Consider the following 144,179-nt stretch of genomic DNA (forward strand, 5'->3'; position numbering starts at 1 on the left):
CACCCGTACGAACCCTGTATCCAAGACCCGTTATAAGAAAAATGCCAATTTTCTCAACAATGCAATTTAGCAAGTCAAATCCAGGTGGAGGACTGCGGTGGGAGCACTACATTTTGAGGACTTGCTACAAATTCCCTGAAGACCTTATGCATCCAAAAAATCTATTTACGATGGTCACCATGACTGTCAAAGCTGTAAGGTTGGCTCTAAACCTATTTCAAAACTTGATTGGTTTAATTTCTAAAATACCATATTTTCCTGACTATAAGGAGCACCTAAAAACCCAAATTTAGCCAGAAATTTGAACATGAGCCTTATAACCCAAGAGCGCCTTTTATACCACAATTTACTGGTGGATAAAATAAAAATGCAAACAGTATTGACTGGTGTGCGTTGCTACACAAGGTTTTAAGGTATAAAGTAATCCCTTACTGTACCGCGGTTTACTTATCAGGTTTCGCTACTTCGCAGATTTTTATTTTGCATTGTGTTATGCATTCGGATGGGCTTAATAGAGGAAGATGCTTTGTATCAGCAACAAATTAAGGGCTCTCCACCCGCTAAGATTGCCCTGCAGCCACAAATGCGTCATCGGTGCAGCCAAAAAAATGTTTGACATGGAAGAATATATGGTTTCAGTAAGACATACCAGAAGGTAAAAGCAGTTTTCCATAACAGTCCCCAGTCATGTTTAAATCTACAAATATTGTATTGAGATATTTTTCTCATCAAGATAAAATAGTCTACTTAAGAATATAATGCCTTTTTTGTCATTACACAAAGTGTCAATGAAATTCAAAGTTAGGATTATAACAAAAAAATTAACTGTAAAAATTGAAGAAAATTAAAAAAAAGAAAAAAAGTTTGTCGTCTCCTGCTGCTCTACCATTAACCTGTATGGTTCAGTCTATTGCACATTATCCTTTTTGCCAATTACAGATTTGAGCATTGTCCGGGCTTGTACACCTTTTTCATTGCCGAATTCAAAACTTTTTTTTAAGGGCTCTCATTGCTAAAATGTTCAAATCCCCAGTCATTAAAAGAAGAAGAAATCCAATGTAATTCAAACCATAGCCCTGTTTGAGGTCACTAAATGCGGCCTGTAGGAAAAAACAGGAAATTTGATAAATCCTGAGCCAAATATTAAACTATATTCACTGAACGCTGCATAGAAAAGTTTTTGTGCCAATTTCCTTAATGTTTGCTGCTGTCGTATAGAATTTTCCTCTTTTTCTTACTGACACCACTCAATGCCGTCAAACTGTAAAGGAAGGAATGTCAATTATTTTAACTTTTTACTTATGTGTGAACTAAGATGTGTGTCATTTTTAAGCCAACTGGTTTTATTTTTCTTCATTTAATGGGTTGTCTGTCGAATCAGACTTCTGAGAAACATAGCAACAATTTCAAGCATTTACAAGCACTTTTCAAATCTTGAAAACACAGCGGTAAAATTCAAGCATTTCAAAGATTTCAAGCACCTGTACAAATCCTGATTGTAAGAGAAGCAAAATGTCATAATGAATGGAATTCTTAAATTAGTTACCAATCAGCACATTTATTTTTGTTGCACATGTCCTATTAGGAAATTGTAAGCACTTCAGGACACTTTTTCGCCCGAGTACTATTTTTGTGTAGAAATGAACTAAACAGAATAATATTTATAAAAAAATAAACAATAGTATAACATTTATAAAAAAAAAAAAAAAAAGAAAACACTAGAGTGAACACTAAAACAAAATGCATTAAACATTTCATTGAAAAAGTAACTAGCGATCAGTCAGTTGTGTCGTCACTTAAATTGACGGATGGAGTTGCGGTTCCCAAGAGTCTGAGTTCAAACGCAAATCCTTTGCTCAGTCCAAGCAAACCCTGATTCCTGGGCAAGCAGCGTCAATACCAGGGAGGACTTTCATTTTTTGCTCATCTGCTGTTTCCACAGATGCAGCACAAGGTCCCGGATTTCGTCTCTCTTCCTGCGCACCTGTCGCCGCGGAAACCAGCATTGCAGTTGTAGCGGCAGGTCAAAGTGCACTATGGGGTCCTGGAAGCAGAGAAAATGTATCTAATTTGGGAGAGTTCGTCTTTAGTCAGTAGCACTTGACCATTTAATAGGCTTCAACATTCTACGGCTTTAGCATTTATTGATCTATATTCCTTCTGTCGTAGTTTCAAGCTTTTGACACAATAAATCACAATATACTACTTCAAAAGCTACAGTAATACTGGATAAGAGGAATTGCTTATCACTGGGTAAAATCTTCTCGCAATTCAAGTCTTTTGAGCATTAGCTGTGGAGTCCCGCAAGGGTCTGTTTTAGGACCTCTATTGTTTTATTGTACATAAATGACATATATAATCGAAATTAAAATAAATTCTGTTTGCTGACGACACTACAACATTAGCCTCGGGAACAAATCTACAGGAATTGCAGGCAGAAATTACCGTAGAACTTTAAGTAAAAGAATGATTAAAAACAAACCATTATTTAATGAATCAAAAACAAAGGTTATAATATGATAAATAAATGAAAAATAAAGGATAAATATACCCAGGATAAATACATTTGGATTTTGTGTATTCTATGCTTTACAAGTCACCAGAAATACTATTAGAAGTTGGAAATGTCAATTCCTTGTTTTTTTTTAATTTTCCTTTGTGGGGTCGAGCTCTGTTTTCACATTTTGATTTTTAATATGTCTTCTATTCAAGGAAAAAAAATCTAGCGGGGGTGGGCACTTAAAAGCTTTGGCTTTACCCAACACCCTTTGGCCACAGGTTTACTCATGATAAAAATGATATTGTTTGTGTTTTTTGAGCAAATATTTTTTTGTTCCTTTGTCAATTAGTGGTTGATGCTCTTTTTTTAGTGCCGTGCTTGAATTAACTTAATTCATTACGTTAAGAGACAAAAACAAATGGATTTAATTTCTACCTTGAGAAAACTCTCCACATATTGCAGGAGGTAGAGACCGCAGTCGCTGCTGTTGTCCTGCAGGGGAACTTTACAGTGGGAATTTGTCATCTGGTCCGGACCGAAGTCGCGAGTGGTGCCGCGTCGCGCTTCCCATTCTGACTGCAGGTATCTGAATGTATCAAACGGTCACTGTGTGAGCGTCTTCATCATAGACACAACAATGACTTACTCTCGCAAGAGTTTGAAGATGCGCTCGTGAAGAGACAATTTGAGGGAGTCCATGATGAGAATGCAAGGCCTGAAAAAAGAAAAAAAAAAGGGGTCACTGATTGCCAGTGGTGGGATTAATACTTAAGGAGGGATATATTCCTGGAACTTGATCACTTTTCTTGGTGACGAGTACTGCAACACGTTGTTAATAAAACATTTCTGACTCTAAATGGTAAATGGTCTGCATTTATATAGCGCTTTTCAAGTCAATGTAGACCTCTCAAAGCACTTTACAATGTGCTTCACACTTACCCATTCATACTCACACACCAATAGGGAGTCAGCCATGCAAGGCGCCTGCTTATTGGGGGCATTGGGGATTCAGTGTCTTGCCCAAAGGCACTTCGACATATAACCGGAAGAGCTGGGACTACTGTTGTTACTACATGGTGCATCACTACATTAATCTGCTACTCATCAAATGCAGTTGTATTACAATGTCCAAGTGCTGAATATTTGTGCATCTCCCTTGATGTCACAGACCACCCCTCGATCTGCTCACATCATCACTTGAAGGGTGAGAGTGTTTATTACCTATATACAAAGTACAACCAAATACAGGTATCCTGGCGCCACCCCAGAGTGTGTGGACTCTGAATTTCTCCGCCCTATCGTATATACTCGCATCCAAGCCAGATTTACAACTAAAAAAATTACTCAAATCCGGGGGTCAGTTTGAATGCACATATCCGGTTGGAGGGGGGGCATGGCGTAAAAAGGAAAAACAAACTAACCGAAGATAGATGGGGAAAATGTAAGCTCAGAATTTACGGCAACTGTGTTACAAGTTTTAATATTTTCATTTGTAAAATTATTTTTGCAATACACCAAGCCTGGAAACAAAATGAAATTTCTCGAGAGTACCCAGAATAGGAAAAAGAGATCTTAGAGTGGTTTTAAGCCCAGAGGCAAAACTGATATAGAGTGTCTCGGCTAAGTGCTCGGTTGGAAGCTCTCAAGTTTGCAAAAGACAAGAAATATAAAGACTTCACTGCTTCCAAAGGTTAGTGTACATGTTTTCTTCAATTTATTTAACTATTTGGCTACTTTAAAGCGGTTTTAGGGCGTTGGCTTCACAGTAATTTGTAGTTTATTTCAGAGTCACGTGCGTCACATGCTACTTTTTGGTGTCAGTAATTTGGCTGGTAACAGTTACTTCGTAAATTAAGTAGTTAGTACACATACTGAGTTACTTTTTAAAAGAAGTAGCTAATAACCATATAACTGTTACTAAGATTTTTTTTTTCAGTTATCCACTCAACATTGCTAATTACAATAGAAAGAGTTCATATTGAGTAAGGCGGAAAATCTGTGCTGACTCACCTCTTTGATACCAACTTTCTATGGCAGGTTTTCTCAGTGTAGTTCTATTGAGAAAGAGAAACATATTTTAAGAATAAACAACTTGAATACTTTCTCCAAAGACTGGATGGAGCCTTCTGTAAAATAACAATTTGGCACTCACCACTTGACGAGAAGATTTTGTTGATTCTTTCCCTGCATTGAGAAGAGGTCAATTAGATCATTTATATTTATTCAGATCATATAGATGACCGACTTCATGTCACAGACCACATGGTGTGTCCACACTGTTGCTCAAGGTCAACTTGAGTGGAGCCGGGTTGGTATCATTTGAGCTTCCGGAGCCTTCAGATTCCTCCTCCTCCAGTGACTCGTCAGTCCCGTTTTGACTTCTCTCGGCCCAGGGTTCCCACCTTGGCTCCTCCAGTCCAGGGAAGCAGATAATCACCAGATACCAGTGAGCTCTTGGGATAATAAATGAATATTAGCCATATTTATTTGTTTCACTCAAGGCTAACACAACAACCTTCCTTTTTAGTCATCATCCTTCTGATCTCTTTCTTCCACTCAGTCGCTTTACTTCCACATCCTCTCACATTTAGTGACCCTATAACTAGGGTTTGCGAGACCTTTCGGGCTTCCGCCCCCCTTTCTTTGCCCTGCTGTCTCTTAGGGAGTAGAGATAGAAAGGAGATGATCCCCAGTACCCTTGCTCCCTCCACTTTAGTCGCCTCTTACGACACGCAGCGGACCACGGTGGGAGAATTCTCACACCTCCAAGGGGGAGATGGCCACTTACCACAGGACAATAGGAAGGGCACCTGTACAACGTGGCAGGGGTAAACCAGTGTAAGCTGTCGGGCCCTGCTGTTGAACAGACGAGTGTTGTGTCACCCTGACCCGAGTGACATGGCCGCTTTCTTGTGTCCTGTTTTATCTGGAGGGACGAAAGCATGACCGACTTGGGTGCCGAGTTGCTTAACTTGTTTGGGTATTTGGGTTGGCCATGGTCCAAAAATGTTTGTGTGCTTTTTGCTACTTTTTTTCTTTGTTTTGTATGAGTTTGTCTTGCAGTCGGTCACCCCTCTCGAGGGATATGACCAGGGTAGTTAAATAAGGCTATCTATCTGTTTATTATCCAGTAGGGTTAGGACAAAAATATAATTTCATATGTATAATCAGGATTTTATTTTGGCGCTTTTTAAAATCGACGTTTCTTCCCCAGAATCAACTTTTGTGACGTCATATCCGTTTTTTGACAGAGCATAGGAGGAGCTTAAAGCTTACAGTAAAGCTGCGTCTCTCTCACTGTCTGAGAAACCATTAGACTGGTGAAAATGTCATCACATTTAGCATCTGCTCCTGGCAAAGCAACTTATGTGTGCCAGATACAAGTGTGACTGCTGATAGCAAGTTCTCCACTGCTGGTGACATTGTTAAAGCTCAGCGGAGCATTCTAACAGCAGAGCATGTTGATTAAGTCTTATTTTTGCGCAAGAACTTTGATTTTCCATTTAGAGGGAGTTCTAGTCAATTAGTGGTCAAATCTTGAATGATAATATGCTATTATTTTCGACCAAGTTGTTTTTTCAAGTTATTCAATAAAAACACATATTTTTTCACTGCAATTCCATTCCTTTACCTCTTCTAAATGAAGGACTTCTAGGACTTCTAACTTGTGTTAAGCAGCTTTTTACATGAATGTAAACTTACTCTTGGTTGACCGGAACAAAAAGGAAGTCCTTTTCAAATATGTCCACGTGACGTGTCCACGTCTTTACTCTTTGGTGCCGCTTCTGCCGCTGACCGCTGAACATCCGGAAGAAGAATTTATGAAAAGCAGCTTTTACAGTTTTTTCCATATCAAGAAAGACTCACAATTCTGTGACATTGCCCTCACTGGCATTGTCTCTTCGAGTGAGTTGCTTATAGAAGAAGCTGCTGAAGACATGCGAGCGCTCCACAACTTCTCGCTTAGAGTTCTGAAGGAGGTATCTACGAAGAGAGCACACATGTCAACCATGAGTAAGCAACCGAAGGCGTTTATTTTAAAGCATCGCTTCACTAACTTAAGGTAAAAATCGATGATGACATCATTGAGGTATTGGCCGCTGTCCAGACACTGAAGGTCTTCCATGGTCACGGTGATTCCACCTTTGAGTGGCGGTGGAGGAAACTGGATCAACCTAAACACATGTTGAAACAAATGTGAAAATTTCTTTAAATTATTCTACCTTCAGGTGTTTAGGAGTGAATTGCAACCCAACAAACTTACAGAAATATTTTAGCTTCATTCTGATTCATTGATTCCTGAGACTCACCGGTGGGTCAGGCCTTGATGTTTGTATTTAACCCAAGAGGAATCTGGTTGACACATGGTCACTGTGTATGCACCTGCAGTTCTACGCTGACAAAGTGTGTACAGAGGTGTCCCTGCCATTTGATCCTCCTGTAAAACAGTGAGATATGACATTTTTTTCTCTCAAATTGTCTATTTGGCTCCTACGGAGAGGATAGTAGTGGGTCAATAAGACTCCAGACTGGATCTTTTAATAGGTTTTGACTGGTGGTGCCGTTTTGGTTGGCAACCATGTTCCTTGTGGTTGTGTGAAACTAGGGCATCTACGAATTGAGCCGATGACTCATTATAATTGCATATGGTTTATCAGTCACTCATTTCAAATAATCAGGGGTACCAGAGTAGTGGGTATGTCAAAGTTTGGGGGATTAGTCTTTTGACAAAAGTCTATCTAGTCAATTTGTTATTACAGTGATTTGGGCATCTCGTCAAAAATTAGAACCCTTCCAAGTGGGCATTTTGGCTTTGTGCAAACCAGGACAATTAATAAACATACTCTGCTGTGTATCATTCACTTCATTTCACCATTCATTAGCAACAAAAAAAGTCCAGATATATTACTACCGTTCCTCTAATTATTTAATTCAGAAATGAAATCAAACTTGATAAAATGCCTAACCTGATTTTTCATTATCGGTATATTGACTCATGAAAAGAATATATTTTTGCGAATCTATTTAGATAAATAGATACTTTATTCATCCCCGCAGGGAAATTCACAATTTAAAAGGGAAACATTGAATAAAAATCAACTCGACACGGTTTCATACCCCTTGACTACTCTGACCCTCATCTGAGCTGTGTTGCAATCCAAGATCCACTTCAGAATCCTGCTGATGCATGGGACTTTTCTCCTGTTCATGGTGATGCAAAATATGCAGTGAAAATGAGTCCGCTGCATCTGGTGCTGTCTCAGACAGCGTATCCACGTCCAAATCAGAGCACAAACTCCTTTGCTCAAGGTCGGAAGTGGACGAATCCAGGCTGAGCATCTGCAGTAGGAGGGGATCTTGGCCACTCAAATTAATCAGCTCCAAACATTCATCTAATGAAAGACACGGACTGATGAAGTTTTTCAGATCAAGTGGGTCTGTATTGCTTTCTTCATTTGACAGAGAGTTGAGACAGTCTATTTCAAAGACAGATTGCAATAAAGTTCCTTCCATGCCATGCAGAGGGTCCGCGAGCGTCAGTACCAGGAAAGGACTCGGGCTTTCTAAAGGAACAAAAACAATAAGAAACAGACAATTGTTCTGGAGCAGGCAGGATTTTTATTAGCTTGTGTTTGTCTTACCAGTGCCGGGTGGTTCCCCGTCTTGAGTACACAGGGAGAGGAGCTTGCTTTGGACAGTCACTGCTGCACTTTGTGTAACACAAAACAAAATAAAAGCGCAAGGCTCGGGACTTGACACCCAGCTGAGCCCTCTGGTTTCCAGTTCCTCCTGCTCCCAAATGCTGTATCTCCTCAGCGTTACGCGCTCCAATATCAAAGTCACTTCACCGTGGTGGCACGAGTCTGAGATTGGGGTGAATGCAGAATCGCAATTTGGATGTTTGCATTAGAAAATTAGCTGCAAGTTTGGAATACACACTTTCTAAAAGAAAAAGACTACTTTTGAACGAAAACTCATTACCTTTCAAAGGTATGATTATATTTTGGTTTGATACCTGTCAAAAGAGGAAAAGATTTACATGACAGTCATTTTGATACAAAGACCATAATGACAAAATCATCTGGATTATCATTTACCAGGAGCTTTCCATTGGCCTCTGCTTGGAATCCTCCACAAAACATGGAGGTGAAAGTAACACCTAGGCAAGAGTTGTCAATTTGGGGGGTTGGAGAAACTGACGCCGGCTCACCAACAACCACGTGCAACACCTGAAGAGGAAAAAATGAACAGGCGTAATCGTTAATATCTACACCATTCATTTATTTTCCAGATGCTTGTCCTCGGGGAGGGGGGGGGGGGGGTGGTCGCTGGGAAACTGGAGCCCATCCCAGCGGGGCAGTGGAGCAGGGGACACCCTGGATTGGTTGCCAGCCAATTGCAGGGCAGAGACCGACAACCATTACCTCACACTTATTCAAAGGACAATTTCAACTTGCAAATCGACCTGCCATGTTAGAAATAAAAATATTTTTAAAATTCTTGACACCCTGCCAGTAAGTACACAAGGAAAATTTTAAACACAGGGCCAAAATAGATTTGCAATTTCTTACATAATTAAGCATCAATGTTACGTTACACAATTATTAGACTGGTGAGTAAAAACGCAGTTCTAATCAGTTATATCAGTTGACGGAAATCACTGAGCCGGCACTAGGCCATGGATCAATTGGTACCGGGTCGCACAGAAATAAATAAAAAGTTTCCGTATTTTTTGATTCTACCGAATTTATTCCTGTATACAAGTAATTCTTCTAGCCTCCTCGAAAAACTAAATTTGGGTGTACATTATAGCAAGGTTTTACAATAGTATCACAGTCATTGAGCAATGATTGATCAGTCGCCAATATCACTGACAGCATTTGCTAAGCATTGGATGCAACTGTAATTGAACCTGAACAAGTCAAGTTTATTTGTATAGCCCTTAGTCAAGTCTCAATGGGCTGTACAGAAAAAGGAAAAGGCATTACATTTTATCTCATTATCACACTATTTTTACTCACTGTACCATTTTGTACAACGTTGTAATGGAGCATTGTGGAAAGAGATCAGCCAAAAAAAAAAAAAACCTGTGCAACGTGGTACAGTCAATAGTGTGATGATGAGAAAATATAATGCCTCTTCTGATGTCATCTAGATACCCGGTGGTAAAGTGATTAACAGGGAATTTGGGCTAATAATTAATAGTCATTATTGGACCTGGCCAGGAGAGAATAGTCAGATATTGACCTGGTCTGTGATACAGAAAAGGTTGCTAACTATAACGGAAAAACGTTACTAAAGCTCCCCCTACTGGACATATCGGTTGCATAAACAACAGCTACCACTGAAACAACAGCTACCACTGAGTATGAGAGCTCATTTCTAGTTTTATCAATTCAAACAATGCCCCTTCTGTGATGTCCAGGATTTTCCTGTCATAATTCCAAAACAAAATGTGAAAAAATAAATTGAAAGTTAATTTGTTTTTTAACATTAAAACATTATCATTATTTATTTCTCAAGAAATTTCAATAGCGAAGTTGTAGCACATGTGCCGAGGTATGCTGAAGCAGAAATATTTTCAACAACCATATTTTATCATTTATGCTTATGCAAGTGTACCTTTACATATTCAAATGGGATTCTGAGAAAGATATTCAGCCCACCTCCACATTCTGCATGTCAGTGCCTTCAGGTACTTTGGACACTCTTTTGGCATCGTCTGCCAAGAACAGTGTACGAGCGGGTCGAACTCTGCGTCGGATAACGTTGCCGCTTTCTTCATCATCACTGGAGAGAATAACTAACAGAAAAAGGATTTCAAAAAGTTATACATATATAATATAACTTTAAAAAGCAACCAAACAACCAGTTATGCACAAATTACATTGCAACACAAACATCTTGAGGGAGAACAAAATGCTTTCTTAAAGAGGATACCAAATTCTTCAACATGCAAAATGTGAGAAAAGAGTACATACTTTTTGCATAAGATATATATAGAAGAATAATTTACTTTTATTGTCATTCTTTGTAACCATGCACACAGAACGAAATGTCGATACACCTGACCCGTACAGTCAAACTGTAGCGAGCCTATGCAGCCGCAGCCAAACAGGGCGCAGCCATTTTAGACCCAAATGCTGTGTTGGGAGTCATTAGGCGACCAAACCCCCCAATTCCAACCCTTAATGATATTTCATCTGTATATTAGAACTATTCCAGTGTAATGCATTTTGAGACAACATGTCTTGCCTTTTTTATCCTGAGCAGTGACTACATTGAAGAAACACCAGCACCCCAGCAAGCCAGTCACCATATTGTTTTAAGTGTCAACTAGTGAAAGAGGAGGGTAACGCCTATGGAATTCTGTCATAACAGGTGGATGCAGTAATGTTATAACAAAGAGCAATCAGCCAAAAAAGGGGGAATTCGCAAAAACAACAAACAGAGGGCTAACGGAGGGGCTTGCGAGGAGAGATCAATGAAAGGCGCCGACAGCCTTGGTGGAGAAAAAGCGAGGTTGGCTGACCAAAAACCATGCAGTGAGCAGCCAGGCTAACCGGAACCAACAACGAAATGCAGCAATGACTATTGCAACAAATGCAAAGCCAGCTTGGAATAGACAAACCAAGGTAGATGGCAAAACCGGCACTAATGCCAGGCTAACGGCCCAAACAACACACGGTGGGCAGACAAAACAGGAACACCACATGGTCTGTGCCTAATTGAAAAAATATCTGTTTGGGAATAACTTTAATGGCTTTATCCAATGGAAAACGTCATATATAGCGAAACGAGAAGGACTAACAACTACTCTTTGTTGCAAGGTCAAAAGTCAAAAAGACTCAAGACATTACAACTGAAAGTAGAAACATCCTTTGTGGCTTCCGATTTCACAGGTCCTAGAATACCTTGTCCTTAATTAACTAGCTAGACTGTCAGTCATCTTAACTGCTTAAATCACACTCTTAAAATGGTTGTTGAAATTTAACGACTGATTTAGTTAATCAAGCACTCAACGAGCTATATTACATTTTAAATGAGGTGCAGTTATGAGAATTGGCTAGTAAAAGGTTTTTTGCTTCTATTAAGGAAACAATGAACCACGAACCAGTATATTGTAAAATAAATTCTAATAATTTATGTGTGTACTCACTAGGCTGTTCAGTGACGCCTGGAGATGAATTGTCATGAGTGTGTATCCGGCTGCAACTTGGGCTGCCATTGATATCCAATGACTCCCTAGGGTTGTCGACTACATTGCTGTCTGCTTCACAGTCTTCTCCGGGTTCAATCAGACTGATCAGTCCCAGTTCTTCGTCCCGTCGACCGTCTCCAGTAAGGCGAAGCACACTTTCTCGCTGCCGTTTCGGGTTGCTTGTTCCGTTGCACTTGGTCCATCGGCCAGCCTTTCTTTTTCTCTTCTACTCACAGAGAACACAAACAGCTTTTAGTCTTCAATTGCAACTTGAAATTAAATTGATTTATCAGGAAGTATAACATTTTTCCTGACCAGGTTCAATCATCATTTCTGGAAGGAAATAAATGAAGATCGCAGTGCTGTACAGTACTTAACTGTTTAAACTTTACATTGTTTCCAGCACATCAACAACAATACCACTGTGCTCGCATAGCAGACAACCAGAGATAACAATTAGGCTTTCCCTGTAAGTAGATCTTTTTTATAAACACACATGTAAAGAAAAAACAGCAATCAGTCCTTGTTCCCTCACACAATGAAAGATTTTGTTGAGATTCTGCCTACGTCTAGTAATGTGTAAAAAGGCCTTAGTTCAGGGATGAGGAACCCAGTCCTCAAAGGCAGCATGTCCTGCATGTTTAGGAAGGTTTCTGTTGTCCAAGAAATTATCAACTCATTAGCAAGCTGTGCATCAGCTTGATTGAAATCCCAGTGATTGGATCACTTGTATTGGAGCAGAGAGAATCCAAAAACATGGAGGACACGAAGCCCCTGAGGACCGGATTTGCCTACTCCTGCCTTAGATTAATTGTCTCAACTAGCCGTTAAGGCAAGCATATCGTCAGTCAACGGTGCCTACTCAGAGAGTACTAGTATAATAACTCACAGAAATTATACACCAATAAGAAAGCTGAATCTAAATAGGCAGAGTGATTGTGATGTTTCTCTGATGAGTATATTTTGAAAAAGTCATCATATCTTGAATTCCAAGATTTTAAGCTATTCAATGATATTTCAAATTTCAGTAACTGGTGACATCATACAGACACAAATTATGTTTCAATGTGGGCACATGCCAGGTGCTGCTTATGTATGTACAAAATGTGTTTTCCTTTAAAGATGTACTGGGTGCTGCTTATAATCAGGTGTCATGGTTGCCATGGCGCCCAATTGGCCGCGCCCGTGTGGCGCCAGCTGCAGCTTGATGACAGATTGGCTTCCCCACTATTTAACCCCTGTTCTGTCAAACCCCAGTTTTCAGTCCGTCTGCAAACCTGTTTTTCAAGGCATGCCTTTTTTCGACCCCTGACACCCGCCTGTCCCGTTTTTGCTCCCGTTTCTCTCTGGCTACAACCCGTTTCGATCTCGACCATGTCTGCTCTCCCGTCCCGATTTACAACCCGTTTTTGATCTCGACCACGTCTACTCTCCCGTTCTGGCTTACGACTAATTTCCGACCCCAGCCACTTTTTTGCTCTCCAGTCCCGGCTACCGACCAGTTTTCCCGTCCCTGACACCGCCAGCGCTCGCTACGGAAGATCCACTTCCGTGTTCGGATCACAAGCAGAGTACGAGAGCGACCCGCTTCCCGAATTTTACGGTATATGCCTGACTTCGTACAAGTGAAATTGGATGAGTGAGAGAAAATAATGCCAGCAAATACCATGTAACAAGCACGATTCTTTTATCAAATACATCATTTATAGATGATTGCAAGATTTGAACCAAAAAGGAGGTGCATCTGTGGTGGTAAGGGCAGGGATGAGCTATTACAAATTCAGTCTGATGTGAACTGACAGGTACAGTCACGAATATTGCAATTTTTGACAGTCCCTCACCACAAAATGTTTTTTTGGAGTCCCAATGACCTTGATGGGGGTTGGGGGAAATTCGTCAGCGTCATCAACAGCATCCTCCGCTGGCTCCCAGCTTAAAGACAAGCCACAATCTGTAGACAAAACACAAAGCACTGACAACCTGATTGCCGCATGGACTTATGCATTGTCATGAAAGTAGGGCAAGAAAAATGCACATCTTGAATGGGCATTTCGACCAAATAACTGCCACTTTGAGTATTTGTAAACTGTTCGTTAAAAAGGTTGGCAAATGTGTTGCAGAAATGGCTACATTCAAACAAAATACTAGTAGGCTAGATTCCAGGCATTTTTTGATAGGGGACGTATATAGAGGAAATGTAAACCGCGATACAGTAATAAATTGGTTAAAACAAATAATTAGAATGACGTTTATTACAAGATGAATGTGAACAGTGTTCCATTACGTTTTACCATTTCCTTGATGCCAGAATCCCACATAAATTTATTTTTTAATTCCAGATCATAAGAAATCATCCCCAACACACACCTAATCTGGCAGAAAATGTTTGTATTGTAAATACATGTAAAAATAGCACAAAACATATCAATTTAAATAGTTTGTACAAACATGAAACAATGATAAATAACTGTAAAAATAAGAAAAAAGCTAAAATATTTAACTGCAACAGATTGAGTTATGGTGATTTTAAGTGAATCCACAATAAACACATTGTTAAGAAGCATGGGAATACTGTTTTACGGTCCGTGTTACCTACCAACAACTCCGTAGTCCTCCCCATTTGCACTGTCATGGACGGTCTTCTCTACATTTTTATTTGCATTGGTTCGGTCAACGTGAGATAACCTCTTCGGGGAGCTTGACCTGCAGACACAAAACCGGGTCCTCATAGTTTTACAAGATGACTTCACAGTGGGATTGACAAAAAGAATAATTGAGGTCCCTAAACTTTAAGTATAACAAGTTTACAATACCACAAGTACAATTGAAGACTGGAATCTGAGTGTGACATTTGGCACATCCCTCCTGTTATCTGTGGGGTGTTTCGGGGTCAAGAGGAGTTGGGGGAGTACAAGTGTTACCCCGAGATTATTAGGAGAGGCTACTTTTGCTGCATTTAAAATATATTTTATACCATAAAATGAAAACTAAAAGATATATTTCACCTCAAACGATTGTATTGAAAAAAAAAGTCAGAAGAAGTTACATTACAAAAAATATATGAACAAAATCACCCATTAGGAAAACGTATCATTTTCAGTGTACATTACCAAATATATTACCATGCTCAGTAAAACACTGGGTGGTGTGGTACTATGCAGTTTTTTGTCCTCAGTGTAAACAAATAGCAACAATTATAAATTGTAAATCAATTGAAACAAGCAGTGGAGTGATTATAAATGCCCTAATTTAAAGCTTCAAGTATACATAAATGTACCAAATTATGATCCCAAAATATGTTGACAACATATCTGTTGACAACTGTGTTGTTAACTCATTCACTGCCATAATGTATAAATACATTTGTACCTTTGTATAATGACAAAAAAACCTTGAATTTTCAACTTAAACAAAAAAGACCATTTATTCAGCTGCAATTCTGTGTTTTTATTTATAGATCTATGATTGTTGTTTTGTTACAATCGTGTGCTCTTCAGTCAGAAAAAAACGTCATCTCGAGGTGTGTTTGACCCTTAGGGTCTTTTATGAAGGTGTGAGGCTACTACGGATTTCACGTTTCAAAAAATGTTCTGGACCTCATAAACAGCAATAACCGACGGATTACTGTAATGTCCCCAGATTTTAAGTTTAAAAGGTTCCCTGTTAAAATGTGGTGATACCTTTTTAGGGATGAGGGTGTGGGTTTCTGGACATATTCTGGAGTTGCGATGCTCCTGTTCTTGGGTGGCCGGCCTCGACGGCTTACTATTGGTGCTTTCTTTCCACAAGCGTGAGCCTGACGCTTGTGTAAAAAAGCTTTGCCGGCCTCTGTCTTTAACACATCCGTCAGGACAAGACAAACCCTCGTTCTGTGAAATAAAACAGATGATACGGCAAAATAATAATGATTATACTTTAAAAATGTGCATTTTTACCTGAAATTTAGACATTTTCAGTTGCGTGCCGTCTTATTTAGAGGCTTTACGTTAGACTTTAGGTAGGTTTTGTGTCAGTGTGTGCTTGTGCGGCGCCTCGCAGAGGAGAGATCCGTGTTTTAACCCAGCCAACCAAACACGCGCGTGATAAATGAACGAATCATGACGGCTCCTCGAGCGAAAACATCGCATTCGTGGACAGATGACTGGGGCTTTGTGGCAAAAATGACCGTGGTGTTTTGTGCATTATGCCCAGAGAGCGTTGTATCTTGCGCATCAAGTGTTAAACGTCATTACAAGAGGAAACATGAACTTAAATTCAAAGACAAGTCTGCCAAGGCGGAGACATTAAAACGCGCAGTGTCCAGGTACAGCAAACAAACACAGACCCTGAAAACATTTTCACTGCTAAAAACAGAAGTTATAAATTGCTCACTGCAAAGCAAAGCACGGAAAACCATTTACTGATGGCGTATATATTAAAGAAGCGCACGTGTGTGCGTGTGTGTGCGCGCGTGCCTTCTGCTTAGCTGCTGTTATTTCAAGTTTTGATATTTTCAACAAGAAGATATAATTGATGAATGGTATGGTAGCTGTCCATAGCACTTGTTTTTGATTGGGAAAATGGCTGATTCTGGTTAATTCTTGTGGCAAAAAGTTGAAGTCATGGATGGCTACAAGCCTTTCCACTTGTTATTCACATTCCTTTTTTTAGTTGATTGATGAACAAGAATAGTGGAAGATAAATTGGTCAGTTATACCAGTGTTTTTCAACCAATGTGCCGGGGCACATTAGTGTGCCGTGTGACCTTGTCTAGTGTGCCGCTGGAATTTGCCCAATTTTATCTTTCCAAAAATCAGGCCATTATTCAGTATTTTTGCTATCTTCAGACGAGGAACAGTAATAGTCATCCATATAAGTAAATGGCTACAGATTTTTTTATATACTTTTTATGGACCAATTATCTGCTGTTGAGGTAGCACAGTACATTCAATAACTCAATTTGTTTAACAAAGCGGTTTAAAATTGCGCTGTAAAAAATAAAAACATAAAGCACATCATTCTTTTTTATTTTAAGTATTATTTGCTTCTTTTTGTATACTAATTATCTGCTTATGCGGTAGTACAGTGAAATATTTGACAACTTGTTTGACGGACTTGTTTGGGCTAGGGCTAGGGTAAAAGTTAGGAATTAGGATTCGTGGAAGAATTAGTTTTGGTATTAGGGTAAAGGTTACTGTTACGCTCATATAATAAAATTATATATATATATATATATATATATATATATATATATATATATATATATATACACCGGAGCCATATCCCCCTAGTGGGAGGTGGCTAGAGTCAGGAACAAGTTCATATTTCTGCTTCAGAACTTTTTTTATAAATAAGTGTACCTTGGTTCAAAAAGGCTTGAAAAACACTGAGTTATATCATTTTGTTGTTGACTCATTGTTTTTATCCTGTTTTTATTTTAATGTTCGAAATAAAGTTTTCATTCATTCATTCATAACAATGATGTAAACAACTGTGGGGTCTAATCCTCAAAATAGAAATTATACGATTAAAATGTCTATCCATGTTGTATATTTGGACTGGTGTAAAATGACAGCTCTGTTGGATATTAAAAAAATGTTATGCGAGTCATTAATCTTGGTGTGGCACACTGATTTACAAGGACATTTGAAAGTGGCACTCCTCACCGAAAAGGTTGCTGACCCCTGGGCTATGCCATAGCCCGAGTGTAGACTAGATCAATAAGACTACATTGTACCTGTAGTAAAAACCTTAACGCCTATTCATCACATCAGTCTTTACAGAGCTCATTTCTCTTTGCTGTGGCTTGTTGTAAATCAAGCTACAGTGCTACACTTTGAGTAAATGTCTGCTAGTAGGTTCCCAGAACAAAACAAAAGTTGAAGGAATTTCTTAGCGAATAGCCCAATATCAAGTTCCTTTTTATACATGAACAAAAATCACAATGACAAACGTACTCTGTCAAGGAGCAACCAGCAAAATTGTACAACTTCTTAACTAGATTTAATCTTTCTACTAGAACTGCGATAGGATAGGTATGCAAAGACATACATACCTGGCCATCCCCATTTTGATCATTTTTGCTTGATTGTCATCAAAGGCCTTGGATTCCTTTTTGAGCTTTAAATCGGATTTATTAACTTGGTGACAAAGAATTGGAGACCAAGACACCTGGGTACAAAAACATAACCAAAAAAAAACCCCAATAAGTTCTCAAAAATTATCAACATTAGTCATAACAAATGCATTTCAACACATCATCCCTAACACCCATGTTACAGGCTTTATCTTATTGAAAATACATATAAAACTCGTATTCTAGGTTTTAGTGACTGAAAAATTATTACCAATTGTGAATTTTGTCATGTAGACTTTTTTCACTCGTAATTTTCTGAGCTGACCAGGCAATTCATTTGTTGACATCCAGGGTTTGAAGCATACAGATACAGGCAAAAAACATTTTTCCCCCCAAAACAACCAATACAGTAATCTACAACCAATAATTTCTTCATCCTCAATGGCTGAGAGCATGATTGCTAAAGAAGCCACTCACATCCCCAGAACTCTGAAGGTTAGCTTTTACATCTGTGCCCGCAGTAGTGTGCTGAAATCTAAACTCTCGTGTGGTTCTCCACAAGCAAGTAGTGAAAGCAGCTGGGAGAATAATTGGAACAACTCTCTCAGAGGATCAGCCCCGAATACACGAATTGCTGTTTGAGATGACTATGTGACATCCTGAAGGATTAGCAACATTATGCGCATAACCTTTTCGACCTGCTGCCCTTTAAAAGAAAGTACAAGTTCTTCCTGACCAGGACACCAAGATTTGATAACAGTCTGTGTATCCACATAGTAAAGTTACTGAACTTTTGTCATCTTCCCACTGTTCTGGAGAAAAAGAATAAGCACAAACTAGCAATAACTTTAAACTAGTCTGCTAATACATCATTCTCAGGTACATGGTTCACAAATCCCTAAACCAGTAGGGTTGTAGGGGCACCATGTCCTGTGGTGTGTATTTGGCAAGTCTCCAGGCCATTCTTGGGTTAAGGGTACTGCATTACACTATTGTAAAAGTAACCAGTTATCAGAGAAAGTAATCATTTCCAATATTTACGTTTCGTTCGCAAACTACGCAAGTTGGGTGCTGCCTCATTCACCAATGAGCCTTTTCTTTCGGCGCATTGTACATACTGTATTCGTATCGCTGTATAAGTACATGATAGTCGCTATTTTGAATGGTGACATGATGAAATATACGTGACGTGAACAATTTGGAGCGGAGCGGAAACCCGCGCCGCTAAAAACGACGTCCGTTGTGCCAAGGGGGCCACGCAGCAGTTTGCGTTCTGCTGGGCAAATAACGCACGGCTTTTGACCATCAGTAACTGTAACGGCAAAAAAAGTTAGTAAGATTACCCCGTTACTGAAAAAGATAATGCGGTTATGTAACGGCGTTATTCATACCGGTGTTATTACCTAAACTGGTAAACAATAGCATAAGAAGTCTCCAGATCTGATTCAGGTACAGGTACTTGGACATCTTCTGCTCCACACTTTATCAATGTCATGATGCTTTGCTGCTTTTTAGGTTGAGTTTTTTGCAGTGTGTCCTGCTCCGGATCAATGTTTAGACTGGGTCATTTATGGGCATCTTCATAAGATATTTTTCCCAGTTAACTAATGATGGGTCACCAATATTAATGCATAGCTGCATGGACCAATCACAAGGACAAACCACCCGTTGGTGCTTCTACTGCTTTAAAATGGCGTCACAATCACGTCACCAACGATTGAAGTGTGTCGTCCTGGTGACAACGTGCCAAACAGTGTTTATAATGAAGTGCATCTGTCAACAGGACAAAACTGCTGAAAACGTAATTGTGAATGTCTTTGTAAATTATTGGGCACCCATGGGGTAACATTATTTGTTTTTGGCATAGTAAATTTAAAGAATAAGATAGCAATTTCAAGGTTTTATGATTTTCTATTTTCAGCTACAAGCCGATAAGTGAAAAAAAAAACGAGGAAAATTATGATGAAAAATAGTAATCATATTTTTCATTTTTCGCCATATTGAAAGACATGACATTTGAAAACACTTTCCCCAAGTTTCATAATCCACATAAAAAAGGAAAGTAACTAGGGCTGCAACTAATGATTATTTTCATAATCGATCATTCAGTTTATTATTATTTCGTCTAATCGATGAATCTGAATTTTAAGTAACAGGTTTTTTTTTTTTTATATATCGGAGTTCCAACATCTGAAGGCAAGTTAAATTTAAAAGCTTGTTGCCAGACAATTCACTCGCAAGTTCACACCTAGGGACAATTTGGATGCACCTATCAACCTGACATGCATATTTTGGAAAGTGGGAAGAAACCGGAATGCCCAGCAGCATGGGGAGAACATAGAAACTAAGAGAGGATGCTAGTTAGAATTGAATCCTAGACCTCTGTACCGTGGGGCTGACACGCTAACCTCTGCACCGCCATGCAAATTGTGGAAAATACTTAAACTCTGAATTGGACAGTCCTGCCTTTAACTAGATTTGGCATTGTTTGCTTACCAACTTCTTCCTTTCAACTGTAGATGGTAGGGTCATGGCTTTCCGAGTGTCCATCATGACTGCCTCAGAGCACGGCACAGCAGGAACACTAGGACACAAAACAAGATGCGCAAGACAAGCTCAATTGGGTAATGGTTGTAATTAATATATTGTTTAAACAGTTATTGTTTTTTTTTGTCTTTAAAAAAAGAGAAGCTGGAAATCGAGTTCAGAATAAATGAGTGATAAGAAATCCATCCATTATCTGCACCGCTTATCCTCAGTAGGGTCGGGGGGGTGCTGGAGCCCATCCCAGCTATCTTCGGGCAGTGGGCAGGGGACACACTGAACTGGTTGCCAGCCAATCACAGGGCACACAGGGACAGACAATTCGCTCGCTCACTCCCACCTATGGACAATTTAGACCGGCCAATTAACCTGACATGCATGTTTTTGGTATGTGGGAGGAAACCCACGCAAAAACAGGGAGAACATGCAAACTCCACACAGGAGGTTCGATCTCATGACTTCAGATCTGTGCCGCACACGCATTAACCACTGCTCCGCCGTGCTGCCCAGTAATACGATATCACAAGCGAAATTGCCAGATCATTAAAACCCTTTAGATCATTGAGTTTTTTCATGTTGTTTAACTTGTTTAGTTTGACCAAAAAACTGAAACTACATCTTTTATCGAATCGCCTTTCCAGTGTGAGCAAACTAGACATTTTTTCCGTCTTTTGTTTCCGGTACATATATTTTAATCTGAAATAAAAACCGCCGTTAGCCACGCTGGCCCAAAGAGCCAGTAATGATGCTAGCTCACTCGAACAAAGATGCACAGGACCAGATACAGGGAATAATTACCATTTTCAGGAGTTTCACCTCAGCTTTACAGTGATATATAGAAGATGTGAAGGTAATTGTCCAAAACCATGCACTTTACGCTATGAGCCATGCGCAAAAGCGATAAAATATTCATCACTTTGAGCTACCGTAAGAGCTAACGCAAATTGGAACCCCTTTCAAGACTCACGCAACACAAACGGACATCCGGAATCACCGGAAACTGCACTCCAATAAACAGTATCTTTATGTAAATATTTACTGAATAGTCTATTATAACTATTTGATAAATTATATTTGATATAAGTACACAAATAAATACATAAAAACAGAAGAATTTAACGTCATCTCGCTATTTCCAGCGTCATTTGGTCACATGACAACAGTGCGTCAACTCTGAGCCAGTCGAAACTGGAGAAACAACTCTAGTCCCGCCTTTACTCTTATTTGGTGAATTTTATTGGTCGGTTTTTTTTTGTGGCACTTCCGGGAAAGCTCTTGTTTACGTCTAGAGATACCCGTACAGCGAAAAGAAGAATCCAGACTACGGATTGATACAAATCAGTTGCAAATATGGTATGACTGATTGTGAAAGGTAAATAAGTTGTTTTTTTTCAGTTTTCATTGACCCATTAATGTTTACATTTAGTGTTCTGTTTAACGAGTCTGTGTTGTAAATAAACCAAACCGCGTTTACATTTTCACCTACATACAACAGTATTGTGCATCACAGCTGTTTATTGCATTGTGGGCAAAGGTACTCTTTTTTGTTCATAAAAAAATATCAACGTACGTCGAAAATATTTCAGAATTCCTGTTTCGTTTTTAATAGTGCATTGTATACATTTGACCACTTGAGAGCACTGTATTTTCTAACGCGAAGGAAAACCAGTGGCAAATGACCACAGCGTACCAGCGACATTGCGGCGACTACTCGGTATAGATTACGTTAAGTAAAATAAATACTGTACACATTTCTCAACTTAATATTTTTGATTAAATTAACATTGGTATGATGGTTCATGTCTTTTTGACTAGTTATCGAATCAGTTTCCTTTTATTACCGAATGGAAGTTTTTTTGTACCACTAGGAGGCACTCCATATTACACACTGTCCCTTTAAGGTCAAATGATCATGTAATCGCACTCTGCTTTAAAGCCATTAATGTAATTAAAATGAGAACATTTTCCTGCTTTGACTCGTTTTTTAATTTCCATTCCTTCTTTTCTGTGTTCTGTATTGCACTTGAAATGATCATGAGAGCCTAAAGGGACAGTGTTTAATATTTTGTGCCTCTAAGTGGTACTAAAAACTTCCATTCAGTAAACAAAACATTGATTCGAATAATAGGCAGACTACATGAACTCTCATTACATTGTTAACTTTGGTAAAAAATTATAGGTTAAGAAATGTGTATTGGAATCCCCACTAAGGTCTGTGCCATGTTCTCCGGTCCCAAGCAGTCATGCTGTGGCACTGGCTCTCATTTTGCACAGCGCCATCTAGTGTTTAAATATTACACACTGTGGCATTAACAGTGCAACATTTTCTTATCATTTGAGGTAACCATGACCCAAAAGGCAATAAAGGTTATTCAATTTAGTAAAAATATTGTAATTTATAACCTCAGTGTTTCCCATAGAATTTTGTGAGACCTTGGTGGGTGGACAGTCTACAATTCAACTTTTAACCGATGTAGACTGAAACAATACAGAACTACTAAAACACAAACAACTACAGATTGGGATTTGTATAACAAAGTGAAAAATATAATCAGTCTCTACTGAATAATGGTATGTAGGATCACCGATTGGCTAAGCTTTGAGGGGCTGATTTAGCTTCTTCTGTCAGTGATAGATAATGCAGTCTGCTTTGGAACAATTAATGTAATAAAGATGAGAACATTCTGCATTGACTTCTTTTTTAAATTTAATTTCCTTTTTTTTACTCTTTGTTGCACTCGTTCCCCTCTCTTTGATACATTTCATTTTTAAGTGTTGCTGCTCCCCCCCTACTCAGAGGACCAATTTCCGCAGCACATGAGATAAAACCACGCATATTAACCAAGTGAGAGGACAAAAAAGCATAAAAACGGGCGATCGGGCACACCACAGCGCTTGCTATATTTTCTAGATTACATTTTTCATCCCATCCCATGGGATGTTGGACGCGTTCTAAGTGATGGGCAGGGCACCCGTATGATGCGGCAGGGGTAAACCAGTGAAAGCTGTTGGGCCCTGCTGTTGAACAGAAGAGTGTGTTGTGTCACCCTAACCTGGGTGACATGGCCGCTTTCTTGTGTCCCGTTTCATCTGGAGGGACGAAAGCATGACCAACTTAGATGCCAAGGTGCTTAACTTGTTTGGGCATTTGGGTTGGCCATGGTCCAAGAATTTTTTTTTGTATGTGTGTTTTTGCTACTTTTTCCCTTTTTATTTTTTTATTTTCTTTGTTTTTGTAAGTGTTGTCTTGCTGTCGGTCACCCCTCTCGAGGGATACGACCAGGGTAGATAGATGGATAGATAGATTTCTAATAATTATTTTGATTACCTTTGCATTTATTTATATTTAAAACATATAACTATATTTTATAAATAATAAAAGGTTTTAGACTTTGAAGGTACTCAGTAGATTGGCAACCCGCCAGAGACGTGGTATGGGAAAACACTGAGCCTGTATCTCAAGAGTAACGATTATTTTGAAGCAGTTTTTTTTCTCCAAAAATAAACCCAAAAAATCTAATGACAAAACACATTAGGTTGGAAGAATGGTGGAGGAGGGTGGGGTGGAGAGTAATTTTGTGCTCATCCCTGTCGTTTTTTTTTTTGTCCATGAAAACAGTGAAAGTGAGAAAACGCTAATTTCAAGTAAAGTCTTGGACACCAACCCAAAACCCCAAGAAAGATGAACAAAAGAAGAGTTAATTCAAGCGCATCTAAAAAATACAAGTGCAAGCGCGTCATGAACACGCTATCTAAAGCTGAAATCATGGCTTCCAGCCAGGAAATGGCAGCAGAGAATTTAAATATTTCAATTTCCGTAAAGTCCCTTTAAAATCAGCAAAATCATGTGCAAGATTTCTACCTTTTGGCAGTGGAATCCTTAACAGCTTCATCAAACAAAACAAGGTATTGAATATCTCTGTACTACCAGATTTTTAGTAAATAAAAATAAATGGTGATCTGCTGCCACCTACTGATATGGATGACGATGGTTTATGGAACACTCTATACATGTTTGAATGTAGAAAAAGAAGTTTCCATTTTTATTATTTTTATTTTGTAAATCGACTGTTACCTAAAGTGTTGTTACACAATTCTTCATGAGAATTTTGGGGCTTGAAGGTTGTCTGAATATCATTAGTTCTACTATCAAATACGTGTACTTTATGTATGGAGTAATATGACTAAAAATTGTGTTTTGCATTTCAGCGAGCATCTACGTAGTCAGGAAAATCCGGGCGGCCATTGCTCAAACAGAGCAACAGGAAGAGCCCATCGTGACACCATGTAGTGCTATCGGTAAGACGTTCACCCTAATGTATTCATGATTATTCCTTAAGGCGCAGGGGATGTCAACCCACAGTTCAGAAGCCTCATGCAGCTCTTTAGCACTGCCGTGTGGATTCCTGGTGCTTTCACAAATATGTTTACGAATTAAAAACGCTTAAGGAAGAGAACGGTTTCTGTAGAAGGATAAACATGACACGAACACTTTAACGTTTCCTAATGCTGTAAAATAAATGTTACATTTCAACAACAGTGATTGCATCACTTTCGGAGTAAAATAGATGAGAGCAAACATAGATCTAAGAAGTGAATTGCATCTCCAAACTACATTATGTTGGAACCCAGGAGATAATAAAGAGGGGAATACTGGTCACAGATGGTGACTACATGAAGGCGTCATTCAACAAGATATCAGAACACCTATTTGCAGGCTTCAAGAACAGAATTGAAATAATACAGAGAATTTAAAGGATGCATTTCTCCGCTAAGACAGTTAAGGAAAGGGTCATTAAAACAGCAAGCACATCGCTGAACATCAAATTAAGGACATTCAGAGTCACCATACTCAATTGCCTGTGATGGATTTTTATACTGTATTGCAGTTCTTTAATTGTGTCAAAGGAATGAAACATACTGTAATTCACCCGTCCATCTATTAGCTGCACCTCTTATCCTCATTAGGGCTGCGGTGGTGCTGGAGCCCATCTCAGCTGTCTTTGGGCTGTGGGCAGGGGACACTCTGAACTGGTTGCCAGCCAGCTGCAGGGCACACAGAGGAAAACCAGTCACTCCCTCAATCACACCTAGGGATAATTTGGACCCGCCAATTAACATGACATGCATGTTTTTGGAATGTGGGAGGAAGCCGAAGCGCCCGCAGGAAACCCATGCAAGCTCGGAGAGAACATGCAAACTCCGCACAGGAAATCTAGTTGCTGGATTTGACCCATGACCTCAGAACTGTGCCACGGACGTGCTAACAACTCAGCTGCCATGTCGCTCTACTCTAATAGTACTATTATAATGAAGTAATACTTGAGGCGCAATCCTACAACAGAGTTGTCATGTGGTGCGTCAATCTCCACATCGTGCCCTGCATCCAATTTAGTAATTTTCATAGTAAGCTAATATTGCTAATATAGAAACATACAGCATCTGCACTCATTTTTTGCGTCTCTACACAATTTTTGGGGGGGTTATGGTCACATTCCCCTTAGTCCAGGGCAGGGGTCAGGAACCGTTTTGACCCAAAGAGCCATAAAAGCAAAAAAATGTTTTAAAAAGAAATTGAGAGAGCCACATCATATATTTTCAGACAAAATTGAAAAAAAACTGCCAAACACACTCTCTAGACAAAAGCTACCATATTTTCCGCACTGTAGGGCGCACCGGGTTATAGGGCGCACCCCCAAAAAATAGTTTTTGGTCCTATATCTTCCATAGATAAGGCGCACCGGATTATAAGGCGCTACAATGGGAACGTAGACAAAACAGTCAGATGATTCAGTCAAACTGATTACCCCCTTAACATTCCCAAAGCTTGCAAAGAAGCAAATACGTGTCGTAGACACGTGCGGATGCGGTGTCCGTACGATGTCACTCAAATGCGTCATTTCAAATATCATTCGGAAGGTTCAAGTCTTGGGATTCAAGAAATGCCAACCATTCCTTAGTTTCTATTTTCTTTTTCGCTCGCAACTTTACTGTGCATATGACAATAAACACTTGGAATTGAGTTTAATTCACTCAACTCATCACAGCAACATCAAGATAGTTCTAAAACAAGATACCGGGAAAATATAAAGCCGCATAACTCACCTAAGTTCTCACGTTCAATAATGATACGCAATCTTGGTCTTCTTACAACCGTGGGTGTAGTAAATCCAGGAGAGTAAAATGTTTACAAATACAGACTAATGAAACACGTTTCTTTATGGCGTACTTTAGCAAGCTTGCTATTCAGTCATCTTTTTCGGCCAATTGCAGGGTTTGTTTTGGCCCTCTAGCGTATCCGAAGCTCCGAATAACTTCAGCCAATAGCGATCGATGTAACGGATGATTGACGCATCTTTTTCGGCCAATTGCAGGGTTGGTTTTGGCCCTCTAGCGTATCCGAGGCTCAGAATAACTTCAGCCAATAGCGATCGATTTAACGGATGATTGATACATCTTTTTCGGCCAATTGCAGGGTTTGTTTTGGCCCTCTAGCCAATCCGAGGCTCCGAATAACTTTAGCCAATAGCGATCGATTCAAATAATGATTGACACATTGGTTAGCCAATGAAACGTCGGTATATAAATTCCAGCATACACCGCGGACTACTCCACTTCCGGGGGGAAATCGAGTCGGCGGCTGTTGCGTAAGTTGCGAGACCTTGCGAATTTAATATTGAGCCATATATAAGGCGCACTGTATTATAGGGTGCATGGTCAGCTTTTGAAAAAAATTAAGACTTTTAGGTGCGCCTTATAGTGCGGAAAATACGGTAATTCTTCAGCACATTTGATTTCACTGTGTGTCATTTGATGATTTAATCAAATGTATCAAATGAGCGGTAGTATCTCAGGAGGTAGAGCGCTCGTCTTGGGATCAAGGGATCCCAGTTCGAATCCCGGCTTGTCCGTGTTACATGTCGAAGTGTCCTTGGGTAAGACACTGAACCCCTAATACCCCCAATAAGCAGGTTAGCGTCATACATGGCTGCAATACAAGGCTGCTATTGGGAAATGTGAAGCACACTGTAAAGCGCTTTGGGAAGTCATTGACTTGAAAAGCGCTATATAAATGCAGATCATTTCATTTCATGATAATATTGCCAAATCCTGTGTCCCAAATCATTGTAAATATGCCATTTACAATTTGTCTTCCACCTTAAGTTAAGAGTGTTGAGGCAATTTTCTTCCATGAAATTTGTCCTTAATAACGGTTTCAAAGCAATGTGCATGCAAAGTTATTTTCTAAAAATGTCACAAATTACTGCAAACGATAAGCATATCGTCATATTCACTTTTGGTGTAGACTGCACTGAGCGAGAGAGAGAGAAGGAAGTGCCTTGCGCTGTGTGCAGGGATCTGCCCACCTGTACTGCTCACCCAAAGTCGTTTACCAGCGTTTGTATTTATCAGTTTAAATGGTTTCTTATCAAACTTCTGCATTAAGTTGCTTTGGCTTTATAAAGACCAAAATCGGGATGAAATCACTTGACTTTGGAACGCCACAGAGAGATGTGCAATAGTTGCATTTTATTTCGGAGCCATATGTACTCATGAAAAGAGCCACATATGGCTCCCAAGCCTTAGTTTCCCTATCCCTGGTCTAGGGAAATGTCACCAAGCCCCATCACTATGAGCAGGCTTCACGAAGGGCTCGTGATCTTTTTGTATCTTTAATACTACTAAATTATAATACAATTTATATTTCAACTCTCCAGTGAACTTGTAACACATTAAAATCAAGCAACTAAAAACCCTGCGTGACAGAACAAAATATCAATTAAAAATGCTTTTAAATACTCAATCGATTTAATCAACAGCACAGAATCAATGGAGAAATGCATATTGACCAATCACCATAGAGGAAAAAGCATCAGGATGTTCTGTTTACTGTTTTAAATAATGACGCCTGCTGCTAGCTGGATGTGCTGTTGGTTATGTTTAACGGCGTCAGTGCTGTGTAAACATTTTTTGGTGTAATAACGATTGTATCCCCCCATGCTTTGAAATCCCCCCCCCCCTCCTGAGACTCATGTCTGGTGACGGCCCTGATGTGACCACAGCCGTGGATGTCCTTCTCGCGCGATAGTGGTTTTAGTCTTATGTCCCGGTTTAACATTGGACAAATATGCTCCCAGTCTTTTTGGTGCCCAACAAGCATACAATGTAGCCACTTATCCTAATGTGTTTGTTTTCTCCCTTTTCCTACTCAGCTGAGAAGAAAGCAGCGCGACTGCTTCGAGAGACGTCAGAGAACGGTGACGTCATCGGTGCGGAGACTGTCTCTGGGACGTCTTTGGCTGTGCAGAAGCATGGCTCTTGATGTTAAAAAACAAGAATCACACTGGTCGTTCTCACAGTTATTTAGTTTACTTTTCTGCATGACAACAGATTTATAAGACAATAAATGTAATGACCACGCTGTGCGCTTTTTGAAACATTTTTCTTTCACATTGTAAAGTTTGATAATGTCGGTTGCAGCGTGTGAAGACCTAACTTATAAACCTCTTGAATGTGGCTAAGCAGGTCTGATGTGTTTTGCAATTGTAATACAGTATCAATAAACATGTGAAACTTCTCAACCTCGTCATTGCATGCTGCGCAAAATGTACACTGCAATCGGAAGTTTACAGTAATGTGACAATTTTCTCATCTCCTGGTAGTGGGTGTTGTCTACAGTTAGGCCCAAAAATATTTGGACGGACACACAATTTTCACATGTCGGGTAATTTAGACCTTTTAACTGAACGGCAAACGCCACTTCCGCTTGTACTTCCGCATCCTCCCGAGTAATGTTTTTGACTTCCGGTAGCTTAGCTTCCGTCAGTCGCATTCCCAGCCTCGATAAACACAAAAGGATAGAAGAAAGTCGATCATGGATATAACTCCAAAGAAATGTAGTTCGGGGAAGACGTGCGCCGTTATTGGATGCCAAAAGTCACAAAAGCATCTGAACGAGTGCCTTGATCGGGAATATTTTGACCGTTTTCGTTCTTTAAGAAGCCAAAGGATGAGTGCATTGAACACGAAGAAACCACCCCAAAACGTTTTTCTGTTCCTTTCATCTCGTGGAGGAAAAACAGACACAAATAAATACTTTCCCAGAGCTCTGGCTGGGATACAATCGCCCTCCCCCGAGAACGAGACGCTGTCTCGAGAGGCGAACCCCTTTCTCTCCACATAAATGAAAGGAGCCATCTTCAATCGGGTTAGTTTAGCTTCAGCTTGTGTTTAGCTAACATTATTACTTTAGACATGTGCTATCACAGCTGTTAGATTTGCGTATCTACCTGTAGTTGCCCAGTACATTGTTGCCATAAACATCATAGCCTTGCAAGTTTAGCAGTATGCCGTCTGTGTTTTAGTGACACAGCAGGTTGCCAAACAGGAATATATCATTTGTTAGGCTACACACTAGAATAACAGAAATATTCTAGATCAGATCGCAGTAATATTAGACCAGACAGTGTCCCCAATATAACAAGTGTGTTAACAGAAAGCATGTGACTGAAGTAGAATGTGTGCAGCCTTGCAATATGCCTCTGAGCGTAGTATTGGTCATAAGGTACTTGAATTTTGTTGTGTTAAGTGTTGTTCCTGTCAGAACCAGATCAGGAGCAGGACCCAGAGGCGTAACTGCTGAAGTAGTACCGTCAGATCACAGGAAAAGTACTGAGTGTTTTGTAGTTGTTGTGACACGCTGCATTGTAGCAGTTAAATGTAGACTTTTAGCATATACATGTACATCAATAATTCTTAGTAGCAGTCGCAAATTGGAGAACTCCAAACTTTGTCGATATAAGGTGTAATTGATTACATTTACTTCTTTTTCTTTTTTAAAATTTTGATGTAATAAGTATTTAATGAGTCCATAATTTAAGATAATGAAATGTAACATTAGCATTTACATTAATGTAACGTAAAATATATGATATTTGAGTTAATCAATATGCCTTACAAATAAATGAAGAATAAATACTGTTAATTGAATTAATATTTAAGATAATTTGGGAATTCAAATAATTAACGGCAAACCTAAGTATTTGCCTCGTTTTAGAACAGGCTATTTCAGTTTTTCTAAGTAAACAAACTTCACTCCAGCAGTACAGTGATGATACTTATTTCTTGCTAGAACATCATTGGACAAAAATGATGGGGCGGCAGTAGCTCAGGAGGTAGAGCGCTCGTCTTGGGATCAAGGGATCCCAGTTCAAATCCCGGCTCGTCCGTGTTACATGTCGAAGTGTCCTTGGGTAAGACACTGAATCCCTAATACCCCCAATAAGCAGGTTAGTGCCTTACATATTGGGAAGTGTGGAGCACATTGTAAAGCGCTTTGGGAAGTCATTGACTTGAAAAGCGCTATATAAATGCAGATCATTTCATTTCATTATTAATATTGTGATAATTCCATTTAGGATTTTTTTCTTGTGAGGCCCCTTCTCAAGGTTTCTTATTTTCCTCATACTGAGGTTTTTGAGGTTTTTCTTGCTTGCATGTAAGTTTAAGATCAGGGGATGGTGTAATTGTAACCTATGCAGATTTTGAGACATTTTCTGATTAAGGACTATAGAAATAAATGTGTCTTGACTTGGCCTGCATAGGACTAATATAACATTTAATCACTTTTTAAAATTTTCCTTCCATGTAATTCTTTATTAGTCCTATCAAAGGATCTATTCTTGCCCCGCTGTGCATCTTATCATCCCTCCCCACTTACAGTATTTAAGCCTATCCAGCTTGCTTGCGCACAAGTGATTGAGGCTCATTTATGTGTTAAAAAATGCCAACCTTAAACATCAATAGAGAGCTTGTGTTTGTTTTTAGTCATTTCAATATGTGTCACTGCGTATATACTCATGATTGTATGAGTTCTTCATTCTTAACCTCTTTGATATTTGAGTCATAATTAACTTCTTGGTTTATTTTGTTGAAATTATTTGACTTCTTGATTCTGTTATTATTCACATTCTCCCGTGTTTTATATGGTAGCCGGAAAATGTCCTTGATTTATTTCAGCTCTTGTTGGACAAAGCTGTTCCTTTAAGTTTAATTTTTACTCATGGAGTGCCCATCATTCTGACTTCGCACTTGTGAATTAAACCATTGTTCTGTCAGTCATTTGTGCCCAGAATATTCTGTAATACAGACATCATCTGAAGTACTGATCTTTGGCTAGTTTTGCCTAACCTATGCTCTTATAACCCGGATATTAATGAATATGCAGAGGAAGGAAAAAGCCTTTCGTCTTTTTTTTCAAGGTGATTGCACTCGCCTGTGATTGACTGTGCGTCTCTGTCATCAAACTACATAAGTTTGCTGCTCCTCTTACAGGGTACATTTTTTCATGGATAAATTCTAACACTTTTTAAGGAGTTTCAAAGACAATTCCTCCAGTACCATTCGAAAAAAATATGTATCACATTGTTAATAAAGATTGTTGTTATAATTAGTATTATTGATCCCACCAAAACTAACAATGTATTGAGAGGTGAAGTGCGTAGTTTGAGATGTCCTTAAAAAGTTACAAGTTAAATATTTTCTCTATAAGGTATTTGTTAACAATGCCCATCTGAGTTCAAAGAGCCTTAATGCTTTATTTGCCATTGTGCCCATCTGCTTTTATCTTACTTTTATCAGGCCTGGGGCAGAACAAACACCCCAAAAAGATGAATAATTTAAAAAAAAAAGTTTATTTGAGCGTGTTTAAGAAACGCATGTAAATCGTGTGATACTCTGTCCTGATTTCAGCCTTAAGTTTTTAAATGTCGCACCACACCTTTAAGAAGGGTGCAAGCCAAGGACTGTCAACTTTCAAGTTTTTCCACATGGCTGTACAAAATTTGGAAATTTGTTACTCTCTGCCGCCATCTCCAGGCTTGTTGCATCATGGCAGCCTCAGTCAGCGTATTCATTATGTGTGTGCAAGTAGCTGCATTTATTAGACAAGCTCGAATTAACTCCTTTTATCGTCATTTATTTTTGAGTGGACTCGTTTGGGTTGTCTATTTTCATTTAGTGCATGGTTTATAGTCAGACTGGAGAGAAACATGGCAACAATTTCATTAAAAATCATCAACAAGCACTTCATCCCAAATTCAAGCATTATCAAGGATTTAAATGAATGAAAACTTTAATTCCAACATTCGAAAATAAAAACAGGACAAAAACAAATGACTCAACAACAAAAATAATGTTAACATAAAATGTTTGAAAAAAGGTAGTAAGAAGCAGACACTTATTTTCCCTACCCCTTCATCTTCCTTATTAATTACATTTCACAGATAGCTCTTCTTTTGTGTCTAAATATAACAAAACCTTACGGATAAACATATTACATAGGTCGAATATCAATAATAATAATAATAATAAAAATAGTCACGTGTTATATACTAATCATCGTAGTACCCATCTATTGACGTTATAATGCTACTAGTAACTAAATATCATTGAGACACGAATGATAACACTAGCAATAATAATACTTATGAAATAATAATAGTAACAATAACAACAAGGTTAACGATAGTTGTAAACCATCCATTTGCTATACATTATTTCCAATCTCTAGTAACACTCATTCCCCATTTACTTCATCTCTGTATTCTGCCAGTAATGTTTTTTTGTATTTAAATTTGAACACGTGAATATTTGGACATTGTTTAAACTCGTCTTGTAAATTGTTCAAAAATTTGACTCCACACACATACTTTTCTTGGTGGTTCTTTATGTATACTCTACAATTTGAAGCCCAAGTTCCTTGTAACTTATTTGTTTTCCTCAAAAAGCTTGTCTTGCAATCTGTTTTTTTATTTTTGTTTAAGTGTTCATTTAAATAAACATTTGTCCCTTTTAGTTTTTTTTCCTTGCTTAAGGAATCCATGTTTTCGTTTCCTGCTGACAAACCTCACTATGGTAGCTTTAAACTGGTTCTCACCTCTTGATAATGGATGGCATGGTTGTATATCATCAGCATTGGTAGATATCCCCTTACGACTCAAAAGCAATGACCTGTTGCTCAGCAAATTCTTGATCAGCATTAGTATTACTTTTATTTGCCACAGCCTTGGCATAGGTGTAGGTTTGATGTCCAAAACGGTGATAATATCACTGATCCAATGTGCTGTTCAAGTTCTGCTACGCGTCCTTCTAGCGCATTAATCCTTTAGAGGATTTAGAGGACAATTACCAAACCAACTCTTATATGCCGTTTGTCCCATAACAGCCTTGAAATAGTGCAACATAAAGCCACAACTCTATTATACCATTTAGTCATCCATTATAGTTTATTGTTTTGGAAATTTACTTAATCTTTCACAATGAGTTCATATTACAATAGTTAAATTATGATTTCAAGCAACACATTTCTACACAATTTTTTACAATGATCACAGCAGTTTGTGATACAGTTGCATTTCTCTTTCAATATATACACGTATATAACTTAAAACAATTCTCCACAAATTTACACGTTCTTTCAAAACATAGCGACACATTACAAACACAGTGAGATGAATCACATTTAAGGAATGATGAAATCTACTGTTGATATGAAGTAAACTACCACAAGGCAACATCATCAACCGACTGTTAACATCAACACAAAGCACTAAACGATCACAAGCAGAATCCCAAGGGGATTGAAAGAGTCTGAGTGTCAGGTTTTCAGTCCATTCTGATTTTCTGGTTAGTCATCCTGTAGATGATGCTGTCGTAGCCGGGGTCCATGTTCCACAAGTTGTAACTGACGGCAATCACGGCAAGGGCCAGCGCAATCATCAGCCACAGCACGATGTTGAAGACCACCGCGTAGTTAAAGTTGTACTTGTAGGCCAAGTTGTATGGGCTACCTGGGTTGCTCTGAAAATAAATAAGTTAAATTGATGGGATCACTTGTTACAGAAAATATACTGTATGTCCTAAAATGTCAGCATTCACTTCAGAGGTCTATGTATAATCCATCAACTAAAACAATCTAAATATACACAATTGTGTGTTTTATATTATATCCCAAAAGTATAGACCAATGGTTTTCAAATGGTCCGATTTAAGGACCCACCATCCCACCACTAATTAAGCCACGAGCCGTGTTCACTTCTCAAATTTGTTGTATAAAAAGATTGTGCAGTTTAAATCAGAGATAGTACAATTTATTCACGTAAAAAAAGACAAAACAAACTGAAACGACTACACGTAATAATATCTTAAATTCTCGATTCGTTACAATTTTAAGAGAATCCAAAATGCTTTATCTTAAAATAATAAAACACTCATGTTCTTCACTGTATCTGAATTTGCCATGCTCAACATGCATCAACTAACTTTGCCGCTCTTTTTCTGTTGTGTGAAATAGCAGCTAAAAACTCATTCACAGTGCAGTACCACCATCTATTGTTAAGAAATGTTCAAACATCAAAGACACTCAATATAGCTACAAATACGTTGGCCAGTGCCAATTAGTTAACGTTAGGGTTTTACCGCGGCCATTTTTTACAACACAAACAAGCTTCTTTTATTGCAATTAAACAGTGATTTAAAAGTTATATTCCGAATAGCATATGTATTGAAAACTTATTTGCTCGACCATAAAGCTTATTCCACTGAAGCTAACTGTCAAATTATCAACAGGTAAAATGGGGGACAAACATTCAGAAGAAAAAGCGTTATTTCACCAAAGTAAATATTTTCAACATGTTCAAAAGTGATTTCTATATATGTGGTGCAAATGCCTGTGCTTTACTGTTCTATTACATTTTCTAAAAATGTCTAAACAAAGCCATTTTAGTATCGTTTGTGCAAAAAGGGGACATTTCTCGCTAGGAGTGCATTTTTTTCTGCACAACATCGATAACAGGTTTTAGATCAGCACCAGTGTATGGAGATACTCCATTTCCAGATCGTGTGGACTGTAGTCAGGCAGACTGGACTATTTAGTTATATTTGGAATATGCCAGGAAGAAGACGCTTTGGGTTGGTAGCTCGCTCTATCCTCAGTTTCTCTAAATACCGCTCTTTGTGCTTTCCGACAAAGTGAGCCACCTCATTCGACTGTTGCACAAAATTTGTTTGACTAGTCATTGCTAATGGTGTTGAACAGTATATTTTTGTTGTTGTTGTTGTCGTTGTCGTTGTCTCCCGTTTACTCTCTTCACCCACCGTTTACTACAGTTTACTGCCGCTTGTCGTGGTGTCATCGCATGGTTAGTCGTGTGTGTGTGCAAAGGGTCAATAGGAGTGAATAAGGAAGGCACTATAATTATAGGACTGATAGTCATGAGACCATTATCATAACAGAAAAATATGATGTCAGTTATTGGTACGATGGCAAAAATAATATACTTCATAACGGTCACTTGGAGCAACGTACAAATGCAATTAGCTGAATCTACTTATTAGAAAGATTCCGAGCATTTATGTAATCGCTCGCTATAATGCAGTTTACCTTTAAATCTCATTGCTTCACTGATTTTCATCAAGCATTGTATTTTGATTGCAGTCCCTAAAAGAGTAGGTTTTGGTGAATTAAAAAAAAGTTAACAGCAGGGTTCCTATAGCTTACGCCGGGTTAAATTTAAGACTTTTGTAATGCCTTCGGAAATCAAATTTCTGACAAAGTCAAAACAGTAGTGTTCCGGATATCTCATACATTGAAAACTGCTATGTGCTTCACCATAAAGCTTATCATGGTGAAATTAACCGCCGAATTATCAACAAATACAAGACAACGCTCAGAAGAGTAACGTCATTTCGCTAAAATAAATATTTTCAACATGCTCAAAAGTGATTTATATACAAGATACAAATGCCACATGCTTTACTGTTCTGTTTCATCCTCCAAAAATCTAGGTATGAAGTCGTTTTAGTAATGTTGGCGCAAAGGCAACCCCGCGGGTGCATTTTTCGACAGTTACCAGCTACGAAGAACTGGTAAGCATCCAGACTTCTATAATCTTTAAGATCAACACTGGTGTATGGGGATACTCCATTTACTAAATAGTGGTACAGATAGTGTTGATGATTTGTTTAGAGGTGAAGTAGGACTGGATTGCTCGGTAGCTAACATTGCTAATGCTATCCCCAGTTTCTCTAGATCAGGGGTGGGGAACCTATGGCTTGCGAGCCACATATGGCTCTTTCAATGAGTACCTGTGGCTCAGAGACAAATGCAAAAGGTGCAAGCACTCCCTCCCATCTCTCGCCCTACGCCGTCTGCGCCAAAGGTAAGCACATCAGGCTCCCTGTTTGCAGAATGTTGTGACGTTTTTACAAAATAACTGCTTGCATTTGGTTTTGAAACCAATATGTATGAGGAAAAAAGGGTTAAAATGAGTTTAACCGATCCTGAGTAATTGCAAGAAAGAGACAAGTTTAAAGTGGTATGTTTGTTGATTTTGGGACACGGGCTCTGGCGTTATTCTCTTTTCATAATTTTTATCAAATCCTCAAAAATAAATGTGCTGAAGACTAAGCTTTTGTCTGGGGCGCGGGTTTAGCAATTTAGTAAATTTGTCTCATAATATATGGTGTGGCTCTTTCGCAAAATAAAATTAATATATTTTACTTTTATGGCTCTTTGAGTCAAAAAGGTTCCTGACCCCTGCTCTAGATAGCGCTTTTTGTGCCTTTTGACAAGGTGAGCCACCTCATCCTACAGCTGCAAACCCGGCTCCTCCGTGTTACATGTCATAGTTCCCTGAATCCCTAATGCCCCCAATAAGCATGGCCGCTATTGGTGTGTGAGTGTTTGTGTAAATGGGTGTGAAGCACATTGTAAAGCACTTTGGGAGGTCTTCATTGACTTGAAAAGTGCTATATAAATGCAGACCATTTACTAGTCATCGCCAATTGTGTCGATTAGTATAGCTTTTTTGTTGCTGACGTCTACAGTTAAAGGTCCTCGTCCACTGTTTACTAAGAGTTACTATCATCTGTTATGGTGCCCTCAGATGGTTAGGTCACGGGTGAGCAAAATGTCAATACAATAGGGACTTACAATCTGTTTAGATTCCAAAATGGAGCGGGATTTCCTGGTGAGAGGAGCTTCAAAGATCTTCACAGTTACAACCTCTATCACAGCACTGTTGCCGTAGAGACCGTACACATCCTCCCCAAACTACAAAACACAAAAAAGTTTAGGATCATGTAACCTCTTCTTGCTTCTCTTCTTTACCTTCTGCAGGAAGGAGGAAAGAATGCCGATGGCATCGCGGTACTGAGCAGAGTCTTGCCCGTAGACGCGGCTCAGTTCCTCCAGGCCTGACAACTCCAGGGAGTAAAGGTCTGGTGAGTGATCCTTGGCCAGATGCCTGTGCCTCTGTAGCTGTAGTAACATATTATGTAGACAGATGAGCAAAAAAAAAAAAGTAAAAAATAAATAAAATAACCGATAGGGGACTACTTACCAGAGTTGTGATATCGTGTAGGACTTGGATCTCAGAGAGGAACAGCAAATCAGCCTGTGGACATGATACGCATCGTGAGCAAGATTAGACGAGGGACAAGCCTTACAATACTTCTACAAGGGACCGTATAGGATGTGCTTGGTTGTGGTGAAATTATGATAATAGTAAGAGACCTCTGCGTTCCTGCTGAGGGAGTTGAGGGGCAAGGTAGTCAGCACGGACCCATCTTGCGACAACCGGCTTCGGATCTGCTGCAAGGTAACCGGCAGGTCTTCAAAAACGGCGTTGGCTTTCCCCAGCATGTACAGACGCTAGAAGGGGGTGCAGAAGATTCATCATCAGAAAGTCTGTGCGCAAAATATAGATGCTCTATGATTCAGTGTTTCTCCACCAGTGTGCCACAAGACTGTCCAATATGCCTCAGGAAATTTTCAAATTTTATCTTTCCTAAAACACAGGACATTGTTGAGTTATTTTGCCTTCTTTCAGCGATTAGCCTGGTAACTAACATTGATCCATATCAATAGGTGGCAATAGATCGTTTTCTTTTGAAACATCAATTATCTGCTCATGAGGTAGTATGGGAGACATGTATATTTAATAACATATTTTGTTTCAAAAAGCCGTTTAAGATTACACTGCAAAAAAAATTGTCAAATAAATTAACACGCACAAAATGTTGCAGATTTTATTTTGTTTATTTTACCAAAAAAGGAAGAAAAAAACAAATTAACAAGGGATAGAGAACAAGAAAAAAAGGAAAAAAATGAGAAGGAAAGAAAGTGATGAAAGACAGAAAGGAAAAACAGATAAAGACAGCCAGAAAAAGAAGGAATACAGAGTGAAAAAATAAAGAGTAAAAATAATTGTTCCACTCAAAGATAGTTTCCTTTCCGTTAATTTAAAGTATAATTTGTTCTTTTTCCTAGAAGATAAAAATATAGTAGAACAATAAAATTCAAAATCACAGTAAGTATTGACCAAACTGAATAAACGGTACTACCTCCTGTGCCACGGTGACCACAAATGACAAGAAAAACTTTATACTGTCAACTTAAGCAACGTCATTTAAACTATGAAAAAAAAATAAGCCACAAAACTCGGCCCAGGAACTTTTTAAAAACTTTTGACGGACAATGTGCCTGGGTTAAAAAAAAGGTTGAGAAACAGCTCTAATTAAGATGATTTTGGTAGCAAGTGGTCCCACAGTATAAGACCTCTTGAAAAAATGATATCCCAAAAATAAGCCACGATTTTTAGGTTGAAAAGCATAAAGATTTTTGGACCTCTTCACTCGGAGCAAGCTGCAGCACGACAGGCGTGTCTTCAGCAAACAGGGACTGCACTGTCTCGGCGACGCTATCCAAAGTAAAGGGCGCAGGCTAGGAAGAAAGAAGATAATCGTCGCTACAACGCCAAATGCATTTTATTTTAAATTAAAGTCCAGGATGACTCACATTCTCCAAGGGGTAAGAGGTCACGCTCTGAGGAAAGGCCAAGTCATCGGCTCCTCGGACCACGATCAGAACATTTGCTCGGGGGCGCTGGAATAGAGGACCAGCTTGGAGACCAGGCCAAGTGAGATCCTGAAAAGGCATTACATTTTATCTCATTGTATCACTATTTTTGGTAATGGTACCAGAGATGAATGTTAGAGAAAAAAAAAGGATTTCTGAAAGATATCAATAAACGCAAAAAGCACGATGAGGGAAACAACTATTTGTTGTATGTGATGATGAATCATATTTTAAAGGACATGAAATACATATATGGTAAATATTGTATTGGTATTGTGTTCATAGTTTACGTTGTCAATAAATGATTTTCATCATGGCTACATACATTTAACAATGTTTGTCACTTACAATGCTTAGTTAGACAAAATTTTGCACTAATTTTTAATTTAGAAAAAATGGGGTGCGTTTTCTACTCTAGTGCACAAATAACTTCGGTATTTGGTATCCAAAATTGCATTCCCATTTTTAGAGACTTCATTGATTACATTAAAGAAAAAACACATCGGTGTCCAATTTGAATTTACCCCTATTTTACGGACATAAGGCGCCCTGTGTGTGTCATGGAATTAAAGATGAATAAATAGACTGTTCACAACTGGAGGAAGCGAAAAAAAACTAACCCGACAAGTAAAGAAGACTCAGCGGTTAAAATACAAGGTGGCCCGACTGAGTAAAGACTCGAGCAATGGATCATCGTGCTACGAGTGGGAGAAGCGTTTTGACGGTCACCATTCGGCCAGAAGCATGGAACTTATTTTTCCATCCGTACCAGTATTATGATGAAAAGCTAGCCATCTTTCACTTTTACTGCAGCAAATGCATGTGCAAAAAACATCCAGCTCAGCCACATCACTAACATGGACAGGGTTCCGCTGACTTTCGACATCCCAATGAGACAGAGTGGTGAATAAAACAACAAGCACTGTAGAAATATTAGCGATAGGGTCTGAAAAGTCTTTTTGTTTACTGTTGTACTTGGCTGCCATGCTGATGGACACGTGCTATGGTAATTTTAAAGAGAGATTTTGCCTAAAGAGGAACTACCTGCAGGGGTAATCATCAAGGCAAATTAAAAAGGGCTGGATTGATGAGAAAATAATGAGGTCGGGGGATGTGTATGTAAGAGGAGAGGTGCTTTTTTACCCCACATATCACCATCACCTTTGATCTGTGACTATGCCTGCCCATACAAAAGCTGATGTAATAAAAAAGAAAAGAGAAGCAAATAAATTCTGGACTAGCAGTCATCCCGGGAGGCCAAAGACAAGACTTTCAGTCACTGGACATCAGAGTTAACCGTCTGTTCGAAATGAGGCTGTGAGCGGCGAGGAAAAGATAAATGACAGATGGACACCAGTTTCACAAAGAGTGGAAGGCAGCACTGGGGGAATACAGCATAATTTGCGAATGGATTGTCGACGCTTGTGCTAACGTGTCTGCTGGGACTGTTGTTCGAGGTTTCGCAAACGCTGGCATCATCTCAGAGGAGCCGCACGGCAAGGAAAGTGACTCGGAAAGTGAAGAAAGTAAACCGTTTGATGGAGATTTAGCGCAGCTGTTCAGGCCAGAAACAAAGGACGAGGATTTTGATGATTTTGTTTAATACAGACTACGGGTAAAAAATGTGAATACCAAACTTTGTTCTAAGTGCAGTTTTGCACCTGCTGTATTTTTAAATAAGCACACTTGCCTGTGTTGTTGTGAGGCAGCAAAGGGAAACCGCGCCCTATTGTGCAGTGCGCCCTATTGTGCAGTGCGCCCTATGTATGTGTTAACTACAGAAATATAAATAATAACCAGACTACACCTTATAACAGAATGCACCATATAGTAGTGAAAATAAAGTAATGCTTATGTTAGATGTTATGTCCAACTAACAATTAAATGTTGGTAAACGAGTTAATAATAAGTAACCACAGCAACCTCTTGAACGGAGAAGCCCATAGTTAATGCAACCAAGTCCGGAATCTTCTCGCCAGAGATGGGCCACTCTCCTTTTTGGAAGGACACAAACTCCGGAGCCTGCAGCACTGTCAAGGTGTCCCCACATACACCTGCACATTGAAAAAGATAAGTGTTAACGTCCTAAAACCATTTAATAGGAATAATTTTAGTTTGTTTGGAAAAAAAAAGATTTCCTCAGGCTGATGTTTTTGTGATTTTCCTTGTCCTAATGCAGGTTTCAGACCAGATAGTGTCACAATAGTCTGTAGTTTGCAATAGTATTTGGTCTGTGCAGCCCTTTGAGACTATTCGTGATTAAAAGGCATCCAAATAAACATGACTTGACAACTTGAAAGTTATAACATGAGACATTTTCCTACCAGTGTTTCTAATAGAACTGCTTGCAAACCTTGGTGGGTGGGCAGTTTACTGACACTTGAAAAATGAATAAATTCAAGCATTTTTAAGGATTTCAAGAACGCGTACGAACCCTGTAAATAACCTAAGCATCATGTTTACTTACTTTTTTAACACAAGGAAGACTCGTGACGAAGAACTTCCCTATTCCTTGGCCTGTCACATGATTTACAATTCACGGAGTACCAAGGGCGCACTTTGCGGAATAATAAAATATTCACTACGCTTGTTTAACAAATGACATGTTGACTTACAATTCCACCGATAGCACAGAGAATGTACCAAATAAACGTATATTAAAAAAAAAACCTTTGAATGAATAACATGTCGCAAATGCTAGTATATCTACTAGCTTAGTTAGCCTCCTGTGTTTGGTTAGCACTTTGGCGACAGGTAGTATTACGCTTGATAAAGTCCACTTGAAATAATCATCACAATGTCGTTTTAATTCCACGTATCTTACCAGCGGTGCAGAGGAATAGGAGGACGAGCACGGGGAAGGGCAAAACCTCCATCCTCGAGCGGTCAGTCAGTGCCATCTTTCCTTCTCTACGCTTCTAGTCGTGATCACATGACACATGACGTCAAAAGAATATCACGTGCGCAATACGGATAGAGCATGCGCACTAACAACCTCCCAGTAAATAATTGGGCTATACAGTACTATACTGCATTAAATGATCAGGAATCACAAGTCAAGTCATGTTTATTTACTTTAAAACGTAATCTGATACAGTTACTAATTACATGTTTTGAAATGTATTCAGTAACGTTATCCGAATACCATAATAATACAGTATATATATCTTTAGTACTTTCGATTGCTCTTGGATTACAGTGGGACCTCGCTACTTCGCGCTTCGACGTTCGCGGATTCAGAACTTCGCGGGCCTAAAAAATGATAATAATAAAATAAAATAATTTAAAAGATTTTTTTTAAAGCATTTTTGAAGGGGTGTCGCTACTTCGTGGTTCCATGTTCACGGGTTCAGAGCCTCGAAGGTCTAAAAAATGATAATAATAAAATAAAATAATAAAAAATATATATATATTTTTTAAATGTATTTATTTTGAGTTGCGCCGCTATTTCGCAGATTTTCACTTATTGCGGGTGGTTTTGGTCCCCATTAAGAATAGAATAGAATTTACTTTTATCGTCATTCTTTGTAACCATGCACACAGAACGAAATGTCGATACACCTGGCCCGTACAGTTAAACTGTAGCCAGCTGATGCAGCCGCAGCCAAACAGGGCTCCCGCCATTTTAGACCCAACTGCTGAGTTGGGAGTCATTAGGTGACCAAAACCCCCAATTCCAACCCTTAATGCCGAGCGCCAAGCAGGGAGGCAATGAAACGAAATGAAATGATCTGCATTTATATAGCGCTTTTCAAGTCAATGACTTCCCAAAGCGCTTTACATTGTGCTTCACATTTCCCAATAGCGGCCATGATCTGTGCAGCCATGTAAGGCTGCTAACCTGCTTATTGGGGGTATTGGGGGTTCAGTGTCTTACCCAACGCAATGAGAACCAATGTTGTAAGTCTTAGGTATGACTCGGCCGAGGCTTGAACCAGTGACCTTCCAGGCTCGGAGCCGGCGCCCTACCATCTAGGCTACCGCGATAACCGAGGTTCCACTGTACTCCATTACCAAATATGCCAATAAAAGACAGAATAAACTAAATATTAATAAAGTTACATTTTTTTCAAGATAAATGTACAATGTAACCTTAAAAAAGAAAAAGAGGAAACCGAGATCAGGTAGTTGCTTGTAGTACAACAAAAAACACAAGCACCTAGTATAAATAGTAAATTGTAACCACGTAGTATAGTGTATTGAGCAAAAACATAACTTTCTCTTTCAGATGACAAATAAGGTATGCTTTGTTTTACTTCACAATCACATTAGGTTCAAGAACACAATATTGTTTTAAACAAAGTGCTCACTTTGTAAAATTCAGAAACACTGTCACTTCTTGTCATCTATTTCTCTGTGTCTGCAGTGTCAGTAATTAAAATTATGATAGAGACAATTAATGTACGAGCACATTATGTATACGTAAATGTAAATGTGAGAAACATGTAAACGATTGCATGAAGTGAATGAATGGATGGTTGAAAACATGATGTGGAAGAGGGCACTTGCTTGCAGGCATATAATTGCATTTATAATTTCATTTTATGTAATTTCGTTTGTTCATACTTGTTTGTTAATGTTGTTTCGTTAGTTGCAATTTGATTACATGCCATTTCTTCTCTTGTCTTGCAAAGTTTTTGGTCATCTAGTCATGTTTTGTAGTCAGGCACCTTGGGGAGCTCCACGGGTGGAGTTGGGCTTTAGAGTAAGCATGTGTGGGAAACAAATGAGACCGCAGGTCCCCCGTAGTGTGCAACATAAAATGATTTTAAATGAAACTGGAATCCTGCAAAGTTATCCTTATTTTTACTAAATATACCTGGAATTTGATCACGTCTTTTTTTCTGTAACGGAAAACAATTACTTTTTTTGGGCTATCCTTATTACATAACGTCATGTATTTCGTTACACCCCAAGCCTGGTCATTTACATAGCTCTTGATCAAAGAAAGTATGAAAGGGCTGTATAGATTACCATTACACCATCCGCTGATCTGAAACCTACATGAAGGCCAGGAAAAACTCAAAACCCTCAGGATGAGAAAATGAATCAACTTTGAGAAGGGGCCGCTCAGGATGAACAGGCTGTAATGGATGTTGCAAGGGCATCAACAAACAATACACAAACATTATCAAAATGAAACATAGGTAATAAAAGAATCTTGAGCTATGCAGCAGGTTCTAGATGATGCTGTACATAAGATCCAAGTCCCTGATGGCTCTAAATGCATGCACCTTGCAACAACGGGATGTATCCTCAAGGACAATAAGACAAGAGTATGAGATCAACATATCTCATTAGCTATACATTCTAAAAAATAAAAGTGTTTTAAGACAGACTCAAACACGTCCACTGGGGTTTCAGATGGAGTCACAGAGGTCAGAGCATTCCACGGCACCGGTGCCCGACTGAAGAACGCTCTTGAACCTGCGGATTTCCTCTTGGCTCTTGGAATCACTAGTCGACCGGGGATTTCTGAGCAAAGGCTCCAAGTAGGAACATAGGGGAAAATTAAATCAGGAAGATATGAGGAGGCAAGTCTACGTAAAAATTTCTATAATCCCTACAGAACCCTAAAATCACTAGTTTTAATCACTAAAAACGAACAGGGAGCCAGTGGAGGTCAGCTAAAATCGGTTGAACCAACTTTCTTGTCCTAGTTAAAAGCCTTATTGTGGCATTTTGTAACAGCTGCAAACCGTTGATGCTAGACTTCAGGAGACAAGAGAGTAGTAAATTTTGGTGATTGAGACGGGAGGGCACAAATGCATGAAACATCAAGTAAAATTAACACATTAATACATTAATACATCGTTACTATCCTAATGATAAATAACCTGCATTAAAATCATGTATAATGCTCATCACGAAAAAAAACCCTGTAAAATAACATTCACAACCTTTTTATTTATGTACTTTTTATTCTTTTATTAGGTTTCTTTATTTGTTTGTTTTATGGAAGGCGTTTGTGCATAGTATATCTAAAGAGGCAAAGGGTGTGTTTTGAAAACACCAAAACACATGACAAAACATAAAGGAAGATAACAGCGGGTGTCATCCAATGGAACAATCTCGACTATAATTTTTTTTAGAAAACAATCTATCTCTGTATTTAAAAATGCCTGAAAGCCCAATTGTTAAATTAACATGTATAATGTTGAAAGAAGCCCTTCAATTCCGTTGTCACATATAGTGACAATACATTCATTCATACACAACAACAACCATTGTTTTATATTACATTTGATTAAGTTGAATAGCACGACTGATGTATTTTATTTAGTTTGATATAAAGCCACATCAAAATAATGTAGTAATTCCTGTCAACTGTTTAATTTTTTGTTCAAATTGAAATAATTTGTCATTTGTGGTCACTGTGGCGACCGGTAATTAATTTGATTCATCATCTATTTTGCTTTTATTTGGGATTTTTTTAAATGTATATGTGTGGTTGCTTGGCTCCCTAAACCCCAAGTGTCGTATGGGCACCATTTCCTTTGGTGTGTCTTGGGCAGCCTGGTGGTCCCCATTACTCTCCATGCCAATATGAATATATATATATATATATATATATATATATATGCACAATAACATTTTTTACAGAAAAAATGGGGTAATTCCTCCGGCACATCAGTGTATTATGGGATTACAAAGTGGCCATCAATGGAATTCTAAACAGAAATCGAGGAAATTAATTTCCTGCAATGACCAATGTTACCATTCGACGGCGCTGAAGGTCTGCTCTAAATCGTATTGCTGGGAGCTTTCGGGCTCTAGGCGCAGATCGCAACAATACGAATGAATTCCTCGAGATGGCAATGTAGGATTGCTTTGTCCCAGATAATTTGGCTAATCGGTTTCATTTGACACCGACACTCAATTCATTTAGTCTTTCCGCCAAAGCATCACCACAATTGAAGAAGCAGCACACATATTTCATCTTGCAGTATGTATATTTATTTTTAAAGCAACTTCTTTTTGTAAAATATAAATACAAATTAGGAGATATTTTTAATTACAAGGTTAAAACAGAACAAAATGAACACCCCAAAAACTTAGTTTTACTGCAGTAGCCTCACTGTTAGATCTGTACACAGGGTCTTTGCCAAAGGGTGAAGATCAGTATTACAATAAAACTTTATTATACAATCAACGCTGTAGCTACGCGTGTGTTAAATTACAGACAGGACAGGAAGCACGATCTCAACATTAAAAAAGGAAAACAAAATGACAACAAAATATACATCATGTGCTCCCTGTGAACTCAAATAACACATTCAACAGCACACATGCACAATGTGCTGCGCAAACTTGCCGCTTTAGTTTTAGAAAGGGGAAAAAACTGTACACAAAGACTCACATCAAGGCATATGTACATACATCTATTGATTTATATTTATTTATACATATATTAATTTATAAAAAATATGACCTTCAATTATTGAGAGTCAAGTGTATGGCTAAGCTAACACGGTTCAGGTCAGCCGACAGGTCCAACAGTCTCTTTGTACAGAACTCCAGGAAAAACAATTCAAAAAGGTAAGGAAGGTCAGTGCTTGGCGTGTGCCGGGTTGAGAATGAGGCCCACCTGGCCGGCTGCTTTAATCCTGTCCTTGAGTTTTTCCCTGGCCTGGTCCCAACGGTCGTCCAAGCACTCTAGCGTTGAGCCCAGCAGGGCGGCCAGTTCGGCGCTGTCCTCTATCAGGTCCAGCAGTTCCTTGCTGTCGGGCTGAAAGCCCTCCAGCTCCTCGGGGCAGGAAAAGAGCTGCGAAAGTGAAGCCTGCCGGTAGAACTCTGCCTCGGATACAGTCACAACCTCCATGTGGGGGAAGGCCTGCCTGAAGCCGCGGGCCGACATCCGCAGGCGGCGAAGCACATCCGATAGCAGGAGCCAGTTTCTAGGTCTGACAAAAGACAAACAGCGAAAATGGTCATGGATCCCAAATCAATACTTTTACAGAACAGTAATCTTATATTGTTATGGGAAAATGCTGGTTTTAAAACATGGTAAATGTTGCACACCAAAAGCTGTACAGTAGTTTCATTATTTGGAAATGTGACTGTGGCCCACCAGGGCTGAAGTTTTGCTGTGGCACAACACAGGCAGCCCTCAAGTACAGTGGTACCTTTACTTATAAATATAATTTGTTCTGGGAGTAGCTTCGTATTCTAAAAAATTCTTAAGTAGAACACATTTTGAATGTAAATGTGCTAATCTGTTTCAAGCCCCGCAAAAGTACTGTAGTATTTCATTTTAAGCGCTCGTCTTGGGATCAAAAGGTCGCAGGTTCGACTCCCAGCTCCTCCGGGTTATGTCGAAGTTTCCTTGGGCAAGACACCGATCCTAATGCCCCCGATAGCAGGTAGTTGCCTTGCCTCAGTTAGTGTGTAAAAGGGAAAAGTGTGAAGCACATTGTAAAGCGCTGTAAAAGGTCTTCATTGACTTGAAAAGCGCTATATAAATGCAGACCATTTACATTTACATGAATCTCACGGCGTTTCACTGATTTCTTGATATTCCAACAGGGAAAAAGCCTATGAGTACTAGAAATTGCAAGTATGACTTTTTTTTTATTTTTGAAGGAACCATTTCATTTTTTTATCCATCTAGTTATTTAAGTACATGAATAATTTGAATATAAATACAAAAATGTGCGGAATGCAATGTCCTTTACCAGACAAAGAGGCTTTGATCCTTTAACGTCGCTAAAGCAAAAAAAAAAAACCTAACGATTGATCAAGTTACATATTCATTCTTAATGTTTTATCTTTCAATCTTATTTTGTGTAGGGAGTTTTGAAAAAATTATATTTGAGAACAGTGCAATATTTTAATCAGACCTTCTTTTATGGAAAACCATATTTGGCACAACCTACTCCAGACCCTAGCTCTGGCGGCCCTTCAGTAAATTGAGTTTGAGACCCTAGGCTTAAATATTTATTAAACCATAATTCACAGTGTCAAACTAAATTTTTTAATTTTTAAAATAACATTTTGTCTGATTTTTTAACTCAAAATCTGAAAACATTTGCCATTTAGGCATTCTATTAAAAATCAAATTTTACTTTATTTTTTTGCAATTTTGGGGATAAACCTAAAAACGATTACCTCTCAAAGCCATCGGTAAAAATACAATTATAAAGGTCCATCGTTGAAAACATTGCACTTTCAATTTTCCCAAACGAGCACAATGCACGTAAACAACTTTGGAGGCGTAACACCAGTTGCCAGTGCTTGTAATAATAAACAAAATCTGAGTGACATCACAACCAGTCCAAGTGCTGCGTATAATCATTGACAGATAACAAGCCCTAAGTCAGCATATACAGTGCCTGTATACTTTACAGCCGCATAAATTATCTTAAAAAATATTTTAATAGATGTTCAAAAAGCGAATCTTGTAACGAAAAAAAAAAAACCATCTCCATGGAAATATATGTGCCAAATGGATTAGCTGCGTGCCGCACACAGTACTGCATTATTCCCAACACTTGAGAGTGGTAGGATGCTCACCCGTGAGAAACGGACACCTGGATGTTGTAGCACGGCAGCAAGGGTCTGTCAGAGAACTCAAACTCAAAGACTTCTTTCTTGTCGTCCTCGTCATCCTCGTCGGGGCCTGGCGGATCTGCCAGGATATCGAAAGCCCCGCCTTCCTCTGCAGACTCTGAAAGGCATAAGTGCAAGGTGAGCTGAGCATATCGCGGCCGATTCAAATTCACATTTTACGCGCAACACAGTATAGGAGAATAGCCAAGAGTTAATGTATCGGTTAAAAATACATTCCATATCTAAGGTCAATCATGTTAGTGCAGCTTATTAAGAACAGTTACCAGCACATACAGAAAAGCAAGAACGACATGTGTTTTTGTTGCATGTCAAGTCACGTTCATTTGTATAGCCCTTAATTACAAAAATGTCTCAAAGGACTGCACAGGATTACAATTACACCATCGCCTGATCTTAAACCAACATGCGGGCAAGGAAAAACTCAAAACCTCAGCGTGAGGAAAAAAAGAAACCCTGAGAAGGGGACTCACAAGTGGTAATCTCCCTTCCAGGATGACCAGGCTGGAATAGATTTTGCATTGAGTCACAGTACACAACTCAATAGCCAAACTTTGAGGCGTCAACTTTATTTTGTGATAATGTTTTTCATTTTTTTATTTTTTATTTTTTTGAGTCCAGCTTGAAAAACCGTAGCAGAGCTATCAACATTTAAAAAAGCAAGTTCCTTTTGTGACTAAGGGCTTTACAAATAAACATGACTTTGACCTGTTGCCCTTTGGTAGGCGCTACAGGTCGCCCAAAACAAGGAAAAACAGGCTATGATACAGCCTTTTCCCCAGGGCCACCACCACCCTAAACAAGCACACAAAACTGTGAAAGCTTATCTTGTGACTTTTTTTTTGCTGCTAAATGTAATTTCACAAAACTGAAATACATACCTTGTTATTTGTTTTAGTTTTTTTTTGGTTCCTGCTAAATGTTTTTGCACTTATTTTCATTGCATTATTGTTAAGATGCGCTATTCTTTTTCTTTCACAAATATTGCATTATGCACTATGATGTAATCCCTTTTTCTGCCTTTGATCCTGACAGTATTTCCTTTTTTTCCCCCTTAAAGTCTTTATTACATGTTTGCCTGGAGTTCCAGGTCCAATTTTGTTGCATACAATGTTTCACAACATTCATATCAAGGACAATAAAGACAATTTAATTCAATCCGCAAAAATTATGAAGCCCCGATTGACTGTAAAAATGGGTTTAACAAGTCTAAAGCCACAGACTTCCGTTACAAGTTCCTGTTCCTATTTGTCGAAGCAAAATGAGGTGCTTTTGGGTGATAAGCGCCAAATTGATCTTCAAGATAATAAAATCCATACCTCATATATTATCAGCTGTATCTGCAGTGGGCCATGCCAAACATGTGAAAACAAACTTTAGCTGCCTTGTTCTGTGGTGTCAAAAGTTGGGTGCTAACTCGTATTCGCAGAGAATTACTCTTGACTACAGTCAAGTAGCTTAAATTACCCTCCGTTTTTTGGGTTTTCCAAGCAGTATTTGGCCAAGGACCACAACCCACTGAAAACCAGTCATGGACCCACCGAAAACAAGTCAGGGACCCGTTTTTGGGTCACGACCCACAAGATGAGAAACACTGGAATCCACCCATGATTACATATATAATGCCTATGTATTGACAACTTAACATTGTACATTTTGGAAACTTATTCTTGATTAGGGCTTGCCAACCATTTTGAAGCTTGGAAATCCTTGTTTGTAACTGATTAGCTTGAAAGGCTTCAGTTTTATATTCATTTAAAAAAAAAAACATGTTATTACAAGTTTGTCACAATGTTATTAATAGGTTGTAAGGGTAAAAATAGACTTGGTCAACCAGTAAACATTTAGTCAGTTAGAAATCAAATTTCCCTAAAAAAATCACAATGACCAATCACATATTTTCAGAACCAGTATGTGGGCTTCTCAGGCAGTCTTAGGGGGCCTGCAGGCACCGATTTAGAGACTCATATTCTGAATACACATCGTTTTACTCTTGTTAAACATTATCAATCTTATCTTAACAATATTTTGAAAAGGCAAAGGCCCCGACCTACTGACAACAGGTCAGTGGCCCACTTTTGGGTCCCCACCCACCAGTTGAGAAACACTGCCTTAGAAAGCAGAAGTTTCGGGTTCGAGTCGGTACTCACAACCAGATAGCTTAAAAGGGATTTCCGTTATTGGCCTCATATGTTTGTTGCAATAGTGCCTCCCCCTTCATTCCCGCCCTCCCATTTTCTGCTTCGGTACAAAACTACAAGACTGGGAATGGGGGAAAAAGTGCTTTTGCATGCCGGTAGAAAGGGATCGCTTTTATAAGTACTCACCACAGACGGCGCTGCCGTAGAATTCCCAATAAACTTCGGGGTCGTCATCTGCGCGGCCCTGAAGGTCAGCAAAATAATCTATGGAGAGAAGAGGAGCATGTGACTCAGGAGCCCATGGGGACAGGCAACGAGGCAAACAATTGCCCTTGGAGACAAGAGCTGCGAATGGATAAACGGCAGTAAAAGAGGAGGAGAGGGGGGACGTGTTAGGGGGAGTGAGGAGCTGCGCGGGGGAGGCTAATGGTCAGGGGCCAACAGCGTCACCACGGGGGAAGGGAAGTGACTGTCTCTGCTGGGTTAAAGCTGGCTCAGTTGAGAGCGGGGATGCAGACGGCTGCCAGGAACAGGAACCGCGCGCAGTTTTTTTCTGGTGCGCGTCCGCACAAACGCACCGCACACACATCACAGGCGCACCACACACACAATTTTAACGCATGGCCTGAGCGCCGGGTGATCGCAGGCAGCCAAAGCCGAATGTGTGTTGCGCGTGTGCGCAGGCGTTCGCATGCGCGTGCACGCACACTGAGCGAATCAGAGTCGGGCTTTGTGCCAGCGCTGAGGCGTGCGGCATCTGGCGTGTGTTTGGAGGGATTAACGGCCTCCAGATGAGTGGGACCAGGTGGAGGGAGGGCGGCCATCGCTCGCTTGCTGTTTATGTTCTCTCTCTTTCTTTCTAGTTCTTTCTTCCTCATTCACTCTTCGCTCCGGTCTCTACCACGCTCTCTCCATGCCTTACTTGGCCTCTCTCTCCATCCTCCTCTCAAATTCTCTTTTCTTTCCCTCTTTCAATGTATTTCCTCTTTTCTCAATCACCTCCTTCTCTCTATCTCCCTTTCTCAATATCTCTCTTCCTCCCTCTCTCCATCTTTCTCAATTTCTCTCTCCCCTACCTCTCTCAAGTATTCTCCTATTCAACCCCTAACTCCCTTCTTTCAATCCCTCCCTCTTTCAAACAGTCTACCTTCCTCTCGCTCAATCACTCTTACTAGTCACTCTATCAAATCCCTCTATCCTATCCCTGTCTCCCCTCCCTCACTTCATCCCTCTCTCTTTTCCTGTCTCTCTTGATGTCTCTCTCCCTCTTTTACTCTTATTTAAAAAAAGTACTTGTAGGTTGAGAAATTTGCATTTATTTGACAGGAGCATCACCTATAGGGAGCTGACATATTTGTACGCCATCTTGCCGCTACGAGTACCAGGAACCTAAAATATCTCATGAAAGGCTGAGCCCAAAAAATGAAAAATTGTGCTTTTTGGTCACTTTGAGTCTCCATGGTTTATATTATTCGTTGTGCATTTTAGCTTTTGTTTTTGATTGCACTACACAATACAGTGACATCTAGTGGGCAAATAATACTCACTTTCCCTTTAATGTGTCACATTTGACGGGCCAGCAAAGCCACCACTACTTTTGATACGACCCTTTGCACCTTAATGCACGTTTCCCCTTTTGTAATTTTATCTCAATGAAATACATTTTTTATGAGTCTGTCCTGACATTATACACCGAGTCGCATTCTCTCAGTCTCAGATTACCTGGGAGAATCGTGCATGGGCCCCGACACGCACTACAAAAGCAAAAAGTCTCCAGGCCGGAGCGAAAGCCATTTCCTCTCGTACGCTGAGCAAACACGGTCGGCGTTGCTAAGTAACCGGATAGACCAGCTCGGAGGCAACAACACACACTCCAGCGGGCTCAAACTCCCTTGTCTAACAGGTGGTCTAGGGAAGGGGCTGTTGTGGGCGCCAGAGGGGAGAGATGGGCCGACTCTGGCTGACACGTCTGCTGACGACCGCGGGCGAGCATGGGGTGGAAAATGGAGAGCTGGGAGGGAATGGGGGTAAGCAGCGGGGGAGGATTTGAAAAACGGGCCTTGGAGCAACAGGTTGCACAAGAGGTCGAGGCACTGAAAGAGCTGCAAACGGGATGAGGGCCTTCGGGAAATGGCTGCTGCTGAGCAGCTGCTTCAACATTTGAACCCCTCATCACCTCCATGCCCCATCAAAAATTAAAATTAAAACCCTTGCCTACCTTTCAGCACTTTGTAACACAACGTTAAACCTTGGGCAACGGGTTGCTCAGGTAGCAACCAATCATTGATCATCTTAAAAAAAGAACTGTTGCAATTTCCTGACCAACAGTGATGTTATCTTTTGTCACCAAAGTAGCAAAATGGCGAGCAGGAAATGGATGAACACAGTTGCTTCTGAGCTTGTATTCCGCAAACACAGTATTAGCTAGAATTAGTTATTGTTGTAGGATTGTGATACATATGCTGAATCTCTCAGTAATGCAGTCAAGGCAAAGCCTCACCACTCATCATGGAAATATAAAGTTAAAAACATGTTAAATGGTTGTTTATTCTGTGTTTAAGAGTTTTATTATTTACAGTAACTTCACAATTTTGTGATTTTATTTTCCAAAAAAGGCAGAATTTTTACATTATGAATAATAATAATAAAATTAGTATGTAACGCATTACAGTTGCGGAGCATCTGGAGATGCAGAGTGAGGCATGCAAGTCTCATGCCTCATGCCAGAGGGCGATAGAGAGACCAAGGATACTGATTTGGCGCACACTTCAGCCCCAAACAAAATAATTAGTGATGGTATTTTCAAGCAAACAGCAAGTCCAGCTATCCAGTATTCTTCTATGATGCAGTTTTTATATTGGTGTGCCAATCAAACGAGGAAATAGATGAAGCTTCATTTTTTTTTTGCAAACCTGACTGTGTGTACTTAAAATGTCTTTGTGTCTTGCGACTCACAAATAAGATGTATTTACCCAAATTTCCACCCCGACCTTAACCTTTAAGACATACATACAAAGATGAATTGTGAAGATAAGTTTTGGGTTAACTTTTCACTCTTCATTGCAAACCTGGCTGCAACAAAAACATTTATAGCATAAGATAAGTTGAACAACTTTTTTTTTTTTTTTAGGTTTTCTAGGCTTTTGTGCCTTAAACCAGCGTTTCACAATCTTTTTTGAGCCAAGGCACGTACACTTTTAACTTTAAAAAATGTAAATTACGGCTTTAGTTCAAATTGTTATGACATGCTACTGTATAATGTGAACTTTTAATTAAAAATCATTCTTTTGGGTGGCTGTGGCCAAGGTGGTAGTACAGGTTATTATTTTGGTCAATAATTTAGTCTGGAGATGTTTATGCTGAAATGGACAAGATAAAAATCCACCAGCAGATAACTTTGACAGATTTGAAGCATTATTTTTCTATGTTTTCACTTGGTTCTCTGGTTCCACTCGATTTTGAACATGTTTTTATTGCTGAAGACAACACTTTCAGACTAAGAGACAACCACTGTGCAACATTAAATAAGCCGCCTACAGACTATTTATGAAAATGCTAAGGGGCGCAAGTGTTGCCATCCAACCTCCACAGCCTGCAACCGGCACTTAAGACTTTTCAGGCATAATCGTTCCATGTGATCTGACAAAAGTACCACTAAATGGAAACAGATACACAGTTGTACAAATACAATGCTTTACACTTGCAAAAAGCAGCAAGCAAACAAATGCTTACTGGTGAGGAAGCGCTCCATGATGTCACTATGGGTCATTTTGAGGAGGCCCCTGCCGGAGTATGTCGCCAAAGTGGGGTCAGCGCCGTAAGACAGCAAGATGCGCACCACGTCCAGGTGATCGTTTTCCACTGCGTCGTGAATGGGTCTAGTAACGCAAGATGCAATGGGTTAGATGCAATCACATAAAGCGACCAGCACAGTTGTTTTACATTTTAAAAAGCACTCAGTATAGCCAAACTTCTGAGTGTGGACATTAGCAAATTGAATTTGCCATCTCTGTTTGAAAAGATATAAAAATATACAATATGAATCAAAATAAATGAAAAAAAAAAACTGATATTGCACATAATAATGACCACTATGATCTGTTTTGCAACACAACATTGAATTTCGACTCTATTTTCATTTTTTTATTGATAGACCAAAATCAGACAATTGTACATGGTTTTGTTTTTCTCCCTGTTGCACAGAAACATTGATAATAAAAACTTATAATATTCAATATTCTCAATCTTCATAAAGAAGCAGCATCAGGAGATCAACATCATCCATTACCCATAAAACGAATGACATAGATCTACAACTCGTGGGAAATTGCTACATTCAGGACAGTTGTATTTTAATCATCGCATAGACTTGGTTTAATCCGATGACACCCGATGCTAGCGTGCAGCTAGCCAGAAGCTATCTAAATTGCTTTCTTACTCAGAAAGGGGAAGCTCTCCAATTTTGTTCTACTTTTGTCTCATGACAATAATAAAGAATTGCAGTTGAAAAAAAAGTTTTTATCTTTTGTTTGTCAAAATATGGTTGTTGTTTTGTTAGTCGAATACTCTCAGTCCGTAATGACATATCAAGGTAAGTTTGACCCTTGTTCCTACTAGGAACGTACGTCAATTGAGGAATCAAAAGTAAATAACAAAGCTCCCCAGAAGAGAGCGCCATTTTATTATGGTTCATGCATGTCATCGTGATAAACTACTCACAAGTAACTAAATTAGCACAGAAAATGCCCTTTTATTTTTAAATCCTAAAACGCATTGAAATTGCAATGCAAGTCTGAAAAATTGCAAATAGTTTTGTTCCAAAATCGAGCAGCCCCAGTACCTTGTGCCGTCTTGCGCGCTGCAGTTGATGTCGGCGCCGTAGTCCAGCAGATGTTGGACGATGCTGAGCCAGCCGCGGGCGCAAGCCTCGTGGAGAGCGCAGTAGCCAGCGTAGTCTCGGTGGTTCACCTCGCACACTCTGTTTTCCAGGCAGTAGAGCACCACCTCCTGCGAGGAGCCAACACAAGCACAACGCTTCAGAGCGGAAGGGAAAAACAACAGAGTCGTACAAAGACAGACGGCTTCCAGCATATAAAGTTTCCTCTGGCAGCCAAATTAGGGGAAGAGGGAGGATAGGGGAGGGAGGGAAAGGGAAACGAGCGTGTTCCTGCGCCGGACTAACATAAAACTCGCACACAAACGCTCCATAATGCTGCAGCTGGCGGCGAACGAGGCCAGGAGACCGAGTATGACTCAACGGCATGTCGCCTGCCAGATTCCGATGGCGTGCACGCGTGCGGAGACAGTCGCGGCGGGCCCGGGCAACGATCGTGGCGTAATGGAAGCGGAACAAAGAGATTTGATGGAAGCACTCAAGAGCTGGAAATGTTTTCTCTGGTCTGGGGGCCGCGACAGCGGGCATGCAGCAGAAAAATAGACGGGGCTGTTTTTTATTGGACCGCCGCGGTGTCTGCCGCTACTAAATGGAGGAAATGGCGAGGCGGCCGTGGAAGAAGGAGTGGGAGGGGGTGTTCTCTTCTGATAAGAGCGTCAGCGGAGATATGCAAAGCAAATAGAAGCCTGCTGCATTTATCGGGATTTTTCCAAATTAGGCTTTTAATTATGTCACCCACGCGCATTGGTTTATGCATATAAACGCAAATGCTTGGGCGCTGTCCTTCGAGCAGCCCACCGCCGAGACCAGCCTCCTGTGAACCTGGGGAATGACTCCAAACTTCCATTTCTATGCTAATTCTCGCCCTCCAGCTGCTCCAAGTGTTTATCTCGCTCGCTCCCCATTTGTGCGAAAGGGCGGCTGGAGGGACGGGAGGAGGTGGGTGTGTGGGGGCCGGCAGAGGTGTGGGGGTGCTTGACTGGCGGGGGGGAATGGAGCAGGCGGAAAGAGGGCCGCGGCGGTGAAGGCAACACCCCGACAGATGACAGATTAATGAGTCCGCAGATGAGATCTGCCGGGGCCGTCCGCTGGGCCGCAGCTGACAATAACAAGAGATGAAAGGGTGGGCTTGTCGTGGGTGGCGGTCCAAAATGTGTGTGCGCGCAAGTGCAATGATAAGACAGATTTGAGTGGACGAAGGAGGGAAGGAAAATGCAGTGATACCTCTGTACAAGCATATCTAAACATGATAATTTTATTATAATCGTTTTAATTGCAACAAAACTCGTGCTTGCTATAAAAAGGAAAATCCAGGTCACGAGCAGTCTCAGAGGCTACCACTAAAGACCGCTTAAGACTGCACAATGCTCGCGATTGCTCACTGCCTGCATCATCTCATCCAGTTTACTCATGCAAACTACTACAGGGAAAAAGATAAAAATTACAAATGTGTATGTTTATTTGAAATAACAGTAACTTTAGTTTTAAGTTTACAGTAAGTCCTTGCATATCATCAACAGTCTTCTGATCTCTGCCAACCTCCGCCAACTACCCCCCTCATAAGATTGCAAATCCTCCTTATTAGGCTAGGATAAACCTTAAAAAATACCGAGTGGCACCTATTTACTCACAGCAGACTATGTTGAATACAATATTAGCAATCTATACTGACGCTGCCGTGTGCTACCAGTGACTAAGGCAATCCAGGTTAGAGCCGAAATAGGCTTGGTCTTTGAGAAAAAAAATATAAATATTGTTGTACAGCATACAGATTTTGAAATGATTAAAAAATGTATCCAAGACGTATAAATTGACAAGTATGCGATCACTGTCACTCTTCTTTGCGAACTGTATTCCAACCCACTCGCTGCCCCCTTCCTGTCTTCATGGTAAGTGTTCATAATAATCTTGAATTTTTTCTGTAATATCACGATATTTTATTACTGCAACTTTTAGTTTTCCATTTTTTTGAATGGTTTGAATGATCAAGAAGCTGTTTATAACTATTTAGTGTTCACTTTGTTGCTTTTGGGAGGTCTGGAAGGGGCCATTCAGTTTTTAATGATTTCATGTCGGGAAAAATTGCTCTTACACGAGCAATTCGAGCTACGAGCGCAATCCTGGAACGAATTAAGCTTATATGAAAAGGTACCAAAAAGTGAACAAGTCTGTTCAAGTAGTGTGAGCGTGAGGGATAGTATTTGAGCGTGGGGGTGAGCTAGAGCAATGCACCAACTGGTTTTCGCCCTCTGCCAAAATTCCGTTTGCCTGCTGGAAAGAGATTCAGGAGCGCTGCGCCGAAGTTCCCCCCTGGGGATTCCACGTGTATGCATGCTAACGACGACAGTGTTGATAAGAGTCTCGCTTGTGTGTATTTACGTGTACGTGCTGCTGATGAGCGTGCATGAGTGTGTGTGGTTGCAGAGGAGATGTAGCGCTAAACCTCTGGAGCCGTGTTTAATATCGCTGGGAGAGAGCGAGGAGCTTAGCACGAGAGCCCCGGCTTCCCGCCAGATACACGCACACACACGTCTCGGCAGTATAATGAGGTGCGCATACGCACACACATCCCTTCCTAGCAGCCCTTCCTCCGCCTCCTCAGCCGCCGCTTTCCCTTCGTCCTCTAATCTCCCTCTCTAGAATGCTTCCCTGCGCTCTCCTGCAATCAATGCATCACTCAGACATTTAACCCATTGTAGCGCGGCCCCGCTACGCGCCGCGCATACAAGCTGATGATTTCGTGTGCGTGATCTTTTGACGACACCAGGGTTGCAAGGCCACATGCCAGGAACGCCTGGTTTTTGCTAATAAAGTCGGGAATGGATAATCGTCTCTCCCCAGGAGAATACAGACTTGCAATTGAAAACAGCCAGTGTAGGCGTACGGGCGTAATCAGTCCGTTTTTGCGGGTGAAAAAAGACAACAACCTCCCAAAATCAAAGCATTTTAAAAACTAGCTTTCCTTTAATAAAGAACAGGATAGGCCTGAATGTGATGAAAAATCTTAGGTTAAAAAAAGAAAAACAAAAACAAAAGGAAAACACAGCCGACAAAACAAAAATGTGAACAACGCAGCGTCAGAAAGACTCCAATGCCTTGAAATGTTTCAGTCCATTTGATTTCTGGCACCGAGCCATTCTCTCCTCTTTTACTCGGCTAGTGTCACTTTCAGCATAGCGGCGGAACCAGTAGAGGCTCCGGTGCATTACAGTGAAAGTATATTATACAGTAATTATATGTTGAAAAACTACTTTACCACCTATTACCACGAGTTTATCATCAACAGATAATAGTCCTCATTTCAGTGGTATTGAATTGAATGCAACAATGATCAACCTTGGTTAATAGATGCATGAGTGTGTAAGATATATGTGTGGTCAACACTGAAAAGTTATTGACATGTTTACAACCCTCAAGGTCAGGTAATACAGTTTAATCCGTAAATGGTAGATTGGAATTCAAGAGTTGAATAGAATCGCATCATTGTCTGATAAGTTCCATGGTTCTTCTTTGTGTGTGTGTACATTTGTGTACTAAAATGTGTATGAAATAAATGAGTACAAACTGGGCATGGCGTAGTAATAGTGTTTCTGCGAACCACCTGAAAATTCTGAAACTAAAATTGCCCCTGGATGGGAGTAACGCGTTACAAAGGAACGCAATTACTTTTCTCTGTAACGAGTACTATCATGTACTATTAGTTTTCATAAATCAATTGTCGTTACAACATAGTGGGCAGGGTTGGGGAGTGATGGAATACATGTAACAGCATTACATGATTAGGATCCCCCAAAATTCAATTGTATTCCATTACAGTTACAAAAAAAGGACATAATCAAATAACAGGTATATTTAGTTAAAGATTACTTTGTAGATTACAATTTTATTCAAAAGTATATTTAGATATACATAATGCGCCGATAGACGAATTGTGTCATAATATCAATCAGTTAATATGCATGTAATTGGTTGTGTGTCACAAGCAGCGCATGGAAGGCAGCATGTCGGGAGAGGGCGTGGCTTATACGGGATCAACAAAATCAATAGGGCAAACGTGAGCATTAAATTTATTGAAAAAGTGTGCTGAATTTTGGTCTTATTTGTAAAATTATTTTTGCAATTAACCATGCCTGGAAAAAAACCATTACCCAGAAATAAAGAAAGGAAATCTTAAATTGGTTTGAAGACAAAAGACAAAATGTACATGGAGTGTCTCGGTTGTGTTCGTTTATATGCTCTCAAGATTACAAAGCACAAAAATTATGAAAAAGGTTCACTGCTTCCACAGCTTGGTTTACTTGTTTTCTTCTTTTTCTCTTATTATGTGCCTATTCTTAAGCATTCAACGTGAATTTATACAGTAAGTTGTAGCTGGATAGTGATTTTCGGAGTAACGTGCCAGTTTTGGGTGTCAGTAATTTGGGGGGTAAAGCAATTACTTTTTAAATTAGGTAACTAGTAACTGGTAACAGGTAATTGGGTAAAAAAATTACCTTACAGTAACACACCCAGCACAGATAATAGCGCCTAAAAATTAACTATGATAAAACAGACAACAAAACAACAAACACAAAAAAACAGACGGACGTCTGCATCTGTTAACGCAGACCTGGGCACTCCGGTCCTGGAGGGCCGTATGTTCTGCATGATTTTTGAGGTTTCTCTGACCCAATACAGGTGATTCCAATCACCAGTATTGTTAACGAGCACTTGCTAGCTTGCTAACGAGGTTATAATTTGTATCACCTGAGTTAAAGAAGAGCAAACTTCAAAATCTGGCAGGACATATGGCCCTCCAGGACCGGAGTGCCCCGGTCTGTGTTAACGTGACAAGACATGGACTGACAGGCCAACAAGCTAGCGGCTACTGTGCAACAATCCTAATGAGCAGGGACGCTACTAAGCTCATTATTTCAAAGGACCCTCAGCGTCATGTGTTAGCACCTGCGCATAACCTCCTCTTACATCATTGACTAATGCTGCTTTTAGAAGCTTTCTGGGAAGTACGACATATCCAGTCTTGGAGTGTACGAGTCAAAGAATCTGATGAAAATGGAGAGTATTTACGCAACTCGCAACTTCAATAAAAAGGGTTAAGAGGCAGCAGTAAAATTGTTCCTTTTTGGGAGCCTTAATATTTTGCATTTGAAAGTTAAAAGTGGCACTAGAGTACTTTGGAATACAGAACTCAAGTAGGGAAGCTCAATTAAACACTTTGCTACCATTTTCATGAAAAATTGTGGCCAAGGAAAGTTCGAAAATAATAATTGTTATAAGAACCACCCTGCTATTAGTGTTCAATGACAGAACTATTTATTTTGCTTTTTTTTTTTTTTTTTTTTTTAGAAAAAGAAGGCCTATTAATGGCTGAGGGAAACCATGCTGTTATCTTACTGATGATTAGTGAGTAAATTTAGTATGCCCTGGGTTGCAAACACATATATGTCATGGTGAGGCTGTAAAAATGTGGATGAACCCAAAACTAAGGAAAGACAATTTCTAGCAAGTTTCAGACGGGATACATTTTTATGTGGCTATAATTGGCCCAAAATCCAGTGAAGATCGTAAGACGGCAACTGATAAACTAAGTCATAATGATAGACAAGGTCAAGGACATCTTAAAATGTTTTGAGTTAAGAAAGTCTTTTTTTGAAAGGGGTACAACAATTACTTAGTTTGATATCCATAAACCTTGGTTGTGTTAAAGACATAAAGCAAGAAACTTGCAATATTCAACGTTTTAATCGCATACAAGCATATTACATTTGTTTTATATTTTGAGTGATTTCGTTCAAGCGTAACGCAAATGTCACAATTGGTAATGGTTATTGCCTTTCTCACAGCTTCATCAATTGCTGACCTTGCCTTCAGATTCTAGAATATTCCATCTTTTTACCATCCTGATGATTTTTTTTCTGATCTGAAACCATTAGTGCTTTGAACCAATCTAAAAGCAATACTGTTTTGGGTGTTGTATACTGCTGTGACAAAAACAAAATGTGCTGAGGCTGCGGGGAAACCACCAAATTGGGTGACAGAGCTGGATGAAAGCTTTAATTTGTTCTCAAATAGTTACATAATTTCATTTGGGCAAAGGAAACTCTGGGCTTTTTAACCCAAACACAATATGGACACCACAATGCTCAAACGTATTTAAAGGATATATAGAAGATTTTATGAATAATATTTTTTGGAGCTTTTTGGCCATTTTAAATGAGAATTCCTCACTAAAACACAATCCACATCATGTTTTGCTCCTATTACGATTCCAGCACATTCTTTTGCCCCAACAAGCACCCCTTCCAATTATGTGAAAACTGCTAAAACAAGAGTACTACAGGTTACAACGTTGGGACCGTTCACTGTAAACTTGTTCATTCAGTCATAGTTGTGTGAATAATAAAACTAGAGTGAAAGAGCTCGTTTTAAAAAATGTAATTATAAAGAAGCATTAAGACAATAACTTATCATTGGGACAGCAGAGCGTTTTTATCAAATATTTGAAAGTACTGCCTGCAAAAGTGTGGTTTTAATCAAAGGAGCATCTAACTTCCGGGAGGGAATCGTATCCAGCAAAATAACAGAGAAAACGTATCGCTATTGCGTGAAATGTTGGATTAAATTAATCATATTAAAGCCTGTATTTGAGTGTGAAAGGATTTAAAATCCAAAGACACATGTCCTTTAAGTACTACTGAATTTCCTGCCTGGTGAGAGCAGATAAAATTTAAGGAGTCCCTGATTGATAATTTGTATGAAGTTTTTAAATGATTCACTTTATCATTAGGGCTCTAGTGATGCTATCAGATTATTGCCTCTCAGTAAAGACAAGTGTCCAACCTCAGATTCGGGGAAGTTTTCAGTTTAACAGTTATAGAGCATGGCAACATCTAGTTTCAAACATCCTTAGAAAGTTTGGTTCATCGGTGAGACAATTTTAGGCTGGGTTGGAGGGCGCCAACTCTAGGAACTCTGTCCGAAGGCCGATGTCTAGTCTTGACATTGGTAAGGATCGTCATTTTACTAAATTATGCCATAATACTGGGGGGACAAAACAATGATTGCTCAATATCAGTGAGGACACGTCCCATCAATCCATGCCAAAACTGGGCCATTGACGGTCTATTCAGCAAACAGTCCAAATTACCACGATTCCCCAGTTTTGCCGATAACAGTAGAAATGCACCAGGTATACAAAATGCAACCCAGCATCTTTTGACTCGAGGAGAGAAAACCAGACATGATTTATGTGGGGGGAATAAATGACAGATTGCACCTTTATCCTAGCTCTCGGGCCTGGTGGGGCACGTTTGGGGGCGAGGGGTGTGTAGGTTGAAGAGCGGTATGAAGACATCCGTAGCATCGCTGCTCATTACCATTTCAAATGCTCCGCCAGTGAGCGAGCGTAGCCAGACGAGAGAAGAGCGAGCGAATAGAAAGGCGAGCGAGAGAAGGAAAGAAGCGAGCGAGTGGGCTTTCATGTGCGCCGGCACGAAGCAGCAAACTAAACGAACATGAATATATGCGCGGTGTCGCCAAGGCATCAGGAGATTGTGCACGTCTCTTGAAATGACGTGTGTGTGTGTGTGTGTGCATGTGCACATACTGCTCCTTCATGTGTGTGCGCCTAAAATTATTACCGGAAATTCCATACTATAAAGTCGTATTTCCACCATAACTGGTCTTTTATTGTATACTTTTTCTTATATAAGGCGCACAGAACTATAAGACGCATGGAATAAAATTAGAGTCTATTGTAGTTATTCATGTGTAACCGTGGCATATCTTACGATATATATTTAAGAGTGCCGAAACCTAAACACAAGACCACAGATGACGTATGAAAAGCCCTTCAATATTATTTTTGTTGTCAGACTTTTTACTGTCAGAAACGAATGTTCGAGAATGGCGAAAATAAAGTCGTCTTGATAGATATAAAAGCAAAAAAGCATGACAAGGGAAACAACTCTGGTGCTTTTGTTAAAGAATCGGACTTTGCATTTTAATCTTCCAGGATGACTCTGTGTTCTTCGTCTGGCACCAAGCGTAAAAAAAAATGTAATCATGAGATGCAATTCAATGCCTTTTCATGTGTCACCTGTATCACTGGTGGGCTAGTGATTGGGTTTTGGTGCTCTCACCACCGTGACCCAAGTTTAACGCACCTGCACACAATGTTTTGTGATTTGGGTCAGCAATGTTATTGAATTGATTAATAATTGCACAAATACTATATTCTACCGTAAAACCTTGTGAAGTAGCACAAAAGAAAAAATAATTTATGAATTTCCGATTGTATCCACCTGAATTTTGCGGTATAAAAGACGCATCTGATTATAAGGCACACTTATACATTTCTGGCCATTTTGAGGTTTTTAATAGTAGCTTATGGTACAGGAAATACGGTAGGATTTGCATGTGCAGGTGTGTGTGCGATAGTGTTTTTTTCCCTCCTCATTTATTTTATAACCTCATGCAGCCTGTTCAGAAGAGCATGACTGTAAGTGTGCTTATTAGGTCATACGTGGTGCTGCTTCGTGTGTCACACTAATCTGGAATGGTGAGGTCTGTGTGTTGTCTAAAAGGCCCTTAAAGGGGGGTACCTCTTTATACAAGCACCTCTAAACACAACATTTTCATTATACGATTTTTTTCTGGCATACGACGGAAAACCCAGGTCACGAGCACTCCCAAAGGCTACCATTAGAGACCGCTCATCGCCAACAACAGCTAGCCCCAGTTTGCGCATGCAAACTATTCTACAAACTACTCTTCAACAGTCCCTAGATCTTACACCTGTCAACCTGCGCCAATTGATCCCTGTATTTACGGTTTTAATTCCCCCTTTTCAGTGATATTAGACCTTGCAACACAGAACCCATTTACTCACAGCAAGACAGACTATGCAGAATACTGCGACAATATTAGCAACCAACGATGACGTTGTCGTCCGCTATCAGTGACCAAGATGATTTGGAATAGACACTAAATGGGTAAAATAAAATTGGTCTATCAAAAAATAAAGACTTTTTTTTTGTTTTCTGTAACCCCCCGCCCCCATTCCTCTGCACCAAGCAAACACGTTAAGGCGACTGCGGTTTGTTGTTTGAGGTGTCCTTTAAAAGTTGAAAGGTTTTTTTTTTCTATTAAGAATGTGTTCATGATTCCCAACTGAGTTCAAAGAGCCATTATATTTTTTTCATTGAGTGCTTTTATCTTACATTTCTCAGAGCTATTTGGGGTGGAACACATCAAGTTTGAGGAAATGGGCTGGGGGAGTGCTGGAGAGTGACATCATGCTGGTCGCCGCAGGTTTTTTTGTCAGTTTAGCATGAAAATGGTGACAATAAGGGCAGCACGGCGGCGCAGTGGTTAGCGCTTGTGCGGCACAGTTCATGTCATGGGAACCTGTCGTGGGTTCAAATCCAGCTCCAGACTTTCTGTGCGGAGTTTGTATGTTCTCCCCGTGCTTGCGTGGGTTTCCTCCGGGCACTCCGGTTTCCTCCCACATTCCAAAGACATGCATTTCAGGTGAATTGGCCGGTCCAAATTGTCCCTAGGTGTGAATGAGCGAATGAGTTGTCTGTCCCTGTGTGCCCTGCGATTGGCTGGCAACCAGTTCAGGGTGTCCCCTGCCCACTGCCCGAGGATTGCTGGGATGGGCTCCAGCCCCCCCGCGACCCTACTGAGGATAAGCGGTACGGCTAATGAGATGAGATGAGATGGTGACAATAAGGAGTATAGTATTAGTATAGCATAGTATAGTCCATATGCCAGTGCACACCGCAAGGAAGATGAAAAAAAGGAGTTTATTCTAGCTCGTAGAAGAAATGCACGTAATTGCATGCACATCATGAAAGAGCTAACTTAGGCTGCGGTCATGACACTAAGCCAGGAGATGGCGGCAGAGAGCAAGACATTTCCAAATTTCGTATAGTCCCTTTAAGGCATCTTTCTCCATGGTAAGTGCTCATTATAAACTCAAATTTTAGTTAATTAACATCATCCTATTGCACTTATTACTGTATTTTATGCTTTATCACTATTCAAATGTGTTTTAGTTATCAGAAAGATGTGTTTTTAGCAACGTGGGTTCACTTAGATGCTATTAGGAGGACGGGAACGGACCAGTTAGTTTTTTATTTCAAATTTGCTTGTTACATGAGCTATTCGAGTTACGATCGCATAATTGGAACGATTTAAGCTTGTATGAAGAGGTACCACTGTATCTTGCTGCTTGTGTGTGATAAGCCCGGAGCTTGTGGCACCAAACACCAGTACGGGACAAGCACCGAGCATCTACAGGCTTGCATGCTCGTGCTTTTGTGTGTTTGTGTGTATGTGTGTGAGGCACGATGCATAAATTTGTGTGCGCATCCGTTTCGTGCATGAGTGCGTGTGGGGGCCCCAGGGGTCTGCCCCAGGCTTATCACACGCAGGCAGTGAGACGCGCTTCCTGAGAGGCGGCGAGAGAAAGAGGGAGGGAAGTTAAAAAAAAAAAGGGGGGGGGGGTGTTTGCGCAGCGGCCAGTGCCTTGTTTGTGTAGTCTCAGGTTTTTTCCACCCCCTCTCGACACGCAGGAAGAGAAAAAAAATGCAAAAGGGGATGCGAGGGTTGGGGGATTGAAGGGGGGAGATTCAGTGGAAAAAAAGAAGCAGGAGGGGAATAAAACGTTTGAGAGAGACACATAAATCACAGAGACGAGCCAGCTTTTCTGCCGCACGGCTGACTGCGCCCCGCTCGCCGCGTTTGTGTGAGAGCGAGGAAGGAAGGAGGAACAGCCAACGCTGCCGCTGCTGCTGCCGCTGCTGCTGCCGCCGCTAACCGCAGTCACCACGGCACATTAGAGGGCCATTAGAACGCCATTATACTCCCAGCGCTTACCTCTCATTCACACTCTCCGCCGCCCGCTCTGACTCACACACATCATGACGCACAAACGCCTAATCATCATAAATGCGTGACTGAATGTGCGTGTGACCATAAAGCAAGCGGCTAATGAGCAACGCACACACCTACTTACTGTTTGGTAAAGATGCCTCTGCTGGTGATTAAAGAAATTGAACACGCAAGAGGTTCGCAAGAAAAGCGCCCAGGCCCGTGATTCTTAAATTGAACCAAAATTTAAGGAAATATGTTTTTTGCATAAAATCTATATACATAAATATTGCATCGGTATATTTTCAGAGATAGTGCATTTGGGAGACAGCATGTGGCACATTGGAAGAGTGGTTAGCGCGTCAGCCCCACTGTTCACAGGTTCGGGGTTCAATTCCAGCGACCAGCCTCCCGTGCAGAGTTTGCATGTTCTCCCCGTGTGCGTGGGACCGTGCACTCTAGTTTCCTCCCATATTTCTAACGCATCCATGTCAGGTTGATTGAAGTGTCCAAAATTGTCTCTTGGTGTAAATGAGCAAGTGAATCGTCTGTCTCCATGTGCCCCGTGATTGGATGGCAGCTAGTTCAGGGTGTCCCCTGCCCGAAGATGGCACGCCCAAGACCCTAATGAAAATAAGCGGTGCCAAAACGGATAGAAGACAGCATATGTCTTGTCTTTGTCATCCTGAGCTGTGGTTAACGGATCAACATACACACGTTGAGTAGCAAGGCTAACCAGGCACCAAAAAACGCTTCGTTGATTAACCCAAACCCGTCCGGGAATAAACTGGAGGACATGGCGAAACTTGCGGTAGCGCCAGGTGAGCTGGCCAAACAACAAATAGTGGGTATCCAACGAGCACCAACCGGGAGCAAAGAAAATGGGAAAGCTCTCGGCAGCCGTACAAAATTACATGAAGAGTGACATACGCGGCAAAAAAAAATTAAAAGCCTAATCGCCTACCTCCAAGCAGGAATGAGTGGTATGCAGTCTCTGTACACTACAATTGCAGTCTGTTTCAGAGCTGGCCTCATATGGTGTGTTAATGGGATTGGCAGTTTTGAACGTGCTGTTTTCCTTAATGACGTCACAGCTCTACTGCAATCAATTTGCATAATTGTGGGAAGGAACACTACACGTTCTGAGCCTAATTAAAAACAAATATATATATCTCTTTAAAGAAATTGCACATGCGAAAGTTTCGCATAGGAAGCGCACAGGCGGATGAGTAAGGGGACACACAGCGCAGCTGAGGAGGCATTAAACTGCCAGATCGATAAATCAATTGGGAAGATCCATCAAGAGGAGCAGTGCACAAAGGACAGAGGAGGAGGAGAGACAAAGGTCCATCCGGCTTTAATTAAAAGGCAACGTGTAGACGGCACCTTTGCTCAATTCGCATCAAGCGCTCACAAGGCCACCTAGTACTTTCGATTGGAAAGACTTGGTTCATTTCAAGATAGGCCCTAATGATGCTAGCTGTGTTAACTATGTTAAAAATGTAACATCGTGCAGGGTTTTAGGTGGCCGATTCAGTCAATGAAAAGATCCCAGAGGTAGTTTTTTTGTAACACGCCAATCAAAAAAAAATTAGTAAGAATGAGTTCAAGTAACTTTTATTATTCAAATGGATTCATCATGTCTTGAAGAAACTGATGTCAAATGGAGAGCAGTACTTGGCTAAAACCATCAGACATACTGTTGACACAAATCAGTCTTTTTTGGAGCTGCTTATCATAAGACAAAAATAACATTTTAATAAAAGGTTCATTACCATATTTGCAAACACTACCGCTTTATTTAAAAGCGCCTACCGATTTTTAAATTTTGTTGCCACTTTTTAAAATTGATGAACACCAAAAATTCTTGACTCCAGAATAGTATTTTATTCAATGGCTGCTTTATTTTGAAGCGAGACTCATGCTGCATTCCAGATAAGTGGGATGTTGGGTTTTCCAACCTCCGACCAGGAGAGAGGATATGTACCCCTACTTTGCGACTAGGACCTCTGACTTCAAGTGTTATTTTAAATAATATTTTCCTGGCAAGAGGTTGGAAAACCCGACTTTCCACGCTTTTGAGTCGTATCTGGTACAATCCCGAGTGTGATAGTTTAGATTTTCCAATTTTATGGAATGCAGCATAGGTTTTTATGGGTGAATATACAAATCATAATAGTATTAGATTTCTGTGTTGGTGAAGGTTTGTCACTTCTGGTTTTAAACAAGCAGGTTTTTGTTTTTCGTTTTTTCCACTCTGGAGACTGAGATTGTGTTTTGCGTGTCAACTAGAGTGCGTGATAATATCTACCACTTTTCAATGTAAACAATAATTTGCATGTAAGCATTACACCATTCCATGTGGGCTGCCGGGACATTCAACAAAGTGACAAATTTAGTTCCTTGGTTACAAGTCCATGCCTGACAAATAGGCCCCTTTTAGATTTCTGGGGGAAACCCTGCATTACATCATCTTTGAGCTTATTTTGAGCTTCTTTTTGGTGCTACCGTCCACAGTAACTCAGCTATTTTAGGACATTTTAAAGAGTGTCACCGCCATAAAAAATGTGAGTGTGGTACCGCAGAACTGGAACTAGTTAATGAACTCTGGAAGAGTTTAATTAATCAAGCAGCCAGACCACGCTTGCACGTTGATGTGAGGTGAATCGCAAAACCCAAGCTCATCGTTTTAATATCTGGGCTGGACGTTGTTTTTTTTCACCCTTTTGTTATACAAGTTTGGAATTTGATCAGATTTAATAAGAGCAAATCTGTGTCGTATGGGAGACACCAAAGCTGCCAAAGCTGATGAGGGGGCTTTTGCATTTAACACCACCTGGCGCCACGCTCTTAGGTGGGAAAACCGGTCCATCCAAAAGCTTCAGGAGTGATGGAAGATTCATGTCTTGCACTGTGCAGTTAGACGACTGCCAGAAAATGGCACAGCGGGAAATAAAAGAAGTCCGGAGGCACGAGGAGGAAAGCCAGAGAGTGGCAGCGAGCATCTCCGCTCTTCTCCGTATAATGATTCAGACGATGCCGTTTGTGCAAGAGCGCCCGAGTGTGTATGTGGAAGCCTGCGTCCGCGTGCGTGTCACACTTCGCCTCACGGAAAATTAATGAGATGTGAGAGCGGAGCGAGGCGAGAGAAGGGGGGAGGTGGTAGCGTGTGTGTGTGTATGTGTGCGCTTGCGGCGTGCCAACGACAATCTGAGTCACAAAGAGAGGAAGAGAAAGAGCGCGAGGGGAACGAAGGGAGGCAAGCGATATCAGAGAGGAAGAGGGACAAGCAAAAGAGAGACTGAGACAAAGGGTTAGATAGAGAGCAACGCAGACAGGTAGAAAGACTAGAAACAGACAAGGAGACAGAGAAGGACAGAGACTCAGACACAGGCCAAAAGATAGACACACAGAGAGAAACAAAGATGGAGTGAGAGAAAATGAAAAATGAGAGAGACAGAGAGAGAGAGAGAAAGAGAAACAGACAGCAAAACTGAGAAAGAGTGAAATAAATAAGCTGGAAAACTGAAAAAGCGATAGGGGAGAGAGAGAAAGATGGCAAGAAGAAAGCCTGGACTCCAGTAAGAATAAGAAAATAAACAGAGGAACACAGGAAGGAAAAAGAGGACGGCCACAAGGAGAAAGGCAATTTTGAAAATAGCGGTGGAGAAGAGTAACAAACAGGAACAAAGCAGGACGAGAAAATGAGCTCAATTTGAGTGGAGAGGAAGTGAAGACGGGAAACGAGGCCAAGAGTAAAATGTGCCGAGCACGAGCATCCGCCAAACCGCCACCCAGTCCCCCCTTCAGCCCCACTACTACCATGAGCCCATTACCTCGTAGCCCAGACGCGCTGCTCTCTGAAGGAGCGTCTCGCCGGCGTTCTTGTTCACGATCAGCCGGCGGGCTTCGGGCGGAATGGGCCGTACCACTGGAGCGTCGGTGGCGGCGGGCATCCGGTGCGCCCCGACGACCTCTGGCGGGACGCTGCCCGCTCTGCCGTTGGCCTGGGGCTGCAGCGGGGGCGAGCAGAGCGCGGCGGGGGAGCAGGGCTTGACTTGAGAGCAGGGATAATGATTGGGAGAGGCAGCTCGCTTCCTCGGAGCCTCTTGCTGCTCACTCGACTGTGGAAGGAGAGGGCCAGGGAGAGAGGGAAAGTGTTAATGACGCCGACACGTAGACAAACGCAGAAATGCAAGCATAACTAGCAGGCAGGTAGACATGAACAAACACACAGTCCATCCAGAAAGAGTGACGTTTATTACGTAGTTATTGTGCACAAAGGTGCTGTTGTCCATGTGTGTGTGTTGTGGCCTTAATGTGCAACACCTGTGTTGTTTTTATGTCCAAATGACATGCAGTGTGTCGCACGTGCTAGCTGCGCTTCTGCACTGACGCTACAGACTGCCACGCAACTTTTCTTTCGACCACTAAACCAACGGGCCTGAGACGGCCAGGAGAGACGTGTATGTGTCTGTGCCCTGTCTGTGGAATTCCATGTTGGAGCAGCTGTCAGGCTAAGGAGGAGCAGGGGAAGAGAGTGATGCGGGCGGAAAACATCTCGCCGGTTTTCCCCTTGCAATTTTCCCTGCGCTTGTTTTTTTTTTCCTTCCTTCCCCCCACGTTTCAAGTTTACGTGCTCGATCGTGGCTGCCACATTCCTCGCTGTGCAAGCGGGGGAGTGAGAAAACGCGAGCGAGCCTCGTGCTCAGCCCGGCTGTATAATTGCTCCGGGGTTTTGTTGTTATGTCAGGAATGCTCACCGACACGCACCCTTTGTACACGTCGGCGCGCCACAACCCAGAGGACGAGACGCGCTTGACAATTAAGAGCTGAGACAAGTTGGCACGCATGGAGGGAAGGCGCCGATGGCAAGGCTGCGGAGAGGGAGGGGGGAGACGAGGTGGGTTCGAAGCGCCGGCTGCCCTCTAAACATCACAAACACGCTTCCTTTCTCCTCTCCCAGAAGCTTACGCGCTGCAATCGAGAGCGCTCACCTTGTTTTCCTCTGCTGTTCCCAGATCAGTCTGCAAACGTAGGCCGGGGCTGTGAGGCGTTGCCTCTTTTTTCCTCTCGCGCTCCCGCTGGCTGGTGTGTTTGGTCTTGCACGGCCGCTTGCCCTTGGGCTTGTCTGCGTCACTATGTCGACGCAGCTTGAGGGGAGGGGGGCCTCCCAGGGTGGGATCTGTATCCGGAGAGGGAGGGCCGCGCCGATGCTCCTTGAGGCCACGGTCACCTGAGAAAAGACCCAGGGGGTGCACACTGTCCTTCAGCTGGTCACCAGGGTGAAGGGGATGCATGGAGACTCCTGAGGGAGAATAAGAGGGAGAGGGGGAGAAAGAGGGCATTAGTGTGTGGAAAGGCGGGAAGTTATTGCAAGGCCATCTCTCACCCGCTGCTGGTTTATTAATGAGCACAGAAAGCTGTCTGCGTGCACCGTGGGCCTGCTCGATCAGGGAGAAAATAAAACCCCCGCCCAAACCCACCCGCCATCTTCCTATAGAGACGCGCACACTGCACCAGGATCATCATAAATGCAGAGCAGCTTCAGGTTGCACAAATACACCGCCTTACGAAAAGAAAAACACAGGGTTCTCCAAAACCACAAGTTCAAAATTACATTTTAAGACTTGATGTAATCCTGTTTCCTCCGGAGGATTGTGAAGCATCCCAAAGGAAGCGTTTCACACGGAGCAAATGTGGTTCGATTTGTATTACATTACAATTTTCGGTATAAAAACGCGGGGGCAGTGCAGAAAAATCTAAAATTGCCTTGTGCTTCACTGCCACATTAATATGAACTTGCTCCACCTACTGATTAGCCTCTTTGACAGTCCACCAATCAGGGCCGTTGCTTCTGCTATAACATCATTTGAGGAAAGCTTAAAGGTGTTACGATTTTTCAGTTCCCTCTTTAAAGCTTTCACCAATTTCACACAGCCTATAAAGAACAATTTCTCTCCACCCCTTTCTTTAATGCCATGCACTCGTCCATCCAAAATCTTCCGCTTATGAGGGGTCGGGTCGCGGGGGCAGTAGCCTTAACAGGGAAGCCTAGACCTCCCTATTCACAGCCACTTCCTTCAGCTCATCTTAGGAGATGCCCGAGCCACATCAACTGGCTCCTCTCACTCCGGAGGAGCTTTGGCTCTACATAGAGTCCCTCCCAGATGACTGAGCTTCTCACCTTTTCTCTAAGGGAGAGCCCAGCCACCCTGCGGAGGAGACTCATTTCAGTCACTTGTATCCGGGAAAGTGTTATTTCGGTCATAACCATAGGTCATGACCATAGGTGAGTGTAGGAACGTAGATCGACCGGTAAATCGAGAGCTTTGCCATTTGGCTCAGCTCCCTCGTCACCACAACGGACCGGGAGAGTGTCCGCATGACGGCAGACGCCGCACCAACCAGTCTGTCGATCTCTCTTTCCATCCTACCCTCACTCGTGAACAAGACCCAAAGATACTTTAACTCCTCCACTTGGGGCAAGATCTCATCCTAACAAGGAGGTAGCATCCCACCCTTTTCCGGCTGAGTACCATGGTCTCGGACTTAGAGGTGGTGATCTTCATCCCGGCCGCTTTACACTCTTTAATGCCACCCAAGCAAAATTGTGGGTGCTATGTGAGAGTTGGGGATGAAACAGCTTCTGTGTATATTTATTCCGCAATACAAATCTGCTTTCAACGTGGTGTAAAGTTTCTCGGCACATTTATCACTGAGGTGTTGAACAGTGATAGTAGAATGCAGCGACACGGTTTGCAGACACATTTACAGGAATAACCTGTAGGCCTTTTTTATTACATTTTCAGGGGTTCTGAAGTGTCTTAGAAGACTAGACTTAGAAGATAAAACCAATCTTCTGCCGAAGTTTCTCCCAAAGGTTGGAAAATGAAGATCTTTCATACCAAATTCACCCAAGCATGTTTTATGGACCTGTTGATTGGGAAAATGGCCATATGCAAAAATTGCTCAAATTTTAAGCATGTAAATGTGCAAAATAAGAAAATTAAGATTCTCCCTGTACTACTACTCCTGATTGATTAGAGTGGTTTCCTAATACTCATGTCCACATAAGGCATTGAGAAAAAAAAAGGACACACTGAAGCCCTGACAAACAAAAGCTTACTGAGTAGAGGGCGGATAATCGTTGGAGGGCTGTTGCCAAGGTGACGTTATCTAAAAAGGTGAAAGCTGAGAAAAAAAAATAATGAAAAGAAAAGCAGGGGCCAATCAAGGCCCATGGTTTCTGCAGGGAACATAAAACCAAAATCTTCTGTGATTTATTCACTTTCTTTCATCTCCCGCCTGCTCTTGTATTTTCCTCTTTGCTAAGCTCGTCTCTCTGCTTCAGTCTGGGCAGCCGAAGAAAGGAGCGCATGGTCTTAATAAGTCAGCTCCCCCACTCTTCCTCGATTGACCCTTTGCACGTATCGTCACGTTGCCTTCTCTGGCAGAAAGATAACCGTGACAGACTGCAAGAAGCCTTTGAGAGCATGGCAGTTGAGTTCAAACAAATACCAAATAACCACGACAGATATATAAACCACCACTTTTTATCATGGTGATTTATTCTCATGCGGTGGGCAAGCTCCTAAGCACGATTTGGAATTGTATCGTCCCATGGTTAGGTCAACGTGTGTGGCAAGTGGCAATACTCTGTCACATGTACAGACGCTTGCTCACTTTTTTCCCCTACCACAGGTCTTTGGCTGGTAAAGAGGACAGGTGGGGGGGAATTATCACACATTAGTCACGCGACACCTGCCCACACATTCAGTATCTCAACCACTTCGCCACTTCCTTTGTGAGCGCTTTCATCGTTGTCACATAGTATGCTGTAAACCGGTGAAACAAAAAAAGCTCAAATCACAAAGGGAGGGCGGCATTTTAAATTTGTGTCCCCTAGCTCCCATGACTTATTCACGGCCTAGCCCCCCTTGGCAGTAGGTAGTATTCTCTACCTCATTTTAGTCACTTGCTTCCAAAAAGACTTCTGAGAAATCCCCCCTAGACAGGCGACTCAACAAGAAAGCAAAAGCCAAAGATAGATTTCCGTTACCCTGGCTGAACTTGCAAGACACGGCGCGGCGCGCACTCACCGTTAAGCAGTCGGTCACAGCCCCATTTCCTGTTGATGTCGGCACTCTGGGCCGTTGGGCCGAGCGAGTGTGTCCACGGCTGCTCTTGCTTGATCTGGGGGTGATCAGGGGAACCACCCCCGAGGGTCGGCTTGCTGAGCCGGAGCCCCTTCAGCTCGATGCAGACTTTGAGCTTCCGCACCTCTTCATCATCCTCATCTTCGATTTCATCATCGTTGCTGGTCTGCTCTTGCTCATCTGTGAACAAAATGTCTTGTCAAGCACCTATGAAATGGAATCTTAGGCAAGAAATAAAAAAAAAAAGAATGCAATTGTCTGGGTGTGTCACCTAGTCATTATACCCTGGTTGAAAAAAAAAACATGATTCCATTCAGAAAAAGGTCTATTTGGTCGAAAAGTTAAAAAATGTGCCGCGTTTTCCAGACTAAAGGCGCACCTTATATTGGCAAGAACTTTTTGGTGCTTGTATACCGGGAAAATACAGTGGACACAACTGAAAATGCACAGATACAAATAAATGATACTGCATAAAGTAGTTGTTTTGCTTTTGAGGCGCACAGAGAGTGTTTTTGATGAGTGTTTTGTCCTCTTGTAGATAACATGTTGCCAAGAGGAAAAAAAGTGCAGAACTCTGTCTGGAATCTCAGACACCAAGTTTCACCTGTCAATTTCAAATCCTCTTTTTTGTTGTTTTGGACAATAATTGTCCATCAGTATGAAATATATTGTGATTAAAGATATATGTTTATCGTATATTTTTGGGGGTTTTAATTCCAAGCACCTTATAGTCTGGTGGCATTCTTCATAAAAAAAAATGTTATTACAAAATAACATTTTTGGGGGGTGCGCTTCATTGTGCGGAAAACACAATAATCTTCTAGGCGTTGTTTATATGACTTGGATTTGAACAACATTTTAACCACAATAGATGGGGTAAACACAACAATGTCCATTTTGGGCAAAATTTGTTCCAAGTTGTATTGGCATTGACATTATTTTAGACAAAATCATGTCCAAAACTGGCCAGACTAGATTTTGGTTGCAGGCACAGCAAACTCTTTCAGTGCGGCACTTATGAATTTAATTTTAAGTGCTTCGGACAAGTAGAAGCCAATGGCTCCCGCCGAAGTGTCTTGTGCAGGGAACACAAGAATCCAATGCCACGGCGAAGTCAATTGTTGTAGAGAATGTTACAATATCCTCTCTACATACATCAGTTTGCAGATACAACACAGATATGTGTACAAAAATGCAGAAATGGGTAAAACAAAAAGTATACCTATAAAAGACAACAGATCAACGATTGGAGTTCTTGGAGCACTGCACCGGGCACCCCGATTGAACTAAAAAGTTGATCGTTTTGGGGGCGAAAAGTGCAGCGATGACCGATTATGTGGTGAGTTTGTTTATTCCAACAAGGGAAACCAGTTAGTACCGTAAAGAAAGCACTACCAACACATAGCACCAAAAGGCCGGCTGGTTCGTATCTTAGCTTTGTTGGCTGATAGGCTCAGCTCCTGCACTTTTGTTTTCTCCGCAAGCGTAAAAGCCATTCGAGGTTCCGCTTAAAATGAAGGAAGCAATTTTGAACTTGTTCAAAAGAGCGAACAAATTTTGATAAATAATTGATGGATACCCTTGTTTGGGACAACATTTTATTTCCTTCGCAATAAAAACAAAATAAAAAGTAAATTATTTTCAAAGACTAGATGCCCGATTTTGGCGAGGAAAAAAATTGCATGTAGTCCGAAAGTCAAAAATATATATGGGACAGACATTTGACTCATCATATTGTTACAGAGTGTCTGATACTGGAAGCCGGAAGGAAGGGAGACAAGAAAAAGGAGATCCAAAGAGATGAGGGAAGCTGAAGAGACGAAAAGAGTAGCTTTGAAAAAGGATGTGGTAGTTGGTAAGCGGTGCAGAGGAATGGTGTTGAAAGAATCGAGAGAATGTGACTGGCCCCTTTTCCTTGCTCTGTGCTCAAAGCTCGGCCTCAAAGACAAGATTAAACACTTGCCGTTGCTGGCTGACGCACAGAGCAAATAGCGAGACTGGGGGGAATGAGGCTACCTTCTAAAGGGCTAGGGTTTTTTCCCCCAACTAAAATCTTTGATTTTTTTGGCAACGTTGATTTTGAAGAAATCTGTTGACCAAAGAACAAGATGTGACTTCAGCAGAGACACAGTGAAGATTTGAAGAAAAGCCGGAGTGTGTGTGTGTGTGTGTGTGTGTGTGTGTGTGTGTGCGTGCGTAGCACAACAAAATAAAAATTTCTCACCGGCAGACAATTTGGCTCTTTTCTGAGGGTGGAACATCCTCTCGTCTTCCTCCTGCTCCCCCTTGAAAATGCGAGGGTGCTTCCTGCCAGCGCAAAAGTCATGACCGAGCGCCTCCTCCCTGGACGCTAAAGCCGAATGATCCCCTTCAGAGTCTGGCCCAAGCCTCAAGCCGGCCAATTCTCTCTGGGTCCCGCACCTCTGAAGGACTGGCACACGATTATTGGGGTACGGCAGAAGACCACCTGAGCATGGATGAAAAATGGAAAGCAGGGCATTAGTGACGGGAGATGAAAACCAATAGACAGTAGGTGAGAGGCGGCTTTAGCGGGAAGACGCTCGTTAAGAAACAGGCAGCTTTGATTCTACTTTAAAAACTGGCAGTAAAACTTTGATGGGGTAAAGACTTTATAATCTGATGTCAGCCAAGCCAAGGGCTTGACGGTTTACTGACAACGCCAACACTTTGACTGAGGCAAGACAACATTCTGGGTATGTTACCTCCAGCCAGAGGTAAGATTGGGCTTAAAAAACAAAACAAAAAAATCAAGCTCAACCCAATCCAGGCCCAAAGGTATTAAAACCCGAGCCAGCCTGAGCTCGACCAATTAACTCGATATCTGGATTGAGCCTGAAGAAAAACTGAAATTTCAATTTGATTGTGAGGAGGAGGTGATTTATGATGACTATGATATACTAAAGCCTGTGTCTTTTGTAATGTGATCTCATCTAAATGAGACACAAAGATTTTCTACTTTTATATTCCAGTGTCAGTGGAGTTTACATTAACAGACAATTTTTCATCGTCGACTGATTCTTCTTAAGCATTGACGGGAACATTTTAAGGCCGTTGGTGATTTTCATGGGTAGGAGATTGGGCCATAGACCACAACAGCAGTATGTCCGTAAGAACTTGGAGTGGGACTTTAAAAGAGAGGGAGAGAGAGGCAGAGAGGCCAATGACGGGTGGTAATAATTTATTAAACAGTGAGTGAGAAAGAACCCAGGCCCGACCCGAACGTAATGACTGACACTTTAAGCCCAACCCGGGCCGAAATTCAGTTCCGGTTGGGTTCAGACTTGGGCTTGGAATATTACCTCGGTCCCCACTCTGACTGCTTTTCTGTCACCGTGTCCTCTGTCCTCCCCCACTGCACCACGCCCTTCTCACTTAGAGTGTGACTCAAACCCACTACCAACCCCCCCAGACTCACTCCCCATGCCATAATTAGGCTCACACGTCAGCGACGGCCTCACTCAAACACGCAGCTGGGCTCCACGCCAACGTATCTTAACCCCCCTTTTCTGTCCCTCTTTCTGTTGCGCTCCCCCCATCCGCTTTCACCCCCACTCACACACTGCTTTCACTCGTGCACGATCTCTCCCGCCCTGTACTTCCTCTCGATTCAAATCCCTGTGCGCAGATAAGCACAAAAGGCTTCTTGAAAATAAAACTCCCCTCTTGAGTCCTGCGGGCTCACTTGCGCTTGTGCAATAGCGTCTGCGCAGACAGAGGAAGCCCGTGTCTTTTTTTAGATTGACCCGGTCTTGCTCGCCACCGCGTTTGCCGAATGTGCGCACCAGTGCACTTATTGTTTGAGTCTCACTCTTCGAGTCTATTATTACCGTATTCAATGCACTATAAGGTAGTCTTTTGTCATATGTATTTCATAAATAAGGCGCATGAAAATTAGGCTACAGTAATAGCAGGTGTGGCCCACCCAATATTTGAGAGCCTGTATTGGAGCAGAGAAACTCCAAAAACATGCAGGACATGTGGCTTTCAGGGACAAGGTTGGCCACCCCTCATAAGCGCTTTCCTTTGTGCGGGTACATAACACTCCATTGTATTACTGGTGCCTCAGTCCCGAATCACGAAATAGTGTGTGCAATGGAAATCAAACCGGAGTTATAGCTGTGAGAGAGTTGAGACACTACCACTAGACAAAAGTAGTTCAAATTACATTCAAAGTTTTGGAGATAATTAATTAGAGATTATCCCCTTATCACACAAATTTTACTCATGGTGCTAAAACACTGATTTTCTTAGTGAATTGTGATTGGTTAAACAATCTTTTGACTTCTTCACCTGTGCGTCAATAGCCTCTCAGTTTTATATGTATGCGTACGTAAAAGAGATTGTAAAGAATTTTGTTGAAAGAGTTTCTGTTCTCTCTATTCTCTAACATTCGTTGGTTAAGATGCGGAGAGACTGTTTAACCGATGAGATTGCATTATACAATTCAGTATTTTTTGCATCATGAGTAAAAACAGTGTTAACAGATAATGTCAAATGCAGGATTTTCCAACCCTTTTCAAGCTGCGAGATACTTTTTGTGACTAATTAGCGCAAAGGGCACCAATTTTATATGAATTTCTAAAATAACTTCTGTTTTTTACTATGTCATCACTAGGTTAATTATTGAAGGTAGGGTCTAATATACTTAGTCGAAAACTAAATAAAACACTTTGCTAGAAAATTACAATAACCCAGCACAGGTGAGCTATTTCAGGACAGGTTCGCGGACACCTCCTATCCTCCGGGAAAGCCCGGTGCCCGCAGGAAGCACATTAGAGACCCATTTTTTAATGCCATGTCATATGTAGGTTGTACCACTGGTGGTGTAGTGGTAAATTACCAGCACTCTCACCACCACTACACAGGTTAGATTCCATTGCATACATTATTTTGCATAATAAGGTCAGCGATGTCTATCCATTTGATCAAAAATTGCTAAAATACGGTATTAACATAAAACCTAGTATGGTAATGCATAACTATAGTTACTGTATGTATTACCAGTCTTGTCCACCGTATTCTGCGTTATACAGGACACAGGGGTGGGTAGCAAGAGTTACATTTACTCCATTACATTCACTTAAGTTTTGGCACATTTAGTACTTGTGGGAGTATATTTTAATTATTATACTTTTTACTTTTACTTGAGTAAATTTGTGCACTTTACTTGGGCGTTAATGAGTAACTTGAATCCCATCCACATAAATACGTGCATTTATCAGTCTTTCGTTTGCTTTTTTTCTCTCTGGTGAGAGACAATGTGCGGGCCAAGCTCCGCCCTTTTTGAAGGGTACGCGTCACATACCAAGCAGACAGCTGTTTTAAAGCAAACCAGCGGGTGTGATCTGCCTTAGAGCTCAAAGGTAAAAAGAGAAACATAACTCCACAGAAATCAAGCTAACTGTATAAATGTGATTTTATTTACAACATCTTTTCAAAAGGTTGCTAGCTTATTTTTAATAAATGCATGCCAAGTTTTATTGCTCTCTTTTTGATGGCCAGGTAAGGAGCATATCATGCACCTTTGTTGTTTTTACAAATCCACCAAAAATGACAAAAAAAATTGGATTTTTTAATTGCATCTTTAATTTCATCAAAACAAGCATTCAATAATGCATTAATAAACTTGAGACTATCATAGAACAGAGCAGTCACGTCATTCTCCACAGGATGTGCTGCATCCAACATAGTAATTATTTCAATAGGCTAATATAGATACATACAGCATCTGTCGCGTTATTATAAGGCTTACAAAAGGATTTTATTTTTTGTGGCTCCTGACAAATTTGTTTTTAGTTTTTTGGTCAAATATGGCTCTTCCAAATTTTGCGGTGCTGACCCCTGGGCTAGCTTGTTGTTCTACCTGCAGAGCCTGTCAAAACAGTACTTTGGCTTTAAACGTTCTACCTTGGGTTTTACTTAGTTCTACGATTTATACTGTTATAATTTTGATGTTTATTAAAGTCTTTTATTTTACCTTGATTACTTTATTTTATTATTAAATCACATGTAATTTATTGTTGATTGGATGGATTTTGATGATTTGATGATCTGATTGAATAGGTGTTAAAAAAAAAAGTAACAGTACTTTTATGTGATTAAAATTTTTGCCTACTCTACCCACCTCTGATATGACACCTGGTTATAAGGCGCACTTTAAAATTTCAGGCAAAATGTGCTTTTAGTCCGTAAAACATGACATATCAAGCTGGTGCGCACTCACCCTCTTCCTGCCTGGTGGAGAATTGGCCAAGTTCCAGCGCTCGGTCTCTGCGTTGGCCGTCTGCCAGCTCCCGTCCAACTGGCAGGGCAGACATGCACAAGCCGCCGCCTTCCTTCTCCTTCAGCTCCAGCTCAGAGAACCGCATCATCGCCCGCTGTGCACGCACATAAACATGCAGACAGAAAGAAATGCAGAAAAATCCCATGAAAACTACACGTTGCCTTGCCAAACCACACACTTTCTCCTCTCTAAAACATTACTATAGACCCCTGTCATCACCGGATCGCCCCAGGATGCGTGCGCATTGTTGACCCATAACAGCGGGAGTGGCAGTACGAATTTGAACGGAGCGGGAGAACATTTGTATGTTGAGTTGCGTTTTTAGAGTTGCAATTTACAAATAAAGGTGCACAAATCGGAATTGTTTTTAAACCCAAGACGAAACAGGCCTTTCAAAACCACCGTACATGCGTGTGGCTACAAGCTGTTGAAATAACTGACTGGACTGAAGACATCATTAAAAATGTCATATCTGGTAAGTTATCATGGCAATCAGGTTTAAATGTACTTGAATGCAGGATGCTTTAGAAAGTGTAGGTAGAATAAGTTCCGCGAAAATTCCAAGTCTTGGCTACCAATGCGTACTCTAGGCCAAGTTTTCTTTTTTTTTCTACTACTGGTACTAGCTACTAGATAAATTATAATAAAAAGTATTAAAAAAAATAACATTATTGGTGTTTGTGCATATATATATATATATATATATATATATATATATATAAGGGCAGCACGGCGGCGCAGTGGTTAGCGCTTGTGCGGCACAGTTCATGTCATGGGAACCTGTCATGGGTTCAAATCCAGCTCCAGACTTCCTGTGCGGAGTTTGTATGTTCTCCCCGTGCTTGCGTGGGTTTCCTCCGGGCACTCCGGTTTCCTCCCACATTCCAAAAACATGCATGTCAGGTGAATTGGCCGGTCCAAATTGTCCCTAGGTGTGATTGAGCGAGTGAGTTGTCTGTCCCCGTGTGCCCTGCGATTGGCCGGCAACCAGTTCAGGGTGTCCCCTGCCCACTGCCCGATGATTGCTGGGATGGGCTCCAGCACCCCCGCGACCCTACTGAGGATAAGCGGTGTAGCTAATGAGATGAGATGAGATAAGATATATATATATATATATATATATATATATATATATATATATATATATAAATGATGCATAATTAGACTTTTAATAAATTATTGTCATTTGCATTATTATTCATCCTACAAATACTAATGACGTATTTAATGTGGGTGTAAGCCAACAAAAGTCAATTCTAAATTCTAACTCAGGTGTGAAGTAAGCTACTGTAAGTATTAACTCGTCGACTGAGCCGCTATTTTTGTCCATTTAACTCGCTGGCATGAAAAGGGATTTTACGCGTTACTTACAAAATAGGGACTGGTGTTGTATACTGTATGAGGCGAAAAAGCTCCACAATATCGCTCGCACAATCTGCGTGTAGCGCTGATCAAAATTTAAAAAATTTGATTTTCTGACGTTGATCACCAAAATAAAGTTGCTATCTTTCTCCTTGCACAAACCTGTTGCTCATTTGATCTTTTTATTTTATTTGGCTGGTATAAATTGACATGAATACCGCTTTTCTGCCTCAACAATGCGTGCGCAGCTAGGCTATGTCACACTTTACAAACACGGAAAGGGGTCAATTGATTCAGAAACTATAAATGCAAAACAAAGTGCGTTAGGATAAAAAGAAGTCACTTAAAAATACGTTTTTAAAAATGCCAAGTAATTAAACCGACACACAAGAAAAAAAGGGGTGGGAAGAAAAAAAAAACAAGCATAAAGACACAGGTTAGACTATTGAAGCCGTTGTGAGTCCATGCGCGATGGGCCTAAAAGTCCTGGCACATCTTTCTTTCCTGGAATACAAACATGGCTAGGAATCATACATCTAAGCCCCAAGGCAGTTGGGAAGAGAAGGTAGAGGGGGTTTAAACTTAGAGGGGGTGGAAGAATGTGGGGGAGGCAGTGCGAAAAACGGACAAGTGTGCAGCGACACAGAGTACAGTATACAACAAGGAGACAGAGGCCATCAGAGGCAGATGAGATAAGAAATGTAAAGAACTGACCTCCCAGTTAGCTGCAGGTTGACTTATATTACTCCCCTCTCGTGATATGACTTCCATCTAAGCAATTAGAATGGGGGGCTCAATATAACTGTCCATCATTTCATTTTTGTGTCTATTGTAACTTTTCTCCACCGTTTCTTGACAAATTCACAAGGCAGTCCCACAAAATGACAACAATACACCACAGTTCAGCACAAAACTATCAAATGATTTCAGAACAAAATATGTATTAATAAGCATGATGGGGTAAAATGGTAGTAACTAGGCATTGGGTTTTCTGTAGAACAAATTCAATTATTACACATCCAGAAACATAGCGTTGAATAGCTTTGTGCCGCAACTGCGCATTGACAAGCATGACACAGACAAAACCACAGTTCACGAGGATGCCTTCAACAACACAGACAGACATTTGGGACACATTAACAAATCTGCCTCTGCGCCAGTGGATAACAAAGCATACGGTTTGTTAGCTATTTATTATGGAATGTTGGCGCCTAGATGTGGACGTGTGTCAAGTGGAGGAGAAAATAAAAACAGTAGCTAAAAAAGTGTTTGTGAACGACAAATGTCAAATGTGCTGACAGGAGGAGCGTTTGAAACCTTTGGATTGTGTGCCTGAAGGAACCTTTCATCGAGCCCATCATGCAATTATAAAAGCTGGGCCCATAAACTGGTGGTTCAAACAACATGCATATGAAGCGCACGAAATGTGAGCACCAAACGGCTGAGGCGGTTCGGGGCATGGGTAAGAATAAGACAGTAATAGGCCGTGTGATGGTTACTAAATGTTTTGTCGAGTATGGTGCCAATTAATCTCTCCAAGGTGACTGGGATTTTCCTCACGCATTAACAACACAACCTTGTGCAACTGATTTAATAAAGCATTATTAGGGTGCAGTATGTTGTGTGGTGGGACACCATCTATGGTCACACGAATCACCCAGAGATAAATTTTAAAAAATTGCAAACATATTGCCTGACTATTATTAGATCTTTGCGCTTCAATTCTAGTTAATTAGACCAGTGATCAGCGCCCACTGGGGCACGGACCAGTATTGGGCTGTGGGTCGTTTGGTACAGAGCCGCGAAGAAAGAAAGCAAAAAATAAGGCAATTTTTTCCTCAACTCTATTTATTCGGGTGCACACACAATTTTTTTTTCACAAAGAACAACCACTAAATTTTGGGTGAACGTTATACAAAAGGTTTTATAGTTGTATATGACAGTGTTTAAGCAGGCCGTAATTAGTCCAAAATTACCGCTGACCATATTTGTTTATCATTGGATGCAACACATATTGGACAATGATCTCAGTTGTAAGAGTCGAATCTATTGTCAGACTTTAAACCGGTCCGTGGTACACAATTGGACCAAATCTCTTGACTAGTTCACATTTAATGGGCCCCTGAAAATGCTTGAATAATGTTTAAAACCAAAAATGGCTTCAGGAGTCTTCTCGGACCTAATTGTTGTTTGAGTTCTCCGAATAAAAGAAATTATGACCATCATAAGTCCATGAGTTCATAAGAACAAAAACAAACAACCTGCATGTTCTTTTTTTTTAAATGGCTCTGCATTGGCAATATACATGACAAGGTAAAAGGCTTGCACCCCCAGTATAATTTATGCACACATAATTAATGTGTCGAGTGAGAAAGAAGTTGAGTGGGTGGGGGGTCGTTTTTAGCCAAAAATGGCACAAGAGAATTATGACCTTGGACAGCAAGCAGGCAAGCAGGGGAGCAGAGAGGGTTGGCGGGTAGCAACTACTAGAAAGGAGGGGAGGGGGAGGCCACAGCTAAACAGGAAAACCCACCGAGGGCAGCTGCTCGTTTTTTAGCACGCACGACAAGCCCTCCGCTGGCCCTCACCTCCAGGTTAAGCATAGCCGGCGGCAGTTATGCGTTTCGAGGCCCGACCGCGATCATGCTGGGGGAAGGGGGTTGGGTGGGGAACGATTCGGCGCCAAACACGCGTTCTTGCCCTGGGGCACTCGCACAAGGACAAGCGTGTGTGGACGCACGCAGAATAACCTTTAGCAAATGCCTGCTCGCTAATCAACATACAGACAGGGCAGGCCTGGTTAACCTTTGAACCGCGATCTCTGATAGAGGGCGCCGACTGGCCTTGCGCTCGCTGACTAAGATGGTGATAAACTAAGGAGAGGGGGGAAGGTCAAGAATGTTGCCAAGACGGTAGCATGACAGCGAGGGGATTAGTCTTGCGCTGCGCCGGAAAAGCAGTATGCCAGTCACATGCGAGATTCGACCCATATTGAGTTCTGGGAATTGTGGAACAGGAATAAAGAGCTTGCTTGATATGCTTATTTCAGCTCTTTTGTAGTACAGCAGAACTTCTAAGATCCAAAGTAAATAAAAGGAAAAATATTTCTACATATGCATAAGTATTCATAGTTTAGTATGAAAGGTGTTTACGTTGGGGAGGTTGATAACAGTAAAGGGATATTGAAGCAAAAAAATATAAACTTTACATTTTATATATTTTATTTATATAGTAAATCAAAAGTGTCCACAAACCCTGGCCGAGTATTATTAGCCTTGGCTGGTTCTATTGTAATATTTGTAATTGTATTGTAATTGTGAATTATATTATCAAGAAATGTTTTTAATTGTTTTGGGCCGTGCAATAAATCTAATACATTTGACTAATTATTCAATTTGAAAATAAGCTGAGTCGTGAAATGGAAATCACAAATTTAAAATATTAGTTTTATTTTGTCAAAGTTGATGTTGAAACTAATAATACTTCCCACCTAGTAAACTGGCATTTAAGACCGGAGTATTGATAGCAAGCGCAATGATTTTAAAAATGTATGTTAAACCTGATTTAGTATCAGTTGTTGTTTAAACATTTTCCATATGATGTATTTTAAATCGGAAAAATCTGTGTTGATTAATTGATTAAGAAAGGTTATGCGTTTATTTTAAAGCGTAGCAGTAAAACTTAAATACTTTATACTGTTGGAGAATCCAAACTTATGGGTTCCATCATATGATGGCAATCTTTGTACTTCAAATTTCATCCATGCAAAATATGCTGCAATGAAAGTGCACATACTGAATACAAGCAAAAAAACAACTGCTAATTGGCCTTACCTGTAGAGCTCTCTGCTCGCGGCTCAGCTTGCTGGAGTCAGCATATAGCTCGGTAGTGACACATTTAAAGCGGTCGCCAACATAACCAGAGGAGTTGGCTATTCTCTTGGCCAAACTGGATCGGCGGGAACCTTTGGAGATATGGCAATCTTCATCGTCCTCGTCATCACCCTCTCCTTGAGACTCCCCGAGGTCGACAACACTGTCCTCATTTTCAATGTATGTCACTGCCCCCTGGTTGTCCTCTTTGGTCACAACTGTACTATTTGGAGTGACGTGAGGAGCTCTGTTCTCCCGTGCCTCTTTGTCTTTTCCAGAGCTCCATTGACCAGATGTGCGAGCGCAGCGCATGGTGCTCTGGTCGTCATCTGCAGGCTCCGGGCTGGGGCACTCGTCCTCCTTCGACTCTTCCTCCTCTTCTCGGGGGAGCTTTCCAGGATTATTAGTGGGGTTGCTCAAAGCTGCTCCAGGACAATCTGCATCCTGAAGCACCTTTGGCTTTCCATAGGTTGTTTCCTGCTGCCTGTCAGTAGGATGGGACTTTTGTGTTGGGCTGTGTCCAGAGAGGATAGGATATGGATGGGAAAGGTGAAATTTTGGCTCATAGTCCACTCTTGCAGTGGATTGGTTGCTATGGTAACGTTCATTTTGGTCAAGAGCTGATGAATCACCAGACTGGGGTTTCTGTACTGCTGGAGTCGGGTCTGTATCAGTGTCCGAATGAACAAGGTCAATGCATTCAATTTTTTCTCTGTATGCTACAGACTGCAACAATGTTTTGGTTTGACTGCTACTATTTCCCTGTGCTATTGATTCATTTTCTGACTTTGTATGACTACCTTCTCTCATATCCTTGCTTGTGTTCTTCTGTCTTTCTTCAAAAGAACCCCTGGATTTTTCATGTCCCCATGGTTTCAGGCTGCCATCTCCTCTTTCCAACAACTTATCAGAGAGAGGTTGCATCAGTGGGTGGGACATTTCTTGTGAGTTATAGGCAAGATATTCAGGGCCTCCTGAAGCTGGCGGGAGGTTGTGGTAGGGCAAAGGAGGTTTTGCTGCCAAGTGGGATGGGTAAAGGCTATTGCTACCCAACAACACTGGGTGAGGGTACACTGGACCTTTACCAGCAATTGGCAGGGAATGAAGTGCCATGCTGTCAGGAATAGGGTAAGGCAGATACCTATTAGCGTAGGCCAAACTGTGTGTTAAGTAAGGGTCGCTTTGAGGCAGATAAAGGGGGGCAGCTGGATGACCATTCTCCAACATAGGTCTTTTGTACGTTGACGCCTCAGGTATGGTATCTGATCTCTTTCCGCTCTGAGAGGACTTCTCCGCTCCCTCTCTGTGGGGTACCATGACTGATACATGTTCTGATTGAAGAGGGTTGTGTTTAGCCCAATCACCATTTGATTTAGGAGAATGTCCCCTCGATGTGATGGAAGTAGAATCCAATGGAAGAGAGTTAGGCTCACTTATCCTCGGGCAGGACGAGCTGCGTGGCTGAGGGAGCACTCTCTCCAAATTTTTGTGTTTGATGACAGAAGGAGAAGAGCTTTTGGCTTGTGAAGACACAAGATCTGCATTGGGTCTGGGAGATGGGGATAAACCTGTGGCGTGCTGAGTTTGAGAAGGAGAGCGGCTGGGAACTACCCAGGAAGAGTGTAAAGTGCTGATCATCTCTGGTCTATCTACGACTTTTGAAGTGCTGTTCACCACCGAGTGCTGGTGGGAAGTGGGGGAGAGTGACAGGTTCTCTTTTAGAAGCTCTCCACTAGCGGGGAGGCCATAACGTGCACCTGGAGAAATCGTGTCTATCTTAATAGGGAAACCATTAGGAAGTCCAAACTCCAGCATTCTACCTGACAAATCCAACGGTTTCTCTGTCGATTCTTTGGTAGGTTGGCATTGGTGAACATTCCTGTCAAAATTGGACTTTGAAGGCGACCTGCTGGGTCTCCTCTCAGCACCTGGAACCCCATCCCTTGGCCGGGGTCTGGCAGGGGAGGCCTGCTCTGACGCCACATTGCCTGTAGATAATAGATGAGAAATAGGCTGTGTGGCAGATGATGAAGATATCGAAGCTGACGAGACAGCTGGTTGGCCCATTCTAGCGACTGGCCGTTGTAAATCTGGTGAATTATCGGTAAAGGTTTGAGAGAGCCGGGAGGATGCATGTGGTGAGGAGTCAGTAGGCAGGCTGTTATTTCCACCACTAGTAGCACTCAAGCTTGTGTTACTCGTGTTACTGCTAGCACTACTGGCAGTCCTAGAAGGAGGTCTACTTGGTCGACTGCTCCTGTTAGGTGATCGTTCCCTATCAATACTAGGTGGATGGTGTTGCGCATGGGGGGGTGGTTGGTGGAGCTGCTGTACAAAAGGCGGAGCAACACCAATGCTCTTGTCCTGACAGTGCACAAGTGATGTGGGGGCCACTGATACAGGAGTAATCCTCATTTGAGGAGCCATCAAGGGAGAGGAAATACTAGGTGGTGGGTAAGTTGGCATATAGTAGAGCCTTTCTGCCGCAGAGGTGACCGCAACGGGATTGACATTTCCACCTTGTGGTGCACAAAGAGATGGGTAAGCCAAATGCTGGGGAAGGTAGGGGTTGGGTTGGCTGAGCAACGAAGCTTTATACATGTTCAGAGCAGCGTATTTGGATGAGTCCATGAAGGGATACATGCTAGCTTCTGGGTAAGGGTTGAGCCATGGTAGACGGAGGTAACTACTGGCAGTGGTCCCCAAGCTCATTTCAGGTGCTTTTTCCCCAGGTGCCAGCCGTCGCTCCAAGCTTAAACCCTCTGCTCCAGGAATTAGTACTGGTTTGTGAAGATTAGGAGGGATGCCTTTATAGAGCCCTAGGTATCCATTAGTGGTTTTACGATTGTCCAGAGGGCCATCCGGCTTATAGACAAGCTCAGGTAGCCCATCCCTGGTGTAACCTAACGGATGAACGGCAGCCTCTCGAGACTTTTCCGTTTGTAGAGTTCTGATTCCTGGATATACAACCCCACCATGGAGGCGAAGACCATCGTGGACCATGGCGCCCCGGTCCAGCCCCATTGCCGCGAGGGGTGTCAGCCTAGCATCCACCTGAAACAGAAATGGTGAATAGAAGATAAAATCCCTTCTGGAACAGGAGAAATGCCCGCTATCCCACCTATCTGGTTGGTAAAATAAATTTGAACAGATAGGTTGAGACTTACCATGTTTTGAGTGATGTGGTTCTCTTGTCTTAGTTCCAAATTATTTTGCGTGTCAACATCACGAACAGATGTAACCCTGCGGAGATGAGAAGGTATTTAGCACAAAATGTCTCTTTTCAAAACCTCTGTTGTATATGCCGCAAAACCTCTGTTGTATACAGACTAACTATGTCCTAAAAACATTTTAGCTTATGGAATTCCCAAGGACAAAGCAGCATTATATTTTAATCACAGGGGCATGAGAACCAAACAATATTTCTTTGAAGTAATATTTTGGGAATTTATCCGTAGGTGGTACTTTTTTCCAGAATGGCAGATTAAATACACACACAGATACACAAGGGATCAACAATATGGGTTTTTCAGGGCCGATACCTATTTCAGTATGAAGAGGAGCTCGAGAACCAATATTTGGAACAGATATGAATTTTCTCTAAAAGCTTAAAAATTGGCGCAAGAACTGTTTAATAATGAAGAAAAGAAACAAAAAGAGAGGAGGGCAGGGGAGGATGAGTGATAGAATAACTTGGCTTTCAAAGCATATTTCTCGTCTGCTCCTCTTACAGTTTCGAATATATTTAATAGGCCGATTGATTAATGAAAAAGCAGATACCGATATCCAACCTCCAACACGCATGCGCACGATAAAAAATCCGGCAAAAATTGTATTTTTGGGGGAAAAAGCTGAGAACACATGAGTCACATGAGTTGAGCTCCTCTGCCATCCGCCACAACACTCAGCCTGATACAAATGCATTCAACCTGCAACCCCACTGCTCATCCCCGGTCCAGGTCCTGACCCCTCCTGTATGCTTGAAGCACATTGTGGGGCTTCCACCATTCATTTATGTTCCCCACACAGTTTTTTGCTGCCCCCTCTGACCCACACACTGGGTTGCCTTAGCCTGCCATTCAAAGCCAGATTATACATTAGAGACATTTCGGCAGGGGACCATCTATTGCCTGTCAACACTGCAACACAGATCGGCAGATGCTTACAAGTGGAACTAGAGCAAGCAAACAGAAGTCTGCTCTTAAGCCACAGCAAACCAACGACTGTTGTTGTAAAAGGCCATGAGAAAAAAAAAAGCCCTGAATAGGTAAGGTGATTTTTTTTTAAGCGCGAGTACAGCTAAAAAAGAAAATGGGAATTTGATTGTGCGTGAAATGACCTTCTAATCAGTTATTAATTGGTCTGTTAAATTGATAAATTACAATTATTCATTTGAATGGGTAAGGAAATTATAATTGGATCTTTCACATTAAATTTGTGCGGGCAGTTTTGATGATCATTCGGACAAACAATATTCTTTGTAAAAAAAAAAAAAATTTGCAAGTTTCTTTTGTTTTCCAGCAATATCTTCAATGGATCTTTTTCAGTTTGTTTTTGGGCTATTTTTGCGATGGAATTTTCACCGATTAAAAAAAGAATAATTTAATTGACTGCAACAACTGTGCAAACGGTACTCAGTACATTATGACCCTTTTTGGAGGAGACCAGAAATGCTGGCTTGTGCTGTGCTTATAACAAGGATTTACCAAGGCAAAGCTCAAATGCAGGACCCAGATTGTTGGGGACGCCCAGGCTAATATGAAGCAGGCTAACTCATTTTAATTTCTTCATTTTAACAACCGCTAAATGTCACAAGGATTACTGTATTCTTGAGCCCATCCCAGCTGTCCTCTGGCAATAGGCGGGGTACACCCTAAACTGATTTGCCAAACCACCAAGCATGTTTTGGGAATGTGAGAGGAAACCAGAATACCCGGCGAAAAACCCACATGGACACAGGGAAAATGGAAAATTCACACTAAAGGGTTGGTTGGTGGAATCAAAATCGAAACTGAGGCAGACCTGCTGACCAGTTAAGTGTGTAACTGTGGTGTATGACCAAATTATTGTTTAAAATTGTGGTGTTCTAAGGTCTGGAACACTTTTGGATAGGCTGGCTGCATTTGGTTAAAGAGAAGAGGGCAAGGAGAAAATAAAATTATTTGATTTTTTTTTTCTGTCTACCAATAGTCTACAATCAGATGCCTTGGTATTCAGGGAGAAAAAAAGATAATGTTGTTTATCCATTTTTTTTTAATATATTCGTTACTTTATCTCATTGTTTGGTCTTTTTTTAATAAACATTCCATTCATTCCACTTTTAGAATATAAGCTTCAATATGCATTAATGAACAAATGAACACGCAGACATGAACATTTTGTTGTTTATTTTTAAAGTTAATAGATTTTTTTTAATCATATTGGTTTTGAACCACTCCAAGCAAAGTAATATATCATGCCACTCCTAAGCAATAAATTTGAATGTATGCATTGAAAAACTAAGGGTTTTTTCCCCCAGTAATTTTGATGTTTAGCAAGTAAACATATCCAGCTGTTTGAATGTTAGGGGCACTAAAAGGAAGCTCAAAGGAGATGGAGCCTTCTCTGTTGCTGCTCACAAATTTTGGAACAATTTGCCTTTGCACATAACAAAGTGTCCATTTTCAAGACTAGTTTTAAAACCCATTTTATTCCTTCGTTTTTGACCCAACATGAGACTTTGTTCCTGTTTTATTATTTTATTATTTCATGGTATATTTTAAGGTTTTCTGTTTATTGTATTTTACTTGTGTACAGGACTTTGTCTTCTGTTGTGGCTTTTTAAAGGGCTTGATAGTCAAGTCATGTTTATTTGTATAGTCCTTAATCACAGAGTCTCAAAGGGCTGCACAGACCACAGATTATTGCAAACCACAGACTATTAACACACCATCCCCTGATCTAAAACCTACATGAGGGCAAATAATACACAGATATTGTCAAAATGAAATATAGGTTATTCATATGCTATAGAATTTATAAATAAAGATTAGTTGAGTTAACAATGTTCGGGGTGTCATTGTGAATAGTTTGTTTTTCTTTAAAATAAGGAACATTCTAAGCGACCCTAAACTTTTGAACGGTAGTGTAGGTGAAGTCTCCTTATGAGGACATTTTTGTCAAGTGGCAATAAGGGGAGCCCACGCAGTCAAAAGACGGAAGGCCGAGGCCTGGGGGGAGGAAAGAGCCTTTAAATAGTAAAGAGCGAAGCCTTGCCGTGCTCAGCAGTGCTGAGGGCAGCAGAGAAAGCGCTCTCCTCTATCATCCCAGAGGAATGACGGCGAGCCTCGCTGGCACGCCACTTTTATTGCCATGACCCGAGGCCCATTAATCAGGCTGCTGCGGGCCCCTCATCACGGTTCCTCCCTGTCCCAGAGTGCACCCTCCCAGTTCCTCCTCCTCCTCACCACAGACACACACAAACACATCACCTCCCGACCGAGGCGAGCAGGCCTGCCTCGACAACATCCGCATATGACAAAACTGAAAGGGTTTGCGTGCAGAGGCGCAGCCAACACATGCACAAGCGAGTGCGTCACTCCCGCTTCCTGTCTCACACAAGCACGCACACACGCTGCCATCGTAGCAGCAGCTCATCTGGCATTGAAAAAGCAATCTGCGCTCAATGAGACTGAACAAGATAACAAAAAATAAGCCTCTTATAGGAATGTAGACATTTGACGGCATGCTGCCTTGACAGACAAACGCGCAACTTAAGGCAACGGAGTGGTGAAATGTGGAGGTAGGAAGGTGAGGTCGTGAACAGGTTTTGGCCATTGTGCAAAACAGATGGGTGCTACCAACCAGGGCTGCAACGATTAATCGACGTTGTCGAAAAAAAAAAAATTAAATAAATAAATAAATCGATGATAGAAATAGTTGCCAATGAATTCCATTGTTGACTATTGTTGCCAGACACGTTTTTTTTTTTAACAGAGTGAGGCATCTTTAGATGAATAGAATCTCTAAGAGTCGCAAAAACATCTGTCTTGAGCGGTACCAAACATATAGAAATGGCGGTGTCAACATATCGCACCCATGCCAAAATTCTAAAGTTTTGGAGAATTCTAACCTAGTTGCGGCGTATAAAGACTACTTGCCAAGTTTGCAAATCAGACCTTGAGTATTATCACAGTGGCTCGGTGACGCACAAATATTTAGAGAATGTGGGACAGTTGAACGAAACAGAGTCTGACTTGCCTTGGTGAGATAAAAGTCACGTTCAAGCAAATACAATAAATGAGAAATAGGCTGTGTTACAAAGCCTAAAGAAAAATACAAATTACAGAGACTCAAAGTGACCAACGCACAGATTTTGTTATTGTTTTTTCCCCAAGCCTTTCAGAAACAAGATGGTGGACAATCATCAGTTCCCACTAGGTGAGCCTCATGTTGTGCCAAATAAATATTGATTTCTTGACTAACTCATATTAAAATAAAATGCATGTTTATACAATAGTTTATGTATTTTTGCTTAGTAATAAAATGAACCTTTTTTTTTTTTATAAATTGAGTTTTTCACTATTACAAGGCACTAAATAAAACCCAATGTCCCTTTCACATTCAGAATAGAACAGTCTTCATAGTCATTGATTATAAAGTCAAGAACATAATTTACAACCAGGATAACAACGTAATAAAATACCTTGTTAAAAATTAGATAAGGAATATTAGAATAGGCTTCAATTGTAAATTTGTATTTGAATTTGTACATTCAGATTGGTAAACTGTTACAATTTGGGGTATGTTTATAAGCAAGGTATAGTTGAATTTAGATCAGCATTCTTTTTTGGGGATGATCTCAATAATAATTTATTTACATGACTAGTAACAAGTGTTAACGCAGTATAAATGGCAGTTAGTAGTAAATGAAGCGAGAGTTGGAGTTTTCGCTGCGCAAATATAAGTTTTCCGCATTTAACTTTTGACATTAAAAGATTTAGTTTCTATCACTGCCCATAATCAACAATGTACCATCCTTGTTTTGTCTTGCTCTAAAAGTGAGCCTTGTTGTAAACTATGTTTACAAGTTGTGGTTGTATGTAGCTCATGAAACATGGACTTACACAATATCTATAATCAAAACAGAGGCAATTTTGCCACTGCACAAGAGAATAAAATAAAAATGTTGTGGGGAAATCAACCAATACACATGAGGCTTGTTTAGCGAGTTGAGTTGTATTATTCTATTATGTACTACAAGTCTAAAGTTCTTTGCGACAACAACTAAGAAAAAAAAACTCATGAACGAGTAATCTGAATATGAAAGGACTAATTCAACCCTTATAATCTGACAATTTGCAGTCCGTAAAAGAGCATTTTTTTGGATTTGTGTTTTTGTTTACGTGGCCTTAAATCACCCGAATATTGGAAATGTTCCTCTCCGACAATACCCTGCATGTAAACGTACTCATTACTGATCTGTAGTAAATCAACAATGGAAAATATTTTATTCTGCATTTGTATCTACATCTATAGGAAAAATGGTTTCAGCATCTCAGCGCAAAGATTCCTCTGTACAGTGTCTCCCACGCCGCCTGTATAGCTTCTGATTGCCAAAGCAGCTGCATACACAACAACAACATGTCTGATGCCATGACACATTGCGTCTAATGAGGAGCGAGTGCGGCAGTGCATCTTGCCTGGGATATGCAACTGTGTTGACTCTGACCCAAAAAGGACCGCCTGACTTCTACATGAGTGTTCTCACGGGCATAACTTGGCATTTACATTGAAACTTTCACACATGGTGAGCGGACATTGTAAATAAAAAGATTTAAAAAGTCAATAATAACAATAATCTGTTGCAGACTGTGACGAGATCCTCAACACACACAAAATCACACATATATCCCTAACGCACTGGTGGCCGGCGTCTTTACGCCAATCCCTCACTGCAGCCTCATTGCATTCACAATTTACGCACAGTGGGATGAAGCGCCGCTCCATTATCTGGTGTCATTATGGGTTGAGCTGAAAGCTTAGGAAAATGGGCGCATCATACTTTGCTAACATTAGAATAATTAGTCGGAATTTATTTGACACTAAACGTCTGTCTCACACGCGCAACGTTTGACAAGTTGACAATACAAGATGAATGTTGTGATAAATACATTTAAGAGTAACAACTCAATTTATTTGGTGGTTTCTCATGTTTTGATGAACATTTATAAATAATGCAATGTATATAGTTTATTTTATTTCTAAACAACAATATTCCATTTACACGCAGAGAACTGAATTTTAAAGTTTTTCATCATTGGAAAAGTTATCTAGTTAGATAATAACCTATGCAAGTCAAAATTTCAGTAAATATTTTTATTACAATGTTTCTATGCGAGAAATTTGTGCTTTCTCCTGCATGCTATCTTGACGTGTTCCTTTGCTGCAGCAAAAAGTATTACAACATGGGGGAAAAAAATGTATGTATTTTTTTATTATTCAAACACACGTAGCAACTTTTGAATATTAAAAAGCTGTACATTTTGTCGCACAATTATTATACAGATCCTCCCCTACTTACGACCATTCGACTTACAAAAAACAGTAGATACGAACATTTTTGGGGGATATCGAAAAATATCCGGCCATTGCTGCATGTTACATTTTGGATTGTGTGCACATTTTTCCAAGTAGAGGACAGTACTGTAATGCTTCTTTCCGCCACCACCGGCGTGTGGCGCTGTGAGAAGTAAACCAGCATCCACCTGGAACAAAAAAAAGTGCTTCCTCTTCCTAGTTCGTATGTAAACATACTACGTATACAGTACTGTATCTCTATCATGCTAAGAACTTTGACGTTTTTTTTAATTTAATATCTGGAGCAGCTATTCTTTGTGGTTGGTGTAAAGTGTAAAGAAGAGACAAGCAGTTTCTTTTGAAATGAAAGTGGAGCAAGAAAGCTTGATGCGGTTGAGAAAATGGTTGTATCGCTTTTTTTTTTGGACACTTTTTACCACAGAGAAGGAAGGTGCCTAACTCTTGAAGCTCATCTTCCAAAAGTAAGTTAAACCTCACTTTATTTATCTTTATAAAGCCTATTATTTTATTAAATGTTTATTTTGTAGTAAAAACAATACATGTTACTTATACAAGCCTTAGACATACTTATACAAACCTTAAACATAAAAAATATAGCACTGAAGCAACTTACGAACAAATTCAATTTACGAACAATCGTCCGGAACCTGTCGTTTGTAAGTAGGGCAGCGTATGTACACGCAAAACATGTCTCCAAATTATTTAAAATACCAGCAACATGTCTTTGTTCAAAGGGATGGTGTGTAATATTTGGTGCACCCTAGTTGTAAGAGAAACATTGAAAATAACAACATTAATTTAAAAAATAAGCAAAAATACATTAACTGTCATATAAATGTGGATTTTTTTTTTAAGAATACTCATAGGACCAGAAATATGCACTTACTTTACATAAACATGAGACTCACCTAGAAGGAGCTGACATATTTACCAGTCATGCTTCTGCTAGAGGAAACAAAGAAAAACTTTTCAAAAAGTGGGGCAAAAACTGAGAATAAAAATTGTGCAGTTTGGCCACAGTCATCATAGTTTGTATTCTTTCTTGGGCTTAACACTCATTTTAGGTTGTGATGCACACTACAACGACATTCACTGGTCAAAAAATACACACTGTCCCTTTGAAACTGGAAGTAGCAAACTTTTACGAAAACAGAAATGTCATGCAAATAATGGAGCGGTGTATTCTCGTAAAGACTTAGTTCTGCTTCAAAATGAGGCAGCCGCAGACAAATACTATGAGTCATTTTTGTTTGTTTGAATGTTAAAATTAAAAAAAAATAGATGAAATAGACTAACGCATAGAGTATGTTTGAATATTAGAATAAAAGAGATTTGTTTCGCAAAAACAATCGATAACATAAAAAATTCGCTTTAATAGCACGTCCCTCTAGTGATCAGGCATGCATGCTAAACCATTTTCTCAATGAGATTTTTGCCTGACTAAACCAAATAATTTGTTTTCCTCCTACGAAGTGTTGTTATAATCTATCTGGATTGGTACGGAAATAATGACTAAAATTGCAGCAGCAATGGTGGATCGGTGTTATTGGGGGGTGGAGGTACCAAGCGGTGTGTCGACACACATCCCTGGCAACAAACAACTCCCGACGGCCTCCCAATCCATCACGCAGGCCAACCGGCAGCAGGCATGCAGACAGGCAGGATGGCTGGAAGAGGAGGGGGTGGAAGGGGCGAGGCATCAGCGGTCGTGCAGCGTTTATAAAGCAGACCGCAGCAGCGGAGCCCCGACGCGCGCCATTAAACAGAAAAACCACCGGGTGTTTTTTAGCCGAGCCATTTTGGAGTTTAGTATTGACCGCTTTTTTTTTTTAAGAGTAGGCTGTATTTTATATTATATATAACCACAGTGGTACCTCTTTACGCGAGCACCTCTAAACACAAATATTTTGATATACGAGACTAAAATCCAGGTCACAAGTGATCCAAAAGGCTACCACTAGGAACGGCTCGTGGCCGCTCAGCTCCAGCATTTGCTGGTCCCAAATTTTGCGTGCAAACTACTACAGGCAAAAAAATTGAAAGAATTGTGCTGTAAAATTGTTTGTACATGAGCTCATTTAAAGTTACAGTAATTTTAATGTTAAGTGTACAGTGTTTACATATCAACAGTGTCTCCATCTCATACTGGTCAAATATAGCCAATTGTTCAACGTATTAATGATCTAAATTCCCCTTATCAAGCAATAATCAAACTTTCAAAAATAACAGCACCTATTTTCTCTCAGCAAGCCGCGACAATATCAGCAATCTACGATGGCGTTGTCGTCCGCTAACAATGACCCAGACGATCCGTAAGAGTCAAATTGTAAAGATGATATCACTTTTCCCGGTCTACATAATTTCAAATGATCAAATAATGTATTAAATACGGGGAAAACATATAAATTGAAAGGTATTTGATCGGCATCACTCCTCCTACACGCCACACCACCTCCATTACCCTGCACCATTCTCACAACTCCCTAGTGGGTGCTCATAATTAAGTTGCAGTTTACTGTTTTTTTTGTTTTTTGTTTATTACTATTTCAATGTGATTCTAGTGATTAGTAAGTTATCTAGGGTTAACTTGGATGCTTTTGGTAGGACGGGAACGGACCAGTTAGTTTTTACTGTTACAAGAGCAATTCAAGCTATGAACACGATCCTGGAACGAATTCGTATGAAGAGGTAACACTTATATATACTGTATGTGTGTGCGTATGTATAAAGGGGAACAGCAGAGAGGCCGGACGCTTGCGAATGCCTCCTCCCGCTGATTTCCTGCCTGTGACAGCAGCGACTTGAACTTGCCATGACCTCCATCACCGGAACAAACAACGGCGCCGCTCATCATTTCCTCCTAGGCGGAGGCCTCCTAAATCCCCGTCTTGTGGTTGCGGGGGCATACGGGGGTGGAAGGCAGCAACCGTCGTGCGTGCGGCGCTCAAACAATTTAGCCAAAGTGCTTTTTATGGTCACTCGGGGGAAATTATGCACAAAAAGTCAACGACAGATTTGATGGATATGCTAGTCTGCAGGTGCTGGAACAGGAAGCGAGTGTCTGTTGTGTCGGGATGGCGTCGGTGTCCTCCCGCTTTTTTCCTTTTTTGTCCCTGGAGCCCTGCCAAGCACGCTGGAGCGCAGAAACCCGATCAGCTCCGGGGGAGGAAGAGGGGGAGAGCGCGCAGTGTGACGCAGGATAATCTCCACAGCGACGAGGGTGGGAGGCTCAGAGGAGAGGGGTGTGCAGATAAACAGGGATTAAACGGTGTGCACGCACACACACAAATGAGAGTCTTGGTCTCGCCGCCTCCGTGTGTCTCAGAGGATTTTGTATACGTGCGCACACGCTACACTAAAACGCTCAAATGAGCGCACGGAGGGGAAAGGCACACTTTTAGTGTGCACGCTCCTGTCGACAACATTAACACCTTGGTGCCATAAAAGGACGCGTGGCCGCCTTTAATTGTTATTGATCATCAGGCTGACGTGTGCCAAATGGTCCGATTGATCACCCCTTCGCCCCTCGTCCCCCCTCCAGTGTCTATGCTGCTGCAAGGGCTGTATTAAGTGTTTCTTTCTAACCCAAACACCAGCGCAGATTTAGTAAATATGGGAAAGTACATACAGTACATAGACATTAGGCCGACACTCCGATTTTATCTCAAGGTTTTAGTACACGCAATGCTATAGATTGCTTCACAAAAGAAAAATTAAAACAAAGTCAATCAGGTCAAACTTCTGAGAAACATGGCAACAATTTCAAGTATTTGCAGGCACTTTACCCAAAATTTGAGTGCCTTTTAAGCATTTAAAACACAACATTAAAACCAAGCATTTTAGCATTCTAAGCACCCGTACAAACACTTTAATCCAGATCATCTGGTCACTAGCTAGTAGCGGATAACGATATCATTTCATATGACCAAAGCTGTTGCGGTATGTTACGTATCTTGCCGTGAGTAATAAGGTGCTGCATTGTGGTTCTCAGGTTTATCGTAATCTAATAAATGGAAAAAAAACGTCAATAATAAGGTGAGCAATTGGCTGAAGTTGACAGGAAACGCCATAACACAAAATACAGGTAGTACTCCCATGTCTCGTTACTGCTCAAGAGTATTTGTACTATCATTATTTATGATAGCAGTGTTCCGATAGTTGTCACTTCCTATAAAATCTTGCAAAACTTATTTTTTAACATCAATATAATTTTGTTTGATATCAGCAGAAAACTATGGATGCCGTTTTTTTAAGAATCTTTTTTTCCCATTGCCCAAATTTAGTGGAACTTTTTTTGAATTTGGACTTTCTCATACCAGAGAAGAATTCATTTTTTCACCCCCTTTAAAGCACTACCGATTAACAAAAAAAACCCTACCACTTTATCAAATTTATAGAAAAAAAATCTTTATTCGAGACTACTATTTTAGTTTATGGCTGCTTTATTCTGTTTGTGTGTTGAGTGAATGTGAATAAACTGCTCCAACGAGCGCAGTAAATCTTATTTAGGTAAAAGTTTGCCACTTGCGGTTTGAAACAATCACGATTTTCTTGTTTTGCTTTTAAATATTCTGGAGACATGTGTGTATTTCCCATGTAAAAATAGAGTGTATGATAAAATCTACCCCTTTTTAATCGCCAAAAGGTTGGCAAGTAGACATTCTGTTTCCTTGACTTGCTTTAGGCCAACATGATCATCCTCGAGGTGTTTTTAATTTGGCTCCCCTCAACGCATCAAACTATCCATTGCAAAGCAAAAAGCTAATTCCTTCAGATGCACAGTTGTTTTAATCACGCAATCTCTTCAAGACACATCCAAACGCTGCTGTGTAGCAGAGCAGCCAGGAATGGAAACTGGAATGGAGATTTTGGATGAAGTTTGATCCGGATGAAATTTGTATTTTGTGGGTGATATCAAACCAATAGAAATAAAGGATCAGGACACCCTTGATAGAAAAGGGAATTCCTAATTCAGATCATTAGTTTGACATATTTTTGGAAAAATCTCAACTACCGCCTCAGATTCTCAGTGGTCGTGACATCATTTAGGCTAGTAACCATCTTGAACTGCATGTTTTGTTGACTTATGAAGAGTATATTTGAAAAAAAAAAAATCGTACCAGTTTGAACCTCCTGACTTTGGATCTTCTAATGTACAGAATGGGGGGAAAAACACGAGGCTGGAAGCGAGACAGATCCGCACGGAGGCGAAAGGGAGCCGGCGGCGCCTCTTCAGCTGTCACATTATTAGCAAGCACGCTGTAAACAAGGGGCCCCCGCGTCCTCCAGGCCCACTGCGCAGATGCATTCAAGTCACTGCACGGTTCAGAAACACCGAGCAATCCACCACCACAACCTCCCAGTCCCTAGGCTCTTCTACGCCGTCAACAACGGCGACATTGTGATTGTACAGCCCCCTCTCTGCGCGCCCCATCCCTCCCATGCTGACACTGGGGCCTGGGCGGCGGCCGCTGAACTGGCTCTATTCATCGCGGGCCAAATGGGAACTAAATGGCTCTTTATGTCACCAAAGGGGTCGATTGTAATGGGGATGCACTAGGCAGGAGTCGGGCAGCATTTTAGCAGCGCTTTCTTGACTTTGCTTTGAATACACTACTGCTGCTTTCATGCTGGATCATCTTAATTAAAGCGCGTGGTGCAAAATAAGGAAGACCCCACCCCCATCTCTACCTAGAGATCATTCAACTTCAGGGGCAGAGTTGTTTTGTTTTAATATGAACCCTAATTATTGGAAAGCTAATAGGCTTAGAAAGGGGAATTCTTCTATATACAAATCGTTGGAGCAGTCATACCCGTGACGCAAGTCAGCCTAAGGGAGTCAGCGTGCATGAAATAAGACCTCTCCATTTGACCTAGTGCAGGAAACAGTTTGTGGCACCAAGTAGCGCAGGATCAGCCTACTGGCCCAAGGAGCAGTTGTGGCATATCAATGTCTTGGTCAAGGGCACCGCATAAGTGTCCGAGCACGCCATGTAACTGGGGTCCCTACGGGACCAGGTGGCATTTTTTAACCACTTGGCCGTTGTGCTATTGTACTGTCTATCAAGAGAAACAATTGGCATAAATATAGATTCAGAACAAATACATAAATTTCAGAACAAATTAGAGTGAAAGGGACAATTTACAGAAGCACCCAGTGATGATGCCCCAAAGCACGCAACATATTAAGATTTTCAAGATTGCGCACGATAACTAGTTTTAATTTTATCTCTAAATGCCTAATGATAGTAATATTAATTGTATCTTTATTCCTGGTTGTTCTCCGCTTCAATGCATTTCCACACAATCTTCTATAAAAAGTGCGCTACACACAAGTACTCATTCGAAGTTTGGGACTGAATATTTTATAATTGTTTAAATAACAGCATTAGCTTCATCATCTTCTCATGTTAACTTCATGCTTGTTGTTGGGTAGTGAGCTTAAAAACTCCATGTTTGACTTTTTAAAGATAGCACTACTTGTTCTAAATCTACATTTATAGACTATAAATGCTGTACAATAAAACAAGGTTTTGAAAATCAAGTAATTGTGCTTTTTTAAGCACAACTTAGATGCATAATCGATAAATTCCTAAGGCGTCATGTACACAATATGGTCAAAAAGGTTTTATGTTAAATATTTGGCACAGCAAGTCATTAGTTGCACAGCTAATACAGTATATACGTTTCGGAGATCTGCAACATGAAACTGAGAACATTCGCTAATAATCCATTCAGATTGAAAGCATATCAGAGTCCAATTGGATTCATACCCTGAAAAATTTTTGGGGGCCAACTGTCCACTGTTTTGATGGTGGACGGGTTGATCCCCGAACCGCTAGGGTCATAGGGGCACCATTTCCTTTTGTGTGTCTTGGGAAAGTACAACTGGTGGTGCCGATGCCTCTCCAGGCCATCAAAAGTTTCCACCCGGTCTCGAACCGGGGACCTTTTGCAATTTAGGCAAATGTTCTAACCTCTGCACAAGAGACCAAATCTGAGCTGAGTCTGCTCAGATCTGGCCCCAAATGACTGGCCAGATAGGTTGTAATGGGTTTATTTCAGCTATTGCCCAGTACCTGTTACTATCAATGTTATTTGAGTATAGATAAAAAATACCCGTCTGAGGTTCAGGATGAACATTAGAGAACATTTCTACCTCAGCAAACACATTGTTATTTTAACACAAAATTGGGCAAGGTGGCTACTTTAGCATTCACCTTATGAAATGAAATGAAAAGATCTGCATTCATATAGAGCTTTTCAAGTCAAGACTTCCCAAAGCGCTTTACATTGTGCTTCACATTTCCCAATAGCGGCAGTGCAGCCATGTAGGGCGCTAACCTGCTTTTTGGGGGTATAAGGGGTTCAGTGTCTTACCCAAGGACACTTCGACATGTAACACGGAGGAGCCGGGATTCGAACTGCAATCTCTTGATCCCAAGACGAGCGTTCTACCTCCTGAGCCACTGCCGCTGCTTATGAGCATCTCTGGTGTCTTACTCAAGGACACCATAACCGTGCGGATATCAAGGATTGATAGCTACTTGGAGTTAATCATTTTAAGTAAATAAAACTCTGTAAAAAGGCGAGAAAGCATTGTTGTGTAATTGCAGTCCTGGTTTTGTGTGGCAAAAAGCTTGAATTTACACAGAATAGATCAAAGTCATCTCCACATTTTGAAAACAAAGGAACGTGTAGAACTATAGTGCTTGGTGGAAAGAAAGCTCATACTGTTAGGTTGGGGAGAGTTTTGCATGCTGGCCAAGTCAGGTGGAAATATTCAACGAGGCAACACACATTCCTGCTGTGCGCAGACTGCAGGCTAGTGGAAAACCCTCGGATGTGCACAGGCAGGATTACGTCAGGAATATGGACGCCCGAGGCTCCTGCTGCTAAAATTAAAACTGGGCCCGGACAAGACAAGCCTTCAAAAGACGGAAAGTCTAGGCAGCACTTCCAATCAATGGTTCAGCCATCTGCGGCAAAAACACTTACAGGTAATCCCAAATTCTTAAACATGCAAAATGTGAGGAAATAATATGTTTTTGAATAAACTAAATATTTCATTGGTATATTCCAATTGGTTTTTAGATGATGCATTTTGAAGACACCATGTCTTGTCTTTGTCATCCTGAGGTGTGACACCATGAGGAACACTAGAACCCTGGCAGGCCAGTTGCCATATTGTTTTACGCAGTGGCGTGCCGTGGATTTTGAAATTACACCTTCAGTTCCATACTTAATTAGTTAAGTGTCATTTGCGAACAGCTATGAGAAGTGAAGTTTGTGAAGACTCAGGTGGGGGAGACGTGATTTTGGCCGCCTGACCCTCACCGCACGCTCGAAAGCCTGGGTCTGACGGCGGTGCCACCCGGGGAGTGCGGTATGCTCGGAGAGCTCAGACAGAGGGAGGCTGTGGGTCATCAATTTAAGCTAACAAAAAGTAGATCTCTGCTTGAAAAAGTTGGAGACCCCTGCTCTAGGCTGAGAGTAGGAGACAAAATATTTTCCCACTTGGAAAAGGCTTGCTCGCTTCGGAGTTGTCCAACCTTTCGCTATTAAATTCAACACAACAGTATTATTTCCTTAATGACTGTGGGCGTGATTGTCCCCTAGCCAATCACAGCTTGTGAAACTGGTTATGTTAATCAAGGCCCTTTAACTAAATAACTAACTAACTCTGAATCTGTCTAAAACCACTCACTTCTCTAAGACCAATTTTATGAATCAGGGCCAGCAAATCTCCTAATGCAGGCCCACGGGTAGATTTCTGAGACTAGTGATCACTAATGGATCAAATGTGATTCTTTAAATGCTTAAATATGAAAGCACACATCTGGAAGCAGTGCATCCAGGTAGAAGCAATGAAAGAAATAATTAGTCAGGTTACAGGTGTTATAAGCAGAGTTTTGGTAGTTTCTGTGGAGAATTCCAAGGCGTTTTGTCCCAAGTGGATGCAGTAATAGCACAACAAAGGGCAAGCGGCCAAAAATTGTTCAACCGTACAAAAAAAAACATTAAGAGCCGTCAACTAGGGGCTAACCGGGACCGCGTAAAAATGCGAGGCTAGCCGATCGAAGGCTAACTTAGAACAAACAACGTGAAGCGTCTAAGACAATGAACACAAAGTGGGGCGGGAATAAACAAACCAAGGAATACTGAAAAACCAGCGCCAGCGCCAATCTAGCTGGCCAGACAAACATACAGCCAATGACCGCCAACTGGGTGCTAAAAAAATTAAAACCAGGACAACCTTTGGCAGCCTTAATGCCAACAAGAGGCTAGCCGGACGAAATTTTACGAACGCTATACATGGCGGAAAAAAAACAACGATAATCCACAATCAGCTACCTCCAAGCAATATATGCAATCGTTAATCCCTACAATCGCTGTCTGTTTCGGAGATGGCCTCACAAGTTGTGCTAATGGGATTCACCATTTTGAAAGTTTGTTTCTTCAATGACAGCTTTACAGATAACAAGCCAGATGGGTCCACTTTGGGAGAAACTTTCGAGTCCACCGGAGCTTGGAATATTTTGCAACATATTTGCATATTTGTGGGGGGGAACACCACACGTTCTGTGCCCAATTTTAAAAAATCTGTTTGGAAACACCTTTAAAACGATCGTGCATAATTTTGCGACGTAATCTCGTAAAAAGCCGCCAGTGTGCTTTGGCGCGAACTGCGTGCAAGCCAAAACCACAAGAACACACGCTATCATGTGAGAGGCCAGTCTGGATCTCGAGGGGGGGGGGGTGACCGAAGGGTTGGGGGGCGGGGGTGGGGGAATTCACTGGTCTGATTTCCCCCCGCTTTCCCCCAGTGGAGGAGGAGCTTTTGTCGTTACATCTCTGCGGGGAAGCGCTCCGAGCTCTCCAGACCGCATCGAAACAAAAGCTTTGTGGAGCGAGGCGAGAAAAAAAGCGGGCGGGCGGACGAGCGAGGGTGGGCGGAATGACGAGGAGGTGGGAGGGTGTCCGCTCTCCCGTTTCATAGCCAGGTCCCGGGAGGCCGGCATGGAGCATAGCTCCAATCAAACCGTGACGTCTCCTCCGGGAGTTGCGCAGCGGCGCCTGGAAAACCGATCTCTCCTTGGCTTTTGTTCACACGCAGGGCGCCTCGACAGCGGCGAGCCTGTTGTCTTCCATCCAGGAGTGACAACGGTAAAAAAAAAAAATAAGAAAAAAATTAATAAAAAGAAGGGAAAAAAAGAAGGGAAAAAAGCTCGCGTCGCTCGCGTCTCTGACGAGAGTCATGAGCCACGACACTGTCCTATTCGGATATTATTAATTTCGCCTCCGCTAAGTGAGCCCCCAATCTCTTTACTTGCGGTGCGTCGCCAAAGCGCACGCGTGCTTTTATTAATGCGCTCAATCAAGGGGAGCTATTCCGCGCGTGGTCCTTATTGATTCCAAATTAGAAAAGCGGACAAATAGAAGGTTAATTGCTCTAAAACGCGGAATGAGCACGGTTGTCGCTAAACGGTGTCACGGCGTTTCTAAGCCTTCCCCTGAGCGTCGCTTTTAAAAAACTGAACTAATGTCTGATAAAGATTTTTAATAGACATTTCCAGTGCATAACACACACACACACACACACACACACACACAGACACACCAGCAGAGTTACAATAGTCTCATTTGAATTTGGGTGGAAAGATAAGACTTATACACTTGATGGCATTTTTTAAAAGAGTTTTTTTTTGTGGTAATTCAGTTAGTGCATAATCAAGATACTTTGGTTGTGAGGGACTTGGGGAGTTGCAGTCTTCAAAAAAATAGTGGCACCGTTTCTGGGGAGGTGCGAGGTCAGGTGGCATGAAGGCAAGTCAACGAAACGCACAACCTACCCTACCCTTCCGCAAACACTGCGCTTTAGACCCCCTTGTTCCAACACCTGGAAAACCCATCAGCCCCGCACTGGCTGCGCAGTGGAAAATGACAGTCGTACTATAAATAAGCAGCGCACAAAATGCCAAGTATTTGGGTTTGCGTGTTTGCGCTCACTGAACGAACAAAAAATATTCCCGGCTGCACAGCATCGGCTTGAGAGTATGTCGGGTTATTGGAGGGGACAGACTGGATGACATTTAACAGCTGATTATTTTGGTAGCTGCGGATGACCTATACTTGTATGTATTTTGGCCAACACCACTGCAAGGCCAAACCAAGAACGCCGAGCAAGATGGCAGCCTTCGCAGCCACAGGCGAACTTTTACCGAAAGATTAAGGGATCATGCCATCATGCAGAAAAATAAACACGTAGAATTGGGCCTAGCAATTCTAAGGGCAGATAGGCGTGTAATCTCTTTCCGCGCTGGGTCCACGTTTTATTTGTGGCCGACGCTGAAAATGGTCGCAATCTTGAACAATGCCATGCTTCTCCCAACCCTTAATAGATTAGTATGAGTGTTTTTTTCACAATATCAATTTACCACCACCAAAATTCACCAAGTTAACCTTGACACACAAAGTGGTCAAGTGGAATAAACCTAATCAACAGTGTTTATCAAAAACAAAGCCATTTTGTTCCAGAAAACTTGCATAAGTAATATTAAGTGTAAAACTGTGGAATTATTGCAAAAAGATTCGCAGTGTGATCAGCACCACTGGCCAAATGTCAAATGAGTCTTAGTGTTTGGTTTAAGTGCTCATTTAGCACAATGATCCAAGTAAGTTGTTGCAACAAATATTAAAATGTGAGCGGGTATTTCTCAAATAGTTTACGTAATTTCCTTTGGAGCTGGACATGTGAAATCAAGAAAACCTGAAAGATAGTCTTCTTTCCCCTTCATTTCAGACCAAGGACGTTCACAAAAATCGTGACGTTTTCTTCGGTTACCTAACCTTTGTTGGATTCTTGCGTTCAAAGTCGTCTCGCCTTGCCCCTCCCCCCAACCAACCCCGATGTCAAGGTTTGCTTTAAGCACATTTAACCTTTTATTCATGTGTCAAAGCCCCCTGACGCCTCCTCCACCTCCAACCCCCTCTGTGCCTCTATCACTTAATCCTCCCACTCATAAAAAGCAGAGGTCCCAACACAAGGCCCCCGGTGCACCCAAACCATTCCCGCTGCAGCAGACGCGTGCATTTATAGCCATAGAACTTACGACGCGGATTGGCTGCTCGCACAAAATTGGGGGATGAGACGCTGTGGGGTGTTGTAATGGTGGGCTGTAGCTCGAGCTCTGGCGGCCGCCTCCCTCACTAAGCTCGTTAATGAGCTGGAGCCAGCCAATACGAGGCGCATCGATCGTCCTAAGAGAGCGTCCCCCTAATTAGTGCCCGGGTGGCTCTAGGACAGAAGGCACAGGATCACCACACATCATCAGGGCATAAGGGGGTTGTGTTGATTGGAATTTAACTCGGAAGAACTGGTTTGTCCTGATCACGGCCGCGTTGATGGCTGGCGCCCGCCAAGTATACACTCAGCCAAAATAAAACGTGTGATTAATACAACAATGGAAGGGGGTGAAAGTGGCTGAGAACTCAAGTGGAACTCAAGTCATGGGTGGGGATCGTATGGCCAGCGAGCCAGATCTGGCTCTTTTCATGAGTGCATCTGACTCACCAGATATGGCTCTTTGATGTCATGAGCATATCTAGGTTGGACATAAAACAAGGGTATTATATAGTTTTTTTCTTGGACTTTCCAATATTAGTGTAAGCCGAGGCAATAGTAAGACATACTTGCTCCGAAATTAAAAGTTTTGAAAGAAATTGAGTTTCAGCTACAGTTTATACTCGTCAGTGTTCACTGCAGGAGTGACTCATCAGGAAGAACGGAAAATATCCCCAAAGAGCCAGCTCATGTCAAAGTCGAGTTTGGACTGGCTGGATGAGAAAAATAATTTGAACATGCATCTATCACGTGCACTACCTAACCTTACTCATGCATTCATTCTCTAGTCAGCCATTTGACCATATTCAGCCCAACCCCAACATCGTAGCAGATGAAGTGAGCTTTACCATTCAGGGAAATTCTCCCCGTACAAATTTTAAGTTGGTTTGGCCTACCATCACTCTTCTGTAGCAGTAAAATTTACACAGAACAGCACGAAATATACGAGAAAACTCCCAGGCTGAAATAGGGGCACAGTCCAGCCCGGTCAGTGTTGCACCAACAGACCCCATTTTGGCTTTACGTCTCCAATAAGTCCATCATGTCGAGGCTTATTAAAGAATGTGTTCACTCTTGAGACGCGTTATGATGAAAACCAACAGAACAAACTGTATACACCCGAATATGTAAGTCCAGCACCCCGAGCAATCTTATTTGGTGAGCGTTAGGGGTGGGAGGATTTATGTACACATAGAACACTGAGCTTATTCACATCCTTCTCATTTGCAGTATTTTGTGACATTTTTACGAAAGAACTCTGATCACACCTCGTTTCAAACCCATTATTTACGATAAAATTGTGGTCAAAATAAGCCTCAAAATTCTTAAAAAGATACCATCCTGTACATGCGAATTTTCTACTTGCCGACGCCATCTTCTAGACAAAATAATCAATGCAAACTCCGTCAAGCTCCTTTTGTGGTGCATGAAAGTACGTTGATTTCCTAAACGTGCTCAAAACTGTTCTTTTTACAATTTTTTCTTGGGTTGGCTTTTGGATCTTTTTCTTACTTTCACCATTTTCGTGCTACACCAACGAAACAAAAAAACGCAAGGGTGAGCATGAAATCGCACTTCACCATACGCCACATCACCCCTCTACCCCCACTCATCTTTCCTGCTTCCTAATGTGTTGCGTGTCCTGTAACAGTGTTGCTAAAGACAAAAGCGGATAGCGCGGTGGAAAACACTCTTAAGGACCCCTCGAACAACGTACCGCACTAATAAGTCTACCTGCGGGGGAGAGACAGGTTTTAAGTGGTATATTTGGTGATATTGGACACAGGCTTTGGCATCATTATTAATTCATAGGTTTTATCAAAACCTCAGCCGTCAAACATTGAAATAAAGAATGCTGAATAGTTCGATTTTGCCTGAAGGAGTAGTTTGGTTTTGTCTTAAAATATATGGTGTTAATATATAAATGAGGTCCGTGGATTAAGTGATCAAAGCAGAGTGAGGTTTTGTTTAGGTGTGGTGAGAGAGTTTTAAAATGGAAGGGTGCAGGGGACAAGAACAGGGGCCCCAAAGTCACAAAGAACACACCTGCCAGACCTTGATTCAATTGCCTGCGCGAGCGCGTGTGTTATGTACACAATACCGCGCGCGCACATTTCCCCTCTAACAGCAACCGCGGCTGACGAAAGCCGCCGATCAACGTCCACTCCTGTCCAAACAAAACAGACACGCACTCGCCCTCCTATGACGCAGCCGCCCACGCGCACGCGAACGCACATAAACCACAGCGGGGATGCCCTCCAACTGAACCTTTTTTTGGCAGGGCGAGGCTGGCTTCCGTAACCTTGTTTTTCTTTCCTAGCGGCACGGACTCCGTGTGCGCGCACCCGTCCCCGGAGCACGCACACACACAATCAAAACACCCGGTCAATCGAGTGGGAAAAACGGTTGAATCTATGAATTTATACAAAGACGCCGGCATTCGCGCTCGCTCGGGTCCGCTTGACAGAACGGCAGCGGGGGAGTGGAGGGCGTGTGGGGGTGGAGGCCAAGCTCATGGCCGGACCCGGGACCCGAGCAACTCGCTTGCGTGTGTGTTATTTGTCAAGCACATGCCACTGCCCCGCCGAAAACACACAAAGACCACCCTATGCGCTATTCTTAGAATTGCTCCGTTCCGCTCACAGTGTGTGTGCGCCCACCAACACCATAACCAGGGCAGACTTCGGAGCCATCACGAGGTCTTTTTCCTCGTTATTTTAAAAACACAAGCACATCTTTCTGTAAAGCGTGTAAAAGTCGAAAATCATCTCACCTGGGTAATTCGGTGCCACTTCCAGACAACTTGTGCCGTTATGACAAAAAAAAAAAAGGTCGCTCCGGTTATCCTTTTAAAAGAAAAAAAAACTACAAAAAAGTCATCCTTTAGGGAGGAAAAAGTGATCTCGTCTTGCGTTTTTTAATTCTCCTTTTTGTTTAAAATCCAGTCGGGCTTGTTTGAAGTGCAGCGGAAGACACAGGTGGCGACGTCCGAGGACAAATTAACTCAGCTCGGGCGAAACTCGCGGCGGCGGCGGTAGCGCCATGTTAGCTTGGAGCGGAGCACGCCGTCCTACTCCATGGCGCGGGCGACCGTCCTGCGGGAACCCCACTCACTCAGAACCTTCCGTGCGGTAAGTCGCCTGCCTGCCTAAGCCGAAGCTCGCCGCGGAAGGGGGTGGCTCCGGTCCGGGGTAGTTCCGCCTCGCGGTCGCAAGGTTCCCCTCTCTTCGGCACGAATAAGTCAAAAGAAAAATGACTAGAGTCAAAAACCCCACAGGAAAGACCGTAATAACGTGGAAAAAGAAGCGTAGGTAGAGTGAACCACGACGGAGCCGTACGTACGGGTAGCGCCGCGCGGAGTGGTTTGTTGAACGCTATGGAGAGCGAGCGACTCGCTCCACTCCCACTCGCGGAGGCAGACTCTACCCAGAAGGCCAGTCGGGAGACCGCAATTAGCATAAGCCTCCGAGCGCGCGCGCGCACGCACACACACGCAAACACATCAGAGAGACGCTGACGCACACGCGTGCACACGCGCGCACACGCAGACCTTCACTAACTGGCGCGCACACGCAGACACACATAGACGAGCGCACACACGCTAACTCCGCGGAAACTGGAAAACAGCAAGAGGCGAGGCATTTAGCGGCACGCCACCAAAGAAACTTGGTGTCATTACGAAGAGAAGAAAAATAGAATCGAATAGAATAGTCGCCGGACGACACACTTAGGACTGTTGTTGTGACTCGGCTTGACCCCAGCTGTTTTAAATGACACTTAAAAAAATAAAAAAACACGTTTTTTTCCTGTGATTTGAAACAATACAGGGCTGTTTCTCCTGATTGAAAACAAAAGTGGCATATTTTTTTTCCAAATTGTACTTTTGAGCGACTGGAAACAACATTTTTATTAGTATTTCTCGTTTATCTTTTTCTTCTCAATCATGTTGCAACAAATATCACATCGCATCTATCCATCCATCCGTTATCTGCACCGTTTATCTTCAGTAGGGTCGCAGGGTGCTGGAGCCCATCCCAGCTATCTTCAGGCAGTGGGCAGGGGACACCCTGAACTGGTTGCCAGCCAATCGCAGGGCACACAGGGACAGGCAACTCATTCGCTCATTCACTCCCAGGGGCAATTTGGACCGGCCATTTAACCTGACAAGCATGTTTTTGGAATGAGGGAGTAAACCCACGCAAGCACGGGGAGAACATGCAAACTCCACACAGGGGGTTTGATCTCGCGACCTCAGAACTGTGTCGCACACGCGCTAACCACTGCGCCGCCGTGCTGCCCTATCACATCACACAATGATCAAATCACATGAAAAGAAAATAAAGCATGCCAGAGGCTTATCAGAGACCCGTACCTAAAAAACCTTTGGATGCTTCTTCTATCAAGCGTTTTCTCCATTTTATAGTCCATTTTTTGAAATATTTTTTTTATTTTACTCCTCGTTTCTCTTGTTTCATCCAGTGATTTTATCCATCTTACCACAGCTGATTTTATCAAGCTCACATCGTCAACTTTCATTGCTTTGGACATTTCCCGTTTTGAGTTGAAATGTAGGTTTGTTGGAAAGAAAGAAAAAAACAGCAGACCAAAAAATAACAATAATAAATCCAAGCGGTAGCACTAGGCCTAGGGAATAAAGAAAAAAAATTCTGGCGCAAGTTTGAGACGCTCCCCGTCTCGTGAGACTCCAGAAGAAGATTATTCATACGGAATATCATACCGGTAACCTCAGCTATTGACTCCCCTTATTAATGATTGCAATTCACCTTATTAGAGGGACAGTGTGTATTATTTGACCACCTGAAGTGGTGTGGAATTTGATAGCAGAGATCAACAAGGTCTTCATTTACTGAGCCTTCGCTCTGAAAATGCTGGTCTACTAGTGATCCCAAGAGCCAAGAAGAGATCCGCAGGTTTGAGAGCGTTCTCCATTCGGGCCCTGGTGCTGTGGAATGCTCTTCCCCCTGAGATTCGATCTGCAAACTCAGTGGAAATGTTTAAATCTAAGCTTAAAGCACACTTTTATTCTATAGCTTCTAAGTGACCTATATTTTATGTTGACAATATCTGTGTATTATTTGCCCTCATGTAGGTTTAAGATCAGGGGACGGTGTCATAATAGTCTGTGGTTTGCAATAATCTGTGGTCTGTGCAGCCCTTTGAGACTCTTTGTGATAAATGGCTGTACAAATAAACATGACTTGACTTGACTTGTTATGTTGAAATCTCTGAGTTTAGAAATGACCTGTTGAGCCACTGTCTCCATATTTTGATTTTGGTTGGTATTTCTTACTCGTGACTGAACTTTTAGTCCCGTAATGATTAAATCATTGGGACAAGTACATTGATCAAAAAGATCCGCCTCGTGTTGTCATATTTCAATCTTCTCTACCATCTCTTTGTGTAGTTGTTGATTTTCTTTGATACTCTGTCGATATGGCTCAATTACCTTTTTAATTTTCTCAAGTTCGTTATCCATTTTCATTGCATTGTTCTTAAGTCCCATGAATCCTTTTTGATTTTTGTCATTTCTGTCCTCACTCCCTCCAGCTCCTTTTTGTTTCCATCAGTTTGTTCATCATTTCCTCGATTTTCTCAGCATTTCTCTCCATTTTGTAATCCATCATATCAAAGCGATCTTGACTCTTCTTAAATCCCTCTTTTATAGCTGATTTTATCGAGTCTATGCTGTCTGTTTTTTTTATTTTGGACCTTTTTGTATTCGTTGAATGTAGGTTCAGAAGCAGCAGAAAAAAAACAAAAATTCTGAGGCAATAAAAAAAGTGAGAAGCAGATTAAAAATTCCGAGGTTTTTTTGAAGCAGCAACCGTTCTCGTGAGATTTTAGAAGATGTGCTCTGTCTTTAAATGTTCGTGCATCACTGAGGTACTGCCATGGTATGGAAGGTCTGCTTTACAAATATTCTATTTGCAGTATCCAGGCTGAAATGTTCCCAAACTTTAGAAATTCGGGGAGCATTTTGACAATGCCATTTCTGTATGTTGCCTCTTTATACAGAAACTGTCCTGATTACTGATGCAAGGCACCTGAGTCTGCTCTTTTGGCGCCAACTGCCTCAGACACTGATTGGGTGCTTATCTCTTTTTACACCCCGTCTTCCTGTCACCCGTGGTCAGTCCATCTGTGAACCTCAGCTCACGCTAGGCAAGCCTTTCGACCCTGACTCTCTCCTGTCCTGTTTCCTGTTTGATTCCCGGCTACGACCCCTTTTCTGAACTCGACTACGTTTTTGCTCCCCCAACCCGGCCACATTGATTTGTTTTTCTCCGCTCTCGACACTGCCTTCGCTCGCCACGGAAATACCACTTACGCGTCTGAGTAACCTGCTCCCCACCCTTTCCCTTCTTCTTAATAAAACTAAGAAAAACACACGCAAGTGGGTCCTGTCTTTGTTCTGGTCTTGATAGAAACAGATTCTAATCATGCATGTAAGATGGTTCATGCTGTTGTAGGGCCCACTGTCCTAAAAGGCGCAGTCCCCATAGCTGGTTCTATTTCTATATTTAACAGTACACAGGGTGCACCCAACAACATTACGTTACAACAACAAAGGCGATCAAGAGCAATCTTTGATCAGCCTCGTAGAGGTTCCTAAAACCTTTCCTGCTGAACAAGTCTTTGCAGTCTAGACGCAAACTTAGGGAGCCAACCCTGTAAACCTAAAGCATCAAGTTCTTTCTGTAGAAATGCCCCCTTGATGAAAACCCCAACGAAGACTGTAATAACACCCGGGGATTCTGGAAGGTAACCCTTTGGTCCCCCTTCTAGCTGGCTTGTAGTCAAACACAACACTAGAGTAGGCAAAAAAAAAAAAAAAAAGGGGGGGGGGTTAATTAAGAGGATGAGTAAATTGAATAGTTGAAAGTCCTACAGAGGGGGAAATTCAAAGGGGAAATATGAGTAGTAAACCTATTATCCATGTCTTTTTTAAAATAGAGAAATAAAAGTCATAGTTTCGGTGTGATCTGGAGGTCTAGAATAGGTTGCACAGTAATTAGGATGCAATATTAGCGTCTCCCTCCCATGGTGGAATTAAAAAGCAACGTGGCGTGGGGGAGGAAGAAATCCTTCAGCAGAGCAGATCAGTGACAGAAGCCTGTCACTGAGGTCTGCCTGCCCGGCCGAGATGGCTTAGCGTGGCGGATGTTATGGATTGTCCATGATAAACGGAGTTTGCTCTGTTCTACTCGGCCAGCTTCTCATGTCAATACAGGTAAGAAATTTGGGTGAAGTGATGCCAATTGGCAGTATTAAGTGAGTGGGACGTTCTGTTTGTTACAGATTCAGCACACCTGCCAAAGTCCCATCTCTGACGTTTTAAAAACTGTTTGAAACTCAAATATTGCCATTTGACAATTGTGACTATCAATTTATCCTGTGACTTTAATAATGAATCACCAATTGTTGGGTTTCACCCAAAAACCTGCCAACTCCACAGACGAAGAACGGTTAGTGGACATGGACAAGCAACCAATGAACAGTGACTCAGTGATTGCTATCTACATACTTACCCTGCCAACTGAGATTGCCGGGTTGTTCTATGTAAAATCACCCAGTTGATTACAACCATTACCCATTACCCGTTTGGATTTTAATGAAACTTTGTTACTTGTTGATAGAGATTGTTTGGATCAAAATATGTTTTAAGTCAATCAGAGGTGGAGTTTTTGCGCCAAGGCCATCAGAAAATTGTAGAATTTCAGTAAAAATATCGTCACTTCCTGAGAACTTTTCAATCTCAATATATACTGGGGCAATTTTCACAAAACACATAATTAGAAAAGGAATTAACAAGGATGCTAAACCTGCACTAATTGTGGTCCGTGTTTTACTTTGACCTTCTGTTGCATATTTAGACTTTGTAATTGATCGTGTGAATTGCATACCCTCTAAATTTTTGGGGGATAAATAATTCTCCCACATGTTCTTTAAAACATACAGTAGTATCAGATGTCAATTTTTACCTTTTGACAGCAGCAGGGATTCATCTTATCCGTACCCTTATATCAGGGGTCGGGAACCTTTTTGACTCAAAGAGCCATAAAAGCAAAATATATTAATTTTATTTTGGGAAAGAGCCACACCATATATTATGAGACAAATTTACTAAATTGCTAAACCCGCGCCCCAGACAAAAGCTTAGTCTTCAGCACATTTATTTTTGATGATTTGATAAAAATTATGAAAAGAGAATAATGCCAGAGCCCCTGTCCCAAATTCAACAAACAGACCACTTTAAACTTGTCTCTTTCTTGCAATTACTCAAGATCGGTTAAACTCCTTTTGACCCTTTTTTTCATACATATTGGTTTCAAAACCAGATGCAAGCATTTATTTTGTAAAAACGTCACAACATTCTGAGAATAGGGAGCCTTATGTGCTTACCTTTGGCGAGAGATGGGAGGGAATGCTTGTACTTTCTGCATAGCTCCACCCATCCCTCCCACTCACCCAATCAAATGACTAAGTTCTCTTCCGGTGTTTTGGCGTATTTACAGTTCTGTGGATTCATCATAAAGTATCTGAATACTGAACACAGATTATATAGTGAACTTTTAAATAAAGGATTCTTTAGCGTTGTACAGCCAAAACGAGTTTTTTTTCCCCTTTTTTGTGTGACACCTTGACTGTAAATTGTAGTGAAAAACGTGCCCTATATATACTGCGAAGTGTTTCCTTCGCATTTAGCTATGGATTGGCTTTACGTGTACCTGAATAGGATAGACAAATCGGTTTTGAACAAGATGGAGAAATTTTGCATGCAATCAAATTGGTCTCTGAGCCACAGATACTCATAGAAAGAGCCATATATTGCTCGCGAGCCATAGGTTCCCGACCCCTGCCTTATATATTCATGATATCAGAATAAAATAATTCCATGTTAAATGTCGGATTTTGGGGGTGAATTGACAAAAAGGGGACCCTGACATTGTGTTGTTATGTGTACATGAGTTACCCTTAAGTATCCTTCTGACCAGCTATCAGACCAAATCAGAAAGTCCATTGCTTGGCCAACAGTCGTGTTCACTTATCTTAAACAGGTTTAGGTTTTCCGATTCTTGACTGAAATATTAACCCTCCCCACATTGTTACCAAGTAAAGCAGGTGAGCCGAGTCTGCACTGCGCTTAGATAGGGCATTATTAGGGATGCCTGAAACATGAGAGACCCCAGGTTGCTTTATTGTTGACTGGCATAGAACTCTAGGTTGACGTGAAAAGAAGCATTATTATAAACCAGGGCTTGGGAAGCCACGGCCTGCGGGCCATATGCAAGGGCCATATATATATATATATATATATATATATGTATATATACAATGGTTAAAAATAAATGCATCATAAATATATGAAAGAACATGACCTATGTCCTAAATAGCATGAATAACAACTGCCACGAAGACTCAAAACTATAGTTTTATTTAATGCTAAGGCTGTCAGTTCATCATTGCAACACATGTTGCATTTGAATAAGACACATCACATCTCTATTGATGTGCCTTTGAGCATAAAATAAGTGAATGATGATTCACAGAAATAAGGGACAATGGACCAAAATGGGTATATTTTGCTTATATCTGTTCAAAATACTATAATAATACATGGGATTCATATTCATGTAGTAATTTACTAAACATTTTGCAATAGATGCATTGTTTAAGCACTCACATTTTATGTCCATGATGTGTTGATTTAATGGCAATGCACACATTATAATAGTACAGTTACATTTTTACATATCAAATAGATTGTCACTCTTTTTCCCCAAGCCAGCAGATATGTGAGGTATGAAAGATGGAAGAGGAAGGAGGGGGCATAGGGGGAATGTGGGGTGTCTCCTCAAGGCTGGGGCACATCTGTTAAGGCTCCCATGTCAAGTGAAGGAGGAGGAGGACGCTGTTGAAGCCCGAGGTACGTGCATATGATGTGTCTGTAGAGAAGACAGACAGGCAGCCGGGAAAGCAGGAAGACAGTCACAAAGACAGGCAGTCGGGAGTCAGAAAACAGGAAGACTTGGAAGAGGATCTGGCTGCGTTTCGACCACAGCTGTTGAAAGTAGGAGTTGCAGCAGGCAGTAAGCAGGGCTCTCACGAGTGCAAGAACAAAAAAAGGGGAAAGAAAAAAAAAAGTGTAAAGGGAAAAAAAGCTCAACTGTTATGCCGTCGGGACCTCTTTTCCCCTTTAAATGTGAGCATAGCGGGAGGACAGGAGGAAGGCTTTTGAGGCTGTGGCGGAGGAGGTGGTGGGTGGGATAGTGTGTATACAATGGTGCAACTTCTATGAAACGCCTGAGCACCAACGGGCTCAAACTGAGTTTTCACAGTCAGAATAGCATGGAACTGAATTCAAACAGACAAGCAAAAACAACTGACAAGGCTTTCATGCGCATGTGACCCCACTAAAAAGCGATAATTGATATACCATCCAGCAACGGACGTCTTTTGGACTGAAATTGGTTTGTGTTTAGCCCATCCAATGAAAAACAACGTGTCAATTGGACTTTTTGCACAATTTTCCAGGATAACTGATGGGGAATTACCTCATGAGCAACCTCTTCTCAAAGTTTTTTTTAATTTTCCTCATGCTGCCTTTTATTTTTGTGGTATTTCCTTTCCCTCATCTAGGTTTCGGATCGGGGATGTTGTAATGGTGTTTTGTGCAGCCCTTTGAGACTCTCTGATTAAGGCCTGTACAAAACAAGCACAAAAAACTATGAAAAATATCTTACGACTTTATTTGTTGTTTTTTTCCTTTCTTTGTTGCTGCTTAATGTTATTGCATGAAACTGTGAAACTATATGTCACTTATTCTGTTTTTATTTTTTTTTGCTGCTAAATGTTAGTGCACTTCGTTACAATGAAATATTATTTTTCATTCACAAACACTACACTATTATTATTATTACTTAGGCCGATTTTACTACTACTTTGTACTTTTGGGCTTTTTTTCTGATAGTCTTTATTTCTTCTTTTGTCTTTAAAGTCTTTATTACATGTTAACCCTGGAGGGCCATGTCTAATTTCGTCAATACAACGTTTCACAACGTTGATATCATTTGCAATAGAGCCAATTCAATTCAATTCAATTCAAATATATGTGACTTGAATTCTAGTGATCCCAAGAGCCAAGAAGACATCCGCAGGTTCGAGAGCGTTCTCCATTCGGGCCCCAATGCTGTGGAATGCTTTTATCCTTGAGATTCGATCTGCAACCTCAGTGGAAATATTTAAATCTAATCTTAAAACACACTTCTATTCTATAGCATATGAATAACCTATATTTTATGTTGACAATATAAGGGGATGGTGTCATAATAGTCTGTAGTTTGCAATAGTATTTGATCTGTGTAGCCCTTTGAGACTCTTTGTGATTAAGGGCTATACAAATAAACATGACATGACTTGACTTGGCCAAATTAGTCCAAAGGTTGTCGTTTGAGTTTATCTCATTTAATATGGTCCAAATTTAGTAAATTATATATGTTTTTACCTTCCACACTCACGATGCCGTCCTACCAACAAATTTTGAAGATGGAAAAACAGTTTTTCATCTTTGTATCGGCTCAAAGAAGCCAGAGCCTGAATTTGCAAATAGGGTTGTAAAAAGGCATTTCTTTTATTTTATCGCTGGAGAAAAAATAGCTCTACGCTTTCAAACACTAGTCTTTTTCGTTTTCTTTTTCCTCACGTTTGTTCATTAATAATCGTCACAGGCAGGAAGGATAGTCACGCAGTGTGACATTTACAGTCATGCCTGGTGAGCAGCGTCTGCACAAACAAGTCATCTACAGTGTAGCCACGCAGTCAACAAGGCTTTGGTTGCTAGTCCGCTCAAAAACACAAAGTCAAAATTTGGTATAAAAGAAACCCTTACAGCTATTTTTATCTTTAAAAGGGCTCCATTTTAGTCTGTAAAATGCTGACTTAGTGTTGTTTAACTTAACGTGGTGGTGCCAGAGTTTTCGCACTTAGCCATGTTTTACCTCTTTCCCTTGCACTGACTTTCAGACTCAGTCCTAACATGTCAAATCTGCTGTCACTTAAAATGGGTGTTCTACTTGACATTTGGAACAGTGCCAACACACCTAGAAGCTCCTTGAACAAGAAGGTCCTTGAGTCAATGAAGCTCGGGATTTAGATAGATAGATACTTTATTCATCCCCGTAGGGAAATATGATACTGCCGTCAGGTTTAAGATAGCATGCCCTGTCAGAAGTTAGGTTTAGTATTAAGCGTAGCTTCTAAAGCACGCTCAACTTATGTCTCCTGGATAATGGATCTTACATTCACTTTTTCATGGCTAAACTGTTCTAACGGATTATTATTTTAAAACAATTTCTGTCGTAGTTGAGCACTGACAAAAATGCAGTGTAGCATTTAGCTCTGTGTTCTTCATATCCTTTGATTTTTTTTTTACGGTGACTCAGGTCAAACTTGTTTACCGTGACCCCCACATAATCTCTTCACGCCTTGTCTTCGTAGATCTTATAGATTTCATGTATTTAGGTCTTGTTTTTACTTAAATTCCCAAATCATTGTGCACCACGTTGGTTTCTTTTTTTGAGTTACCAGATGAGAAAACTCAATGAAAAATCAGAATTTGTAGGTACAGTTGATCAAATTTGTTGTTGGTTTATCTGACAGTAAAATTAACCAAATAATTCAAGCGCACACTTCAGATTGGATGGAACTGTGTTTCTTCAATCTAATGCCAAGAAATATAATATATCAGGGCATGCATAATAACTGTGTAGGTGTGATTAGGTTTACAGTTTGCAACAACGGCAAAGAAGCACACACATGTGAGATGAGAATCTGACCAAGTCTAGTTTGTGCAGTGTGTAAAAAGCAGGAAACAAAAAGTTTGTTTGGTTTTGTACCAAAACAAACGAAAATTTCCCATTGTTGTTGTTCCGTCTCTGTGGGGATGGCAGATTGTTGTGAGGGTGACCTTATCATGTGTTCACATTACTGATGCTTGATCAAAAGGCTAACAGTAAAAAGAAGAAAGACACCACTCCAAATGGTGCATGCCTGCAGGAGTTGGTTCCACGACTGTGGAATGTCCGGTGGGAATCACATGATTGGAACACATCAATTTTGTAACTAAACCAACTGAGGACTTTATTAGAGTCAGCGACAAAAGTAACAACGAAAGATGTGGAAAAAAGTGGTTAAAACAAAGAAAAGTGCTCTTGTTGGGGTGCATGTTTTTACTTTGCACTGAGCGTGTTTCTTGGGCAGAGTTACCAAAAAGCAAGTGAGAAAATTGCAGATGGCCACCAATTTTAAATATACTCTGTGCAAATGTCTGTCGGTGAGGGGATTCATGTCGTCAGAACACCCAGTTCAGGGTGACCCCTGCCCACTGCCCGAAGATGGCTGGGATGGGCTCCAGCACCCCTGCGACCCTACTGAGGATAAGCAGTGAAACATTATTAAGGCAATGAAATACAATGTAAAATCCATAATCCCATTGTACATTCGTTAGAGTTGTAGGCCACCACGCTTCTCGGAAATCGTTCAGTAAGATATGCCGTTACTCCATGGTAATCCTTGGCCTTCCTGGTCTCGGTGTTGGGAGGCTCAGACCTTCTGTCTTATTATTGTTTATTGTAAGTTTTTGGTTTTTCGAACTGTAGGTCATTCGGTCTGCATGGTTCCCGTCTCACTGGGGAGAGCAGAAGATCTAAATATTTCTCAGAGTTTCCCTGATGCCATTGAATCTAGCTAAGTCACCGCGGGGTGGCCAGGACCTGAAGAAACGCGAGGAAGGTTTGTTGTTTTGTGGCGTCAGGGAGCCCACATATTCGACAATGTGCTCCACAATTACATGACGTAATCTAAGGCACAGAGTTGGGTTTTTCGTGTCGCTACTTGTTTAATCTCAAAATGTTCTCAGAGAAGATAAACCACAGGGCTTTTCCCTGTTGAGCAAGCCTTGCTTGAATATGCGTCCCTCACTCTCTCACTCTCTAATTGCATTCATAGTCAGCATGGAAATAAAGAAAACTAAAAAAAAAAGTACAAAACTAGCATCTTCCTTTAATGTAGACAAGCGAAAGTAAAAAATGGAAACCAAACAGTTTACAAATGGATGTACTGTAGTTTGCATTCTTTAGATGCAAGAGTCGTAGAACCAAAACAAAAGTGAAAATGAACCTGCCAAACCCATCAGACACCCATTGTGTTCTGTGAATCCAAAGCTGGCCGTATGGCGTCTTTTTCTACCTATTGATAAGAAGAGATGCAGTAATAAACTGGTAATGTGGAAAAGAGGCAATCGGGAAAAGCAGCGAATGTGACTGGACTATACAATCATGAAAACATAAGATCCTCTTTACTAATCCACAAAAGGAAAATCTCAATTTCTTAGTTTTGTCTGTTTATGTTCTGCAACACTTCCCAACCGCTTAGTCTACGATAGCCTTCAGTTTATGATCATACGATGAATGAACTTTTGATTGTCTCAAGCCGCATCATAGTATATAGAATAGAATAGAATAGAATATACCTTTATTGTCATTGTTACAAATGGGCTAACATATTGTGACAACGAAATTGGGCATGACACTCCAGTTTTACACATAGTGAGGGTATGAGCAAGAAGATAAAGGAACAGAGAAGATAATGTTATAAAACAAGGGGAATAAGGCTATAGTTATAATTTATATGGTATTTACACAACAATGTCAGCATGTGGGATGTTACATACAGGGTTGTCGTGATAACGTTGTATCGTAACGGTTGTGCAATATTGCATTTGGTGCAAAGTCATCATGGTGCAAAAATAGTCCGCATACACATTGGTGGTATATGATGTTCAACCACTGATGAATGTTGACTGCACAACTCAAAACACTCAACAAAAGCTCCCAGCTTGAATTCTGGTTAGAGCTCTAAAGGTGCCATAAGTTACTGGTTGGTAGACATGCGGATGACAATAAAAATGAGCCAATACCAAGAAGCAAATGAGTCTTTGGTAGCAAAGGTAGTTTTAATGTGGTTTAACTCAAATAACTTTGTTGGATATTTTCATAAAGGTGTCATCAGGTCAAATGGGTTCAGTTTGTAAAAACACACTAGGTGACCCCTATTCAAGGGTCTTACAACACAATCAAAAAGAGCTGTCCCTTGCGGACTTTGGCTACCGATCCAATGATGCTTGGATTATACCATTGCTGATGGTTTAAATTTGAGCTCTTCATTGCAAGTTGGAAAGCCAATCAACTTTCATTTTGAATAGTTCTAGTTCTTAAGGACCATTGGGTAGAGATCTCTTGTGCTATTGACTTCAGGCAAACATTAACAAGTCTGTTTCTAGTCACTTAGTTACGCTCCTCCCACTTTTAAAACTGAGGTCACTGAATTCTTATTCTTTCGCAGTTGGTGGAAAGTATTTCACGTTACAATATAACTCCAGCTTTGATTATAATAAAAAGAGTTGGAAGGAGCATTAGGCCCATGGTGCAAAACGTTTTGCTCATAGTGGTCGGTTGAACTTCACACAAAGATCCCTAGCCCTAACTCTAGTCGCATAGTCTCAATCGCTATAAGCAGGTCCCTCCTTAATTTCTTAAAATTTGATATACTTTGGATAGGGTTTCCCTGCTTGAGGAGAAGAGGTAGGCATTCAAGTCTGCGTTTTTGCATGACCTGGCCATCAAGTCAATAATCCTTGCCTTTTCCAGGGGGAGCAGCCGTTCATTTCGCTGGGTGTGGCCTAATTTGAGGGGTCAGTCAACCTCCAGTTGGAACGGGATTTTGAGAATGGAAAGATGAACCCCATGTACGAGAGAGTCTGTAGTAAAGTGAATTGGGACAGCCTGCGTGGGGCTGTCATCATCCTTCTTGTAGGCATGCTAGTGATGAGAATCTGGCGATCAAGGCAGTTGCCTCTTGGTTAATTTGATTGGTTAACAGAGAGCCACAGTGGGTTCTTGGAGCTTCTTTGCTCCAAGAGTGGCAATCCAATGACCAATATCCTTATCAAGCTCCTGCACAGCCTGCAACTGTGCTGATTGTTTCTTTCACCTACGATGGAGAAGAGAAACTTGCGAAACATGCACTACTCTGGCCCTTGTCTGCCCACCTTTAGTTTACATGATTGAAATGAATGCGGCATGTAAAATGGCATCAAAAATCCAAACATATGCCGATGTTTTCAAAATATTTTTCATGTTTTACCCTTCTGGTCCTAGTTCATGCACGCAGGGAATATTTGCCGGATTGTAGAAGGACTGTGGCTTTCTTCTTCCACTCAGCCCCCCACTTTTGCCGAAAGCCGGACAGAGACGCATCAACAGCTGCGCTTTTTACGATCTCGAGCGACGTCGGCGGTTTTGAAAAAGCCCGCACGTGTCTCTTTGAGTCGAATCGCGGCGAGCAGGAATGCGCTTGAAAATCCGCCGTCCTTCCATCTCCCGCCACGTGACGCCCCTACTCCTATTCCTCCCCACACCCTGCAGATTCAGGTGCGTGCCCTACAAAAAAAGAGCACAGGAAGGGGGGTTTAAAGCCGAGCGCGACCCGGCAAAGGCGCAACGCCCTGGGAGGTCGCAATGATCCTGCCATCTGCTGCCGCAATCAGACTGGAGCGCTGGACTGGCTGCAAATTTGCACAAAAACACCCCCTTTGGTAAATAGACGCATGCTGTCCTCAAAAACACACACACCAAGAGAGCAGGCTGACACACATTCAGAAAGGGCTGCCTGCCAACACAAGACACACACGCATACACACTGGCTCGAATTGCAGGAAGCTTTTTGCACGCAGGTCAGGCCTCAGCAGCCGGGACTAATCAGCACGATCCACCTGCAGATTGTTATGGATCGCTTAGCTTGAGTCACACAGGGGCGAACCAACGCACGAAAAACTGCCACACGTGGACGTCGGACGGACCAGCGCCGAAGCCCCGTCCACGTTCACCGATCGCGAGGCGCATTTGTTGTAATTCAACGCAGCTGCGCCGAGCTGTTTCTTTTCCTCCAGCAACTTGTCGAGCTGACCAACACATGTTGTCTAGTTTTGTACAAGATTATAGATCACTTTTTCTTTAATATAGCACAATTAGAAAAAAATACCAGTCCATAAAGTAATTCCCTTAACGTTATATATATTATATACATTTTTTTTTTACCATTTCTCTATTTGATCTCTAATTTTTTCTCTGTAAAGCCAATTCTACGTTGGCTCCTGCGTCGCCCTTTGTCAATGGTACGTTGCAGTGAAGCTAAAGCACAGAATGCACGTACATACTTTTTACAGTTGAGTGAGGGGCGTTTGAGACCAAACACACAGTAGGACATCTCAGACATGTATGGAAACTTTACTTTGTTTTGTTCCAGATGTTTTACATTGTATTACCTGTTTACTAGAAAGGGAGTTCCACTTTGGTAGGTTATTGGTATGGGTTGCCATTTTTTGGATGTGGGTTTGGCACAATGATGGGAGGGTTTCAGTCTGGGTCACCAAAGAAGCGAATCCCGATTTTAATTAAAGGGACATTGTCTATTATTTAGCACATTCTAGACGTGAAAATCATTTGAAAAAACAGTATTGAGCTGAATAATAATGAAACATAATGAAAAACCGAATAAATATTATATTTTTAACTACTCGTAGGTCAATTTCAATTTATTTTAGATAACATTTAACTCACCTAGAGAGAGCTGACAGGATTGTCCACCATCCTGCTGCTAATTGTACCTGAAAAAAAACCCTTGTGAAAGGCTGGGCAAACCAATGAGAAGAAAAATAGTGCGGTTTGGTCAATTTGAGCCTGTAGTTTGCAATCTTTCTTGTGCTCCGTAGTACTCCTTTTTGGTTGCACTTCACAATACAGCAACATCTAGTGGTCAAATATCTCAGTGTCCCTTTAATATCTTTCGAAATAGGTGCAAGTGTTTTTCTATATAAAGAAAAACATTTCACACAATTTTTTGCAGGAACTGACACTTTTAAATTGAATTTTTCCTGGCAGAACAGAATGACCATATTTATATACAAATTGCAATTGATTCAAGATACTGTGAAAAGATCAAATCACAAAATTAATTATTTAACAGCACAAAGAGTTAATTTTGTTGCATGGGCAGATAAATTAGCCATGATTTTGAACTAGTTCATGTCATGGGAACCTCCTGCGTGGGTTCAAATCCAGCTCCAGACTTCCTGTGCGGAGTTTGTATGTTCTCCCCGTGCTTGCGTGGGTTTCCTCCGGGCACTCCGGTTTCCTCCCACGTTCCAAAAACATGCATTTCAGGTGAATTGGCCGGTCCAAATTGTCCCTAGGTGTGAATGAGCGAATGAGTTGTCTGTCCCTGTGTGCCCTGCGATTGGCTGGCAACCAGTTCAGGGTGTCCCCTGCCCACTGCCCGGAGATGGCTGGGATGGGCTCCAGGCCCCCCGCGACCCTAATGAGGATAAGCGGTACGGCTGATGAGATGAGATGAGATGAGATGATTTTGAACTATATGTAACACAAAATTCCATATCTGTCTACAAACAGTCAAACAAAAAAGAATTGCTTCGAAATCGGAAATAGATGGCAGCGGCTCCATTTATGATGTTGAGCAATAAAAATATCAATTTGGCAGTGAGGTATAAGTATATTCAATATAAGGGAAATAACTGGGCGAAAAAAAGTTATGTGGTGTCCTCGTCCGAGTGGTTCATCATGGAAAAAGCTAAATTGTCCTTCAATTGGGAGTCATGAAGAGCATTTTTGGAAGGCAAGTACTCCAACGCTAACGTTTACAAGTAAAAGTTAACTAGACCATTGAAGGACAAAAAGTCGGCTGAGTTCTGGTAGTGAGTGGACAGCTCAGCCACAAAATTGTCCTGCAGCGCATTGGCGCCAAACCTCAAGTAAAGGAACTTGAACCTCAGATCTGAATACAGCATGTTTTTGAGTTCTGAGCAGGCTCTGATGATGAAGAAGATCAAGTAGAAGACATAGAGGACAACAAAAAGGAAGAAAACCTTCATGCCCTAAAAATTCTTGATGTTCACTTTGTACTGGTAGGTGAATGTCTTGGAGTTCATCAACAGTCCGCCATATGCCCAACGTGACGGCCGACAACCACAGCAAGCCCATGATGACCATCTTGACCAGGTAGAAGGTCAGGCGTCTCCACTCATCCTCTTATGCCGAGATAAACACAGAGCACACAGGAACAGAGCCTGGAAGAAGGCATCCATCATGCTCTAGGTTTAAATCTGAATCCGAGTCATCCACATTTCTGCCTAAAATATGAAAAAGAGTAATCCCCAAACGCCTAAACGCCAGTCAGCAAAGAAATGGTTACCCTTTTCTTTGTTTTGAAGTCATTCATAGCGTCTGATTTGCCGTGCGTAGATTCTGCTTGTATGTTTGTAGAAGGACACGCTAGAAAAGCAACAACAACAGCTTCCGCTTCCTCACTTTTTTATTCTTCCTGGTTCCGCACGTGCACGCTTCAACACACGCATCCCTCCTCCCCCACCATTCCTAAGTATGGCGCGGAGCTAACCGGTTGTTCCCCAAAGGCGCACCACACTGACTTAGCGCGGCCTCACAGGGGATAATTACAGGCAGGCTCAGCGCAGAGAACGAGCGGGCCAAAGAAAAGCGAGCGAGAGGGGACAGGCCAATAGATTAGGATCTAATCGATGCGCTGCTATAGGTCCATCGATGCGATCAATCAAAGGGGGGCAGCGCACAATCAATCAGAGGAGCACCTCCAGTGCACGTTTCATTGGCAGAGAGGCTGCCATTACTAACATGGTTCCATTGATATCATGGGTGAAAGCGTAGGGCCCCTCCCCCATGCGCAAATCATTCACTTCTCCGGCCTTAGAAAAGACGTATGTCAAGTCAACTCACATTTAATTTGTCTTGCCCTTGATCACATAAAGTCTCAAAGGACTGCACAAGCCACGATTACAACATCCCCTGATCTGAAAATGACATGCGGGAAAGGAAAAACACAAAAACCCTATTCGTAATTGGTGTCGTGCTCGTGAAAGTCCAGAGAGAGTAATACACTAAGGCAGTGGTGGGCCATCAGGGCATGCAACGCTTTCTCTGCTTGCCTAAAAAAAAAATCAGAATCCTCATCTCATCTCATCTCATCAGCCGTACCGCTTATCCTCATTAGGGTCGCGGGGGAGGCTGGAGCCCATCCCAGCCATCTCCGGGCAGTGGGCAGGGGACACCCTGAACTGGTTGCCAGCCAATCGCAGGGCACACAGGGACAGACAACTCATTCGCTCATTCACACCTAGGGACAATTTGGACCGGCCAATTCACCTGAAATGCATGTTTTTGGAACGTGGGAGGAAACCGGAGTGCCCGGAGGAAACCCACGCAAGCACGGGGAGAACATACAAACTCCGCACAGGAAGTCTGGAGCTGGATTTGAACCCACGACAGGTTCCCATGACATGAACTGTGCCGCACAAGCGCTAACCACTGCGCCGCCGTGCTGCCAAATCAGAATCCTGTTATTTTAATTATATCTTATCCATTAACGATCTATAAGCTTTTTTTCCTTAGCTCTTCCATTTGTTGGGCTGCTTTTAGAAGTGTGCTTTCATATTTAAGAATTGACCGATTCCCATTTCAGCCATCATTGTTGCCAGGGTCAGAACTCTACCCAGTGTCATGATTACTGATGTGACTCAGCTGTGCCCGCTCCTTTGGTGCCAATTGCCGCGGGCTCTGATTGGCTACCGGTCAGTATTTGAACCCAGTCCTGTCTGTCCCCTTTTGTCAGTTTGTCTGCCAACCTCAGTGTATACTAGGCAAGCCTTTTTCGACCCTGACTCACACCTGTCCCATTTTTGCCCCGGTCTGTCTCCAGCTATGACCCGTTTTTTATCCTGACCACGTCTGCTCTACCGCCCCAGCTTACGACCCGTTTCTGACCCCGACCACGTTTTTGCTCTCCTGTCCCGGCTATCGACCTGTTTTTCCGTCCTTGACACCGCCATCACTCGAAGATCCACATCCTTGTTTGAATCACAATCCGAGTACGAGAACGACTTGCTTCCCTTGCCTAGCAAACACCGGATCGTGGGTACAGCCCTTTCTCTTTCCTTTAATAAAACTTGTGAGAAACGTAATCCAATTGGGTCCTGCTTCTGTTCTGGTCCTGACAAACAATGCCCAATTCGGTTCAAAGGACCTATATATATTTTCCCCACCGCACTGATCTGCTTTTATCTTACTTTTATCATCAGTGTTCTGGCCATGAAGCACACGAGACTTGAGGGAAGGGGGCGGAGGGATGCGTCGGAGGAGAGTTATATCAACCAGTATGAATATGGTGTAAGAAAGAAAAGGAGTCCAAATGTCAACCGAAACCCCCAAAACGATAAAATAGCAATAGTTTATTCGAGCGCGTCTAAGAATTTCACATATTTGCATGAGCAACAAGAGGAGCTGCAATGATTTCGGCCAGAAGTTGGCATAAGCAAGTAGAATATTTTGAAATCACAAATATCATCTTTAACTACCTACAATCCAAATTACGTACATTTGTTATGTGTATTCCTTTCGTCCCCAAGCTTGGTTCGGTGATGCGCTTATGAAATTGGCGGAATTTGGTAGCTGCAACAGCATACCTGTCAATCTGTACGTTTTTGCCGTACAAAGTACGTTTATTATGCATTTTAAGACGTGTACGACGTACCAGAAAATCTGTACGGAAAAACGCAAATTCGTCAATTATGGGTACCATCCGGTATACACCGACTATCACAAAACGGCAAATCAATCAAGCCAAAGGAGTTCGCCGCGGTACCCTCTATCTCGATATCGTTTTTTTTTGTTGCAAACGAAGCGAGCGGTTTAATGCTACTGTACCATGCGTCTGTCGCCTGGGAATTTCCCATCATGCATCATTCCGAAAAAACATTTTGACATTTTGATTAGAGCGCCCCCTTTCTCTTTTTCAGGCGTAAAAGCAATGACGATATCACTATTCTCCTGACAACAAACCCCCTCCCAAATATTGCTAGGCAAAAGAAAGCAGAAGCAAAAACCTTCCGACGGCCAAAATAAGCCAAGCAAGGATCGGCGTGGTGGCTTTCAGCAGCGCAAGGCAGCGCAGCGCAAGAAACACTCCCCCCTCCCTCCTTCTGCACCCTCCCTCCCCTCCCTCTCTCCCCCACCGCCCCCCACTTCCCCCCCGCGCGTCTGTCGGCCTCTGTCGAGTTCCGCTCATAACCTCGCCACCCACCCGAGCAGCTCCCCCCCCCCCCCTGCCGCCCTCCCCCCGCCCCTCCCTGCTTTCCGCTGCTGGCGGGGAACACACGTACTCACACGCGCACGCTCTGCAGCGCGCACACACCGACGCGCACGCGTGCCTCTCTTTAGCGCTCTGCTGCGCACACACACTGACACACAAACACACGCGCCGACACACACGCCGGGCTCGCCCGTGTGGCGGCGCACACGCAACCGCGCACGCCTCTTTAGCGCTCCGCTCACGCACGTTGCCGCCGGGCACGCGCACGCACACACTCACACAGGGGCAGGCAGGCAGGCGGCGTCAATAAAAAGCGATGTGAGGAGGCCGCCGGCGCTTCGCTAAACCCCCCCCCGTCTCTTCTCCTCCCCCTCCCTCCCTCCCTCCCTCCCTTCCTCTCCTCCCTCCCCCCCGCCACTGCGATTAGCGAAGGCAGGCTGGCTGGGGAGAGGCGCCCCTCCGTTATCTGGGGCGGTGGCAGGCTGTGCGCGCGCGCATGATAAATGCGCGCACACGCACCTACCCTGTGAATTTAACCATTTAGAGCACGGAGCGAGGCTGCGTTTGTCGCCGTTATCTTGCAGGAAACAGGACTCAGGGATGACGTCACGACAAATGGGTGGTGTGAAGTCGGTGAGCGTCATTAAAATGGAATCAAGTCGCGATTTATAGCAAGAATTCGGAACTTTAACTCATTCAATGCCAGTCTTTTTTTCTTCTGACATTGAAGGAGCCGCTGCCAGACAATTTTTGTCATTCGGACTCACTTCTGAAGACCTACAGAAATTTAGTTCTGTAGCTATACAGTGATACCTCATCTCATCTCATCTCATCTCATTAGCTGCACCGCTTATCCTCAGTAGGGTCGCGGGGGTGTTGGAGCCCATCCCAGCCATCATCGGGCTGTAGGCAGGGGACACCCTGAACTGGTTGCCAGTCAATCGCAGGGCACACAGGAACAGACAACTCGCTCGCTCAGTTACACCTAGGGACAATTTGGACCGGCCAATTCACCTGAAATGCATGTTTTTGGAATGTGGGAGGAAACCGGAGTGCCCGGAGGAAACCCACGCAAGCACGGGGAGAACATACAAACTCTGCACAGTAAGTCTGGTAGCTGGATTTGAACCCACACAGGAGGTTCCCAAGACCTTAGAACTGTGCCGCACACGTGCTGACCACTGCGCCGCCTTGACAGTGATACCTCCACTTACAAATTTAATTCTTTGTGGGAGAAGGTCCGTAACCTAAAAACATCAAAAGTAGAGACGAATTTGAATGTAAATGCGCTAATCCGTTTAAAGACCCGCAAAAGTACATTATGACTTTTTTTTTTAATAAATCATAAAAGAGAATCAGAAAATAAAACAATAAAATCACTAATTTACCTTTTTGCCTCGGGTTTCTAGAAAAACGTATTTAATGATGTCCACCTTTGCTGACTTTTGACAACCCATAGGAAATACTCGAGGCAGACCTGCGATAGCCGGATATTTCCATTTTTCCAGGTGATACCTTTTCACAAATTCCAAGACGTCATGGAAACTAATATGTCCCAATTTCTAATTTTGGGCTAACTGAATGACGGCTGTGTTCTCCTTCCCGCTATATCTGCTCTTTCTCGTCTCTGAACTATAATCTGTGACGGTAACACAAAGAGCATGCTGGGAGCAGGCATGCGCACTGAGTTGCCCGGCAGATTTTAAGGGATGTTTATTTACGTTCGGGAAACTCTGGAAGCAGATAAAAGCAGCGCTTGCTGTACTGTATTTTGGACTTTTTATCCTGAAACGCCTTTGTAACTAGAGGCAATATTTTCCCGTTCAGGTACTTCGTAACCTGAAACCTTCGTAAGTAGAAACATTTGTAAATAGAGGTACGACAGGGAAAAAAGCTTTTTGTGAAAGGAACCCTGGCCATCCTTGAAGGTGGATTACCACCTGTGAGGCCTCTTCTCAGGGTTTCTTATTTTCCTCGTGCTGAGTTTTTCCTTGCCCGCATGTTGGTTTAAGATCAGGGGATGGTGTAATCGTAACCTGTGCAGTCTTTTGAGACATCTTGTGATTAAGGGTTATACAATTAAACGGGACATGACTTGAATTGACCTCCAAAATCTAAACAGGAGGAAATTGCTTGCAAAATTTCATTTGATTGCAAGTACCCTGAACTCATGGACCATCTCACTGCCACCAACATGCTTTACTGTCAGGATCATGTTTTTTTTTGTCAAATGCTTTGCCATTTTTTTCACTGCTTTTGGATCATGCAGCCGGACAACGATCCGAAAAAAACCAACAAGTCCACATCTGAATGCCTCCAGAAAACAAAACATGTGTTTTGGAGTGGCCAAGTCAAAGTCCGGATTTGAATCCAAATGAGATGCTGTGGTGTGACTTTAAATGGGCAGGTTACTCTAGATAATTCTCCAATAAGGCAGAGTTAAAACAATATTGCAAAGAAAGAGCTTCGTAAGACAATACCCTATAAACTAATGCCAGCTTACGTTAATCACAAGCGAAGAAATGCAATGGCAAAGCCAAGCCACGAAAGCACAGTACTGGCGTCATTTTTAAAGCAGTCGTGTTTTAGGTTTCTTCTTTCAATGCATGGTCTATCGATTCTGAATGAAAAACATGCCAACAATTTCAAGCATTCACAAGCACTTCACACAAAAATGAAGCACTTTTCAAACCTTGAATACACAACTTAAACATTTAAGCATTTTCAAAATAAACAGCCATGGACTAAAATACTAGTCACAAGTCAATATTTTTTGTATTTTTTCACTTTGATAAATATCGTTGTTGTTGTTTTTAATAAGTGGGCAATTTTAAGGGAAGAAAACCGGTAGTCTAACGGATAAAACGCTAATGTTGGCGAGTATGCTGTTAGGGTCTTTTGTGCGTCCTTCCATCAGGGGGCGCCGGACAAGTTTGGAAAAAGGTGTGTCCAATATCCACACACCTCTCCCTAATTATCCTCACCCATTATAAGGATATTTTAGACAGCACATTGTTTGGGTCATTGATTCATATCAACGCCAGGTTTGTTTTCAGTTGTATCAGGTTACATTTTGTTAGTGGTTTAGTGCCCACTTGTCAGTTTGTTACTTTGTTCCTTGCATTTTTCTATTTCCGGTTTCTGTTTTAGTTTCTGGTTGGGACTTTGTCAAGTTTAGTTATGTTTCGACATTATGTTGTTCTGTGAACCCTTGTTTGTCACTTTGTACCTCACTATTTTGAGCACCCCTGCCTTCAGTTCCTGCTTCCCCTTCATGCTTTTAGCCCCAAAATCTATTATATGCATTGCAAAGATATTTGCCTTTTCGAAAAAAACAATACCAAGAAAATGGAAATCTTTTTTATAGATTTTTATTCCCCGTGACATTCTTGTTGCCTTCCGCTTCAATTCTGGTCAAATGAGTTTAGTCGTGTAGCTCGCTCACACGCTGTCATTTTTCTAATTCTCGGCGCGGGCGTCTAACGAGCTCGCCGCTGATTGGCCGAGGCAAAGGGCAAACAGCCCCCAGTCAGAGCGGCTAATTGAAGCATTTGATGTGCGACGCAGTGCTTTGAAGCCGCGCTGGCAAGCTAGCTCTGATCTCGCTATTAAGCAAGAGCGTCCGGGGACGAGGCTCCTCTGCTCTGCTTGATGGCGGTGTCATAAACAACAGGTGGGCGGGCCAGCTGCGGACCCAGTGGAACCGTTGCCGGCCCACTTCCACGTGACAAAGCTCCGCTTTGTTTTGTCGTGAGGTTTTGCGTAAAAATATGTTGTCGTGTAACTAAAAAACTTTGTTCTCTGAAACATCTAACTTCCTTAGCATTACATTTCTCATAACTGTACATTTATTTTTCACGATCTTGTGACTTTTTGATCTCCACATATCCCCCCACACACTCTTTATTGGCGTATCATCCACGACCACTCTCTTCAAAACATTTGCCTTGTTATTACTAGGCAAAAGAAACCAAAAACAAAAACCTTCCGACGCCACAATGTGCTGAAAGCGTCATTATTATTGGTAATATTCCTAGCTTGTTTCTTACTTTTTCTTTTATCCTGTTTTTTCCCTTTTGTTTTTTTTCTTTTATTCTTTTCCGAGCCATCACTTTTTTTGCTCTCGTTTCTTCTTTTTCTCAATGTTTGTTTCTTTTGTTTTATTCTTTTTTGTTATCTTCCTTTCAGTTACTTAACTTTTTCACATTTTTATGCTTTTGTTCAGCAGTTTATTATTATTATTATTTTTTAATTTCAATGTTTCCTTATGTGGGAGGGGCCACACACTGTTACTGTGTGGTTCAATGGCTGAATATCCTGAGGGCATCTACTACCAACCCTATCAGAGTGGATACACTTTCCTCAGGTCCCTTTCCTCATATGGCTAATCTGTAACTTGCTATTTTATTTGTATTACTATCTATCTCATCTCATCTCATCAGCCGTACCGCTTATCCTCATTAGGGTCGCGGGGGGGCTGGAGCCCATCCCAGCCATCTCCGGGCAGTGGGCAGGGGACACCCTGAACTGGTTGCCAGCCAATTGCAGGGCACACAGGGACAGACAACTCATTCGCTCATTCACACCTAGGGACAATTTGGACCGGCCAATCCACCTGAAAATGCATGTTTTTGGAACGTGGGAGGAAACCGGAGTGCCCGGAGGAAACCCACGCAAGCACGGGGAGAACATACAAACTCCGCACAGGATGTCTGGAGCTGGATTTGAACCCACGACAGGTTCCCATGACATGAACTGTGCCGCACAAGCGCTAACCACTGCGCCGACGTGCTGCCTGTATTACTATCTATTTTGTTTTTATTGTATTTTAAACATTGCATTATGTGCTTCTGGTTGTTGGTTGGGGATAAAGAAGAGGATTTTGTCTTATTTTACATTGAATGTTTCGATACTGCACTTTGAGTGGCAATATATTCCCTGAAATGCTTTTCTTGCCATCTTTATTCTTGTTTTCCTAGGTTTTTTCCTTTTTCTTTTTCTTCCCCCGTAGTGTTTCACTTTCTTTTCTTGCTTTTTTCCAAGCTTTTTTTCCCCTTTTATTTTTTCCTTCTTTTGTTTCTTTTTCCCCCATGCGGCTTTTTCCATTTTCTTGTTTTTTTCCTCTGTGTTTTACTAGTTGTTTTCCTTTATCCTTTTATTTTGTGTTTTCACTGAGTTTATACTTTTTCCTTTTTTAAATTCTTACATCCATTTTATGCACCGCTTATCCTCACTAGAGTCACGGGGGTGCTGGATCCCATCCCAGCTGCAGTGGGCAGGGGACACCCTGAACTGGTTGCCAGCCAGTCGCAGGGCACACAGGGACAGACAACTCACTGGCTCATTCACACCTATGGACAATTTGGACCGGCCAATTAACCTGATAAGCCTGTTTTTGGAATGTGGAAAGAAACCGGAGTGCCCGAAGGAAACCCACACAGACACAGGGAGAACATACAAACTCCACACGGGGAGGCTGCGGTACCTGGAATTTAACCCTGCACCTACGCACTGCGGGGCTGCATGCTGTCCGGATATTTTTCGACAAACCGAAAAAAATGCTCTTATCTACTGTTTTTCGTAAGTGGTCGTAAGTATGGGGGCGTCTGTAATGTTTGTGAACGTAGCTTTTAAGCCTGGCGTGTTTTTCTGTGGTAACTTTCAAGCATGGTGTTGGTTGACTGCAGTAATAGCGCAGTGTATGTATGCATGCCAACTCTTGTTTTATATCATCATTAAAAGTTTGTTTGCATTAATTATATGTTTCATTGTTGCTGGTTTTACTCGAGAAAACAAAATTGCTGCTGTCAGGTCAGCCCAAGGTGGGACAACTTAGAGGAGATAGGACGTTTCAGAGGAACACCGGAATTCCTATCACCATTGTTTTGGAAGTCTGCCGCTCTGTCTGACACGACAAGCCAGCCTCCAAAACGCCCTTCCTCCTTCTCCTGTGTGCGTCATAGCCAAACTCCAACAAAGGCTCCTCCGGTTTCTGGTGTCACGAGCTCGCACTCACACACTCACACACAGACACAGATTTGACAAATGATAGGGTGGCGAGGCGAGCTAATAGTAGGCCGCGCGCCTGCCGACATGCCCATAGGCCGCGGCTGTTAAATTGTATCCAATTACGAATTCGGAGGGGGGGGTTAATTCTTCCCGCGTGACGGGGAGATTCGCTTAATTCCTTTGCTTCAACGGCGCGAGCCGCAAAATTTTGCAGCATGTGTGCTCTCTATTTCTTAAAAATGAAAGACAAGTCCAGATTCATGTAAGGAATGGCAAGCCAAAATCCAGTTAAGCAGATGTGGATTTAAAACTGGAGATCTGCAGGGTGCGACCTGAAAGTCATAGCTGGGATTAAAGGTCAAGACATACTGAAAAAAACCTCTAAACTCAGTAAAACAGCTTAACTCTTCCTCAACACTTATTCCCATTCTTTTTACCCGCTTTAGACAAGCCCACCAAAATAAGGACTTTTCTTCGAAACGAAACCAGGCTGTCATGGTGATAACGGCATAAATGAACGAGAATACTTTATTGATAAGTAGTTCAAAGACTTTATCCTCCGGTTTGGTTATACTTCCAAACTTCACCATGACCGTGGAGGAGAGTTCGAGAATGAGTTGTTCAAGTCTCTGAGCCAACTAGCTGGCGTTAGCCACTACAGAGAAACACCCTGTCATCCCTAAGGTAACCCAGCAGAGAGATGAACTGCAAACTTCTGCAGATCCTTATTATGCTGGGAGAGAAGAAGAGAAGTTGGATAGACCAATTGCATCATGTGATCAATGCATATAATTCTACAAGGCACAGACTCTTCCCCCTACTAGAAAATGTATGGCCATCATCCACATCTTCCTGTTGACCTTCTGTCTGGCCTTATGACAGGCGGAGATTCACTGAGGACACTTGGGAACAAAGACACAGGGTAGCGAACAAAAACAGCCACCGATCCAGTGCTAAAGGCAAAAAGAACAGAGGTGTGATTCTTTGGCTTCTAGACAAAGTCCTGGTTCACAACCTCAGTGGGAGCGGTGGAACCAGTAAGTGCCAAACCTTACTGGGATCAGGCCATACCAATTGCGAAGGAGCAAGTTGGAGACAACCCTGTGCACACAGACAAGGAACCGCACCGCATAGAAACCTGCTTCTAAAGGTGAATGACCGGCCAGTGGAACCACCACAGTGTCCATCCACTAGAAGACATAGAACACAAGAGATCAGAGAGACATGTCGAGCCAGTTAGACCCACAGAGCCAACACGTAGTCCAGAAAACAGCGACTCTGACAAAGATGAAGAAGCCTATTTGTACTGGCCGCAGTTAAGCAGCAGCTCAAAATAGAATTCAACCGCCACGGAGAAACATTGAAAGAAACCAAATCCAGCAGGAAGAAACAGTCAACGCTGGGTCGGAACAGAGGGGTCCCAGCTGGAAGTGGTCAGGAGGGAGAAGACGACATGGACTTATGTTCTAAAAATTTACGGTATTTTATCGATGCTCGCAAATGCACAGTTGTGCGCGCTTTCCAAAAGCCAGCGGCGATGAGGGATGGTGCCGAGCGAATGAAAAAAACACGCCTGGGAGAAGCTTTGTTAGAGAACGTCTCTGCTGCTCATTTATTTGATGGAGTGCAAGCCAAATCAAGTCATGGATGGGCTTGGAAAAAAACGCAAAAAAGTTGTATGTGTGTGTTGAATGAAGGAAAATACCGTATTTTCCGGACTATGAGGCACATCCATCAATCTCAAATTGGCCAGAAATCTGAATGTGTGCCTTATAAACCGATGCGCCGCGTGTACGGAAAAATTAGAAATGCATACAGGCGTATTATCATATTCTTGCAATCATAGGTCAGTGAATTTATATTGGCGGCCATAATTGCTTAACAGAGGTGGCGACGAGGATCGAACCGGATAACAACAGTAAGAGCGCTGAATCCTGACCACCAGCCCACTATACAGATAGAAAACACGGCAAAAGCATCAGCTCTTTTCATTATTATTAGTCACGGTATGAGATACAAATGTTGGAGGAAAATGAAAAAAAAAGTGATTAAAAATTGTTGTAGAATTTCTTTTCACTTTTTTTTAGTTCAAGCTAAGTATTGTAAGTGACAAACGTTGAATAAGTATGACCATGCGTTTAATTATATCATCCAGGATAACTGAATTACTTCCCACAATGCCTTTCTTATCATTCAGTTCAGAACCTTGTCAGGACATACAATACTTCATTTCAGTGGTCCACAACCTTTTTTTGCACCACGGACCAGTTTAATGTCTGACAATATTCACGCGACCCGGCCCAATAATTACATCAACAACCTGGTACTGTGACTAAAAATAGTGTGTTGACAACCTAAATCCTATTGCCTTCTCATCCAAACCCTATGGTCTAAGCAGTGTTTCTTATCTGGTGGGTTTGAGATAAAGTGTGGATCACTGGCTCGTTTTTAGTGGGTTGCTGGCCAATGCATTGGAAAAATAATGCTAAGAAGAAGAAAAAAATAAAGCGTCATTTAAACTCCTCAACAGTAGGTGGCGATAATGCCCTGATTGATTTTTTTCTACCTGTTCAGTCACTGGGTTTGAAAGGGACCACATCTCATTTTATTGCGATTTTGTAGGTTTTATTCCCCTTTTACTGACCATAAAAATGGTTCCCAAGAAAGTTTGTGATAATGGGAAAGAAAAGGTGGAAAACAGTGACAACGTTCAAGTAGAAGGAACCAATTACAAAATACGAAAATGGTGTCTGCCATTGAAGCGCTGCTGAAAGGTACAGGATATGGGTTTATAAGTAGTATATTTCACATTTTTAATCAGTTTATTGATCATTATTAACTACATAATTAAATCGTTATCAATGTTTTGGTACAAGCTTTACAAATGTTTTGAATTTCTCTTAGTGTGTTGCTATTTTGAAACTGCTTTGCGTCGCAGCTTGTTATTAGGGTAAAATAGTGGGTCCTGAAGTCAGACCAGTTGAGAACCAATGGTGTTGTAGATGGGATCCGGCGCTCTCCCCACCATGATACAAGTTTAAATCCTGTTGAAACCGATTTTTGCAACTAAGATCATCTATAATTTTTTTACTGACCAATCAATGCACAAATATGGTATTTTTCAAATTTATGGAGCAGCCCTAACCCTTACTGATGTTTTAACTCTATGGTGCCTTTGAAGTCCTGTGCACCTTATACTGTATATGGTAAAAATATCCCCCAAAAAACAAATTTGGGGGATGCACTTTATAATCTGGTAGTAAATACGGTAGTTGTCAAGCTGCGTTAAAGTGCAACCTCTGCCGTGTCACTGACACCCGATGGGAAAGTTGAAAAGCTGGAGGGTGGGAAAAAGGGGTCAAGTGTCGGGTCATTAGTTCAATTGATCAGGAAAAGGCCAGTGGTCACTTTGCGCCGGCAGCTGCATTTGAAAAAAAAAACAACAACAAAATGGGGGCTGAATTGAAATGATTATGCTGCCAATCAAAGCGGACCGGCGCTGACACGGGCCATGAGATGATGGACTGGCCCGGGCTGTTGCTAGGCAGCGCTCGCCACGTGCTATCATTTACCTTTTTGTTTGCACATGGACACCAGCATGGGAGGAAAAAACCCAAAAAACATTGTACTTGTGGATTTTTTCTTTTTGTAAGGCTGATTTGGAAATGATTCACTGGTGTATACAAAAATAGAATGCACATTTAGCTATACATGTTCTTCCTTTTATCCCATGTAAGGGTCAGCTCTAGTCCTGCAACTAACAATTATTTCCAAATCAGTCGATTAATTTTTCGATAAATCGGATTTCTTGGAGACATTTTTAATTTCCTCTTTATTTAAATGTCAAAGTTTGGGACAGATAGAAAAATAGTGCACAAAACAACAGATTATGTTATAATATGAAAAAATAGATAAAATCCAAGTGTTTGTCAATTAACTTGACACTAAACAAAAATACATACAAATATATGCTAAACACTTGCAAATATGTAAGATTTTTTGTATCCATAATAAATAAATATATAAATATATATATTAAAAAAAAAAAAAAAAAAAAAAAAAAAAAATATATATATATATATATATATATATATATATATATATATATATATATATATATATATATACACAAAATGTTAACACATTTTCAAAGTATTGTGAACAAATTGTTTTTTACTGGATAAATCTTTGAATATGATACACATTCCCATTTCAAAATTATAAATGACATTCTTAAGAATCTGACCCTTGTGGAGAGTTAAAAATATCACTTTATTGATTCTTTTACTTATTTTCTGATTTCTTTCTCGTACTTCTGCAGCACTTTCTGTTCCCTTGAAAATTGTTAACTTTGTTTCATGATGAAACAATAAAAAGTTGAAACTTTCATGCTAATTTTATTTGTAATGATGCAATGTGGAAACAAGTAGGATTCATTTTTTATAAGTTTTGGGGCCCTCTCAGCGACAGAATTGTGTGCACTCTTATGTTGCACTGATTTAATGTACTTAGTGGCTCATAAATCACGTGATACAATGAATCGACAATCTAAATAGTTGGCAACGCTTTTAATGATGGATTTTAATCCATGTTATCAATTAGTTGTTGGGGTCCTAGTAAGTTCTCATACACAGTTGTACAACTACGCACGGTAAATGATGAAACGATAGGTATACAACCGATGTGTCGCAACACTTGTTGTTGGCAGTCTTTAGGTGATCAAACCCATCCAATTCCAACCCCTAATGCTAATCGCCAGTCAGACAGGTAATGGGTACAAAAGTTGTAACTTTTAAGTATGGCTCGGCCAAAGCTCGAACCAGTGACCTCCCAGTCTCGGGCGTCCTACCCCTAGGCCACTCGCAATAAACGAGGGATAAGTGTATAAAAAAAAATTAAAATCCTCCCACTTTGGAGAGTTGAGTCATAACAGCACGTATTGCTTTTCTGTCTTGATGCGCCCACAAGCAGTGAAAAGAGGTTGACTGCCAAAATCAAGAGACTCTCATTCTATCACGAGTCTGAGCTTCAAATTTGGAAGCAATTAGTGAAAAAAATCACGGTCAATTTGTTTCAAGGGACCCCTAGGAAATCTTAGATGCAACCTAAATGGCTGCTTCGAAATAAAATGTCCGACTTTCTGCTTCTCTTCGTATTTTATCCTGTTTATACATTTTGCAGAATAAAATCGGGTCAAAGTGGAGACCAAAAGGTAATAAATTCGACACTCTGGGTCTCTGCGCTGTTAAACTGGCCTCCCAGGAGACACAGATAAGGACGTCTCCAACTTGACCTTGGCCAACGCTGTAAATTCAGTATCCTCATCGGAGCGACACTGGTCGGCGCGGGACCGTGGATTCTGTTGAAACGGCTGGCGCCACCGAGATTCAGCCTCAACTCCGAAATACCATCGTGGCAATAGCCTCGACGAACAAAGACTCAAAACGCTTGATCAAGCTGACTTCATCTGAGCTGCAAAAAAGCCATGGAAGCGGGTGTTGGGCACGGGTTTTCAATTGCTTTCATCAGGTCCTCGTACATCGCTCTGGGTACACGTCCAATCCCATTTCATATTTTTCACCAGAAAATGCCAATTTGTCAAGTTTTACACATTATATTGATGTCAGGGAGTAAGGCGGAGAAGGATGGGGTTAAAAAACAATTCTCAGAAATTGTAAAGTACTTCATATGTCATGTTTTAAACAGTTATCATTAGATAGATTAAAAATTGTCATGATGACTGATTAGTATGACCTGTGCCTGCTCGCTGGCGCCAGCCGCTGCGGGCTACCTGATTGGTTCCCTGTCCTTTTTAAGCCCAGTCCTTTCACTCGCCTGTTGTTAGTCCGTCAGCGAACCTCTGTTTCTACAAGGCAAGCACTTTGACTCTGACTCCCGTCGGTCCCGCTTTTTGCATCTGTTTTTCCACCCGTCTCTTCCTGATCTCCATTTGTCTCCGGCTACGACCTGTTTTTTGACGCGACCACGTTTGCTCTCCCGTCCCGGCTTACGACGCACTTTTGATCCCGACCGCGTTTTGGCTCTTCTGTCCCGACTATCGACCTGTTTTTTCCGTCCTCGACACCGCCATCTCCCGCTCTGGAAGATCCACTTCCGTATTCGGAACACGATCCGATTGTGTGAGGGGCTTGCTTCCACATCCAGCGAGCACCGAAACGCGGGCGCTGCCCCTCCGCTTTCTCTCAATAAACTTGTGAGTAACTTTACGCATTTGGGTCCTGATTCAATTCTGGTCGTGACAAAAAATGATTGTCATAATGATGTAAGATATAATCATTTGTTTATATGATTAATAGAAGAAGCATCCAAAGTTAATTTTGGGACTGGTCCGATAAAAGCCTTAGGCTTCAACCCTTTTTTCTTTTCAGGTGATTTGTTCATTTCCGAATGTAATGATTGTTGCAGCATGATTAAAAAGAAAAAATAAATGAGAAAATACATAACATAATTAGCACACTTTCCTATTCAGCCTGTTTTGTTTGACTTTTGTGTTACAATGTTAACTTTAAAACATCCAACCAACGTTAATTGTATCATATTCCAGAAAAAGTTTCCTTTCATAAAACAAAATAAACAGCACTATTAGAACAAGAGCGTCAAAGGGCGCAAGCCAGTACAGGCGTTCCCCTACTCACTAACACTCGACTTACATAAAACGGTGGCTACGATAATTTTTTTCGGAGTGTCAAAAATTATCCAGACATTGCTGTAAAATAGGTTTTGTATTGCGTGCACCTTTTTCCAAGTAGAGGACATTACTTTAGTGCTACTTTCTGCCACTACTGACGTGTGACGCTGTGAGAGGTCACCCAGCATCCACCCGAAAGTAAAAAAAATCTGCTTCCTTTTTCTAGTTCGTGTATAAATATACAGTACTACGTGTACTGTATCGAGCGCGCTAAAACTTTGACGTTTTTATTGTTTAATATTTCGTGCAACAATATGGTTGGTGTAATGTGTAAAAAAGAAGCGAGCCGTTTCTTTTGAAATGAAAGTGGAATAAGAAAGCTTGATGCTGTTGAGAAAATGGCTTTTTTTTTCTGCCACTTTTTACCACGGAGGAGGACCTCTACAAGCGCATCTTCCAAAAGTAAGTTACACTTACCTTTATTTATCTTTATAGAGCATATTATTTCATGAAATGTTTATTTTTTTAGTACAAAACAATACAGGTTACTTATACAAGCCGTAAACATACTTATACAAACCTTAAACGCACAAAATATAACACTGAAGCAACTTCCGGACAAATTCAACTTACGAATAAACGTCCGGAACTTATATTGTTTGTAAGTAGGGCAGCATCTGTATGAACTTAATAACCAATTGAAAGGGATTTTAGGAGAAAGAAAATTAATATTTGGCCACATGACAGTGATACATTATGTAGAGCATAGTCAAGAAAAAAAAGTTTTCTTTCATTAAAAAACAAAAAAAAAAAACAGCCCTTCCTGTTCGGCACGTTTGTTCAACTATTAGCATGAGTGCGTGAAAAAGTGCAAGTTATTGTTGACTTTGAAAGCAAGCAATTAAAAATATTCTGGGGAAAAATGTAAAATGTCATCCATGAAGGTTTGGCCGAATGATAGTAAGAATAAAGTACAAAAACAAATCAGTTTTCTTTCATAAAACAAACTAGACAGCACACTAACAGTTCAACTATTAGCAAGAGAGCTTAGAAAAGTGCTAGTCATTGTTAGCTTTATGAACAATTGACAGAAATTGTACGAAAATAAATGTACATTTTAAAACATGTGTTTTTTGGCAAAATAACAAT

General features: G+C 41.5%; 4 protein-coding genes and 2 long non-coding RNA genes across 13 annotated transcripts in view; 2 read left to right on the forward strand and 4 right to left on the reverse strand.

Annotated features, from left to right (window-relative positions):
• Positions 1-1,538: 1,538 nt before the first annotated feature.
• Positions 1,539-21,435, reverse strand: senp7 (SUMO specific peptidase 7). Of its 2 annotated transcripts, XM_088353181.1 has the most exons (22): positions 21,100-21,435; positions 20,254-20,341; positions 17,737-17,852; positions 15,383-15,571; positions 14,299-14,405; positions 13,544-13,653; positions 11,661-11,928; positions 10,168-10,304; positions 8,599-8,730; positions 8,483-8,516; positions 8,143-8,364; positions 7,619-8,064; positions 6,811-6,938; positions 6,559-6,675; positions 6,368-6,484; positions 6,203-6,298; positions 4,760-4,953; positions 4,653-4,684; positions 4,511-4,554; positions 3,147-3,215; positions 2,936-3,086; positions 1,539-2,044 (listed from the first exon to the last, which is right to left on the reverse strand). In XM_088353181.1, exons 2-22 carry the CDS (start codon positions 20,308-20,310, stop codon positions 1,913-1,915), a joined length of 2,898 nt encoding a protein of 965 aa, XP_088209307.1. In that variant the 5' UTR covers positions 20,311-20,341; positions 21,100-21,435; the 3' UTR covers positions 1,539-1,912. The 2 variants fall into 2 exon arrangements, with proteins under 2 accessions (XP_088209307.1, XP_088209308.1); XM_088353182.1 differs by lacking the exons at positions 13,544-13,653; positions 14,299-14,405; positions 15,383-15,571; ... (1 more) ...; positions 20,254-20,341; positions 21,100-21,435 and adding an exon at positions 12,270-12,395.
• A 113-nt stretch (positions 21,436-21,548) lies between these two features.
• Positions 21,549-28,879, forward strand: LOC148353024 (uncharacterized). Its single transcript, XR_015852665.1, has 3 exons — positions 21,549-21,673; positions 24,511-24,600; positions 28,515-28,879. It is a non-coding gene; the product is annotated as an uncharacterized LOC148353024 (long non-coding RNA).
• A 1,731-nt stretch (positions 28,880-30,610) lies between these two features.
• On the forward strand, positions 30,611-38,698 carry LOC148353025 (uncharacterized). Its single transcript, XR_015852666.1, has 2 exons — positions 30,611-36,228; positions 36,383-38,698. It is a non-coding gene; the product is annotated as an uncharacterized LOC148353025 (long non-coding RNA).
• On the reverse strand, positions 33,569-42,211 carry atp6ap2 (ATPase H+ transporting accessory protein 2). Its single transcript, XM_088352580.1, has 9 exons — positions 42,045-42,211; positions 41,144-41,274; positions 39,161-39,289; positions 38,990-39,085; positions 37,877-38,014; positions 37,704-37,757; positions 37,472-37,621; positions 37,295-37,414; positions 33,569-34,161 (listed from the first exon to the last, which is right to left on the reverse strand). The coding sequence occupies exons 1-9, from the start codon at positions 42,118-42,120 to the stop codon at positions 33,967-33,969; spliced, it is 1,089 nt and encodes a 362-aa protein (XP_088208706.1). The 5' UTR covers positions 42,121-42,211; the 3' UTR covers positions 33,569-33,966.
• Positions 42,212-46,154: 3,943 nt separating this feature from the next.
• On the reverse strand, positions 46,155-111,529 carry bcor (BCL6 corepressor). 3 transcript variants are annotated; one of them, XM_088352832.1, is made up of 14 exons: positions 110,874-111,526; positions 89,565-89,640; positions 86,359-89,451; positions 83,240-83,296; positions 81,104-81,257; positions 77,084-77,326; positions 74,803-75,039; positions 71,698-72,008; positions 70,537-70,824; positions 55,769-55,935; positions 54,661-54,806; positions 51,115-51,192; positions 48,734-48,887; positions 46,155-47,124 (listed from the first exon to the last, which is right to left on the reverse strand). In XM_088352832.1, exons 2-14 carry the CDS (start codon positions 89,565-89,567, stop codon positions 46,770-46,772), a joined length of 5,286 nt encoding a protein of 1,761 aa, XP_088208958.1. In that variant the 5' UTR covers positions 89,568-89,640; positions 110,874-111,526; the 3' UTR covers positions 46,155-46,769. The 3 variants fall into 3 exon arrangements, with proteins under 3 accessions (XP_088208958.1, XP_088208959.1, XP_088208960.1); XM_088352834.1 differs by having other exon boundaries at positions 46,979-47,124; positions 48,751-48,887; positions 110,874-111,529; XM_088352833.1 differs by lacking the exon at positions 83,240-83,296 and having other exon boundaries at positions 110,874-111,525.
• Positions 111,530-140,574: 29,045 nt separating this feature from the next.
• LOC148353028 (cyclic AMP receptor 3) overlaps positions 140,575-144,179 on the reverse strand; it is a 174,575-nt gene continuing 170,970 nt past the window's right edge. For all 5 annotated transcript variants that reach the window (XM_088353011.1, XM_088353009.1, XM_088353010.1 and 2 more), the window contains one exon: positions 140,575-144,179. This exon is cut by the window's right edge and continues 2,004 nt beyond it. The gene's annotated coding sequence lies outside the window, so the exon portion shown is untranslated.

Source organism: Urocampus carinirostris, chromosome 14, assembly GCF_059441175.1.
Source record: "Urocampus carinirostris isolate Australia breed hairy pipefish chromosome 14, RoL_Ucar_1.0, whole genome shotgun sequence".
NCBI lineage: Eukaryota > Metazoa > Chordata > Actinopteri > Syngnathiformes > Syngnathidae > Urocampus > Urocampus carinirostris.

What these genes read in the sequence shown, in the direction of transcription:
- senp7 (XM_088353181.1), bottom strand. Translation starts at nt 20,310, where the DNA reads ATGATGGACACTCGGAAAGCCATGACCCTACCATCTACAGTTGAAAGG. An exon ending in AGGGTCAGAGTAGTCAAGGG is followed by an intron (nt 6,939 to 7,618) that starts GTATGAAACCGT and finishes ACTGTTTTACAG; the next exon opens with GAGGATCAAATGGCAGGGAC. An exon ending in TTTGTTCCGGTCAACCAAGA is followed by an intron (nt 4,954 to 6,202) that starts GTAAGTTTACAT and finishes TATTATCCCAAG; the next exon opens with AGCTCACTGGTATCTGGTGA.
- atp6ap2 (XM_088352580.1), bottom strand. Translation starts at nt 42,120, where the DNA reads ATGGCACTGACTGACCGCTCGAGGATGGAGGTTTTGCCCTTCCCCGTG. An exon ending in TTTCCTCCTTCCTGCAGAAG is followed by an intron (nt 37,415 to 37,471) that starts GTAAAGAAGAGA and finishes TGTGTTTTGTAG; the next exon opens with TTTGGGGAGGATGTGTACGG. An exon ending in TTTTGGAATCTAAACAGATT is followed by an intron (nt 34,162 to 37,294) that starts GTAAGTCCCTAT and finishes ATTTATTTTCAG; the next exon opens with AGCAACCCAGGTAGCCCATA.
- bcor (XM_088352832.1), bottom strand. An exon ending in AAGAGCCAAATTGTCTGCCG is followed by an intron (nt 75,040 to 77,083) that starts GTGAGAAATTTT and finishes TTTTGTTCACAG; the next exon opens with ATGAGCAAGAGCAGACCAGC. An exon ending in AGCGCGCAAGACGGCACAAG is followed by an intron (nt 54,807 to 55,768) that starts GTACTGGGGCTG and finishes TTGCGTTACTAG; the next exon opens with ACCCATTCACGACGCAGTGG.